The sequence below is a fragment of the Trachemys scripta genome, chromosome 1, assembly GCF_013100865.1.
Source record: "Trachemys scripta elegans isolate TJP31775 chromosome 1, CAS_Tse_1.0, whole genome shotgun sequence".
NCBI classification, from domain to species: Eukaryota; Metazoa; Chordata; order Testudines; family Emydidae; genus Trachemys; species Trachemys scripta.
The window spans coordinates 331809281-331953459 of NC_048298.1; the positions used below are offsets into that span (position 1 = coordinate 331809281).

The 144179-nt window shown below is 43.7% G+C and overlaps 1 protein-coding gene and 1 long non-coding RNA gene across 4 annotated transcripts; both read right to left on the minus strand.

The window, feature by feature from the left end:
• Positions 1 to 12460: 12460 nt before the first annotated feature.
• On the minus strand, positions 12461 to 81650 carry ACER3 (alkaline ceramidase 3). 3 transcript variants are annotated; one of them, XM_034759128.1, is made up of 11 exons: positions 81483 to 81650; positions 60220 to 60330; positions 46241 to 46293; positions 42883 to 42935; positions 39800 to 39881; positions 38402 to 38437; positions 30293 to 30351; positions 26833 to 26934; positions 22563 to 22667; positions 19629 to 19674; positions 12461 to 19397 (listed from the first exon to the last, which is right to left on the minus strand). In XM_034759128.1, exons 1-11 carry the CDS (start codon positions 81583 to 81585, stop codon positions 19344 to 19346), a joined length of 804 nt encoding a protein of 267 aa, XP_034615019.1. In that variant the 5' UTR covers positions 81586 to 81650; the 3' UTR covers positions 12461 to 19343. The 3 variants fall into 3 exon arrangements, with proteins under 3 accessions (XP_034615019.1, XP_034615021.1, XP_034615020.1); XM_034759130.1 differs by having other exon boundaries at positions 60323 to 60330; positions 81483 to 81599; XM_034759129.1 differs by lacking the exon at positions 81483 to 81650 and adding an exon at positions 71698 to 71922.
• A 22031-nt stretch (positions 81651 to 103681) lies between these two features.
• LOC117871912 lies at positions 103682 to 110064 on the minus strand. Its single transcript, XR_004644355.1, has 3 exons — positions 109945 to 110064; positions 105104 to 105140; positions 103682 to 103822 (listed from the first exon to the last, which is right to left on the minus strand). It is a non-coding gene; the product is annotated as an uncharacterized LOC117871912 (long non-coding RNA).
• Between the last annotated feature and the right edge of the window lie 34115 nt (positions 110065 to 144179).

Sequence of the window (144179 nt, forward strand, 5' to 3'; positions counted from 1 at the left end):
CAGTGCCTTAAGCACAAGATCATCCTCATTTTCATACAGGGAAGGCAGTTTGTTCCCTTTGTGCAATTCACACGGTCATGAGTTTCTTTGGCACAGCCACAGAGAGCAGCATGCACTATGTAGCAAGGGGGAATTTGATACTGATTCCCTCAGTCCATTTCCTCCTTCATGATTCTCTGTTCCTGTGAATAACCCCTCAGAAATCACCCCGAGGAGAGGGAAAGGTTCAACAGCCAACACTCCACTCCTCTGGACACCGAGAACTGACTTGACATGCAGAATAGATTTCAACTGCATAAGATTTATTAATTACACTTCAGCATGGATTGATCCTGCATGTGACGAATGGCGTCACAGGATTGGGCCCACATGCTTCTCAGTGCTCAATTGGTATTATTTAGGGCTGTCAAGCGATTAAAAAAAATCGTGATTAATCGCACTGTTAAACAATAATAGAATACCATTTATTTAAATATTTTTGGATGTTTTCTACATTTTCAAATATATAGATTTCAATTACAACAGAATACAAAGTGTACAATGCTCACTTTATATTTATTTTTTATTACAAATACTTGCGCTGTAAAAAACAAAATAGTGTTTTTCGATTCACCTAATACAAGTACTGTAGTGCAATCTTTATCATGAAAGCTGAACTTACAAATGTAGAATTATGTACAAAAAAATAACCACACTCAAAAATAAAACAATGTAAAACTTTAGAGCACACAGTCCTATTTCTTGTTCAGCCAATTGCTCAAACAAGTTTATTTACATTTGCAGGAAATAATGCTGCCCGCTTCTTATTCACAGTGTCACCTGTAAGTGAGAACAGGTGTTCGCATGGCAATGTTGTAGCCGGTGTCGCAAGATATTTACATGCCAGATGCACTAAAGATTCCTATGCCCCTACATGCTTCAACCACCATTCCAGAGGACTTGCGTCCATGCTGATGACGGGTTCTGCTCGATAGCAATCCAAAGCAGTGTGGAATGTCGCATGTTCATTTTCATTATCTGAGTCAGATGCCACCAGCAGAAGGTTGATTTTCCCTTTTTGGTGGTTCGGGTTCTGTAGTTTCTGCATCGGAATGTTGCTGTTTTAAGACTTCTGAAAGCATCTGAATGTTGCTGTTTTAAGACTTCTCCACACCTCATCCCTCTCAGATTTTGGAAGGCACTTCAGCTTCTTAAACTTTGGGTCGAGTGCTGTAGCTAGCTTTAGAAATCTCACATTTCTACCTTCTTTGCGTTTTGTCAAGTGTGCAGGGAAAGTGTTCTTAAAATGAACAATACGTGCTGGGTCATCATACGAGATTGCTATAACATGAAATATATGACAGAATGCGAGTAAAACAGAGCAGGGGATATGTCCAGTCACAAATTTAATTAACACATTTTTTTAAACGAGCATCATAGCATGGAAGCATGACCTCTGGAATGGTGGCCGAAGCATGAAGGGGCATACGCATATTTTACATATCTGGCATACAAATACCTTGCAATGCCAGCTACAAAAGTCCCATGCGAATGCCGGTTCTCACTTTCTGGTGACATTGTAAATAAGAAGTGGGCAGCATTATCTTCCATAAATGTAAACAAACTTGTTTGTCTTAGCAATTGGCTGAACAAGAAGTAGGACTGAGTGGACTTGTAGGTTCTAAAGTTTTGCATTGTTTTGTTTTTGAGTGTAATTCTATACCAAAAAACCAACCTACCTTTGTAAGTTGCACTTTCATGATAAGGAGATTTGCATTATGGTACTTGTATGAGGTGAATTGAAAAATACTATTTCTTTTGTTTATCATTTTTACCATGCAAATATTTATAATAAAAAATAATAAAAAAATGAGCACTATACACTTTGTATTCTGTGTTGTAATTTAAATCAATATATTTTTAAAATGTAGAGAAACATCCAAAAATATTTAATACATTTCAATTGGTATTCTATCGTTTAACAATGTGATTAATCGTGATTAATTTTTTTAATCGCAATATTTTTTTTGAGTTAATCTCGTGAGTTAACTGCGATTGACACCCCTAGTATTATTTACATTCAGAATAAGGAACCAGTCACCAGGTCAGGCCAACGGGGATAAACAGTCCAAACCCAGGTCAAGTTTTTATTGGCATGTAGAAAAAAGTGCAATAGTTTGTGCTGCTTCTCTTCCCGTTTTAGTTTCACACATCTCTGCAACTTTCCGTTTCCACATACAAGCACAAGTCCCCACCTTCCATGAGAATAGCTACGCTTGCAGGATTTCCAGTGCCACTGAAATGAGGAAGCTTCGAAAGTCTCACAGAAAAGCCTGCTGCCAGACAACCTCCACACCAATGTGATTTAGAAAGTACCTTATCATCTCCCAGCCCTCGCACATTGCTGAGGGCCTCTCTGAAAACATCCGCTCAATGTGCGGCAGCAGTCAAAAAAGCAAACAAAATGTTGGGAATCATTAAGAAAGGGGCAGATAATGAGACAGAAAATATCATATTGCCTCTATATAAATCCATGGTACACCCACATCTTGAATACTGTGTGCAGATGTGGTTGCCCCATCTCAAAAAACATATATTGGAATTGGAAAAGGTTCATAAAAGGGCAACAAAAATGATTAGGGGTATGGAACAGCTTCTATATGAGGAGAGATTAATAAGACTGGGACTTTTCAGCTTGGAGAAGAGACAACTAAGGAGGGATGTGATAGAGGTCTATAAAATCATGACTGGTGTGGAGAAAGTAAATAAGGAAGTGTTATTTACTCGTTCTCATAATACATGAACTAGGGATCACCAAATGAAATTAATAGGCAACAGGTTCAAAACAAACAAAAGGAAGTTTTTTTCACACAATACACAGTCAACCTGAGGAACTCCTTGCCAGAGGATATTGTGAATGATAAGACTATAACAGGGTTCAAAAAAGAACTAGATAAGTTCATGGAGAATAGGTCCATCAATGACTATTAGCCAGGATGGGCAGGGATGGTGTCCCTAGACTCTGTTTGTCGGAAGCTGGGAATGGGCGATGGAATGGAGCACTTCATGATTACCTGTTCTGTTCATTCCCTCTGGGGCACCCGGCATTGGCTACTGTCGGAAGACAGGATATTGGGCTAGATTGACCTTTGGTCTGACCCAGTATGGCCATTCTTATGTTCTCAACCCTTCTGGAGACAGGCTGAAAAAACCTTTCAGTGGATTGGCTCCAGGTGCTGTAGACACACCAGACATGATCACGGTATAAGGGGCCAATCAAGTTTATACTCCCTCAGTCTGAGAGCAGGTCTGACCCCTTGCTGTGACATGCAACAAATATACGTAAACTGTCCATAACACACTATATTCCAAGCCTAAATGTTCTAGAGCACTGGAGTGGATCCAGACTAAAGCTCGACTAGATTTAGAGCCTTGGAATGAGGTAGGTTTCCCATCTGGCCTTGCAGGTGCCAGACATTGGATCTATTTAAAATCCATTAGTAGGTTAGGAGTCTGACTCAAAAGACAGCTCTTTACCTCGGCAAAGAACTTTGTTTTGAAGACATGAAAGATTAGTTGTGAGGTATGGAGCACGTGTACAGCCTAGCAACGGTAGAGGGTCCTAAACCCGAAGGCTTTTATGACTGCCTGGCCTATATCTTTGGACACTCCAACTATAAATTGCATAGATACTGCACTGAGCAGCAGGGTGGCTATGAATAAAGTTTTAATTCTTTACCATTCTTCAAGGGTCTTACTTCCCTCCTTAAAGTCAAAGGTGAATTCAGTGCTCTGCTTGGGTTGCCATGCCTGTTATCCCAGAGGAAATAAACCTACTATATATTGCTTTCATGGGAGCGGAGGAGAGAGACAGCGTGCAACTAAACGCCTTTCCTTGGGAGTAGAGAACTGAGACAGCATACGAACGAGGAGACTGAGGTTTATCTAAAAAGGAAGGTAGTATCACAGTTATCTAAATAAATCTGTCTCATCCCAGTAGCTTCTACAAAGACACTTTACAACGTCTCATGTAAAGCATACCTGAGTTGTTGCTGGGTGTCTCTCATCCAAGTACCAAATCCTGCTTAGTCCAAGGTAGTACTCCTGTGGGCTAAATTCAGACAAGTAGGGAAGGTAGGTTATAACAGACACAGGCCTGCCGACAGCAATTCCAGGCCCCAGGGCAGAATAGTCAATGGGCCCCTGCTGGTGACCAATGAGCGGCCGGCTGCACCATGGAGCATGCTCTTCCGTCACGGCCAGGGCTTCCCCATGCCCGCCTGGCTGCCTTTGCCGCCGCTGGCTGCCTTTGCCGCCGGCCCCTCCCAGTCGCTGCTCTGCAGAACTGCCCGACGGCTGCCTGAGAGAGCCTGGCTGGGGAGGAGGCCATTCCATACCCCTAATCATTTTTGTTGCCCTTTTCTGAACCTTTTCCAATTCCAATACATCTTTTTTGAGACGGGGCGACCATATCCGCACGCAGTATTCAAGATGTGGGCGTACCATGGATTTATATAGAGGCAATATGATATTTTCTCTCTCCTTATCTATCCCTTTCTTAATGATTCCCAACATTTTGTTTGCTTTTTTGACTGCCGCTGCACATTGAGCGGATGTTTTCAGAGAGGCCTTCCGCAATGTGCGAAGGCTTGGAGAAGATAAGGTACTTCCTAAATCACGTTGGTGTGGAGGTTGTCTGGCAGCAGGCTTTTCTGTGACTTTCGAAGCTTCCTCATTTCGGTGGCACTGGAAATACTACAAGCGTAGCTAGTCTCATGGAAGGTGGGGACTTGTGCTTGTATGTGGAAACGGAAAGTTGCAGAGATGTGTGAAACTAAAATGGGAAGAGAAGCAGCACAAACTATTGCACTTTTTTCTACATGCCAATAAAAACTTGACCTGGGTTTGGACTGTTTATCCCCGTTGGCCTGACCTGGTGACTGGTTCCTTATTCTGAATGTAAATAATACTAGGGGTGTCAATCGCAGTTAACTCACGAGATTAACTCAAAAAAAATATTGCGATTAAAAAAATTAATCACGATTAATCACATTGTTAAACGATAGAATACCAATTGAAATGTATTAAATATTTTTGGATGTTTCTCTACATTTTAAAAATATATTGATTTCAATTACACAGAATACAAAGTGTACAGTGCTCACTTATTTATTACAAATATTTGCACTGTAAAAATGATAAAAAGAAATAGTATTTTCAATTCACCTCATACAAGTACCATAATGTAATCTCTTTATACTGATAGTGCAACTTATAAATGTAGTTTTTGTTGCTGTTACATAACTGCTCTCAAAACAATGCAAAACTTTAGAGCCTACAAGTCCACTCAGTCCTACTTCTTGTTCAGCCAGGCGCTCAGACAAACAAGTTTGTTTTTATTGCAGAGATAATGCTTCCCGCTTCTTAGTCACAATGTCACCTGAAAGTGAGAACGGAGTTCAAATGGCACTGTTGTAGCTGGTGTCACAAGATATTTACATGCCAGATGTGCTAAAGATTCATATGTCCTTTCATGCTTTAATCACCATTCCAGGGGACATGCGTCCATGCTGATGATGGGTTCTGCTCAATAACAATCTGAAGCAGTTCAGACGCATGTTCATTTTCATTATCTGAGTCAAATGCCACCAGCAGAAGGTTGATTTTCTTTTTTGTGGTTCAGGTTCTGTAGTTGCTGCATCGGAGAGTTGCTCTTTTAAGACTTCTGAAAGCATGCTCCACACCTCGTCCCTCTCAGATTTTGGAAGGCACTTCAGCTTCTTAAACCCTGGGTCGAGTGCTGTAGCTATCTTTAGAAATTTCATATTGGTACCTCCTTTGCTTTTTGTCAAATCTGCAGTGAAAGTGTTCTTAAAAAGAACATGTGCTGGGTCTTCATTCGAGACTGCTATAACATGAAATATATGGCAGAATGTGGGTAAAACAGAACAGGGGATAAGTTCAGTCACAAATTTAATTAACACATTTTTTTAACGAGCTTCATCAGCATGGATGCATGTCCTCTGGAATGGTGGCTGAAGCATGAAGGGGCATACAAATATTTTACATATCTGGCATGCAAATACTTAGCAATGCTGGCTACAAAAGTCCCATGCGAACACCTGTTCTCACTTTCAGGTGACACTGTAAATAAGAAGTGGGCAGCATTATCTCCCGTAATTGTAAATAAACTTGTTTGTCTGAGCGCCTGGCTGAACAAGAAGTAGGACTGAGTGGACTTGTAGGCTCTAAAGTTTTGCGTTGTTTTGTTTCTGGTCCCACCACTTCCACTCCCGGAATGTGGGCCATGCATCACTCAGGCCCGCCCCACCTCTTCCCACCCCCCCACTCCTCTACCTCCCCGCAGCGCCTCCAGTACATCACCAAACAGCTGGTGGCGGTGGGTGGGAGGCAGTGAGAGGGACGGGGACGAGCTGATAGGTGGGTCCCACCCTTGGCAGGAGGCGCTTGTGGGGGGGGGGGCAGGAAGAGGCCTGCAGGTGGGTGCTCAGCACCCACTTGGCATCTATGCCTAGGAACTGTGCAGCCCACCTGGGCAATTTAAAAGGGCCCAGGATTCCCAGCTGCCGCTACTGCAATAGCAGTGGAAGCAGGGGGCCCCGGGCCCTTTTAAATGGCCCAGGGCCCTGGGCAATTGCCCCCCATCAGTGGGTCTGAACAGACAATAAAAGGTTTTCCAAAGTTATATCCACTTTCATTGAATAACTAACTTCAACTGCAATGTACAGTGAGTAACTAGGTTTATTTTCTGGCCGTAGTTGAGATTAAAGTACGCCAAGTTTCAACCGCCTCATGGAGGCACTTTAAGAGGAAATGTACATACATTGCCTAAACAGCGTCATGCAGCTCCTCCAGCCTGCTCACTGCCATAGCACATCTTCACTGCACAAACACCATCTCTCTCCCTTATATTTTATGCGTCAGTTGGTGATTAAAAAGATTAAAAAGTGGTGGTTGCATTAGCAGTGACTATAGCACTTCTCTTTCCAGTGCTCCCCTGCGATCTTCCTCTCTCACCTTCATTGGGAAATCAACTACCACCATTCATTAGCAGACTTGGCTGAGCCTTCTTCCCGCAAACTTGGTTTGGAAGCTTTCCAGGTTAGACCAAATATTAAGGTTGGCTGAAAACTGTTCATTGAAATTTTGGACTAATTGTAATTGTGCTTTCCCACCCCACAGGGGTACAGCGAGGATAAATACACCCAACAGTTATGAGGTGCTCTGCTGAAGAGTGACTTGCTGGCCAGCACACCCGTCTGAATTGGATAATGTACAAAAAAGGGCCACAAAAATGATGAGGGGTATGGAACAGCTTCCATACAAGGAGAAATTTAAGAGACTGGGACTGTTCAGTTTAGAAGAGAGATGACTGAGGGGCAATACGATAGAGGTCTATAAAATCATGACTGGTGCGGAGAAAACGAATAGAGAAGTGTCATTTACTCCTTCACATCACAGAAGAATTAGCGGTCACCCAATGAAATTAATAGGCAGCGTGTTTAAAAACAAAATAAATACTACTTCATTAAATACTCCTTTCCACAGTATCCTTTGCCAGAGGATGTTGTGAAGGCCAAGACTGTAACAGGGTTCAAAAAAGAACTAGATACATTCATGGAGGATAGGTCCATCAATGGCTATTAGCCAGGATGGAGAGGGATGGTGTCCCTCGCCTCTATTTGCCAGAGGCTGAGAGTGGGTGGCAGGGGATGGATCACTTGCTGATTACCTGTTCTGTTCTTAACCTCTGGGGCACCTGGCATTGGTGGCTCTCGGAAGACAGGATACTAGGCTCGATGGACCTTTGGTCTGACCCAGTATGGCCATTCTTATGATGCACAATCAACCTGTGGAACTTGTTGCCAGGGGATGTTGTGAAGACCAAAAGTATAACTGAGTTCAAAAAAGAATTAGATAAGCTCATGCAGGACAGGTCCATCAATGGCAATTATCCAAGATAGTCAGGGATGCAACCCCATGCTCCGCATGACCCTAAACCTCCAACTGCCAAAAGCTGGGACTGGACGACGGGATGGATCACTTGAAATTGCCCTGTTCTGCTCATTCCCTCTAAACCACCTGGTCCTAGCCACTGTCAAAAGACAGGATTTTGGGCTAGATGGACTATTGGTCTAACGTAGTATGTTCAATGGTTGTGAGTTGCTCTGTTGAATGGAGACTCATCAGACAGCATGCCCCTTCATGGTGTGGTGTATTCAGGGTCCTTCCCTCTGGCACCTCCTTCCTCATCTTGTAGAGGGCAACGCCTCCCAGAGCTTTGTCCGTGGAGGTCCGGCTCCTTGTCTGCTTCTCCCCAGATTCTGTCCCACCCCCTCCCAGAAGCCTGAACTGCCTCTTTGCTGTCTAGCCCTTTTGCCAAGGCTTACCACAAGAGCTTACTCCACTCCTTGGCTTCCCAGTGTCTCTTGGCCTCTGCCAGAAGCTCCCTTCTTGGTAGAAGATCCCAAGTCTCACTCTCCTCTAGACCTCCCGCCTCCCTTCTACTCCTGAAATCCTTTATTAGCACTGCCATCCCAGGTCCTCCCCACTGGGCCTGGCCCACCCTTTAGGTGCCCTAATTGCTCTCTGACTCCAGTAACTCTCTGCCAGTGTGGGGTACATACCATTATAGTCCAGTACCGGGGGAGGGAGGTATACAAGTACCTTTACAAGTATATCTACATAGGGTCATTTCCTTTCCATGATCGCTGTTCAACTGGACTGCACACTTTTTGGTCTTAAAAGCTAGGGTTGGTATTAATGTAAACCAATGTTTCCTAAACTATGTTCCGCAGAACACTGGTGTTCTGCACTATGTGAATAGGTGTTCCGTGAAAGAATCATAATTTAAAAAAGGATCTTCGCTTTTTTTAAATTTTAAATTTGGCATATTTGAAGCATAGTTTACAACTCTTTTTGAATGACTATAATTTAACATAAACTCTTTTTCCGGTTATTGATAGATCTTGTATTGAATATCATGGCGCAAAGAGAATGTGGCACGCAAGCATGTTGACGTCTACCCCTTTCGGGCACGTTTCAGTTAGTGACGTCGTACCCCTTCCGCTCGACGCTGCGCGAACTGCAGTGGTATGCACACACCATTCTCTTTACGCCATGTTGAATATAACATTCACTCAACACATTCAAACCTGTGGGTCTTTACCGTGTGTGCAATAAACTAAACTAGCTTCGCTCGAAACAATATAAATATTTGTGACAAACAAAATTTGACAAAAATCAGTATTTCTAAATATTGTTACTAAATCTAATCACCATGGATTTATGGCTAAAAAAAGGAACTTTGAAACGAAAAGCAAGTTCTTCTGGTACTCCAACTGTGGCCGAAATAAACGAGCAAAATATTGCGACACTTCAAAGTGAGGATGAACAATCACAGTCTTTTGTTGCCAAAAAAAATCTGTTAGTACTAGTGAGTTATCCAAGGTGAAAGAATTTCCAACAAAATATATCAAAAAACAAGAAGAAGCAGGTGTTAAAAGACCAAAATGAAAGTATGATGAAAGTTGTCTTTCAGTTTTACGTGTGTTGGAAATAAAGATGTTCCTGATGCGCAGTGCGTCGTGTGCAACGAAAGATTAGCAAACAGTTCATTGGCTCCTGCTAAACTTCGTAGGCATTTGGAAACCAAGAATGCTGAATACAAAGACAAAGATGTACGTTTTTTCAAGAGGAAGTGTGACTCACTTGGAAATTGTAAACTTTCGATTATTAAAATCGCTAAAACAGACAACAAAAGTGCAACAGAGGCATCTTATCGAGTAAGTTACCATATAGCGCTTGCCGGAGAAGCTTACGCTACTGGAGAAATGCTTATCAAGTCTTGTGCGAAATATATTGTAACGTGCATGTTGAGCAAGCAGTCTGGTAAAAAAATTGATGCTGTACAGTTGTCAAATAATACTGTTGCACACCGTATTAAAGATCTTGCCGATGACATAGAAAAAGAGTTAGTTTGCTGACTGAAAATTTGCCATGAGTATTCATTGCAGCTTGATGAGTCCACTGACGTTTCAGGACTTGCTGTGCTACTAGTATTTGTCTGATATAGATTTAATAATATTATTGAAGAGTACCTGCTCTTACGTGAATCTCTGCAAAGCAACACAATTGGAGAAGAAATATTCAACTGCATCAACAATTTTATCAGAAAGCATGAAATTAGTTGGGGAAAATGTATTGATGTATGCACTGACAGTGCTCGGGCAATGATCAGGAGCTGTAACGCGAATCATAAATATGGCACCAGAAAGAACTAAGAGCCATTGTGTTCTACACAGACAAGCACTTGCAGTTAAAAAAATACCAGCATATCTGAAAATTGTGCTCGATGAAGCAGTACAAATGATCAATTTTTTCAAATTTCGACCACTTCAATCCAGGTTATTTAAAATTTTGTGTGAGGAAATGGGTAGTCAGCACAAAGCGCTTCTTTTACATACGGAAGTGAGGTGGCTATCCAGAGGAAGAGTGCTTGTGAGGCTTTTTGAGCTTCGTAGTGAATTACTGGTATTCTTCACTTCAGATAATTCAGGATGAAAATTTAATGACTGACTGACAAATTCCTCATGGCTAATGAGACTTGCGTATCTTGCAGATATTTTTGCAAAATTAAATGAAATTAATCTGTCGCTGCAAGGAAAGAATGTGACCATTTTTACTACAATGGATAAAATTTCGTTGTTAAAGAAACTGGAATTCTGGGCTATAACTTCGACTGCTTCCCTACAGTACATGAATTTCTGACTGAAATAAATTCTACAGTCCATGAAGAAGTTTCCAGCACCATTTTACAGCACTTACGTGACTTGCAGGCCTCTTTATTAGAATATTTTCCTACAACTACTGATGATAATGCTTGGGTTCGAAATCTGTTTGTAATTACAGCCAAACCAGTCGGCTTTACTGCGCACGATTATGAGAGCCTAATTGACTTAATTTCTGACTCTGATTTGAAACAAAAGTTTAAGGACCTTCCGCTGAATAATTTTTGGAGCAGCCTAATAGAAGAGTACCCTAATGTGGCTAAACGTGCAGTTCGAGTGCTCCTTCCTTTTGCTACAACTTATTTGTGAGAGACGGGATTTTCCTATTATACAGCAACAAAAACCAAATATAGGAATAGACTTGATGCTGCGCCTGACATGAGGATTCAACTTTCCAGCATTATTCCTAATATTAAGCGAATTTGTGATAGAAAAACGCAGAAACACCAATCCCATTAAATCCAAATTTGTATTTCTGTTTATAAAAATAGATTTTCCTAGGAAAAATCTAATTTGTTTGGTGTTTGTGTATATATAAAAACAGGTTTTTTTTAAGTAGAACAGTTTTTAATTTTGACTCTTAAACTTGATTTTTGTACTACTATATACGCGCTTTCCAGTTACAAATTGTTAGTTCAAGTTATTTTAAATTTGTATTTTTGCTTTGTTTTATAAAAAAATATATTTGAGCATAAATAACGCAATTTTTTATTTGAAAACCAAACTACTACAAAATATTATAAGTGTTCCGTAATAGGCTAAAAAGTGTTCCGTGGCCAAAAAAGTTTGGGAAACGCTAATGTAAACAATAACCCTGGGAAGTTGTATCCCCAATATCAGCCGAAGTCTCACTGTGCTATTACCTTCTATCCCCACCCCCAGTTCTAGGTCTCTCTAATGCAGGGGAAGTCAACAGGCGGACTGTGGGCCAAATCTGGACCGCCAGACGCTATTGAACCAGACCCCAAAATCTTTTTATTTACAAATTATTATAATTATTATTTTTGCATTATTTTCTCTGGAGTCTGGACCTTGACTACACCTTCATCAAGAAATAATTGACTACCCCCTGCAATGGTTGAGATCAGCAGAGGCATTTCTTCAGAATTGCATACCTAGGGCCTGGAAGAACCAGCTCGGCATTTTCAAAAGAGGTTTGAGGTTTTTAGCCTTGAAGCACGGTGGAGACTCCCTTTTGGCTAAGACTTTGTTGCATGGCTCAGAACTAAGGTACTGGCTTTTCCCATTCCTTTCCTGGCAGGGCTCTGCTTGAGTGGAAGAAGGTTAATATTGCTGCTCATATGGACAGCTGCAAACTGATGTATCCTAATATTGCTACATTGGACATAAGTTGTTAATAGGGAGAGTTTCAAAAACAGTTAATAGATTTAGGACCATAAGTCCCATTGATTTTCAATGAGACTTTTGTTTCTGGCCACTAAAAAGGTCTTCTAAAACAGTAATTTTAATGCTATTTGTTTTAAAAAAAATTACACTGAACTCAAATCAATGGAATGCCAAACCTTTTATCCCTGCTGAATTGCGTATCCAAGCTGAGATTCCCGTTCTGTGCTTTGAAAACAGAGGCATGTATCCTTAAATATTAAACAGCATTGATAAAATCATCCTTTCAGATGCAATATAAAAAACAGGAAACGTTACAAAAAGTCTTATTTAAAACAAAATTCTTTAATAATTTGAACTATAAAGACAATTAGTACTTGAATGCAGCATGGATAATAGATTAAATACATTATTACTTAAATATCTCAAAGCTGATGTGTTTTGCAAAACAAAAAGGGTTGACGCACATAAGCCTAGGGTTAGTTGCCAGTTGTTTCCATATGAAGATTGAGTGCAGTATATCAAAATATTTATTAAACATTTTTTAGTACAACTGCTATTGCATATAGTCAACCCCTATTTATATATTTTTTGTCACAGTGAATTCATCTGCAACAATATCTTGAACTGGAAAACAAAGATTGCGCTAAAACAAATAGTGTTGATGTTAGAAAGTTTGGTCACATAACACATTGGCTATTCCATGTCCATAGACAGGTTATCTTCTTAACAGTAAACGATGCATTATCAGTGCATTAAACTGGGTTCAACAGAGTCAACATCAATTTGACAGAACATGAGACAAGCAGTAACCAAAAATCACTCTACAAAGTAACTGTTGCTTATGCTCCTAGAATCTCCCTTCCCTCTGCCCCCAGACCAATACTGTGCATGGTCAAACACTGGAGTAAAATTCTGTTGCAAGACAGTGACTGAGGCCTCAATTCAGTGAAGCATTTAAGCACATGCAAAAGTCTATTCCTATTCAGCAGAGCATTTAAGCACATCCGTAAGTCACATTCAGTGGGACTTCGTGTGCTTCAAAGTTCTGTAAAAGAAGGATGGACTTGAGCATAACTTTAAGAACGGTCTTAAGTGCTTTGTTTAACTAGGGCCAGATTCATGACATGCCAGATAATCAAAAGGGTCATTTAACTTTCACTTGCAAAATCTCATCAATGCATTCTCAAGATCGGTAACAACCTGATTTATGCTCAACAGTTGTGGGATTCTGTGCGCACAAAATGCGCAGGTGGCGATTTAGAGGCCTGTACAAATTGGACTCAGTTCAGTTTGTGACTGAACCACTCCACTGCAAAACTGTAATTACAGATTTGTAATTGAAAGTAGTTAAATGGCTCCAGCAAGTGAAAACAGATTGTCAGAGCCAGCCAGAGAATTTAGGCCCAATTTCTATAACGAATAGCCTGCCAATGCTTGTGCCTGCCTGGAACTCCCGAGAAGCCAATGAGACTTTCCATGGGAGCAGCAGTCCACCCAGGCGCTGTCAAACAGCAGGGTCAGGAGTGAATTAGCCACACACCTCTCATTGAAATAAATGGGGGCTGTGTGGTTAAGTCCCCTGGTTGGCTTTCAAAATCTCAACTGATTCATAGTACAATAATAAGAGATGGATGGAAATTACGCTTATTGTGCTAGTTGAGTAATAAGGCAGCAAAAGGCTGGATAATGCAGTATTGCAGATTTCTGGAGGTCCACTAAAAAACACCATTTGAATTCTGCATTATAGGATTTTTTTTTTTTGTAATAGCTAAATAATCATGTAACAAAAACCCACCACCCTTTGGGATCTTGCCCACACTATCAAAAACCAAAACAATAGAATTTCATGCTCGGAGAACATGGGACTGAGAAAAATCAGGCACTTAGCAGCATCTGCTAATTGTATGTAATTTTGCATGCTCAATGACAAAAAACGTTTGAAAACTTAACGGTGTCATTACATTATCGGATTTTCAAAAGCAAAGAAAATAGAGAACGTCCCTGACATGCACGAAACATTTTTGTTCATGTATAGAATAATCCATTCTATATTCCATCCACGTAAAGGTACACTGTACTATCCAATATATTGCATAAAATATTCCATCTACAGTACCTCTATAGCAAATAATTCAGAATGAATATTAAAAGTTAAGCATACAGGCTTCAAAACATTCAAGCCTATTATACACTGGTGTCTAAAGTGCAGTTATCAGGAAAAGTGACTAAAACTGATGCTACGAGATTCTCTGTTTATACTCTCATTGACTCCAGTTAAGATTTACTATGTTCTCCTGCCTTCCCATCAGTAAATGTTTCTCCAGTTAGAATTTTTCTTCTACAGCTATACTGGTTTTGGAGTGTTAACCAAACTGTACATTTAAACCCCAGTCCTGCAATTTACACAACGCAGGTGCAGCCCCACTACAATCAAGGGATTGCTTCATATGCGTATTGTCAATTGTAAGATCAGGCCTTAATGTTTGCAGAATAAAGAAGGTTGGACTCTCAGAACCACCGAGCTGTTGAGGAAAAGACTGCCCGGACTTAGTCACTTCCTGAGCAATCACTAGGATTTCAGAAAAAAAAAAATCTTCCAGTATGAAGTCTTCCTCCTGACCATTCATCTTCTGCCATCAGATGCCAAAAATACAATATACATTGATTTTAAATTACTAACGGATAAAATGCATTTAATAAAGGATAGTGATTGCTGCCCAATTGCTGAATCCACAGTAAACAAGGTAGGTAGACGTCAAAAACACTGAGGGTAATGGAAACCGCTGGGGTGCCCAGCGTGTTTGAAAGTCAAGCCACTTGTTAAGGTGCCTAAAAATAGAGTTAGAAGCCTAGGTTTAGGCTCGTAGTTTTGAGACTCTTGGCTGGTAGCATTAGCCCCCCCACTTCTAATTTTATGTCTGATAAATGTGACCAGCTGTTAGGAACTAGATGTTGTAAGCAATCAAATTCAAATAAAAAGAAAAAAAAAATCAAGTAGCTTTGAACTTTTCCTTTAACTTCACTCCTTGGCAGAAGTGAATACATTAGTATATGTTAAGTCACCTAAAGGTTACATAAATGCAGAGATATGTTGGCAAGCAGGTTTAAATTCAGATATCTAGAATTAAGGCCTTGAATCTGGGGTCTTTCTGTTCATAACACCCACTAAAAAAGTCAGTCAAATTTGAGTGCAGATGAATAGGATCAAGTATATAACCAGAAAGCCTCTGACAGGTATCTAACAAGTCCACTTACCTAGAGCTAATATATTCAGCCATAGATTAGTTCAATACTTTGCAATCCTGCTAGTGTTGCGAGGTCTGAGTTAGTCTACTTGTCTTTATCGCTGCATCCTTAAATTAAGGGCACTGATAGTGTGCAATATACATGATAGAGGTAGATGTGCAAGTGATAATTCTATTGCATATTCCAAATTCTAATTCGACGGTGCTTTTAAAATGATCAGTTTGTTCTAAACACTTGCTGGCCGTGCATCTCCTGGTGTTAGAACTGGAAGAAGAAACAACATTTTCTCTCCCACAAGGAACAGTTCTGGAGATAACTAATACTGTTAGCTAGCTTGAATTTCTGTTTTCAAGTAAGATGTAGGTGAGATTCCTCCTTGCTGGTAGATCTGAATCTTCCACATCCTATACTTGTTGCAAAAGCACTTTTCATTGTTGAGCTGCATCCGAAAAATCCTGACTCCTGATGTCTGGGTGAAAGCGTGGTGTTGATTTTTATTATCAGAGAAGGTTAAGTGTCCTAATGTTGTCGCTAAGGCAGAGGATCTCAGACTGTGATCTGAGAAACGCTTGCTGATGGTCCACTGGGGAATTGATTGGTCACATGGTAAAGGCCCTCCTGGTTTTTCATAGATCTTTTTAAAGCCAGAAGTGACCAGTATGATCATCTAGTCTGACCTCTTGCATGACACAGGCCACAGAGTTAAAGTTTCCAACCTTTAAATTGCATCAAAATACTCTTGCTACTTTGCGAATGTTACTTTTCCATGGACGTAACAGCCACAGAGATGTAGCGAGCTCACAAATGGGAAGGGAAGATGGTCCATGTGGCACTGTCTTGTCAGCTGTAGCCCACTCTAAAAGTTTGAGATCTGCTGCTCTATGGATGGGTCTACACTTCAGGCGCTACAGCGACAAGTACAACACTGCAGCTGTGCCGCTGTAGTGCCATAGTGTAGATGCTACAGCGACAGAAGAGGTTTTTCCATCACTGCAGTAAATCCACCACCCCTTTGAGAGGCAGTAGCTAGGTCAATCTAGCGGTGTCTATACTGGGGCTTACGTTGGCTTAACTACATCTCTCAGCTACGTTTTAGGCGTACACCAGGTTTCAGAAAATAAATACCTCTTTGATCTGCTTGGTCATACAAGGAATATAAACAAGGAGCAATATAACAGATACACGCATGTTCTTTACACGGTAATTTGGTACATCTATTTTTCAAGCAACTGAACAAGGCCGTCTAGGTGTCATGTTTGAAATAAGAATATAAAGTTTATTCTGTCCTGACATTTTCAATAGGACTTACAATTTGTAAGGTAGTGCTTCCCAACACATCCATCACTTTAGATGACTATTTGTAGTTAGAGGCTTACACATCTCAATTACATTCTTTATGTAGTGGCAATGTCTTGAAGAGAGGCTCTTGGGGAAAAGTGTGTGTTTTGGCTATTTAAAGTGAAAGAATAAGCCACCTTGCAAAACGTTAAGCTAAAAATAGAAACCCCAAAACTGTTTTTACTTTTTTGAGCAAAAAAATCAAACAGAAGCAAACTGACAAGACATGTTAACACTTATTTGACATCCCGACAAATGAATTTTACATGATCCGAAAAGGAATGTGCTATCTTGCTTCTCACCAGCACGTAGGCTGGTGAGCAAGATTTTTGAAACATCTTACACAAGCACAGAGACACTCTCTTCATCGGGAAATTGGCTTTTAGCACATGGCAGTGACTGCACATACACAGATACATCCTGAAAATACATAACCCCCCAAGACTCTGCAACAAGAAAAATAAGGCCACTGAAAAAAAAAAGTTTTAAAAAAAATATTAAGTAACCAGGAGGCCATCAGTGACTGCTGATATGTTCTGCACACTGCAGATATAAAGCAGAACTGCTGCAACGGGATGGTGCTTCTGGCCCTAATTCAGCAAAGCATGTGCTTGACTCCCATTTGTGGCAGAGGTGACTAAAATGATCCAAAAGTCCAGCTCCTCAAGGTAGGGCGCTGGCTTGCTTTGGGGCATTTGGTGGGGGAGAACAGGCACCCTCTTTAGTTGTGTTTTTGAAACCGACTGCAAAGCTCTTCTCAGAAACTATTATTTCCAGATAATTAAGGCGCCCAATTCAGGAAAGCCCATGCTTAATTCCCATTGACTTCAACAGGACTAAACACCCTTCCTGAATAGAGATGGGTTCCTGACTAGTGACTTTAAACGTTACCTGATAGATCTGCAACTTAGAGCTACACAGACTGCAAACTAGCTGTCAACTGCTAGTCAAACCCCCATTTAAAGATTTACATACTGATCATGGTACTATAGAAGGCCTCTAAAGTGTGTAGGTAAATGGCAGACCGAGAGAAACACATTCAAAGGAAAAGATAATTTTGATTAGTATTGATTGTGCATTACAGGATATAGTCTTATCTTTGAAGAAGTAAAACAAAACAAAGTTACATGGCCAAGACTTTGCAGAACTTTGAAGCAGCTTTATAGGTGCCTTGGCTCCACTCCCGCTCCTCCCCCTCTCTCCCAGGGCCTCCTGCATGCCACAGAACAGTTGGCGGGCAGGAGGCACTGGGAAGGAGGGGGAAAGTTGATCAGTGGGGTTGCTGGCAGCGGGGTGGGGAGAGCTGGCTACCCGTTTTTTCCGTGGATGCTCCAGCCCTGCAGCACCCATGAAGTCGGCGCCTATGTCCACAGCTAGTGCCGCTCGTGGGGGGTGGTTTAATTATGTTGACCAGAACGCTCTCTCCCGTTGCCATAGAGTGGCTGCACAGGAGACCTTACAGTGGTGCAGCTGCATCGGTACAGCTGTACTGCTGTAAGGTCTCTAGTGTAGACATGGCCTCAGAGTGCTGTCGATTATGCTGAGGAGACCAAAAAAAGGCCTGATTTTCATAAGTACTGAGCACCCTTCACTCCAACTGAAGTCAGTGGGAGTGAAGGATACTTAGCACCTCTGAAAATCCGGTGAATATTTGTAAGATTGTAAAATATGGGGGGGAGGAAGAGAATTTAAAGCTAGACCAACACGGATATAAATAAGCATTTAAATTAAGTGGCTGTGAATCTGTGAGCATGAATGATTTGCAAAATGAAAGCAGGGTTAGTAAAGGGTGTTCAGTACTTGCTAGGGATATTCAGAATGACCAGAAATGGCCTCCTGGATTCTCACACAAGTTAGAAGGACTTGGGACAGTTGTCAAGTTTCCTCACATTCGTACCACGAATGTCTAAGTGAGTCTAAACCCCTTTTTAAAGGGCCCTTGAGCCATTCACTGGTGCACCCTATCCCCAGGCACTGCTGGAAAACACTCCTGATGGGTCCTGCATCCTCAAAAGAAAACGGAAGCCTGACCTAATTTAATACAATTTCTCTACGCGTACCACTCCCTTGACTTACTGCAAATAGCAACATATAAGCATGGTAAAAGAGAGCCCTAAATCATTACATACCTAACTAAACTGTATAAAGGTGCAAGATTGAATTAGTTCAGAAGGATTCAATTCACGACAGGCCCCCTGGATGCTTAGATTGGCCATCACTTGGCCTACCATTTTCATAATTCAGTTACTAATATTAGTTTAGCCACAGACCAGATGGACAACTGAATGAAAACATATGCAACCCATTTCAAAAAATGGTAAGGTTTCTGTGACCAGCACAAAATATTAGCCCAGTATCTTCAGCTATACAACATATACACAAAAAATATTGTGTCTTAATTTTGTTTTAACACCTTAACAATAAAACAGTTCTAAACATTATTCCCATAATGCGCCGACTCTTCACTCTGCGTTGTGCCTGGCAATACCAGTAATACAGAGAAGTCTATTTCCTGCTACACAGCCCTTGAGCTGATGCATAATTTTGCCACATCAGTGTCAACAGCTGTGGAATTTCTTTATTCAGCCAGTGGTCACACTTGGTTGGTTGGATCTCTCACAGTCACTGCTTCTTCGGGGGTTCCACAAGGAGAATAGGCCATATTCCAAAAACAAACTGAAAAGAAGAGGGGGAGAAACAAGATTTGCTTGCAATGTAGCTTCTCAGAACAGAAATACAGTTCACCTGTTCTCAGTTTCTTGGAATTAATACACAGAACACAATGTAAAAATAAAGCCAGAAACAGGAAGGCCTGGCCAATGAGCCCAGAAGCATGCTTAAATGTAAGCCAACTGAATGGCCTACTTCTACACTGCATTAATAAGTACAAAATGATTGACAGCTTACCTTCACCTTTGGCCTGTACTTCAGGAAAAGTGTCCTTGTGTATAAGCTACGGGGAGAAATCCAATGAGCATTTAACAACCAAAGTGCCATACAGTCGAGGTACACGGCTACACTTCAGGCTTTGTCCAGAGCAAATACAACACTGATGACAGGAGTGATCCCCCCATGATTTCCTGACCGTACCAGGAGCACTTCTGTGATCACAGCTCAGCCTCAGTTTGTCCTGCCTGGGTTTACCTGGCACAAACGGAGGACTAGTCACAGAGCCCTGTTTTACTGGCTGTCATGCAGCAGCAAGTGAGCCGTGTCTCCCCATCCCCACCCTTAAGGAAAGGGAGAAAGGATCCTAGAAGAGCATTCCCTCTGCCTCAGGGGAAACAGCAATCAGGGACTTGTCCCCCCCCTAGCCTGGAGGGGTGGGAGAGCAAACTCCCTGAGTAGCCAGGGTGCTCAGCAAAGTTGCATGCACTGATCAAAGAGCAAGTATAGGTTGCTCACAGCTTTTACACTTGTGCTCATCCACCCCCTCCTCCCACTGTGTCTGCGTCAACAATGGTTTTTGTTTGGTTTTACAGACCTTTACTTCGGGGAGGGAGGCACGGCTTGCACCTTCAGAAACCAGGCTGGGTATGTATGACAGTCACATGCGCCCTTAGCATTTATACAACACTGAAACTGTAACATTAGCAAATGGAAGGCTGCACGGTCTAGTTCCTGGAGCAGGGTTCTGGGTCAGGGGAAATGGGGGCTATTGAAGACTCTGCCACTCACTGTGTGACATCTGGCAAATCTCTTAGGAAACCTGAGGCACAGAAATGCCTGAGCAACTCACTGAAAGAACTCAGGAGTTCCCAGCTCCTACCCTGGGGCTTAATCCGCTGGATTCCACTGTTTTATAACAATCGTGATAGAAGTCTACAAATATTTGAAGCTTGTAAACAGCAAAGGGTGAGGGGGATTATTTATCATGTCACAAAAGTATCTAAACTACTGTAGAAGGAGAAGATGATGAAATTAACCAAAAGTGGCTCAATATTAGAAAAAGCTCTTACACTGAGAGCACAGACTATGGAATGTAAAACTACAGAAATGTAAAACTAGACTGGAGAAACACTAGGAAAATTATACTATAGGGAGATTACTTAGCTCATCTGGGAAAACACTCTCAGGGGTAATGCATGCAAAACCAATTCCCCCTCTCCCCCATTTACGGCACTGCAAATCTAGCCTACAGTATTTAAACTGTCTGCATTGATTTGCTTTCTGTGAGGAACTGTCGATATCTAGGTGTACTCAAGCCGTGCAGAGCACCTGCCTTCTACACTGAGCAGCTGCGTTCAAGAGGAGAGCAAGAAAACACTATCACAAGGAGGCTGTTGGGACTGTCCCTAGTGAAATAACCAAAAGGAAAATAACCAAAACAAAAAATACCCCGACCCTGCTCTCACTATGGAAAAAAGTGTTTGAGAAGCGATTAAAATTCATACACTAGCTGGAATACCTCTTAAAGATATTTATTTCATGATTAGGGCCCTACCAATTTCATGGCTGTGAAAAATGCCTCACAGACCGTGAAATAAGACCTTCCCTGTGAAATCTGATGTCCCCTTGTTCCTAGGAGCGCCCCAGCAAAGGGGGCTCCTAGCTCCGGTTGGGCTGGGGAGGGACAGGACTTGTCCATCCCCTTCACAGCTGCTTTGGGGGACGGGGGAGGGGAAACCAGACCCATCTCCACCTCCAGGAATGTCCTGCGGCTGCAGGAAGCTCTGCGGTTGCTGCTTTCAGCGTCGAGCTCAGAAGGCAGCACAGAACTGAGGGTGGCAATCCCATGACCCCCCTACAACAGGTTTGCGGACCCCCCCACTATCAGAATCCCCCACAATCCCCCACGGTTACAAAACCATGACATTTCAGATGTAAATATCTAAAAATGTGAAATTTACCAATTTTCAAATCCTATAGCTGTGAAATTGACCATAGCGGACTGTGAATTTGGTAGAGCCATATTTATGTTTCAGAGGAGAGACAAAGCCATTTTGATGGCACATTGCAAATAAGCAACAAAAATATTTTAAACTGCCAGCCTAAACCCCGTTCGAATTCTGATCTAAAATAGACAGCAGTAAATAAAGAGCCAAAAGTGATTGGAAAATTTGAAAAGCACCTCCTGTGACCATGACTTCAGCTCCATTCTTGCAAATACTTACGCGCATGCTTAACTTTACTCCCATGAGTAGCCCCACTGAAATCAGAGATGCTTGGACATCAATGTAGTATTCTACATGAAGACAGCACCATTGTCTCCCTGCTCAATTAGATATCTGCACCAGTTTTCAGCAGTGGTAGTGCTCATAGAAAGTTAAACACGGGTGTAAGTGTTTGCAGGATTGTAACCCAAAGGAATACAAACGTTTAAGTTAACATCTTAGGTTTGAAAAATGAAGGAATACAAGCTCAAGTGCACTGGCATTTTCACTGCTGGACAGATAAAAACCACAGGATTGCCATTGTGAATTACAACGCACCCTGCAGCATAAACAATTCTATACTCTAATATATAGTATATAGTCGTCTTAGACAGATTTCTCTACCAGTTACAGAAACTTCCATCCCATTAGTTTAATAAAAATGGTTATTTTCCCGATCTTTTCAGCTAATATGACATTTAAAGGGCAAGGTGCAACTGGGAAAAAACCTGTCAAAAACTAATCCTAAAACAGTTTCATGAACATCTACTTTAGGCAATGCCTGCTACCAAGGTAAATTCCCCAATACCCACAGAACAAAGCATAATTATGGAATAGATATTATTTTACTCGTGTGTTTGGTACTCTAAAATGATGCACTCCCAACTAGCAACTCAAATCTAAAACCATTTATAGAAACCCCACATACTTTGCTTAACAAGCTATGGGGAAAAAGGCTGTTTCCTACCTTAGTAGGATATGAAGGTAAGAGCCAAGGCCCGTAAAAATGTGCCACCAAGCATGAAACTGTGTCACGGCTCCCACGACAGGAGGCATCTTCTCTCGTAATCCCCTGTTCAAAGAAACATATCACAATGCATTTTTCTCCAGACTACGCAGTCCCAAGAAGCAGTGTTCACTTGTCAGATCGCGTCACTCTTTCTGTATCTCAGTCATGTACTTCATGCGTTCAGTCTTTACTAAGTTAACGACTGCCTGTTTTTTTCCATTTTTAATTTGGGAAGATGTTTGCTGAACCAGTCTTCTCATAGGTTTGGAAAACTACTGAGAGTCTTCTACTTGAAAGGAGTACTTAAATGGTTTAGACCCATAACTTCAGGTATCATACTATTTAAGACACCAGAAAATACTAATGCATCTTACTTCTTTCCCGCCAGTTTCCTGGCCAGTGTGAAAAAATAGAAGGTTTGAGAGAGATATTGGAATCCTTCCGAAGAACTCTGTATAAGGTCAAAAGCTTCTCTCCCACCAACAGAAGTTGGTCCAATAAATATATTGCCTCACCCACCTAATCTTGGGACTGACATGGCTACAACAACACTGCATACCCACTTCTCTGTATCTGGTAGCCACTTCATCCCCACTCACCAACTTCATGTGAAGTTTGTCTTGCCTTTCTCTCCTTCCCAGTGTGAGGCAAGGACAGACTGGGTGGACAGCTGTGAACCAAAGCACCAAGGACAGCAACTGCCCGATATATAATTCAAAGTGACTCTGGGTATGTGGGGCCCCAGAACCTACGCTCCAGCCCAAGCCCAAATGTCTACACTGCAATTTTATAGCCCTGCAGCTGAGCCCTGGGAGCTCAAGTCAGCTGCCATGGGCCAGCCACGAGGGTTTTACTGCAACGTAGACATACATTGAAGAGCTTTGCTGGTAGGAAGCAGAATTAAGTGCAGAGCTTGAAATGCTCTGCCCAGTTGGTTGACATTTGGCACTTTTAAGGGACGAGAGCTGCTGGGGAAAAGGACAAAGCAGAGAGAAGGGAGTCACGTTCTCTCAGCTCCTTTTCCTCATCACAGAGTTCTAGAGACAAGTATGATTACGTTGGTTTTAATTTGAGGTGGAGAAACACAGTTTAAATATCTTTTCCTTCCTTTAAAAAAAAAATCTATTTTCACATTCAATCATAAAAATTGGAGACAGTAGCTGATTTGATTTATTTCCTGTAGCCCCTGTTAACTAGTTAGTGTTAGCCCTAGAGCTAGATATGCTTGTGCAGATACAAATATGCTCATAAATAGCCAGGTTAATGTCATTCTGCATTGAGAACAGAAAGGTGAACCTCCACAATGTATATGTAACGCATCAACACTCCTGGATCCATGCTCATAGCTTTGAGTGGCAGGGGCTCCCATAGCCACAATTCAAAACGTGGTGGCTCCATCCAGAGGGGTGCTCTGTGCTAACCTAGCTGTGGAACCGTAGCAACCTTCAGTATTTTCTTCAGTTCCATTCTCTGTGAAAGCTGAAACATGTTACAGAAGTGAAGTACAAAATGGTTACAAAATCCTGAAATTTAAGAGGAGGTGGGTGGGTTAGTGTGACTCATAACTTAGGGCATGTCTACACTTACTGGGGATCGACACTGTGGTGATCTATGCACCGGGGTCGATTTAGCAGGTCTAGTGAAGACCCACTAAATTAATCGCAGATCGTTCTCCCATCGACTATGGTACTCCACCAGAACGAGAAGCGTAAGGTAACTCGACGGGAGAGTGTCCCCTGTCGACCCAGCGCAATGGAGACACTGCAGTAAGTTGACCTAAGCTATGTTGACTCCAACTGTTACGCACTTAAATGGAGTAGTGTAACTTAGGTCAACTTACCCCAGTAGCATAGAGAAGGCCTTAGATTTCCAAAGAATAAAAATTACAAGCAAGAAAACATATCTTCTCCAAGGGTACCAGCTGTAGTAAGTCACCCCTGGAGATTCCAAAGCTCCAGGGACTTCTGATTAAAGCTATGAAACAGGTACAGTTGAATTAAAAAATACTGCAACAGGCAGCAACACACATTGTACGGTAGGAAGTACACTGACATTTTTTCCTTTTGCCAACTGGAGATGGAAAAAGGTGCTTCTAGCTATTGATGCAATCTACTACAATGAAAACTGCAGGCAAAGGGCAGACTCCCTCAATTGATGGAGTGGTTTTGACCTCACCGTTATGTCAGCATGGCTGAAAAAGTAGTCAGCCCTTGTGCCAGTACCTGCAGCTTCAACGAACACCCCGTCATTTGTGCTGACAGAGTCACATCCCTGCGCCAGATGTATCAATAGCATCAAGTTTTGGGCATGAGCCTCACCTGACATAGATGGCACATTCACAGGTCTGCAAGCTCCAAGAGAACTCTGCTAGGACCAAGTTTCAGCTGGCCCAATGTTGTGCATACATCATTAACAGCCACAACTGTGGTGGAAGGAGGATGTCAGGTTATACAATATGCCCTGCTGGGTTCTCACCCAATATAGTAAACTACTGGTGCAATGCTGTCAAAGTTGAAGTCAGTACAGGCCAAGAGAGTGCGTGGACAGAGGAGGTGAGATCACGGGAGTCAACTGGGATCATCTTGATGCAGGCCTCAACCTGTCCTTAGAGAGATGAGTAAACATTCTCCAAATTGGTGGTTAGCACTACTGCTAGGATGCATCAAGGGAATTAGTACTTCAAGAGTGATACACCGTCCAGATCTATCTTGCCAGACCTGTGCTCTATGAGGCATAGACTTGACATCCAGCTGTGAAATTGGACAGTGGCTTTCTGTGAGCTTTTGTCTTTGAGGCCTTCCTGGCTGACTTTGCATTGGATTGAATTGAGGTGTTGTGGGGAGGCCAGGAGTGTCTCTTCAAATGCCATGCCAGGACACAAATGCCCCAAACGATGCAACTCTGTCAGACTAATTAGCTGTGATTCACCCTGAAACTCCTCCAAGAGTGGTCACTATTCATTAGTTGACAGACATACACCTATATTGGATGTTTCCTGATCTTATGGGGCTGCTATTTTTGACATTTTGCTGAGAAATAAAAGAGGAAGAAGAAAAAAAGGCAAAACCTGGAAAGATAACAAGCCCTAAAACTCCCTTTAGTGAGCACAGTAAGTTTTTTAAAGTCTAGAATGAGACCAAAAAAAAAAAGGAAGAAAGAAAATGTCTCAGCCAGGTGGCTGAGTGATATTGAGCTCATAGTTCTGACTCCAGGTCAGTCAGCAGCAGTTCAGCCGTAGAAGCCTTTTCAGTATCAATGGCAAGAAAAGGACCAAATGTTGTTGGCTCTAGAGGTCACTATGGGTATTTCTACACTGCAATTAAATACCTGCAGCTGGCCTGTGTCAGCTGGCTTGGACTGCGGGCCTGTAAAATTGAGGTGTAGAAGTTTGGGGTCGGGCTGGAGCCTGGGAGTTGGGACCCTCCCCCTTTGCAGGGTACCACAGCTTGGACTCCAGCCCGAGCCTGAATTTTAGAGCCTCGCAGTCCAAGCTCACACAGGCCAGCCACAGGTAATTGTAGTGTACAAGTATCCTATGGTTCCACAGCAGGGGCAACCCGAGGTGTCTTCTGCCTGGATATAAAGCTGTTTGATTTTTGAGCTATGGAAGTTCTCCACAGCTAGGAGCATGGACATAGGAGTGTTCTGTTATCACTACGCTTTGGTGAATGTGCTCTCAAACGTGTGTTTCTATATGCATCCGAAGAAGTGGGCTGTAGTCCACGAAAGCTTATGCTCTAATAAATTTGTTAGTCTCTAAGGTGCCACAAGTACTCCTGTTCTTCTTCAAACGTGTGTGTATATTTAAGTAAAGAAACGATTACTGATTAGGCATCAAGTTTAGCATCAAAACTCTCAGTCCACAAAAGAGGTGCTTAAACTCTATATTTGTCTCAAACTTTTTCAAGAACTAGTTTCAAAGTAGCTGTAGATAAGCAAGATATTTACTATTCTGCCTCGAGGGCTGCCAACGAAATTACCAGTTAAATTCCAATTCCAGAATTTCTACATCATTTTTCACGCGAACAATGCTTAGAATTTGAGACGTCATTAGAGGTCTACTGTGTGGCGAGAGTTAATCAAGAGCAGACTGGATAAAACACTTGTAAATATTCTGTGGGGCTTACACTTCACATATTAGAAGATGGACTCAATTATTCTGCAGAAAACAAATAAAGCCATGGAACTCAGAGATTAAAAGATATGCAGACAAGTTGCAAATGCTTACCTCAGTTTATCACAGAAAATGTTGTCTACATTCCAAAAAAAAAATCCCATTAAAAATACACTTAAGGATGTATAGCCCAGACCCCTAAGCCATGGGTATACCCTAGGGGGAGAGAAACAAAGTGAAATTTAGTTTTTAGGATACAAACTGCATTTAAAGTAACATACATAAATTACAAGTTAAATGCCTGGTGGAAAAAAAGTTTAAAATTCCTTTAACAGGACACCAACTTGAAATCTAATCACATTTTCAAAAGTGAATTAAAGGTACAGTACTGTCAGGTAAAACATATCCCAAGTCCCTTGCTATTTTGAGGTGATCACTCATATTTTCCCCCGAAATGTTTCTTACCCTGACAGCTAGGTGTGAAAAAACCCCAACACAAACAAGAGAGGAAACAATTAAACTAGCTATTCCAATGCACGGACTAAACCGAACGAATTTCCCCCCCCTCTCTAATCTCTTTCAGTTATTCTTTGGTACTACTACGAACAGTGATAGGTAAGAGTGTTTCAGACAGAAATGTTGTGGGTTGTTGGTTTTTTTAAGTAGCTTGTGTCCCTTTAACATTCAAAGCAAAAATTATTTCAGCCTTTTGATAAAGCGGCATACCAAAGCCAACCACTAGCTCAGCAGGCAGTTTTAGAAAAAGTCATTTCAGATTGTGTTTTACCAACAAGAGCCATTAGGAAAAAAATCCTATTTAGGATACAAGACAAATGTGCTGAAGAACCACAGATGCAAGGCAGCACATCGTTCATAAACCCAATCTTCCTGTTTGCATTCATGTAGGCCACAGAATCATTAACTTCTTAGGTGAAGTTTGTTCCTTTGACAGCACTAGGACAAGTCCTCATAAATATCCAATTCCAACCCCAAGAAGCTACCATGAAACACAGTTCATGTTATTTTTAATCACCACGAATACACAGTTCAGATTTTGGTTTAAGATGCATTCCTAAGTTGCTTATTGTCTTTTGCATTATTTTTGTCACTGATTTATCATCTGTAGAAACAGCAATATCACCGATAAGAACATATCCTGTATCAAGACAAATGGACAGGGCATTTTAAATGTAAATAAAATTCGTTGACAGTAGTGTTTCCTGTTAATATACATTTTGGAGTTATGGAGTTTAGTGATTGGCATTAGGCGTGTGGTTTATGAGCTTGTAGATATTTTTTCCTCAAGACAAACACATCAGCCACGCACTGCCAGCGTTACTGAGGGGGTAAACACAAAACCCATTCACGTCACCAGCAGATTGATTTCTAACGAGCATTTATTTAGTCCCATAAATATAATAGGCAAGCTGAGCCAAAGCACCAAAACGTCCTTACCCAAAGAGCTTACTTTCTAAGGGCACGAGTTAGCTGAACATATGCACGAGCAGAGAAAGGCATACGTAATATACTGTTAATTACAGCTGGAATGGCTCATTAAATTGGTGATGTTATGTGTTTCATGGAGGAGGAAAGAGAAGGGGGTTTACGTGCATTATTAACTGAGAGTCTGGTCCACGAGCACAGGGCAGCATAAATGAAGGGACAATGTGGGACTGGGTGAAAGAGATCCCCTGAGCAATCAGACTAGGAGGGGTGCGGGGAATGAGAGGTGAATGGTGAGGAGACACAGGTAGAAGCATAGTTCTGAAGAGTTCTGGAAGTAAGAAGCCAGAGCAGGAGTCTAAGGAAGGGGGGCCCAATTTGAGTCATAGAAGACAAAGATCTTAGGGGCTGGGTTTGGATGGATTTGAGGAAGAGAAGATATGTGGGGGGGAAGTAGGTAAAGGAAGGATATTTTTGCAGTTAGGCACTAGACTGTGCCTCAAGACAGCAGAGTTCAAGGAATGAATGAATTTTGGGAATGTGGAAGAAGTAACTAAGGATATGGTGAGGGTCTGGATATGAGAGGAGGAGAGAGAGTGATTGAATGCCGTCAAGTATTGGGTAAGAGAGGAAGGTGGGGTAAGCGAAGGAAAGGTTTGGTTTTACGCATTTTAACTGGGGTGACAGCAGAATATACAAGATAAGATATTGGAAAGATAGGCAGAGTTGTTGGGATTTACAGGGCTGGAAAGATAGTAAACCTAAGCTGAAAACACTTTTTATGTTAGAAAAACTCAAGATGGATATATATTGCTCAGAGCTAAGAAGTATCTGAACCCCTGAGAGAAAAGATCACTCAAGCAGGAGACACACAAAAGAGAGGAGAGCGCACAAAGTGAACCTAGAAACTTAATTTAACATATTTATTCACACTGGCTGCTCTCTGTATTTCTTCAGTTTTGCCAAGAGACACTTTTCTCTGGTTCTCAATTCTTCCAGCACTTTTGATACCATTCCTTTTAATTTTGGTGAAAAAAAATTAAATTCCCAACTTCACATATACCATACTTTACCCATTCAAAACAGTAACTTCAACAAAACTTTTACCTTTTAGCATCCAAGTACTTTACATGCTAATTTTAAGTACTGGGCTGCAGGGAAAACATTAACTGAAGTGCTTAACCCCGTGACTGACCCCAACTTCAGCCAGCTACTAGACTTATTGTTTGCGCATTGGCAGTATTTGCAGTACTTTACAAAACATAAAGGAAGATGAGTTCCTGTGCCTGAAGGAATCTACAAACTACCGGTCCAGACATCGATCACGACTGTGTGTGGTCCAGGCTTGCCTGAAGGTACACACTAAGGGTTTGTCTACCCTATGCACCTTTTAGCGACACGGCTGTGCCACTACAGCTGTGCGTGCAGCGTAGCCTCTGTTTGTCGGTGGGAGAGCGCTCTCCTGTTAACAAAAAACTTACACCCCCAATGAGTGGCAGTAGCTTTGTCGGCAGGAGAGGCGCTTTTCGTCGGCAAAACTTTTGGGGTGCGTGTGTGTTTTTAACACCTCTGAATGACAAAAGTTTTGTTGTTCAATTGCCAGTGTAGACAAAGCCTAACTTCAATCAGATATCTTTATTGAAAGACATGAATCACTCCTCCATTACCACAAAACAGAGAGCATATGACCTTGCATCTCTCACTCATTTAGAGAAGTGGTCAGCAATGCCAGTTTCTCATGTTAAGTTGTTTTTAAAATGCACACCTCTAAGGGCTGGTCTACACAGGGGGAGGGAATCGATCTAAGATACGCAACTTCAGCTATGAGAATGGCGTAGCTGAAGTCGACGTATCTTAGATCGATTTACCTCGGGTCCTCACGGCGCGGGATCGACGGCCGCGGCTCCCCCATCGACTCGCTTCCGCCTCTTGCTCTGGTGGCTTTCCAGAGTCGACGGGAAGCGTGTTCGGGGATCGATTTATCATGTCTAGACGAGACGCAATAAATCGATCCCCGATAGAAATATTACCACCCGCCGATCCGGCAGGTAGTGAAGACGTACCCTTAGATGCAAACACCTAGTTAGAACATATCTACTTGTAATGCTGAGCTAAATAAACAGTCACTTACCACAATACAATATATACAGACCGAAGTACAATAATAGAAACCAGTGCTCCATACACAATCTGCAGGAAAGTGGAGATAAAATTCAACGTTAGTGTGTCACAGGCAGGTATTATTGTGTTTGTATACCATCCTAACAGGCAGGTATTATTGTGTTTGTATACCATCCTAACGCAAAAGAAAACTAAACGTTTGTTGGTTTATTACCTATAGTATCTTTACTGACTTTTTCAAACCATCATTTTGTCTATTCCTCAGTATAGAGAATAGTTTTTCCCCTTTAAGTTTCCAAACAAAAGAAAAACAAAAACAAAGCCACAGTACAAAATGCCTCCCAGAATAGAAGCATGGTTATATCCAGGCCCAACTGTTGGAGAGGTTTAGCTCTTTTTCTGGAAATAGGAAAATCCAGATTTCAGAGACACGTCAGGAATTGAATTAGAAAGCAAGCACTAGGCAGCACTCTTTATCCTAGTCACTATGGTGAAGACGAGAAAAAGTGCAGTGCACAGCTCGAAGGGTAGTCAGCATCCTGCAGTTGAGTTTTGATTCGGGAGTACATCACCATGTCTTCCCTTCTCTGTGCACTTTAATCCAGGCCTGCACAAATGACAGTGGCCTTGGACAATGTCTAAATTCGCAACTCCTTCACAGACAGCGTTTGCGACTAATGATACCGTGCAGCATTACTGAAAGCAGAAATCTGAATAGACTTCACTATGTCTACCATTCAGCAAAGCCCAAGGGAGCATTCTAAGTTAACCATGGTATATGTTCAGCATTGAGGCCTTGTCTAAACAGGGATGAGGTAGTGTTCTATGAGTAGAACAACTCAATCGTGATATGCCTGTATCTGAGAGGACCTAGTGAAACTGGTCAGCAATTATAAAGTTATTAGTGGGGGCTCTAGGATACAATACAACTTGCCCATTAGCTGATATGATTATCCCCAATATCAGTCTCCACCAGAAGATAATTTATTTTACAAAGAGCTTGGCCACACCACGGCATGGAAAGCTGTAGTATAACTAAGACAACTGTGAGGTTTATAGAGGGCGGGAAATTCTAGAAACGTACGGGACAAGCTGCAGAAGTGGCTGAACAAAAGGATTTTAGGAGTTGCCACAGGGGCTAAGTTGGGGGGGGGGAAGATGGAAAAAAGTGAATTCATCTCTACACACTTTTAGGTGAGGTGGATTCTCATGAGGAATAAGATGGTCTTGCAGTTAACACACGGCACTGGGAGTAAGTTAACCTCTCCGCATACAGCAATGAATCCACAGGCAGAGTTGTATAAACATTGGGACAACATGAGGATGGAACTCTTGACACTGGTGTCAGCACCACAGACTGCTCTTTGGGACAAGTTGACTTTTGCAACTTCAGCTGAGAACACCTTACTTAGAATAGCCTATGCAAAGCACTTCTTTTATTAAACGGTCTCTCTCTCTCTCTCTACTTTTAATAAATCTTGTTTTACTGAGAAACCTGCTGCTGTTTTGGGGAAGCTTCATTTAGTCAGAGAACAAGCACCTGGCATCCTCAAAAAGAGAGTGCACGTAGGATAAAGAGTTACTGGAACTGAAACCCCTCTGCTGGCATTCTGATTTTTGGTCAATAGGGAACAAGCAAATGCATTTATTCCCAGTGAGGTATACTACAAAAAGCTGGGCAGATGATACAGAGGGGAGCAACCATGAGACTGCATGAGAAGAGAGGTGGCCGTGGGGTTAGGTAACAATCTCATGAGGCAGAGATGGGACATTGATTAATGTTTCCTGCCTTCCAAAAGGAAGAGCAGTCTGAATTAAATTAAGTGGCAAAATGAGACAAAAAAGAAGGGGTGCTAAATCCTTAGCTGGTGTATATCAGCACAACGTCACTAACTTATACCAGCTGAGAATATGGCTCAGGAAGGATTGTACCCCAAGACACCACCCCAGTGTGAAAGGGAGCAATTTAGGAAAAGAAATGAATAGGAAATAATTTATGGCTGTCCACATCCTTTCCCACATGCAGCAGGGGGTTGGTAATCTCCTGAGCTCTCTTCCAACCCTAATCTTCTCTGATTCTATGATAAGCCCCAAATGGACTCCTCTAACAGTATAGGTTATAAAGTCAACAGCTCAAATGAGAACACATTAGCAGAAATGATAGTATCTGGCACTTTTCACCCATAGACCTCAAAGCACTTTACACAGGAGGTAAATATTTTCCTTATTTTACACATGGGAAAATGGAGACAGAGGTGAAGTGACTTGTCCCCAGTTATGCAGCAGTCTAGTGGCAAAGTCGGATTAAGACCTGAGTTTCAATCCAGTGCCACACACACTGGTCCATACTACCTTCCGTTTACCACAGTATTCTCCTGGTACGTCAACAAATCAATGAGATGGACAAGAAATCCTTGGCCAATAAACCATAGCATGAAGCTAGGCAGCAGCAAAGTAATATTTCAAATTACACAACTTGGGTATTAATTTTTGAAAAGTTTCCGTATGCAAACCCTTTTTTGTTTTGCAGCACACTTCTAATCTTCCTCTTTTCTTCTCTTACTTCCATTTGCCATTCAGCCATTTTAAGACAACTCCGTCATTCAACAGAGGTAGAGGAGAAGCCAGGAGTGTTTGCCCTGGAGGGACCGCAGAGGGGAGAATACAGGTGCACCTGCACTAAATTGTGATATCCTCCATATCCCTCTCTCTTTTTCCTTCCCCATTCCCCGACCTTCCTTTGTTTTTTCTTTTAGCTAATCCCTTCGTATCTTCCCTTCTCTCATTCTTGTTCTATATTAAATATAAATATTTAATAAACAGAACTCCTTCAAGAATTGTATTAAAAAACCAAGACCACAACAAAATTGAGGAACTAGTATGGCATTTGCAAACCAACATTTTACTGACACTGCTTGTATGTTCTACCCCTTTCCCCACCCTTCGTTTTGTTTATTTAGCCTTCAGGCCAGCAGCTGTCTCTGGCAATGGAATAACTGGGGCCTGTAGTCACCATCATAATACAAATAAACAATAAACTGGTCTGGTTATTGGCATAACAATACTGTAACTGTAGCAGCCAGGGAAAATCCCTTCACAAAAATTTAAAGGCAGCTATTGAAGGATTGTACACCTCTACCCTGATATAACGCTGTCCTCGGGAGCCAAAAAAATCTTACCGCATTATAGGTGAAACAGCGTTGTCTCGAACTTGCTTTGATCCGCTGGAGTGCGCAGCCCCGCCCCCCCGGAGCATTGCTTTACCGCGTTATATCCGAATTCATGTTATATCGGGTCGCGTTGTATCGGGGTAGAGGTGTACATTAGTCTCAAATCAACCTTTAGCATTAAAGAGGAGAGGTTATGGTGACTGGCAGTACACAAGAATGTCTACATTTTACTATTGATAAGGCTACGAATCTGTCATGGAAGTCACGGATTCTGTGACTTTCCAGGACCTCTTTTAGGGCAGGGCTGGAGCAAGGGTCAGTCCCTGAGTCTGCCGAACAGCTGACCGGTGGCCAGCCCAAGTCCTAGCGAAGCAGCAGTCCCTGGCTGCCGGAGCAGTGGCTGGGGTTGGGTGAGTCCCTGGGGCTGGAGTGGCTGCTGTTTGTCCACCCCACACCTCCACGTATTTTTAATATAAGTCACAGACAAGTTGCAGGCTTCTGTGAATTTTTGTTTATTGCCCATGACATGTCCCTGACTTTTACTAAAAATAGTCATGACAGAAACTTAACCTTAACTGTCCATATGTAACAGAACACTCAATTCTGACCTAAGTCTTTATGGTACTTAAAGTGAAGCTCCAATCCAGACTATGTGAAAAGTCCACAGTGGACCGGCCCCATTTGTGTTCAGAGAAAGAGCCAATTAAAGTTGTTGCTGAAACAGTCAATACTTTTTATTCACCACCGAAGTGCCAAACTAAACAAAGGGATTTGCAAGCATAATTCCAATCCAGTTTATGCATTAACCGAAAAGTTAAGTAATGTCTTATTACTTTTATTGGGGAGATATGTGACCCAGAAACAACCCTGCCAGACTTGACATAGTTATCGTTTGTTAATACTGAGCCAACGGAGGAAAGCTTTATACATATGCACGTACTGCCTGTGTTTAAATGTCCAGAGGGAGTTCACACCTTGCTGCAACCAGAGATTGAGTCCTCCATCTTTGTGCCTCTCCGTACTGTGTATAGTTTGAGGTCCTTTTAGTATTTCCAATGCATTAATGAACACTTCTATCTCGTCTTAACCCTGATTTCCAAAAAGGACAAATTTAAGATGATCTGTTTCCCTTTGACACCCAAATCAAGAGACTTGTTCTAAAATGTTAGAAAACTCACTAAAAGAGACAGCAGGCTAAAGGACTACCAAAGGATAGTTTTGATCATTTTCCTTACTGCATTCTTCTTACTTACAATTTCCATCTCTAAACATTCCTCTATTTCTGCATGGATAGACATTTCTGCTATACAGACAGATTTCTGTCACACTGGTTAAAATAGTAGCCAACGTCAAGCTTTTATCATGTAACAGACTTACACTGGCTCTTTGTACAAGTATGAAAGGCTTTTACTCTGTCTAGCGAAACACCTGGCTTAAGGCCAGCCCACAGGCCTGGTAAAATACTGGCTAAAAAGGTTACTCTTTGTAACAGCTACTGACAGAATGAAGAAGCAAAAACTGAAGGAAAGCACTTTTCCTTAGAGCCACTGACTTGACCCCTCAAAATTAGTGGCTTAATGGCTTGGATAGAAGATAGTCATAATAATGCAGGGATAAAAATTAACTATTGCTGTGAATGGAAAGACATCCATCGTTGACTCATCTTGAAAAAAAGAACAAGAATTTAAAATAGCGTGTTAGTAATAAGAGGAATACATGTTTATTGTGCCAGTTTCTCACTTTCTCAAATAGTTCTTCCTGACATACTCCAAACACCATCATCCTCAGACACAATACCCATCACGCCACAGGAAGGGTTTTACTTTTGCTTTTAAAGTCTGGTGAATATTGATACTTATAAAAGTCAGATCTAATAAGCACTGGTAGTGTCAGGCACAACGAGAGAGTTTCTGAATGCAATCCTGCTACCACAATTTAAAACTGACCCCCTATTCCTACTACAGCCGGGGCCAAAGTATAGTCCGTGAATCTGGCCCTCTACTTGAATTAAATGTGGCTCACTGAAGCTGAAAGCCCCAGCTGCCCATCAAGTGAGTTTGGTACAAGATGGTACATGATGCATTGGGAGATGTAGCCTCTCAAGGCCACACCTTTGTATTAGAGATGAGGCCACCTCTCATTTATTCAGTTAAGAAAATTAAGTGGAGCCTTCAGTTGGCCAAAGGATGGACCGACTGCTCTGACCGTTGCAGCTCTGAGATTTCTAAAGCTCCTTGATACCGACTGTCAGCGTGGAGGAGAGACCCGCTGTACTTTTACCTGTTTTCTTACTATGCCATAAACAAACAATTAGAAGCCTCTCTAATTATAAGCCATTTAGGGGCATTAGCCAGGAAGAAGACAGAAGAACGGTAAAGAAAGTAAGCAGCAGACTGAAAGATGAGGCCTGGATCACGGGTACTGAAACAATGCAGGACCCTTTTGTTGCTACATCTTTGTGGACTAGGAGATTGAGACGATACGAAAAGCACGTTACTCTCTACCTGAACACACCTATTTGCCACTTTCTTTGTAAAACTGACCAATGTATAGGGACTGGATGAGATACGTAATACCAGGAATCAAGTTCCCTACGGAAAAAAAATATTGTTTGGCTATTTAAGAGCGAGTATAGACTTAGGCCTGAAGGTTAAACTGCAATTATTACACAATCAGAAAAATACCCCTTCCCGATTTACAGTGCATTTGGGTAAATTCCATGCAAAAATGAATGCAGTACTTGAACATTTGGAATTTGTTCATTTCCCTAATAATTAACAATTTGGAAAGAGCTGTCATAGCAGAAAAACAATATTTTTAAGGAGCTACATATTTTCACTGTTACCCTTCACAATTTCATGGTGAAATGATGATTGAGGGCATGAAGGTTATATTCTGAACTTCACTGAAACCAGATATAAACATTAAAGCCAAGGGGCAAGGAATTAAAGTTTCCTAGAATTCTCCCTACTGCTACAGGAAAGCGACCCCGTAATTTGCATCATATTTAGCAACTCAGACGTTACAAGCATACCAAGCTGGCTGCAGTCAAACTGTAATACTTTCACAGCAGTGTGCAATACTGCTCAGTGGGCATTTGACTTAAAACAATCAGCATCAGTAAAACTTAATTTCTCCTGTTGTTACATCCAAAATTATTTAAAATTAATAGATTCAAAACCAGAGTGGTGAGTGGATCAAAAGAAGAATTTCCTTTAAATCTCTATTTTCACCCCGATCACCACAATAATGCATATGTTCCTTTTGTTACGCGAGCATGGAGACAGCATTATGATTATCAGGCGTTTTATTAATATACCAGCAGAAATACATATACTATTTCTTATTGGGCCGGCTGTGCTAGTGATGGTGGTATATTCTATGCCATGACATCTGAAAAAATTAAGGTTTCAAGGCTCAGTCGTCCAAGGAGCTGAGCACCCACAAAACACATTAAGTGTCCAGATGTTATCTTGTCAGTCATCCATCCATGTGGGGAAATATCCACTCCCATTCTGTGTAGATACATAATCATGACTGCTAACCTTTTGCAGTTGTAAATACTAGCACAAAAAAAGGCAACACTCCATATTGATAGTGCCGACCCTCTCCCTATCAATACACAGGCCAATCTCTAGGCATGCAAGTGACTACAGGGGCCTGAAAATGCAGCCTGTCACATTTCTCTAGAAGATTCAGGCTTGTTCCTAGACACCATCCTGAGGTTTTTTTTAAAACCAGAAAAACATTGAGTCTTCAATCAAATATAGGTGGGTATAGATAAAGGGAAGATGACACATCCACTGAGGGAGACAGAGGGAGAGAACTGCTACTCAGTACTCCATCTCTCATAACAGACCTAGTAGCCCTGCTGATGAAGGTCCTTAACTCATCTGCCCTCTGCAGCTTTCCTGGTATTTTCATGCCAGAATGACCTGTGCTTCTGAAGCCCCAGAGTCAAATCACTGTGAACTCAGATTTCAGAGTGGTAGCCATGTTAGTCTGTAACTGCAAAAACAAGGAGGATTCCCCCCCAACTGTTACTCACACCTTCTTGTCAACTGTTTGAAATGGGCCACTCTCATCACCACTACAAAAGTTATTTTTCCTCCCTTGGTATCCTATTGTTAGTTGAATTGTCTCACTAGACTGACCTCACACTTAGTAAGGCAACTCCCATCTTTTCATGTATTGATACCTGCTCCTGTATGCTCCACTCCATGCATCTGATGAAGTGGGTTCTAGCCCACGAAAGCTTATGCCCAAAGAAATGTGTTAGTCTCTAAGGTGCCACAAGGACTCCTCGTTGTTTTTGTGAACTCAGAGGCATAAATACCAGGAAAGCCACAGAGTTCCAAAGAGTTAGGGTACTGAGTACATTTCCATACATCTGCTGTCTCTGAAGAGAAAAGACTCAATGTGTCTCTCTCACACACAGCAGCCTTTATATAGCAGCCAGTTTTCATCCCTATCTTCTGACAAGAAATAGGAGGAGCCAGCAGAAAAACAAACTGGCTATATTGCTATTAAGGAGCAACTAGGGCTGGAGAGTTGGGTCACATGGCTTCCCAGCAAACCAAAAAAAGAGAGAAGAGCAGACAGGTGTCTCTCGCTCTCATGCACCCCACCCCACAGTAGCCCTGGTTATTTATATACGGTAGCCATTGAATATCCAGGTAAAATATTCACTCAAATACTGAATTCACCCCATCACTCCTTGACAATGAAATACAATCATTAAGTTTTGAGATAGTTCTCCAATATTTTTTCCAGGACAGGACTGCAGTATGCCAGTAAAAAATGTGAAAGGCACAATTATTCTTTTTGCAAACTGTGATGTACAACACAAGAGTCTCAAATATGACACCAACAAGGCTACAGCAACACTGCATACATTATTTAACAAGACTGTCTTATGCTAAAATTAATTGCAAAGGAGTAAGATTTACCTGATGAAATACAGGCTCTTTCAAATTTAGGTAAATCTGCAAAGAATCAAAGAAAAAGTCTTACACATACTTTGTTTTGCATACGGATATCTTTGTTTTACATATTGAAAATCATAAAGACTTATGCCATGTTAGCATAAAAATACAACTATCCACCTACACAGTACTAAACTTGATTAGGCATCGGAGTTCTTTCCCCTGACAACAGCAAGCACCAATATTCTTTGAGTCCCTCCAGATTTATGTCACTATTTAAAAAAACTAGGGTAGTAATAGCTACCCTAAACAGATGGTTTTAGATGTGAATGTCGCTCAATTTATTCAAACTGCAACACACATACAGTAAGTTAAAAATGCATTAAAATTTTGTATATAATCCTTGATAGGTACTGAAACAGACTGAACTATAGTCCTCATAGGCAATTAATTTTTTCTTGAAATTATCAATCCGTGTCTGTTAAATGATGTCTCTAAATTCCCACGGATGCCAACAAAAAAATCACTGTAGACGCCTAGTGCTAAGGTAGTGAATTCAAATCCTGTTTTGGAAAAAAGTGGGCATTATATTTATGAAAATAATTATTTTTTCATTTCAGTCTCAATCTGATCTGCTCCACAACATGCCATATCAAAAAGGCTCAGAAGAACAGTCAACACATATAAAGATGCAAAATCTGCAATACATTAAGATAAGGGTCAGCAATGAAACTGGTAGGATTACTGGGCTTTATCTCCCATCACCAAATATAGAGATGCCATCCATGTTGGTTTTAGGTTCCTAGGAAGCGTCCCCCAAATATACAGGGAGCACACTGAACCAAGGAACAGAATCAAAATTAACCTTAACTGTGTCACATTTATTTTGATAATTTAAACAGCTAACTTTTAGTTGTGGCTGGTTTTGACTTCTATTTAGCACATATATTGCTTTCTAACTGTAGATCTCAACGCATTTTACAAAGATGACTGAGCATTATCTTCCTCATTTTACAGATGAGAAAGCGAAGGCTCAAAAAGGTAAAGAAATTGCCCAAGGTCTCAGAACAAGACAGTGGAAAAGTCAGAACAGCAGACCATTTTTCTGACTCCCAGGACCTAGTACCTGGATTACCTCCCTATACTCTTTATATGAAGGAACTTTTCTTTTACCACATAAAGTGTTTTGGATCAGTTTTTATTTACAGAAGGCATTAAAGTTTCCCATAGAAGAATTTAATTTAGTTATTGCATTGTGCAAAATGTGTCTCTCCAGCTTTGAACAGATTCCCGCTTCCCGCCCAGTTTCAACAGCAAGCAATAAAGTACAACAGATGGAATTTTGCCAGTTTAATATTCCTTAAGTGTTAGGAAAATTACTAATGCACATATGAAAGTTCTGCATAAGAAAAAGTTACTTACTATGCTGACTATGACACTGAAAGTTATTAATACAAAAAGCAGAGGATAATTGACACTGTTCTTGTGCTTGAAACATTCGTACCTGAAATAAAACATACAGGAAAGTTACGTCTTACTTTATCATATATAAATGATAAATCCTACAAGAGGTAATGATGTTAAAAAGAACCATTTGTTGGAGATTAAAGGGAACCTGTGAAGAAAGTGACATGAAATGCATGGGCCCTGTGAGAAAATTTAGACTTTCCCACAAGGCCCTGTCACTTTTACAGATGGAATATATTTCACTTGTAATAAATATTGGCCTGATATTTATTCTTAATTATATGTTACTGTATGAACTTGTTTGGGAAAAATACAAGCCAATACATGCAGGGAAAGATAACCCAATGGAAAAAAAAAAAAGCCTGGGAAGAAATAATGCTTAAAAAGGCTTACTTTTTTTATGGACAGCAAATTAGACATAAGTTTGATGTGGTTACTAGAAAAAAAATACTGAAAAACTTTCACATAGTAACATGTAGCCCAAAATTGTATAGCATCAGAAAACAGTAAATTATATGGCTGTGGTGCAATCACACTTAGATTATTGGGTACAGTTCTGAGAACCACATCATCAGAAAAGAGTTTGATAAACTGGAAAGAACTCAGAGAACAGCAAACGCTACTGGGGCTGGAGGAATGGATGTGTAAAAAAAATTAAGACCTAAATAATGTATAGCTTAGCTAAACGATGAAGAAGGATTAATATGTCTACAAATCACCACAGAGGGAGAAGAATTACTTAGCCTTATAGTAATGGAGGAAATGGAGGAAAAATATATATACTTATTATCTGCAAAAAATCTTCAAGACAGGAAGATGTACAACTCTGGAGAATCCTGCTAAGGGAAGTGGTGGAAATTCCACTACTTGGGATTTTAAATTAAATTGAAACAAGGGCTAGGGAATGTTCTGTATTGAACAATCCTACTTTGGCAAGCAGATGAACTAGATGATCTCTCTTCTTGAACTTCCACAATTTCACAAAATAGAAGCACATTACGTAAAGCACTTATGTTTAAGAATTTACATGCAGTATACAAATCACTGTACACCATTTCAAGCAGATTCTGTGCACAAGCTCCTCTTAGGTCTTTTATACTTTTAAAAATATGGAATAACCAATATGACCCAAGAACCGGTGTTTGAACTTTGTTTTTTCTTCTCTGAATCACATTCAATTCAGGCAAAATAAATGCAAAAGAAATCTCGGGGACAGGATAAAAGATGGAGAAAAGTTGTTCTCTCTTACCACAGAGGTCTGGACAAGAGGCAATGGGTTCAAACTACAGCGTAGCAGATTTAGATTAAATCTCAGGAAAAACTTCCTAACTGTAAGAACGGTAGGACAACGGAATAGACCACATAGAGAGGTTGGGGAAGCTCCTTTACTGGAGGTTGTCAAAAGGAGGCTGTAAAGCCATCTGTCTTGGATGGTTTAGATCCAGTGGTTCTCAACCTATTTGTCATTGTGGGCCACATATGCAGCTCTCTATGTGTTATGTAGGCCTCATCCACACAATATATATACTAGCTGCATGGCCCTGAGGATGTCACATGGACTGCAGCTGTGTGCTGACTGGTCTGCAAGTGGCCCGTGGGCTGCGGGTTGAGAACCACTGGTTTAGACATAGCAAATCCTGCATCTTGGCAGGGGGTTAGACTCAATAGATGACCCTTGCGGTCCCTTCTAGCCCTATGGTTCTATGATTCTCAGATGATTTCAGATTAAAGTGAAACAATGTTAAGAATGAAAACATTATGGACCAAAATTTTACATCATAGCTGGTGTAAATTGCAGTGCATGTTGCTATGATAATTGACCCCATACAATTGTCAGACACATCGAAGAACATAACTTGTTGGGCAAAAGTCAACATGGTTTCTGTAAAGGGAAATCATGTCTACTAATCTATTAGAGCTCTTTGAAAGGGTCAACAAACTTTGGACAAGGGGGATCCAGTGGACATAGTGTACTTAGATTTCCAGAAAGCCTTTAGCAAGATCCCTCACCAAAGGCTCTTAAGTAAATTAAGTTGTCATGGGGTAAGAGGGAAGATCCTTTCATGGATTGAGAACTGGTTAAAAGACAGGGAACAAAGGGTAGAAATAAATGGTAACTTTTCAGAATGGAGAGGGATAACTAGTGGTGTTCCCCGAGGGTCAGTCCTAGGACAAATCCTATTCAACTTATTCATAAATGGTCTGGAGAAAGGGGTAAACAGTGAGGTGGCAAAGTTTGCAGATGATACTAAACTGCTCAAGATAGTTAAGACCAAAGCAGACTGTGAAGAACTTCAAAAAGATTTCACAAAACTAAGTGATTGGGCAACAAAATGCTACAAAGCTCCCTAACCAAGGAGGAGAACTGCTTTGGATGTTGTGCCAAAACATTATATTAGTTTTTCTAGGACACTCTTCTACAAAGTATTTAGTTTCCATAAGAATTTTTTTTTTTTTTTAAAAGGGTGTGGAAAGCAGGTTTGACCAGAATTTAGAAATTTCCATTTGGAGCACAGGTTATATCACATTGTCCCTAATGAATGACAACCCTGCCGTTTTTGCAAGTTTCATTACTCTTGTTGTCTACATGCCAAATAATGCTTAATTCTTAACTGCATATAGTGCTTTACATTTGCAAAGTGTTTTTACAAACATTAATTCAACATCCTTGTTAAGTAGGGAGGCAATTTGATTTGTTTATTAGCATTTCTACAAGGCTTATCACAGTATTGTCTTATTTTAGCCAAAATTTTATGCCTCATTTACAGGTAGGGAAATAGACAAAGAGGTTAAGCAACCTGCACCTGGTCACACAGCAGGTCTAAGTTAGCAATGCTAGGACTAGAAGTCAGAGTTCCTGGCTCCTAATCTGCCCATTAGGATCATGATTCTTTACTGTTAGTAAAATTGCTGACTGCATTGAGTCTAGCATAGATGTTTTAGCATCAGTTTCAATGAGAGCAGATTGGGTTCCATGTATTGGTCATTACATAAAAGTACCTTTCCAATATTAAAAACATTTGACAAAATGTACTTACAGGCAGTAGACAAACACACAACAACTGTATATCATTGGCAGCTCATCCAACAGCTACAAAAAGCAGAGAAACACCAAAACATGAAAATCGCTTTTAACTCATGCACACTGATGTAAGTTAACTATGGGGAGTCACTTGTTAACTAGGGGGTTTTAAACAGTTTTATGATACCCAGCTTCTTGACTATATTTTCTATACAACGGTGTCAAATGCTTCTCAACCTTAGAAAGCAGGTGAGTTACTATATGCTTGCTTAACTGAATCTTTCAAATATTACATATTACGAGAAAGCATGTGTTCACAGCTCTCTGCCATTTTCACTACTCTCATATCCCTTTTAAACATTTACAGAATTTCCAGGAAATTAAAAATCCTGAAGTACAGGACCTACCTAACCCACACATTTCATAACCTGCTCAAAACATTTCATGGCATCTCTCCACTTCTCAATAAAAATTAATCAGTAGGTCGCAGCGAAGCCTCTTTGAGACCTCATTATTTTTGCACAGAATATTACAGAACATTAGTACATTATGAAATATTCTCTGATGCAGTAGCCTTGCTTTTCATTTACCTTCTTTCTAATTTGAAAATTAAGTAAACTGTAGTAAGTTGCAATAATTGGATCTTCCAATTATGACTGCAAATTAATGCAGTTTTATCTTAAATCATTTTTAAACCATTAGTAACAGGATCACAACATTTTGTCTAAAGAAAACAAAGTTACTTTTCCGGAGTAAAAAAAAAAAAAAAAACAGTCTCTGGGAAGTAATACACCCACCTTAACTAAGGAGGCAAAAAAGACCTATGAAAAATAGACACTTTTGCATTACATACACAGAATCAGAACGTCACCTTTTCCATCAAAACTCTGCACTCCAATGAGTGCTTACATACACGTACATGTGAACTTGAGAGTGTGGAGTTGATTTCTCACTGAAGTTAGCAGTAATAATATAATATATGGAGATGTACCTATCTCATAGGGCTAGAAGGGACCCCGAAAGGTCATTGAGTACAGCCCCCTGCCTTCACTAGCAGGACCAATTTTGCCCCAGATCCCTAAGTGGCCCCCTCAAGGATTGAACTCACAACCCTGGGTTTAGCAGGCCATCCCTCCCCCTCCCCAGTAAAGTCATGAGATTGACAATCTTGAAAAAGGGGTCATTAAATATTTTGAACTTAGAAAGTATGTGGTCTAAATAGTTTCAATTAAAGAACAATTTTTATGTTTCTTTACTTTGACCCACATTTTTTTTCCAGAGGGAAATGAATTTTCCCAGAAAAGGTAAAATAGGGCCCGCATGTTTTGCTGCTGGAGGCAGTAGTACCCCCTTTTCTGAAGGTTATTGAGTGGGATTGCCAGGCTGGAGTTGTGCTGGTACTGAAGCTCCTGGCTCCCGGCCTGGTAGCCCTCAATTTGGGAAGAAGGCCTCTGAACGCTTTGGCCAAAATAAGCATTCCATTTTTTTTTAAACTTTCACGTTGAAAGGCAATTCAGTCATTTTAAGAGAGTGGCCGAGTCTCTCAAGAATGAAAACAAATTAGCTTATCTTGTTTTTGGCAAAAGAAACTTAGAGAATTCAGAAGAGATGACCAACAATACCAGGATAAATGAAGCTATTCATTTAGAAGATTCAGCACTAGAGATGAACAGCCCAGAGTTTGCTTAAACCATTTCTTAGGATTTTTGAAATTTCAATTTCCAAAGGTCTGGTCAGGCATAACCATGTGATTAATCGATGTAGCTCCTTCTTTAAAAAAAAAAAGTTTGAAACAAAGAAAGAAAGAGAAAGAAAGAAAAATACTATGGCCAACATTTCCAAAACTGGACACCTAACAGCCTCCAAATTTCACATTTTGGTAGTTTTCAAGGACAAAATAGTCGAGTAAATCTGCTAGAGGTACAAACAGATTTCATCTAGGTGAGAACCAACTCCCCCAAAAAGACAGCCTGGCCCAGGCACAAGAAGGAGGGTGTGAATCAGTCCTTTCAGAAGTCTTAACTACTAGATGCCCGAGCATTGAGGAACTTTGGGTGGTGACATGGTGAGCTGATATAGCTGCCCACCAAACAGTTCTGGCAGCTGTTCTTCAGGCAGCCCCTGGAACAATTTTTCTGAAGCCCTTGCCTTTTCCCCTTTGCTGTACAATTCTGCCTGATGGTCTGTTTGCAATACTGAGTTAATGAAAGCTCCTGTGAAAGTTACCACTTGAGCCGCTATGAATGACAACTTTTCATTGTTGAGCCGCAGACCCAGTGAATAACAGCATTGTCTAAAGGATGGAATGTACTTTTTCTGACTACGGGGACTCATCAGCTAGTAACAGGGGTAATTGTGAATCCCTCACATTTAGATCAGCTGCTTCTATAGCTAGACGTTGAGTGCTGTGGTGTAATTTGTACTAGAAGTGGCCTTGCAGATGCAAAGCTTAGGTACTTTATACATTCTGACCTCAATGACAGACAATAATATGCATCACTGAGGGTGACAGCCTCCAACAAATCCCATGGACATAAGAGAGAAGATTATGGAGGCCATCACCATCCTGATCTTGACTCAAGAGGATGAATTTGTCTCATGCTCTCAGATCTAGGACAAAACCCTTCAAGTCTTCTTGGGAATGAAGCTATATCGAGACTAGAATTTCCTTTCCCAACAATGTATTGCTGAAGAGCCTTATTCCCAAATGGAGAAGCAACCAACAATTACTGCTTTCCACAGAGTTTTGACTTCAGTGCCAAGGGCAGTTGCACATCTAGAAGTGCAGTTTTATACTGCTACAAAATTAAGCAATACATGGGGATACCAATGGACGACCAAATAATCCAAGGCAATAATGTTCAGTAGCAAGTCAAAGCTGTAATGTCGTTTAACATTACAGCATCACAAATGAAAACTCTGTAACAATCTCATAACAGGTAACATCCCTTTTACTAAATAACCAATTGATTACAGTACTAATTTAGAAACCAGTATCCATTCCTGCATGTACATCAGTACCAATGGCTAACAAAGTAGGGCTCACACTAGATCTATGCTGAAAGGAGTCATGTCCAGTGACCTATAAGGAATAGATAAATTTATTTTACAGATAAATCGAACAAAATTAGATTAGCTAAGAACAAATCCCTAAAATGACACATTTTGTCCACCTTTAGAGTGAGAGTGCTTTGCCGGCTCTGCCAGACTTAAAAGGTACATGCACAGCCACCTGTGTTGATTCCTATGAGGGAAAAGCAAATCACCAGAGGCATTTGGTTACAGAATTTAAAAAACCCACCAAATGCACACTTGGGGACAATAGTGAGTTACCTGCACAAGGTTATTCGCATTTGCTGTTTAGTACTACTAACCTGCATTTCATACTTCAGGGTCATGTGGAAGCACCAGGATCCCAATCCAACAGCTGAAATCAAAGCAAAAACACAATTAGCATAAACATTTGTTAAAAACACATCACAGTATATTATCTTAACAAATTAACTTCACTGACAACAGATCTTTAAATATTGCAGACAGGGACATTTTCAGTCATCTATCCAGTTTTTGTAATGCCTTTTAATTGACACCTTGGTCTTTAAAGATCCCACTGAACTTTTTGTAAGAGACTATTTCCCCCAGCATTCTTTCCCATGAAATGGTGGGAGAGCACTGAGCATTAGGATCACAAGACTATTGTATTCCCAAATATTAAATGTATTAGGACCGTTAAAAAAGATGAAGAGAAATAGTTACACAGCATAAGCGCCGACTCTGTGGGTGTTCCAGGGCTGGAGCACCCACGGGGAAAAATTAGCAGGTGCTCCGCACCCACCGGCGGCCAAGCTCCCCACTCCCAGCCTCCTCCTCCCCCCTCCCCCGAGAGCACCGCATCCCCTCTCCTACCCCTCCCTCCCAGCACTTTCTGCCCCCTGCCGCCTAACAGCTGGGAGGGAGGAGAAGAGGCAGGGCAGGGACTTGGGGGAAGGGGGTGGAATGGGGGCGGGGTTGGGATGGGAAAAGGCGAGGTGGGTGGGGACTTGGGGGAAGGGGTGGAATGGGGGTGGGGCAAAGGGGGGGGTAGTCGAGCACCCACCGGGCAAAGGGGAAGTCGGCACCTGTGTTACACAGTATTGTCTTCTGTGGCTAAATAAAAACCACAAACCTGTGATATTTTTGTTGATGTTTAGCTAAAAGGTTTTAAAAGCCCAAATTTACAGAATCTTTTTATCAGGCCACGGGAAACAGGTTTTGAGTTCAGATTTCAAAATTAGAGTCAGGTGCAGCTGTGGATTGCAGTTTATGTAAACCTAATGGAACTATTCAGAAAAGACAAGCAGGTCTTTTCCATTTCTGACTTCTACAAAGATCTTGATATATGCACCTTGCTTTTTTCATTTGATAAATTTGCCCTCTGATCTCTGTATTTACTTCTGACGTTAGTTTAAAGACACCACCTTACCTGGATATCATCTACCTTGTTTTTCTTAGGCCTGATGGAGACAGAGTCTTAAGCCGTGTCTACACTCAGACTTCAACCAGCATAGCTATGTTGTGTGTGGCCCTTGACCGATACAGCAGTGTGGGCAGAAGCCCCTAGTGTACAGTTAGGCTGGTCTACACTACTGCTTAAGTTGATGTAACTTACGTCGCGCAGGTGACAAAGACCACTCCCCGGAGCGAAGTAAGTTACACCTCTCACGAAGGTGGAGTAATTATGCTGATGGGTGAGCGCTCTCCCTTCGTCATAGTGCGTCATCACCAGATGTGCTACAGTGGCGGAGCTGCATCAGTGCAGCTGCGCTGATGTAGTGCTCTAGTGTAGGCTTGCCCTCAGTTATACTGGTAAAGCCATGCTTTTATGGATAGAGTTTGTTTTGCGCAGGGAGAGGGGAATCGGATATCAGTAAAAGTGTAGCTTTGCGGGAATAAGTTGCGTCCACAGTAGGAGCACTTTCCCGGTATAGTATACCAGAATTCCCACACAGGTAAAGTGCTGCTAGTGTAGACACTGCCAATTGAACAACAAAACTTTTGTTGTTCACAGGTGCTTAAAAAGTCCCCCTCTGAAAGACAAAAGTTTTGCCGCAGCAAGTGGCAATGTAAACAGCTCGTTGTTGGCAGGAGTGCTCTCCTGTCAACAAGGCGAACCCTGTTCGTAGGGGGTGGAAGTATTTTGTCAGCAAAAGTGCCGACAAACAATGTTTACACTGCCCAACTTTTAGCAACACAGCTGTGTTGCTAAAAGCTGTGTAGTGTAGACAAAGCCTTAGAAATTGTTCCATTTAGATAAGACTTGGTGGGGCAGGGGGTTAAGTTTGGCAGGGGGTTGGTGGTCTCCCCTAGTACTTTCAAATGTGACAAGACATGTTCCTTGCCATTAAAATCTCCCTTTTTGGGGGTATGGGGAAGAGTAGATTGTGTATATACCCAGACATTTACCTTTCTACCTAAAACTCTCCCTTAGTTTCAAATTAAGGTATTTTTCATTTTGTCTTAAACTGCTCCGTAGTGTTGCACTCCACTCTAAAGATATAATAGTCACATTTCAGTAATGGGTAAATAGTATATTTTATAGAAAATGATCTGACATTTGTAAAGTTTATCAGATGTGCAAGAGCCCTTATCTAGAGGTGTTTTGTTTTTTTATGCTGTCAGACTAGTATTACTAGGTCCCTGTCTCCTTACTGAAGAGGAATTGCTAAGCATGCAACTGCTTACTTATAGTCACATTTGCAGTCCAACCATATTGTTTAAAATGTATTGTCATAGATATCTGAACTTCATTAGTGCTCTGGGGAAACTGGACACCATTGTCTATGGTAAGCATATGCACTTCCATTGTTCCCAACTGAAATTTAATTAAAATGATTACTCATTTAAACCTAACACTGTGCACCTGCATCTACACATTCTTTTTAGAGAATCTTTTCATATCATGACCAGCATCTATTCCAACTCCATTAAGATTTAATTGGGAAATTAACCATGTATCTGGTTACACCTACAGTACATTCTGACTGTCATTCAATTTGGAAACCAAAACCAGTTAGTGTCACTGTAGTCAAGATTACATCAGTATTTTCTCTATAAAATCCTTTTCAGTTTATAAGAGCTATACATTTCACCTTGGGCAGAAACATGGCATGCAAGGTTTCAACTTGTTTTTGTAATTAACAAAGTATGTTGTTAGTTGTAGGTTATTAAAGTTATAAATCCAGAAAACCAATTATAATCCCACTCCACACATACAAAATTAGAAGCTGTTATTTCAGATTTTTTTTGGAGCCCTTATACATTCAAAACTGTTGTAAGGACTATGTTGCAGAACCTTGGGGTTTCTTTTATTATGAAAGATTATACTGGGTTGAAAGATATTCCTTAAAATGAGAAATGCTCTCGAGTCTGTTAAATTCTAAAAAACTATGAATGCTTTAGGTGCAAGCACTGTACATGCACTATTTTAATAAAATCTATAACTGAGGTACCAATACCCTGGCTTGGTGCAATCATGTCAGATTTCCTAAATAAAGCAGGATCAGATCTGTTCAGTATTTGGATGCAAGAACTCAGTGAGAAATCCAGGGTGCTGCATGATGTGGGGCTGGTTATTCAGTAGGTGGCACTCTCCCCTCTGAATCAGTGCCCTAGAACAGAGCTGTGAGAATTGTGCTTAGGGTACTATTTTTTGGATGAAACAGAAAACCCAGGCCTTGAATACTTTTGGTCATAAGAGCTCATGTCAACTTTATGCAAAAGTAATGATGTCACTCTAGAGTCCCGATAAAAGCCATCTAAAGTATATTTTGTCCATCTAAGAGAACCCCTTAAGTTCAATTCTGTTTGCATGGTGGTGGCTTTTTTGCTCCATCCCAGTAGCAGTTAGTAATCCATATACTCTAAGTATGCATATTGAGAGTCTTGAAGATTGATGCTTCTATATAGTACATCGGTTAGTTTTACTATTTGACTTTGGTATATGTTCACAGCAGCCAACTAGATCATCATCAATCGAAAGGACATCCAGTCAACAGTCAGCTGAGAAGCCACTGTGCTCAAGCAAAAAACCAAATTGTGTGCCAAGATAGCAGGTAAATATGCCTTTTCAAAGGAAGGTAACTGTGAAAGGAACTACTTAACACGACAAAAGGTTACAGTCTTTTGTGCAAATTATAAGTCAGACTCCTTATCTGTCATGGAGGTCGTGGAAATCACAGATTCCGTGACTCCTGCAGGGGCCAATGTGGCTCACCTCAGGGTACCCAAGAGGCTGGCTCCAGGGCCAACCAGTCCCCGGCCGGCTGGGGCAGCCGCAGTCCACAGCCCCCAACAGCTGGTGCCGCCCGACACCCCCTCAGCAGCAGCTCCCATGCCCCCCGGCACCTCCACCCCAAGATTTAGTCACAGGTATTTTAGTAAATGTCATGGACAGGTCACAAGCCGTGAATTTTTGTTTATTGCCCATGACTTTTACTAAAAATACTTGACTAAATCGTATCCTTAATTATAAGCATACCCAGCATTTGTCCATCACCAAGCACAGATGCCCCTAACATGCTTACCAAAATAAAACAAAAACAAACAAACAAAAATCACAGTATTAAGACTGCAGTTTCAGCAAGTTTCTAGACTGAAAAAGGCACTGTGGATGTCATGCTTGCAAGTTACAGGACGCTGATTTGCTGCATCATGCTATATCCACTGGGCAGGCAAGGATCCCATTCCACTCTGCTCATGATCTAAGACTAAGGCCATGTCTACACCAGCAGTGCTTCACCAATACACAGGGCACTACCATAGTCATGGTCCATTTTGGTCAATTTCACGGTTATAGTATTTTAAACATCATACATTTCATGATTTCAGCTATTTAAATCTGAAACGTCACGGTGTTGTAATTGTAGGGGTCCTACCCAAAAAGGAGTTGTGTGAGAATGTGTGTGTGTGGGGTGGGGGGAGGCTCGCAAAGTTATTGTGGGGGGGTCCTAACTCAAAAAGGAGTTGTGTGTGAGGGGGCAGGGCCGCAAGGTTATTGTGGAGGGGGTTGCAGTTCTACTACTCTTACTTCTGCGCTGCTGCTGGCGGCGGCAACGCCTTCAGAGCTGGGCAGCTGGAGAACAACAGCTGCTGGCTGGGGGCCCAGTTCTGAAGGCGTCGCCGCAGCCAGCAGCAGCACAGAAGTAAGGGGATGGCCTGGTGTGGGATTGCCACCCTTACTTCTGCGCTGCTGCCTGCAGAGCTGGGCCCTCAGTCAGCAGCCGCCACTCTCCAGCCACCCAGCTCTGAAGGCAGCAGCACAGAAGTACGGGTGGTATGTCATCTTTAGGAAAGATGTGGATACACTGGGAAGAGTCCAGAGGAGAGCAACACAAATAATAAAAGGTTTAGAAAACCTGACCTATGATGAAAGGTTAAAAAACCTGGGTATGTTTAGTCTTGAGGAAAGAAGACAGGTGAGGGGAGAAACCTCGTAACAGTCTTCAAATATCTTAAGGGCTGTTATAAAGAGGACGGTGCTCAATCTTTCTCCATGCCCACTGAAGGCAGGACAAGAAATAATGGACTTAATCTGCAGCAAGGGAGATTTAGGTTAGATATTAGCAGGGGTGGCCAACTTGAGCCTGAGAAGGAGCCAGAATTTACCAATGACATTACCAAAGAGCCCCAGTAATATATCAGCAGCTCCCCTGTCAGTCCCGTCCCCCACTTCCCTCCCAGCTCCCAGTGCCTCCTGCCCACTGGCAGCCCTGCCAATCAGCACCTCCCCCTCCCTCCCTGCACCGCCCAATCAGCTGTTTCATGGCATGCAGGAGGCTCAGGGGGTGGGGGGTGGGAGGAGCAAGGGCACGGCAGGCTCAGGGGAGGGGGCAGGAAGGGGTGGAGTGTGGGCAGGGCCTGTGGCAGAGCCAGGGGTTGAGCAGTGAGCGCCCCCCGGCACATTGGAAAGTTGGCGCCTGTAGCTCCAGCCCGGGAGTTGGTGCCTATACAAGGAGCCGCATATTAACTTCTGAAGAGCCGCATGTGGCTCTGCATGTGACCCCTGGATATTAGGAAAAACTGTCTAACTATAAGGGTAGTTGAGCTCTGGAACAGGCTTCCAAGGGAGGTTGTGGAATCCCCGTCATCAGAGGTTTTTAAGAACAGGTTCAACAGACACCTGTCGGGGTATGCTTAGTCCTGCCTCAGTCCAGGAGGCTGGACTAGATGAGGTCCCTTCCAGCCCTACATTTCTATGATTACATCTCTATGCTGCCAATTCAAATTCAGCCAAACAGGGCAAGAAGAAATTTAAATTTAGTTTGTGAACATTTTTGAAATAAATGAAAACTTTTTTGACAAAAAAAAAACCCTTCAAAATGAAAATTCTCATTTCAAATTCAAAATTAATTTATTTTTCATTATTTTCCCCCATCCCTTGTCCCCTCTCTGAAAGGGGGGGGGGGGGGGGAAGAAGAAGGAGAAAAAAAGAAGTGTTACTTTCTCTCCCTTTAAGTTTTAAATTTTTTAGAACTTTCCCACTTCTCCAGCAAGAAAGGTAAAAAAGGAAGATAAAATGGTGGGAGGAAGAAAAAAAAAAAATCTGTGATTTTTACTCTCGTTCTTTCTTTAAAGATTTTCCTGTTACCACGAAAAATGAAATTTTTCTAAACAAAAATACACATTTCCACTTTGCTTCAAAGGTTTTAACCAGAAAATAAAAACAGATTAAACAGAAACAGAGGGTCCTGTGGCACCTTTGAGACTAACAGAAATATTGGGAGCATAAGCTTTCGTGGGTAAGAACCTCACTTCTTCTCTTGCATCTGAAAAAGTGAGGTTCTTACCCACGAAAGCTTATGCTCCCAATACTTCTGTTAGTCTGAATCTGTAAAAAGCAATAGATGGTCCTGTGGCACCTTTGAGACTAACACGGCTACCCCTCTGATACCAGATAAAATAGAAACATTCCACAAAACTGTTTTTGTCAAAAAGCCATTTAACAAAACAAAACATTTTGCTGTGGAGCTAGTTGAAATGTTTCAATCAGAGTTTGAGAGCCACAGCTGTTATCTAATGGCCTATGTGAAATGGTACCAGTTCTTGATCTTCTGTCTTGAACCTGCACACGATGCATATAAGCATATGGTCTGACGTGATGAGCAGGCCATGGAATCCTGATCTGACATTAATGAGCATGCTACGAACTAGAAAAGGAAGCATGTAGCTGAGCACCTCATATGTCTGCCAAGGATCACAGAAAAATCCTCATTTCCTCAGAAGCACCCATTTTTTATCCATACCCCACCTCTTTTTAAACTATGCAATTGAAATAACATAGCAAGCAAGCAAAGGGCTCGAGATTTATTTCCACTCAGTAAAGAAGAGTAATTATACTAAGGCTAAGTCTACACTACCCGCCTGAATCGGCGGGTAGAAATCGACCTCTTGGGGATCGATTTATCGCGTCCCGTTGGGACGCGACAATCGATCCCCGAATCGGCGCTCTTACTCCACCAGCGGAGGTGGGAGTAAGCGCCGTCGACAGAAAGCTGCAGAAGTCGATTTTGCCGCCGTCCTCACAGCGGGGTAAGTCGGCTGCGATACGTCGAATTCAGCTACGCTATTTACGTAGCTGAATTTGCGTATCTTAAATCGACTCCCCCCTGTAGTGTAGATGTACCCTAAGGTAGAGTAGTTAAAGTAGTCTAGTACTTAACCTTATTTGTGTCCACGAGTGGCCTCTACTCTCGCTTCCAGCACAACACCCTTATGTTCCCTGTTCCTTGCCTCGCATTACAGAAAGACTTGCATGATCTAGGCACTTTTAGAAAAGTATTCACTTCATAAAAACCAAACCCACAATCAGACATTCTATAAGTTCTTCCTCAAATAAGTAGAGTATTTTCGAACTAGGAACAAACAGGAAGAGAGGAATGAAACATTTGCCACAGAAATAAGCTTCCCATGTGGTCATCTACATATTGAGAAACAGAGACAATTAGGTTCTGATCCAAGAAGCAGAGGTCAGGGTTACATTGTTACAAGAGTTTCCCCAGCATGTAACAGACTAGAGGTCAGTAACCATACAGAATTTAGCCAGCTGGAACCTCTTAATTCAGAAGTCTTGGCAACCAATAGAAGCAACATAGCTTTTCAAAGTTAAAGGAGACAACAAGCTGCAGTAGTTAAACAGATACTGTGTCACCCCTCAACATTTTTATGATGATCCTCACCACTTCAAATTACAAAGGGGCATATCTAAACAGTGTGATAAGTACAGAATACACACCCTGTTTTAGAGCAGTGAAATTTAGCCTAAAATATATGCAATTAAAATAGTATTGAAAAGGGCTGGAAATGTAAGATCACACTAAGCTATATTATATTTAGAGCAACATAGTCCTTTTATTTCTGAAAGCATTAATACAGATTGCTTGGTACTAGCAATTGCAGATATTTAACTGTCAGTTGATATATTATTTGTTTGAGTGGTGATGTAAGTGTAATGTCATCCACAAATTTCAGGTTATGCAGGGCTGTTATTCACATGGCTCTCTAAAAGAGACTTCCAAAGCAATATCTACAACTGGAAAGAATTTGACATTATACATGGGCTCTAGCCAAGGACGTGTACAGGTCACATGAACTCTCCCACGCTTCACCGCTCAGAATGGATGCAAAAAATGTTTGTGAGGATATGTATTTGTAAGCAGTTTCAGGAAAAATCTGAAACTTTATATGATAAGCGATGCTTTATTAGACTGCTTCTATTGTGTAGGGACTACTTTACAAAATAATCCAACAAAATTAAACTTAAAAAAATTATAAAAATAAAATAAACTCCTTTATCAAGTACTGCCCCTGGATTTCATTTCTTGGTTGTGTGTGAAGTTATTTTAAATACTAATCCATAGATACCTTAATATAAAAAAATCCCCACAGAATATTATCCATCTACGGTTTTCTTCTCTTGCATTTGCCCCCATAATCGAGGGACAGGAGTGGCCTCAGCTACTCCATGTAGACCTCTTTTTGGCTGTTGGTTAGGAATAGGTGAATGACCCCTCAACTGAAAGGTTCTAATAACTAATTCCACACACACCTCTAAGTTTCATTTAAAGCCAAGTCTTCTAGGTTGGTTATAAATTCTTATCAATCTGTGGCTGGAGTGCAGAATCCTCTCTCCCTTGGCATTCATTTATCTTTGGCACAGTTTGAGTGATTTAGCACTAGAACTTGCTTAAACATGCCAAAAGATAATTATAGAAGAGAATTTAAAAACACAAAATAAAACACTTCAATCTTTAACCAAAATTTCAGGACAAATCTGGGAACTATGCCTCCGACGTACACTCTTGAAGTCCAACACCTCTGATAAGAGAAAGTAGGACCAATAGATACCAGACATATACTTTGAGGAGATAAGGAAAAGGTTAGATTAAGTTCAAAACAACTACAGAAGTGCTTGATACAAGAAGTTGGATCAATTCTCTTCTAGAATGAGCAATATGAAAGTACTATAGACATGATCCCCAAGAAAATAAGCAGTACATGGGAAAAATATTCAGAGACTCTCTAACAGGTCAAATTCTAATCAGGCATTGCAATATCAAGTGGAACCTGGGGCTAATTCTGGTGGCAACTCCAATAAAGGTTAAAAGTCTTATTTCTTCTACTGAGTTCAATGACAATCCAACCCCCGCAAACTGAATGGTAGCAGAAATGAGCCCTTAAAATAGCACTCTGGATCCCAAAGAAGAATTTAAGTGTAACTCAGTAAACTTTGTACCTAATATGAACAACGAGGAGTTTATTTAAATAGCTGGTTAGAAACTCCCTTTTTCCTTTTCTCACCAAATCTAGATGCTAGCACATATGTAAAATGATGGGTGCTTCTCTAGTTCAAATGGGTTTTGCTCAAGGAGGAAGTAGATGTCAGCTGTAAAAATCTCAGGGCAAGAAATAAACAAAAGGACTATACATACTTCCTGGGATGCTATGGTATGACAGAACACTGAAAGATAAACCCAGAACCAGCTAAATGCTTGAGAATTAGATTAAACATCAGGTCCCAGGGAACTGGCTGATTTGGACTGGGGTGATTTCTGGGTGTTACATAGGGTCACCATACGTCCGTTTTTTCCTGGACATGTCTGGCTTTTTGGTACTCAAATCCCCGTCCAGGGGGGAATTGCCAAAAAGCCGAACATGTCCGGGAAAATACTCCCCCGCCTCTCCCAGTACCCTACTTATCTTGGCTCCGGCAGGCTGTGAGCTGCAGGCAGATTCCCCTGCGGCGGCAGCTGCTGCTGCTGCTCCCCCCAGACACCTCAGCTTTGTGTAGCTGAAGAGCCGAGCTGCCCCAGTGCTACCGGCTTCACCGTTTGCCGGGCAGCCCCCAGACCTTGCACCCCCGGGCGGGCGCTTCCCTTCCCGGGCTCCGGCTGCACTGGGAAAGCGCCCGCCCTGGGGACGCAGGGTCTGGAGGCTGCCTGGCAAACCGTGAAGCCAGTAGCGCTCAGGCAGCTTCGCGTGGCTGGGAGGGAGGAGGGGGAATGAGGCGTGCTCAGGGTAGGGGGCGGAGTTGGGTCAGGGACTTGGAGAAGGGGTGGGGCCGGGGCAGAGAAGGGGTGGAGTTGGGGCGGGGTCGGGGTCAGGGCCCAGTGGAGTCTCCTCCTTTTTTAAGGTTTAAATATGGTAACCCTATGTTACAGTATGTTCCAAGAGTTCAACACATTATGTCTTTTCAATGTTTGCCTTTGATACCTACTAATAGCAAAATCTTTAAGTATTAAAATCTTAATTTGTTGAAACGAAACCATAATGCTCTTATCTTTACTTCATAGCAATTCTGCTGCTTTACTGTTTTCGAACATTAACAAAAAGTCTGAATTGCTAAGCCAAAGCAAGTACAGGATCTATGTTAAATGCCTTTTAATGAAGCATGGTACCCGAAGTCAATTCACTTAACGGATTTGGACTAAGGATTGTTTGTTTTATGGATTGCATCTGTATTTGTTCATCTGTGACCAAGTGACTGTAAGGAGTGTTAATAAAGAATGGCTGTTGCAAGCAAATGCATTTCCTCTGGTACTTTCTTATGAGGAGACATTCTGCACATCTTCACTTCAATAGGTTTACCTTTCAGTTACAATCTTAGAAAAGCAACAGAGGGTCCTGTGGCACCTTTAAGACTAACAGAAGTATTGGGAGCATAATCTTCCGTGGGTAAGAACCTCACTTCTTCAGATGCAAGACTTGCATCTGAAGAAGTGAGGTTCTTACCCATGAAAGCTTATGCTCCCAATACTTCTGTTAGTCTTAAAGGTGCCACAGGACCCTCTGTTGCTTTTTACAGATTCAGACTAACACGGCTACCCCTCTGATCTTAGAAAAGGTGCCAGAGTTCTTAGCACATTTCTATTGTATTTAAAATTCAGTTTATTTACTCAGTCACTAGTTTCATTCTTTAACAGAGCAATCTTAAAACAGATTTAAGGTCCAGCATTGGCCTGTTCCTCACACCATGTATTGTTAAAGATCTACATCTTCTGCATCCCAACAACTAATTCTATGCAACCCCATGTATACATGCACACAGTGTGAAACCCTGGTGTAGATCTTGATACTTCCTCTTGTTCCTCACATTTTTAGCAGTGACATTGTTAACTGTGTTGACATTTAAAGAATCACTGGCACACGAGTTAGCATCCAGTGAGGCAGTTCACACCTCAGAGCTATTGTTTCAGGCTCTCTGCAAACTCATGCAGATGTTTCTGCACTGCTTATACTCATGTAACAATTTCTTTGCAACCACAATGGCCAAGGGCTTTCAGGACCAAAGCAAATCCTCAGGACTCTGGAGTGTAATTGAGTGTCTGCTGCCCATGGCTAGTCTCTTAAGGCCATGCCCACACTCATGGAAACAATTCTAAATGGTCAGTCTCCACAGCTAATGTTGCAAGCCAATACCTACGTGCTGTAGAAAGTGGCACTAGAAATTCAGCAGGTGGCACTTTTCCAATGAACCAACGGTCCACAGTATTAAGGATGTTGTGAGGCTGAAGGTGATGTTTTGATACAGCACAATGATCACAAGTGGCCATTTTTTGAGGATTCCATGGCACTTTTTACAAGAGCATTAAATTGTGTATGTTGGCCAAATTCCAACTAGGTAGTTACAATTTGGCCTCTCTAAACCGTCCTATAAGTTAGACCTGGTTTACACTAGAAAATTAAGTCGACTTAACTATGTCGTTCAGGGGTATGAAAAATCCACATTCCTGAGCAGCGTAGTTAAGCCAAGCCAAGCCAACCCAACCCCCAGTGCAGACAACACCAGGACAAAGGAAGAATTCTCTCAGGGAAGTGGATTGTTAACCGGAGGGGTTCTCCCATCAGGACAGGTAGTGTCTACACTACAGTAGTGCAGCTGCAGCACTGAAGCTGGAGCATTTCAAGTGTAGTATACAGTATTCCCTTCCTGGCAGACTGTGGCATAGCGTGTACTCTGTTAGAGTTGCCACTTTTCACAACTCTAACACAACTTCGAGACAGGCTTCTCCATGCCAGAAGTAAATTTCACATTTGGGGACGTCTACACAGCAGCTGGGAGGTGTAATTCCTAGCTTGGGCAAACATACTCAAGCTAGTGCTTAAACACAGCAGCACTGGCGGATGCTCAGGCTAGCCTCCAGAGCAGGGGTCGGCAATATTAGGCACGCGGCTCACCAGGGTAAGCACCCTGGCGGGCCGGGCCAGTTTTATTTACCTGCTGACGCGGCAGGTTCAGCGGATCGCGGCCCCCATTGGCCACGGTTCGCCGTCCTGGGCCAATGGGGGCGGCGAGAAGCGGCGCGGGCGAGTGATGTGCTGGCCGCGGCTTCTCGCCGCCCCCCTTGGCCCGGGACGGCGAACCACGGCCACTGGGGGCCGCGATCGGCCGAACCTGCCGCATCAACAGGTAAATAAAACTGGCCCGGCCCGCCAGGGTGCTTACCCTGGCGAGCCGCGTGCCGAATGTTGCCGACCCCTGCTCCAGAGTATGTACCCAGGGATCAGGCAGGATCGTACTCGGCCAGCTAAGAGAAGGCCTCTGCAGACAAAGAAACATGCTCTCAAGTATAGAGGACTGTCAAATTTGAGGCCACTTTGCAAATACAGTGGAACCTCAGAGTTACGAACACCCAAGTTACGAACTGACCAGTCAACCACACACCTCAGTTGGAACTGGAAGCGTGCAATCAAGCAGCAGCAGAGATTTAAAAAAAAAATAAAAAAAAGCAAATACAGTACAGTACTGTGTTAAACGTAAACTATAAAAAAAATAAAAGGAAAAGCAGCATTTTTCTTCTGCTTATTAACATTTCAAAGCTGTATTAAATCAATGATCAGTTGTAAACTTTTGAAAGAACCACCATAACGTTTTGTTCAGAGTTATGAACATTTCAGAGTTCATTCCCAAGGTGTTCATAACTCTGATGTTCTACTGTATAGTTTCTCCCTGTTTGGTAAGAAATAGAGTGAGTGGGAGCATTGTTTTCAATTCCCTAGGGCAGGAAAGGAGCTGTTAAGCTCAGGGTTTTTTTTTTTTTTTTTTAAATGCTTTCAACACCACAGTTATTTGAGTTACTTAGAAGCCAGTCTACAGGTTAATATTACACAGCTCTGTAAAGAGGAGAGTGCCCTCTAGCTACTGGGAGAATGCCTCGAATGTGATTGTGATTAAGTGTCTTGATGCAGGTCAAACCAGTAAAAAGTAAGCACTAAAAGTTTATGCAAATATTAATTCTATAGTCCTCTTATTTATATTTCCCATGGGCAGAGTTTCACCATATCTGCAAACAATCCAACAAATACAATAGGCAATTCAAATTTCTATGGAAAATTTGAGAAGTCTATTACTTTGCATGTGTATTCACAGAACAATTTTTCAGTCCTTCAAACATATATATAAATAGATGGAAACCTTGCACTCACTCAGTTCCTCCAAGGTGTTTGCCCACTTGTTTTATTTATGCTTTTATAAGTGTTACAAATTAAAAGACTAACACAGTGTTAAACTGTTTGGTAAATATGGGCCACACAACATAGCTTCTGTAAACCAGCATAAAAGGGACACAGTCTATGAAAATGTATACATTGGATTAGGACACAAGGACAGATAGGGCTTATTTTACTACATCAGACAGTTATTTTGTGAATTCTAATTTGATTTCTGGCCTAAACAATACTAATAATCATCTCAAGATATTATAGATTATATAAAGAATTGAGGTTTAAGTTATAACAAAACAAAGGTTCTGACATTGACTATACAGATCTCATCTGAAATCCCTGTATAATTAAAGTGCAAATCTAGTTTTACACATACCTGTGAGACAAAAAAATGCAGCTAAATATCGTTTTTCAAGGCCATCTTTATAGGTCTGAATCGCACCATACATTGGAGGTAGAATGAAAATCAGGTTACTCACTGTGTTCCCTGTAGGACAGAAACCAAAGCAGAGATTTAGTATTGGGCAACATGCACTGGAAATAAACAAAGCTACATTCATTCAAACAAGACTTCAACAGTTCTCAGTAAAAAGGCTACACCTTTTCTCCAAGCCTCTTTCTGCGTTAGCACTTTATCCGCTGTTAGATTTTGCTACAGTCTGGGTAACCTCACATGTGCCTAGGTAATATTACAATACTACATCAGACCGAAGAGTAATACTAGATGTTGCTTATGTTTATGGCAAAGAAACAGAAAAAATATGATTCATCTTGGTAGAATACAAAGCATATTTTATCAGAAATTCTTTCAGCAAATATAAATCCTCAAATAGCAGAAGTTTTGTTATTTTAAGGAGCTGCTTTTTTTGAAAAAGCAACTCCTGGGACACTTTGGGGGCACTAACACAAGCATAGAGTACTCCTTCCTTCTCTCCCCATGCTCTTCCCTCTGATCCCTCAAGACAGGTTATACAATTTTCATTTTAGATTTAATCATGTAAGCTAACTGCAGGCAACACTCTTCCCTCATCAGGGTTTAAAACTTACCATACACCTACTAACCAAGGCATATTTCTAAAGACAGATTTCAGTAGGTCCAGCACGTTCTTAGTGCGGTCCAGAAGCAACAGATTGCTGGGACGTGTGACATCTGAACACAAGAGCTCTGCTACCAACACAGATCTCCAGTTTTTAGCTGAATAGAACTTGAAGGCATTTGCCTAAACACTGAGCTTGGCTGTATTCAGATACGTAGAACATGCAATCCGATAACACAAAGAGAAGACCAAAAATAAGTGTCACATTTTAGAACTTCAACTAATCTATGATACCAGATGCCACAGTAAGAAAGTAGTGCACCTGCACAGATTCGATAAAGAATGACTCTACCATACTGACTGGGTAGTGTTTTTACATCCACTTTGCCTGGGTATACTATAAATTACTTCACAAAGTGCAAAACAACAGTGAGTAAACCCTGAAGTAAGGCAACAGGAATTAAGCAAACAGGCTTGGTCTGAAGGGAGTGCAAATTCAGCATCTTATCCCTGCCTGATGTAGTCAGATTTTAGGAGCAGAAGTTATGTACGGTTGTTACCAAATTAAATATTGGCCTATACTTTTCTTTAAAAGTGCAGATGCATAAAAATACAGGAGTCTGACCACCTGACAATATAAAGCACAGAGAAACATGTACTTGCAGATTACATCAGACCAAAAACCAGATATGCCTGATATAATGCTAATATCAGAACGTTATTATTCAAGGATTGCCAATAAGAGTTAAATTGTATAAAACCTTGAACAAACAGGTGCAGCTTGTGAAATGTGCAAGTTAATTTGGGGCATTCTGACCAATACTGCAGCTCAATATAGCACCTGCCACAGGAACTCGTCTCACACAAATACCTACTCCCCTCAAACTACTTGCCAAAAGGAAATGGGAAGAATCAAACTATGCTCAAGTGTTTTGAAGTCCAATTTATTCCAAGAAACACTACCAAAGAAACTACGCTTTACATATTTAAACACTCTCCTGCAGTGCAAAAACCCCAGACACAACAGCATTATTCCAGCATGAGAACCAGAATGTGAAATTAGATACTGATGAAGTAACTAGCCCAGGGGTCGGCAACCTTTCAGAAGTGGTGTGCCGAGTCTTCATTTATTCACTCTAATTTAAAGTTTTGTGTGCCAGTAATATATTTTAACATTTTTAGAAGGTCTCTTTCTATAAGTCTATACTATATAACTAAACTATTGTTGTATGTAAAGTAAATAAGGATTTTAAAATGTTTAAGAAGCTTCATTTAAAATTAAATTAAAATGCAGAGCCCCCCAGATCAGTGGCCAGGACCCGGGCAGTGTGAGTGCCACTGAAAATCAGCTCGCGTGCTGCCTTCGGCACACGTGCCATAGGTTGCCTACCCCTGAACTAGCCTATTTTCACTATTAAAGCTCAGCAAACCTGAAAATGCAACTAGTATAAACACTGACAAATTTAGATTGCTTCCATTTTAGATGTTCTTCAGAAGCAGATACATCTTATCTGAAGCGAGTACCTCTTTAACAAGCTGCATTACTAACATGATCTTGCTTAGCAATGGCACAACCACCAGTTTGAACCAGTTATAAACAAAGCTGATCTGGTTGAAAGTCAGTGATCCCCAAAGAAAGGCCCGAGTCTTACAACCAGTGCTGCAGAAGCACACCCCCTGCACCTAAGTGAATCCTTACTGAGGTCAACAGGACTGTGCAAAGACACCCAATGCCGATCTGACTGCAGGATAAGGGCATGCCCTATGGGATCTCTTCATTCTTAATTCCCCTTGGGAGTCACCAGCCCAACGACTAGTGTCAAGAAGACTATTCCCTATTCCAGTAGATGCATCCCTTTAAACAAGGCTAGATAATACTGAATCTCGTCTTGATCATTAGTTTGGGGGAGAGGAGGGGTGCAGAGCCATCAGATAAGGAGAGAGAAGATTATAGGACCTCAGCAGGCTAAAGATACCCATTCTCTACCTTGTGGCACATCCCTAAAGTGGGCAGTAGGTCAGCCTCAACAGAATTCAGGGGTGGAAGAAGCTCCCGTTAAATTAAATATTTGTGTTGTATGTATTGTAAATATTTTAACTTGGCCATTATCTTGTCCTCCCCACAAACAATGCAAGAGAGCCATGTTGTCTGAAAAGGCAGGGTAAAGTTTCTTTAGAATATGGCCCTGTGTTCTAAGTCTTTATAATTTTCTAGAGTGGCTCTTAAATGCTCTGATTTCCCAAAGCAGTTATTGCAGATCATGTAAATCTCATAATTTCTTAAAGATGACTATTAGTATGAAATGATTCATAGTATCCTAAGAAATATGCAAAAGAAGAATCAAATATAAAAATAATGAATTAAAGGAATATGTAAAGAAAGACCTGTTCATAACTGACAAAGCAAATCGTTTCAGAATAGAGCCCATTAAGGCTGGAAACTTCAGATTGATATGAGAACACAGAAAAGAGAACAAGGTACATTAAGGCAAGAGTTTTACCTTTAATTCTCTAAATATTTATAAAATGGAAGCTCGTGTAAACTATTTGCTACAGTCTTATCAGTGAGTACATTCCTTACATCTCAGACTGTCTTGCAATGAGAGGAAGTGCCATCACTCAAATTTTAGAGACGACTTCCCTGCATTGTTTTAGCGCATGGTATTGTCTAAATGATCCTGGCATGCATCAGGTGAACCTCCTGAAAATATTGTAAGCTTGCCACTTTTGTGCTTCCCCTACTGCTCCCCCATCATCCTCCCTCCCACCTAGTATGAACTCTCACCCCACCCAGCTTTATTCATCTGAACAGCACGAGTCCCAAAGCCTTCCCTGAACACAGGTTCCCCAACATCACACACAAATTATTAAAATCTAGTTGATTTGTTAAAAGCAGCTTTTTCAAGATTATACTCACCCAGGCAGAGTAATTTTTTTTAACCTAAGTGTTAGTTTAATCTGTCATCATGGTAAAGGGAAGGCAAGTAGATTTCATGCCTTGCTTTGCAAATTTTCACGACAATTTCGCAAGGCCATTTTAATACACAGCATTGTTCCAAAGTGGCATTTTATTTGCCAAGGAAGTCCAAATACAGTACTGTACCTGTATGAAAACAAGTTTATGCAAATATCAATTCTATAGTCCTCTTATTTATATTTCCCATGGGCAGAGTTTCACCATATCTGCAAACAATCCAACAAAGACAATAGGCAATTCAAATTTCTATGGAAAATTTGAGAAGTCTATTACTTTGCATGTGTATTCACAGAACAATTTTTCAGTCCTTCAAACATATATATAAACCACCACAAGTGTACATGGCGCCGAACAACAGTTTCAGTCATGCCAAACAAAGATATGACAGTCTAAAGATGAGCCTGAAGAGAGCACATGAAAGGAAACTGAAAGATATAAACGGGTACAACCCAGAACGGAGCTTGGTGTTAGCTGGAATATTTCGTAGAATAAATGGGTTCCCATAAATTTGCAGAACCTAGATTTTATAAACCTTTAATTCACTTTTGAATTGGAAAGTTACTTCTACAAAACATGTGAAGGAGAATGTGATAGGATAAAGTAAATGAAGCTAGACAATTAAGTCTGTTTTCAACAAAATATATGGCCATTAGAAAAATCTAAGCATGGAATAAAAATGGCACTAATTGTAACACATTTAGGGCAACAAATGCAGGGTTTCCAATGAGGGAAAGGTACTAAAGAAGTTAAAAAAAATACCTCATTAAACTTTTGGCATTTCTAAATTACCCTGGTATATATATTTGTACTAAGGATGAATGAGAGATTTATGAATCATGAGGGTCCTTTCCACTGTTAAAATGTTCTCTTCCTCTCTCTCTAGGAAAAGCCATCAATTTTGACTCTAATGTAGTGAAAATAGTAAGTTCAAGTAGAGTGTATGTGACAGCGTGGCAAGGACACTTTTGCAGTTAACTTTTTTTTAGTTTTAGATTTGTGATCAGTAACAATGAACATCACATTTCTTCCATTAAAAATCTGTATTGTATCATACCAGCACTTTAAACTAGAAAAACAGGCAAGGCAGCAGCATTTTTAAACAGATCTTTGAAAAGGAATACCAATTATTATTACAAGTAACTTCTAAGTTTACTTTAACTAAATGATTCAAGAAAAAAAACAACAGTTTTACTTTGCATGTCTGACAGCATTTTGCATAGTCACCGTCAATGTATTTCCATTTGTGTGGATCTTGCACATAGCAATACGGAAAAGAAAACACAAGTATGAGATTGTGAAATCAAAGATTGGGTGGAAGGTGAAGTGCCTGAATCTTCTTTCAGTCTGTTTATTATCAGGCCACAAGTGACTTAATCTTGTCACTTTCAAAAATATGTCAAGTTCTAAGTACTTATTTTTCTAATCAAACCTTTAACTTTTGGCAATCCAGTCAGAGCTGCAGTGCAAGCTCAGGGGGTCTAATATGCTTATGAAGAAAGTGGGAAGAATGGCGTGTATTCAAGCACACCAGAAAGAGTGGACACCTGCTTGTGCCTAAAAGCTGGATTAAGTTCACTGTATCATTTGGGGGCGGCCCTCTCTTAGAGAAAACTTCATGTGATGCTCTGCGGCAGGCAGAGGTTTCTTTCCATAGGGAGCCGGATAAATGGAAAGGAGAGGGAGAGAAGGGAAAGGAAACAAAAGGGGTGGGAGGTTAATTATGTGGCATGGGTGACAGAAGGGATAAAGGGCATGGAAAGAAAGGGATAAAAAAAAAAGTGGGTGGAGACTAACATATGCATGGGTTTGAAGGGTAGGATGAGAAGCTTCAATATAATTCAGACGGTGAGAGACCTGTAGAGGGTTTGATAAAATGTGTTGTTTTTTTTTAAAGAATTAGAAAGTCAATAGCAATTTACTTGTAATACAGGCATAATTTCTAGGGCACCCATCAACATGATATCAAAGTGCCAACAGGGAAATTAAAATTGGAATCAAACAGCAAATTTCTGTTGTATATACGATATTTTACCATTCGACCACGCTGAGCAGTAAACACAGCTCAGAATCCTTGAAAAGCTAAGATCATTACTAGATTACCAAAATACAGGCATCACTTCATAAATTCTTCAGGAAAAAAATCTGCATTTCTTCAATTCACGAACTTGTATCTTTTGCAGTTCTCTCACTCGTATCACCAGTGCAACAGCCCAGCAAGTAGCTTTTCATTTCCACAAGCCATTTTTAAATATAGAGTATCTTATATTTAGCAGACCACAGTGACATATACAGAATGAGTCAGGAAATCCTGTATCCAATTGATATTTCAGGAGGACCTCAAGGAGATAGAATAGAGTCACCCAAAATGGAATCTGGCCAGTGTGTATCATCAGTAATTTCCCTTTTATAAAACGTGCCCCAGGAACTTCAATGACCATGAATACTCAGGACCTTTGTTTTACTGTCATCCAGACATACATTGCAGCGTTACATTACGCTGGAGCACTGGCTCAATACTGACTGAGGGAATAGTGTTAACCACTGAGTAGAAACAGCTAACTTCTTGCACCCTCCATTTCCCAGGGAGGTCCTCCCATTCATATTAACTAGGCCTGTTCTTGCTTAGCTTTGGTAATTTATTGTGATTACAATCCATGGTGGCACCCAGCTGCACCTTTTAGTAAAAGCAACCTAGATAACATTCAAATATACCATACAAGTCTTTTAAATAGTAGTCCTGTAACTCCTGTGTGTAGGAAAACAGAGAAAATATTGAAGGAAACAAATTAGACAAACGTTAACTGGACCATATAAGCAATAATTGGAAACTCACTGAACCCATAAAAATGGGTAATGAGAAAAAATAATGGCTAGAACTAATGGGTTACTATAAGGAACAGTGTTAGATCTGGCTTTAATGACGAGGAAGAAATTTAAACAGCAAATTAAAGGACTGCATAAATGGAATTAAAATAGGAAGGCAAACACTGCAGAGAACCAAGAAATTATACAAAGATCCAAGACATACCATACATCATGGAGGTATATCCCATCCCTATACAGTACTGGGTAAGTACCGTATTCACATCTTGGCACTGTATTGTAGGAAAGAGATAACTGGACAGAGATCAGAGAATAGTAAAGGAAAGTATCAGGAGTTAAAGGGATGTTCTTAAAAAAAAAAAAAAATCAAAAGAGCTAAGTATCTATACCTTAGCTAAACAACAATTAAAAGGGAATGATATAATAGTCTACACATTTGGAAGATGTGAAGATCAAGGAGTGAGAGGAATTCTTTGGGTTGTTACATGGGGGCATTTTAACTAGCAGCAATTAAACAAAAGTAAAAAAAGATAAATGTAGGTAGAATTTCCAGAAAGTGAGCCCTGTTATGCCCCAGAAGAGTCTCCTAGTGGGAAGCCCTATAACTTGGAACAGTTAAAACTAGACTGGACAACACACTAGACATGAACTGCAGAGAACAATATAGCACCGCCATGGAGATGAACTGGATGAGGCATGAACACAACACCAATTCTACCACCAATGGCGAGACACGCGAATGCTATGAGTACACTAAAATTCATGCTAGGTCTCAGACCTGACAGGAATAGCTAGCTGTTTCCGAAGCACTTGGGGGAGGTTTAAGTGCTTGGCCTGCTAAACCCAGGGTTGTGAATTCAATCCTTGAAGGAGCCACTTAAGGAGTTGGGGCAAAAAAATCAGTACTTGGTCCTGCTAGTGAAGGCAGGGGGCTGGACTTGATGACCTTTCAAGGTCCCTTCCAGTTCTAGGAGATGGGATATCTCCATTAATTATTATTATTATTAACTTCCATCCAGAGTGGATGAGAACAGATATTTTTAAATTTAAATCAGATTTTCTTATTTAAATCAGATGTTTTTATTGAACTTAATATTTTTTCTTTTTAAAAATAAACCTGTTTAAAATGAAATCTGAATTTAATACAAAATACGCTAAGCCCTAAACTTCTTATAAACTTTTAAAACATTTACATAAAAAAATAAATATTCTGAATCCATGAGCCTCTATCAAAAACTGAGTTAAAAACTGCTTTCCTATATTATAAAGAAAGAATCAGGGGAAAAGACATCTAGCTTTTGAGGTCAAGCTTTATAAATATAGCACAAAAGGTCAGCCTAAGTAACTTAGTAGATGTCACCTAGGAAATGTCATCTTCAAGATCCTGAGGGTATGTCCACACTACCCACCGGATTGGTGGGCAGTGATCGATCCAGCAGGGATCAATTTATCATATCTAGTCTAGACATGCTAAATCAACCCCCGAGCGCTCTCCCGTCAACTCTTGTACTCCACCGCTGCGACAGGCACAGGCAGAGTTGACGGGGGAGCGGCAGCAGTCGACTCACCGCGGTGAAGACACCACGGTAAGTCGATCTAAGTATGTCAACTTCAGCAACATTATTCACATAGTTGAAGTTGGTTAACTTAGCTCGATCGTCTCCCAGCCCCACTCTAGTGTAGACCAGGCCTTAGGCAAGCAGGAACTTCCACTCCAGTCACTTTCACATAGGCATATTTGAAAATTTTCCCAGGAGGACCTGAAATAATCAGTTAATTCACTGACTACAGATAATTTCTCTAATATATCATACAGTTGTAAATGTGAAATGTGTTTTGATAATAGAAGTTTATGTAGTGAAAACATGTGGTTGTTTTATTTAATAAAAATAAATTTCATACACTGTTGTGTGTTTAATTAAATTCCAGTTACCATCCTAATATAGCTTGACACAAATCATGAGCAAAAAAGTTAATTATCTAGTATAAAAGCAATATATCATTCATTTTCCAATATAAGAATCTGAAAATATTAAGCTATATAGTTGCTTAAATAAATATATATCATTAAAGTGTACCCTCTTAGGTCGATCTAAGCTGCTTTATGTCAACCTAACTCTGTAGTGTAGACCAGACCCTAGTGTAAAGGCTCTACTTATTTGAATATCAACATGTTTTAATGGCTATATCAACTAATGAGAATGCGCCTTTCTTTAGAAAATAACTGAAGTACAAATGGAAAAGTTGATTAAAAATTGAGGCTTTCCACCTGGTGATTTAAATCAATCTATCCTGCTTTCATCCTTTTGTGCATTGCTAGCACTATAACTGTTCACTTGCACTCATTTCTTTTTCTTTGATTTAACACGACACATACCAAGCCCAGAATTTAAACCATCAGACATTTCTTGGTAAGAAATTGATATTCTAAGTATCACAAATATGACAACTGTGTTCATGCTGCAGTTTAACACAAATTGCTGATATTTACTTGCTGATGGTTTTAAAATACTTTTAGATAAAAAAAGTTTTGAGTGCTTACATGATTCCCATCACAATAGTATCTGAACACCTTATAATCTCTATGTATTTAGCCTCACAATACCTCTGAAGTAGGAAAGTGTTATTATTACCATTTTACAGATGGCCTGAGGGACAAAGAGATCTACTTAAGATCACACATGAAGTCTGTGGTGGAGCAAGGAATTGAACCCCAAACTCCCAAGTCCCCTGCTATCCCGGGGGAGAAGGTGAATGATAGGATAGGAATGTTTTTAGGAGAGGAGGAATAGCTGTTCAGCTTCTTCTACACCTAGAGTGAGAACTGATGGGAAGCCAGAGAAGGTTGCAATTTTAAAGGTAAGAAATTAACTTGGTATGGACAAAACTTTTAGCGATGGGGATAGAGGGGAAAGTATGGATTCAGAGAGGTCTTAAAGGAACAAAAATCAGAGCCTGAAAAATTTACCAACACCTACTACACTCAGGATCAAGACTACTAGCAAAAATATAGTTGGGCCACCACATACCCCACAGCCAGACACCATGCAGTTTAAAGGAACAAGATAGTTTATGTCTTATAATGTACAATTTAGTTACTTCCATGTCTGGTTCTGCTGCTTTCCCAAGCAGCAGCAGAATTAAATTGACCTGATTCGTGTTATTTTTACTGTTGCCTACCAGTTCCAAAGAGGAAGCATAAAAACAGGCAAGACTGATTTGGTTTTCACTCTGCTATGAAAATCCCATTGTAGTGTGCCTCCAGGGAGGGAGACAGGATCATCCTTTAAATTTGGACATCAAAAATGAGTTAGATTATATGTATTACCTCTCTTCCATCTTTCCCTGGACACTAAGGCATGGAGAAGACTTCTACCAAAACAAAGGAAATGTCATTCGCTAAGATCAGATGACCACTATGCAGAATTTGGTGAGCTAATGGCTGTCTAGCAGATCTCAATATAGGAGACATGACTACTCTACCCTGAGAATGTCAGTGCTCTTGAGAACTGGCCTGAAGCTTAACTGAAGGAGGAATGCTATGACAGTTGTGCAGACTACCTGTCCAAAGTAGAAGTACAATACTGGGTCTCATTAGAGAAAGCTCACGTCAAATAAAAAAGCCCTGGTTTGATTGGGATAGTAGCCGTCATGAGGCCCACTCTAATAGATAGGAAAGGACAACACTTTCTGTAGGGGTTTAATCTGGATAGCGCGATAGGGAGCAGAATGAGGCTCCAAAGTCATGCTCTATGACCTCATGGGGTTTGAATAAGGTTGATGCACTAAGAAAACATTTAATGTTGAGAGCTATACAAAACAATCCATGCTGTGTCTGGTATCCTCCACCCGCTACCCACAGGGAAGTGGCAGCTGAATTCCATTGTCAAAGGTGTGGCAATTGGCACTGGCTGTATAGACTCAGGAGTGATCTTCCATCTGGTGCGCTGCTCTTCGGGCTTCATTTTCCTCATGAAGATGGGGGAGAAAGGCTGCTTGCCCTAGAGCCAGTTCTCTTCCCAGTCCTGCCTGGCTCCTCTCCTGCCGGGGGTTAACACCTTTCCTTTTGCCTGTGGCTTTTCCCAGCCTCCCTTGCTTGCTGAAGCCTGCAGGAGCACCAACCGCTGCAAATGCCTCAGAAGGAGAAGGAGAGCTGAGGGGGGATGGTCTCCCTAAAAATCAAAGACTGCCCTGGCACAAAGCTGGGGATTACACATTTTTAAAACAGAACTGCCAGTCTAAAAATTGGGAATAAACTTTGGAATTTCCCTCCAAAAAGCTGCAGCAAGGAGGGCTGGAGGAGCCACTGGCCACAGCCTGGAGACAGAAACAAATGATGGGAACTTCAGAGGGAGAAGCATTCCTCAGCTGCCAGTGACTGACAGGTCTAGTTCTTCCCACCCAGCAGGCACAAGTACCCACTCTAATGGACCTGAGGACCATAGCATGAAGAAGAGAGCAAAGATTCTACAGAAGTTAACAGCACTGATTCCCCACAGTCCCCTAGAAAAGATTCCTACTTGCCAATAAGGAATTCATTTGTCAAATGTTGATAATATTTATTGTATCGTACTGAAATCTGTTAAGACCTCCTGAACAAACTTTGATGGATCCTGAGCTAACACAAAAGCAACGTACTCCTGAGGTCCCTAATCCCATGGAGGCGGTCCATCTGTTTGTCTCTCTCCCTCTCCCATATATTCATTTACACACACACAAAACCTTACATCTGAATGGACTCCCTGTGACTCCAGTGGGACTCAGCAACATGATCTGCCTGCATGCAGGCCACCAAAAATCAGTGGCACTCCATTCAGATGCAAAGATCCACGCTCAGAGATCCTTCTGCTGGACTGCTCTACAGCTAAACCTTAAGTCTGCCTACGTTACTTGGTGCTCTGAAAAATTTTGCACCCTGTGTACGGTAGTTAGGTCAACTTAAGCCCCACTGTAAAGGCACAAAAAACAAACTGAAGACATTTGTGTGTCTTTCAGTAACAGTAATTATAGTTATTACCTGGAACTATAGAAGATAAAGAATTATACAGGCGTGTTATTAAGTCAGCAGTGTTCCTTTAACTTCATTCATTTTGCATAAGTGTAAAATTCTTAAATTCTTTTTGAAGGTGCAAATTCATATCATTCCATCCATAAGTCTGTGGGTGTTGGAAGTTTTCAGACAAGAGAATTAGAACAGTGGCGTTTATATGATTTAACATTTGGAGTGACAGCTGCCCAGATGCCAGCCACATAAATGTTGAATTTGAAGTACTAAACATGCTGTAATTTGGTGCTTTAAGTAGCATTAAAGCATTTTATTGCCACTGATTAACTACGCAAATATTAACAGGTAAACACAAATGGCATACGCTCATACCACTTATTAAAGCCCTTTCAGCATGCCAGCAATGGCAGATAGATGAAAACTGATCAATATATTTGGACTTTCAAAAAGCCTTTGACACAGTCCTTCAAAGGAGGTTAAGCAACTAAGTAGTCATGGGGTAAAAGTGAATTAGAACTGGACCAAAGACAAAAAGGGAAGGACTAAATAGTCTGTCAACTAGGCAAAAGTTTAACAGTGGTCTGCCAAAATGTTTTGTGCTAGGGCTGGTGTTTAACATTCATTTGTGACCTAGAAAAGAGAATGAACAGTAAAGCGGCAACATCTGTCAATGACAAAATAATTAAAATCAAAACTAGGGAAGACCATGAGGAAATGAAGAGCAGTTTCTTAGCTTGCTGCTCTAACTACATTACCCCTTCTTTGCTCCCCCACAATTCACTGTTAACATATGCAAAGTAATGCAAATCAGACAAATAATTTCAACTATTCATACAGGTTGGTCAGTTCTATATTAACTTTAACCACTCAGAAAGAGAGACCAGGCATAATCATGGATAGCTGTAATCACATCTTCTCAATATGAAGTAGCACTCAAAAAGGCAAACAAAATGTCATGGTAAAATAAGTTAAAGTTAAGACCAGATTTCTGTTTAATGGTCCACTCTTCTAAATGCTCTAAAATCTACACGGTTACCTGGATTGCCTTAAAATTTGCTGTCCCTTATGGGGTGCAAGATTCTGCTAGTGATCCACATTTGGGGCCATTTCCTGAGATACAGCATTTCTTACAGTTGAGTGATTCTAGCAACCTTTTGTTGCTCACATATAGAGATCAAACGAAGACTCAGAATTGCGTCAGGATGTCCAATGCTAGCGGGTGACCAACGGAGTACAAGGCACCAAGCAGACCTTTGGGCAAAGTTATTTGTAAAAGATTTTGCTTCTGTTTAGAATATCAGAAGCCTCACGTGTTAAGACATGATACACTAAAGCTACTGCACTACGCATTTGCAGTAAGAAAGGCTAACTAGCTGGAAAACAACATCTACAGTGCAATAAACTACCCAAGGCTGGCCCATGTCAACTGATTTGGGCTCGCAGAGCTATAAAATTGCACTGTAGATGTTCGAGCTCCGGCTGGAGCCTGGGCTCCAGGACCCTCTCCCTTCTGGAGTCCCAAAGCCTGGACTCCATACCAAGCCCGAACGCCTACACTGCAATTTTATAGCTCCGTGAGCTGGATTCAACTGACATGGGCCAGCTGTGGGTAGTTTATTGTACAGCAGACCTACTCTTTGTCACAAGACATGAATTGCTCCAATAAAATGTCACAACATCAAATCTGAGCTTCACATCAGGCACAGAGTTTAAATTCAACGCAGGGTAGAAATCTGAGGCAAATATGCAGGCATGTTGCTCCAGTGTGCCTGTCTCAAGGGGGGATTCTTATTTTAGGGAAATACCTATTTTTTTTTAAAAAGAAAATTAACTATACAAGCAAATGCTCTCTGAAAGAGTGATTGGGGTGGAAAAGTGGGGGAGGGGTTGGGGAGCAAGTGATGGGGAGAGGATATGGACTAGGATATATACTAAGGCAGGGTTGAATACTGGAAAGGGGAGATGGGGGTGAGTGATAGGGGATGGAGAGAATAGGGGCAGGGGCGCCTGTCAGCCCCATGTTCTCCTCCCATGTCTGTACACCCAACCCATCTACAGGAATGTGACCCCTGACCCTTTCCTGTCCTCCCTCATGTGAGGCAGATTCTGGAGGGCGTTTGCCTATCTGCGGGATTGAGCACCACTTCCTACCCCATATGTGAGCTGGGATCTGGGGTCACTGCCCCTCTTGTTTGAGTCCCACTCCCTGCCCCCTGTGGGTGTGTACACCAGGACTGAGGGCCTCTGCCCATCTATGGGGGCCTGACTACATCCCTGTTCCCCCTCATGCAAGCCACATTCAGGGGGCTTGCCTTTCTGGGGGTGTCTGAGCCCCTCTCCCTACCCACATGTGATCCAGACTCTGGGGAAACCCTGCCTCTTTGAGTGGAGAGCTTAGAACAGGCATGCTCGGAGCATGCATCAACAACACGGCTAACATGGGGTGAGAAGCTGAGAATGGATTTACTTAACTTTACTCAACTTTCAGGGATTGGCAAACTTTTTGGCCCGAGGGCCACATCTGGGTATGGAAATTGTATGGCGGGCCACGAATGCTCACAAAATTGGGGTTGGGATGTGGGAGGGGGTAAGGGCTCTGGCTGAGGGTGCAGGCTTTGGGGTGGGGCCAGAAATTAGGAGTTCAGGGTGCGGGAGTGGGCTCTGGGCTGGGGGGGGGGGGGGGGGGGCCCTGGGGGGGGGTCGGGGCCCGGGGGGGGTAGCTCAGGGGTGCAAGCTAAGGGCGGTGCTTACTTCAAGCGGATCCCGGAAGCAGCGGCATGTCCCTGCTCCGGCTCCCATGTGGAGGGGTGGCCAGGCGGCTCTGTTGCATGCTGCCCCATCTGCAGGCGCCGCCCCTGCAGCTCCCATTGGCTGTGGTTCCCAGCCAATGGGAGCTGTGGGGTTGGCGGCAGCAGCATGCGGAGCAGAGCCCCCTGGCTGCCCCTATGAGTAGGAGCCAGGGGGGGACATGCCGCTGCTTCTGGGAGCTGCGCGGAGTGGCCCCGACCCTGCTCCGCAGCTGGAGCACCGGAGCAGGGCAAGCCCCAAACCCCACTCCCCAGTGGGAGCTTAAGGGCCGGATTAAAATGGCCCGTGGGACAGATGTGGCCCACGAGCCGTAGTTTGCCCACCCCTGCTCTATGTCCTGGTTTTCAGAAGGTTTGTTTGCTGAACTCTATGTTCCGGAAGGACATGCACTATCACCAGGCAACCCTGACTTGGTGTTAATACAGTTTTTTGCCACTTAGTAAAAACTGAGATGAAAAAAATTGCGGAAAACATGGTAGTGCCATTACATACATGGATGTCTTGCCCTCACCTTGAGCTGCATGCACAGTTCTGGCCATCTCAACTCAAAAGAACAGAAATAAAAGGTATCAAACAGGCAACAAAAGTGATTAGAGATATGGAGAGAGATTGAAAAGACAGAGTTTAGTTTATAAAGACAACAAATAGAAGGGGATATGATAGAAATATGAGAAAACAGATGCCGCAGTGAAGTTAAATTGAGTGTTCCAACTTACCCACTCACAATATAAAGGGGCATTCAGCAAAACAGAAAGGAAACAGGTCTAAAACTGATACAGGATCTTTTCTTAAGTATGACGTAAAAATGCTGTACCAATGAGATCAGAGGCCAAGAAAGCAGTAGGATTCAGTAGTAGAAGTCAGTGGGATTTAGATAAAGGGTCGACATTCACATGAAAAATGAGAATATCCAGAGTAACATGGGACAGGAAAACGAACGTCTATGATGAATACATACCCTTGTGCATCAGGACATAAGCCACCCACTAACAACCAAGGGCTAGGAAGAAATTTCTCCTAGAGGTAGATTAGTCATTCCATAGTGGTCTATAACAAGAACCATTACACCTTTCTCTGAAGCATCCAAAACAGATCTACAAGAGGTGGACCACTTGTCTGAACCAACATGACAAATACTATGCTTCTAAATGCTGTTTGCATGCTAAATAAGGATGCTGGCATGCCTCTTCTTGTGACAATTGTTGATCAGAAGCAAAGAGAACATGTCACTAGTCCAATTTTAAAGCCTGTTCCCTGACCTGCGCTAATGCTGTCCCACCTCTTGTCAAATCAGAAGTCATGTTTTGGATATTCTCTACATGTGTTGATTAATAAGTAATACTGAAATAAGGATAGAAGAGACTTGCAAATCTGAGAAGTGATCAAGATACAATTTCAGGTGGCTAAAAATCGCCAGAGAGCTTTGATTTGAAAACAGATAATTGACTGTATAACTGTTCAAGATGCACCATTTCCCTCAGCTGAGGGTCCTGACCTCCCTAGGGGCATCATGGAGAATTTCTTTTAGCTTTAAGTATTAATTTAAATATGGGAAAGTTTCCGTTTTTTACAACATAATTGCTAAATACATATCTCATGTTCTCTAAGACAAACCCTTGTTATGTTCATATTAGCGGATGACAGAGAGGGAACACGACTTGTCAAGCTGATATTCGAACCAAAAACAGGGGACATGGTAATGTAAACACCACATGGGCTCAATTAATGTGAAGCACCCTGGTCTCTAACCATCATCTTTAATTAGAAATAAGGAGATGACACACACAACAGAACTTAAGATTGAATGGCAAGCCCAATATTTTAGGGGTGGGTGGGGTTTTTTTGTTTGTTGCTTTGGTTTATTTACAAAGTTTACAGAGTTTGCACAATTCAGTGTGCGAGCACTGGGGGCTAGAACGGATTGGTTCAAAACAAGTGCTTCAGTATTGTGTTGTCCTCTCACACACAAACAAGTGCCATCAGCACTGCACTTTTGACCAACTCTAAAGAACGAACTAGTATGCACGCAGATTAGACCAACAAAGGGAATAAAGTACAGTTAGAGGTAAAGGTCCCTTTAGGCTTCAAGGTTTTAAAAAATAATTGCCTTTCAAGACCTTTGTTTCTTTTTTCTCAGGCGGAGGAGAGACCGGGAGCATTTGGAGTCTATTTAAATGAAATAAAAAAACCCAAAGATTTTATTTCCCATTGGTATCAATGATCCAACAAGCTCTGCCACAGAATGCAGATATGGAGGAGAAGATTAAGGGAGTTGGAAGATGTTGGAGAAAGAGTTGTGGAAAAATCAGTCAGGTAAGTGGATAAAGGAAGGCAGAAGGGAAATTTTATTTTGGAATTGAACACCAAAAATATCCCAGACAGGAACCTTTGGTTTCGAATTTATTAAAACAAACAGTGTATACTACATGACCTCACAACTCTGAATACATAAATTTGATCAGCTGCCACCATTTACTACTCGTTCAGAAAATGAATAGGAAAGAAATACACGTAGGCTTCCGGACCAGCACATGAGCACAATGACTCAGTTTGTACTGAAATTAGCATATCAAAAACATTTGCAAAGTGGCACAATGACTTGAGTTGCAAAACAAGCCAACGTTTTTGGCTCTTACAGTGTTTTAGTAAGCATGGTTCACACTTAAAAATTAGATCAACACGGCTATGTTGCTCAAGGCTGAAAAACGTCATGCCTTGAGAACCATATTTAGGTCAACCTAACCTTCGCGGTAGACACGGCTAGACTGAAGGAAGAAGGGTTTTTTGGCAATGCAGGAAGCCTCTATGTTATAGCACTACAGCAGCACAACTGCAGCTGTGGTGTAGACATGCCCTTAGATAAGTACAGTAAAAGCTTTTTTATCCAGCATGTTGGGGGAATGGGGGGTGCCGGTAAGTGAAAAATGCTAGTTAACGAAGAGTGAGGGAGTTTGGGGGGTAAGGGGGGTGCAGGGGGCTCTGGGAGGGAGTTGGGTGCAGGACAGGGGTTGGGGCATGGGAAGGGATGTGAGGTGCTCACCTCGGGTGGCTCCCCACAAGCGTCAACCAATGCCTGAGGACCTGACAGGCAGCTCTGCACACGCTTCCCCCGTCCACAGGTGTTGCCCCTGCAGCTCCCATTGGCCACGGTTCCAGGCGAGGGCAGCACGCAGAGCCGCCTAGCCGTGCCAACCGGACTATAAACCAGACTTTCTATAAAGATTAGAAATGCCGGTTTATAGAGCTTACCAGTTGGTACAGGGCTGGATAACATGGTTTTTACTGTAAAAAGAACACATGGTTTAACCCTGACAGTGTCCTGCAAGTTTCAAATATCCAATGGCTTCTTATAAATTATTTGGAATAAAAACTAGATACAAAAATTAAGAAATATTGTCACTGTAGTGAGGGGCTCTCCAGTGCTTGTAACACATTGGACATCCTGCTTTTACAATCTAGTATAAAAATTGGCATACCTCTACCTAGATACATGCAGGTTTACTGAAGAAGTCTTGTGCCTTTCTACCTAATGAGAAATTGCTAATTTGTTACCCAAGAACATACCACTCATAACAAACTTTTTTCTCCTCCATAAACAACATAATTCTAAAAGCAAGCACCAATGTGTTTTATACTGCTATGTAATTGTTAATGCATTTGCATATTGGTCTGAGGTTTTTTTATATATCTGGTATTATTGCAAGTAATATCTACAAATAAAACAACAAAGAAGAGAAAAACTTTTATTTTACAGTATGCTTACCTTGTGCATTTGAGTTTCAAATAGGATGTGATAGTAAAAATCACAAAGACTGTCAGGGAGACTCAGGGACACATACAGAATGGAAAAATACTTCCAATTCATTTTTTAAATTCACTAGATAGCGAAGAACTGACAATTTTAATATCCAAAATAATTAGATACAAATAAGGGACTTCAGAAGAGCTATAAACCAAAGGTCATGAAAGATCCCATGGTTCTTTTATGAAGGACAGGTTGTTAATCCATTTGCTCTGATTTAAATTACAACTCTAGTTGATTCATTCCTCTAAAACTGAGCTTTATCTTTCCTCTGACCCTCACATTCAGAACACTCTCCACTACCATGATGTCATCTTTGTCTTCTCTTTCTTTCTCTGCTTACTCATAGGATGTAGAGATGGAAACCTATTAGTTCACCCTGGTCTATCTCGACAATAATGGAAGATTATTCCATAATGTACATGGATTAGACCAGGGACTCTCCCAAACTTTTTTACTGGTGACCCCTTTCACATAGCACGACTCTGAGCGAGACACCCCCCCCTTATAAATTAAAAACGCTTTTTTATATATTTAACACCACTATAAATGCTGGAGGTAAAGTGGGATTTGGGGTGGAGGTCGACAGCTTGTGACCCCCCCCCCCATGTAATAACCTCGCAACCCCCTGAGGGGTCCCAACCCCCAGTTTGAGAACCCCTGAATTAGACACTAGTAAAATCTAATTTTACATTTGTAAAAGTAATGGAGCCTCCTCCACTTCCCTGGAGAGATTATTCAATAAACTATACCTCGCTATCAAGGAGCATGCAGATGTTCAGTCTAAATTTTTTTCTTTTTAAATTTTATCCCGGTACTCCTATTTATATCCCCGTTTACCATGCTAAATAATTCTCATTCCTTCTTGGCGTTTACACCCTTCAAATCTGTGTAGATTTATGTCCCCTTCATCAAATTCTGCTGCTTCTTTACATCTCTAAAATTATTTTATTCCTCTCCATATCTAGCACCTACTAGCATGGACTAACACGTTATGTCCCAACTTCCTCATTTTATAGCTTTTCAATCCATACAAATATGCATCTTACTAGTCACTACTCTTTTTCACCCTTAGATCTATAAATGGTTAAAGTTTGGTAAAAAATGATAAACAATTGAAAACAAGGTCTTACAATGGAAAGTTTCAGGCAACCTTAACAGGCAGCACTACCAGCCCCACTTCTAATACTGACTTTGTTTTTCTAATATCTCTGTAATTCTGCCTTGTCTACACTGCTCCTCTTCTACTCCTACACACCTTCCCATGACCACTCTACAAAAGCTTCTCTCATGACCATTCCCTTTATCTTTTTCACCCACTCCAATGTTTGTGACAAAAGAAAACCCAATAGGATCATCTGTATCATCCTCCTGTATGCCTAAACCTTCCAAAAATGGATGCCAAACTTCCTCCCACTCATTCAAAACACTTCTGAAATCATACCTAATCTGTGAGGCATCCAAACTATACTCAGCTATGATTTTTTTCTAATACAAGGCTCCAAACACGCTGGGGGAGGGATCTGGTTTGTTTGATCCTGCTCTCCTAGACTAATGTGCAAACAAGAGCCCTTAACTTTAAGCCCACACATAAACCTTTGCAGCATAAGGCCCCTATCATACAGCAGCAGGTATGCACTATGACCACCATCACCCTTAAACATGACACAAAAATACATAATTATGGGGGGGGGAGATAAAGGTCAAAAATCAGTATTTTTCATAGCACAATCTGCACTGCCATGAATACAATGTGAGCATCTCCTCTCTTGTGATCCAAGGCCATCCCTAGGCACAAAGCCTGACAGCTTGCTGTCCCACCTTCGGTCCCTAAAAAATAAGACCATCTTGATTAATAAGTCCTGCCTGTATTAACGTATCCTTCCTCAAGTGCCTCTTCAGGAACAACTGCACTTTGCTTTGTCCATCTTAGACCGTCACTTCTTCCTACCTCCCTCGCAAAGGGCAGGGAATGTGCCTCACTCTGTTTAAGGCCTATGCAAACTCATGGCAAGGCTTAGAGAAATTCAATTTTGTATCTATCTAATTTCAACAGAGATCAATGATAAGCATTTTCAAAATTCTTATCTATTTACATTTTCACAGTTGCAGAAAATTATGGAAGGGTCAGACAGTGGGTGGTGGTGGTCAGATAATAATTACTCAATGACAGTAGATGCTGAATTTTAAAAAAATAAAGTTTTATAACACAAATTGTCAACACTGCCTGTCAAAACATAGGAAGCAAATATCCTCAAATCAAACTCTAAGAAGTCTCTACGCAGCATTTTTCCTACTTTGCTTATTTGTATATTTCGATTATCACAGATGGAGATTTTATGTAATCAGTTTGCCAGTGTATGGTAAAACTGACGTTTACCAACGTTTACTGATAAAACGCTAATCCTTCCAAGCCTGGGCAGGGCCACCCAGAGTATTCAGGGGGCCTGGGGCAAAGCAATTTTGGGGGCCCCTTCCATAAAAAAAAAAAGTTGCATTATAGAATACTATATCATCATGGGGGCCCCTGGGGGGGCCCAGGGCAAATTGCCCCACTTGCTCCCCCACCACCACCACCCCCGGGCGGCCCTGCGCCTGGATAGGGCACTATGTGTGTGATTTTTGATTTAGAATCTCCCTTTTTCGTGTCTTTAAGGCCCCAAGCCATCCCACTGTCCATAGCCAATAGCCTGTTGCCATCATCATCTCTCCAGCAGCAAGGCATCCCAAGGCTATCCCCGGCGTCAGAGATTACAATGCTAGAAGGGACCCTTGTGAACATCTAATCCGACCTCCTGCACCACACAGAGCAGAGGGCTCTGCTGCATTCATTCCTGTTTGAGTCTGGGGCCCACCTTTCACCAGCTCCCGCCTAGAGCCGCTGGGATGCATCCCTGGGATAACAGGTTATCAGTTTACACCAGCCCCGATGCAGCGGCCACGAGTTCGGGGACAGGGGCTGTCAGTCCCGCGCCTCACAGCGGGGCGCTGGGGCACACGGGGCTGCTGGGACCGTCTCCCGCTTCCCACCGGGGCTCGAGGGGGCTGCTGCAGAGCCCGGCCCGGGCTCCTGGCCCACATGCAGGAGGGAGGGAGCCACCCCCGGGCCTGGCGGGGAAGGAACAGCCCCGCTCGGGGGAGGGAGGGAGGGAGGCTGGGCTGGGCCGGCCCCGGCCCCGGCACTCACAGAACTCGGCGATGTAGTAGGACACGGCGTAGTTCTCCTCGCACCACTCCAGGGTGGAGGTGGGCGCGCCCCAGTAGCCGGCCCTGTCGGCGGCGGGAGCCATCGCGCAGCGCTGCGTGCGAGCGAGGCCGGGCCCGGACGCTCACTGCGCGGCGCGGGCCGAGGCGGGAGGTGGCTCCGCCCACACGCCGGGCCTGGGCGGGGCCGGAGTCCGGCCCGCTCGTTGCCATGGAAACTGGCTGCGGCCTTCAGGGCGTTAACAGCTGTCGGGAAGCAGCGGCTGTGACCTCGTGGGGCCCGTTCGTGGGCGACAGGGAGATTTGGGGGGCAGGATAGAGGGAAGGTGTGGGGGGGCTGGGACAGGAAGGAGGGAAGGTTTGGGGGGTTGGGGGCAGGATAGAGGGAAGGTTTGGGGGGGATGGGGACAGGAAGGTTGGGGTGCAGGAAGGAGGGAAGGTTTGGGGAACTGGGGGCAAGCAGGGACAGAGGTTTTGGGGGCTGGGGCAGGAAGGAGGAGGGGGCTGGGGGGCAGGAAGGAGGGAAGGGTTGGGGGGCTGGAGCAGGATAGAGGGATGGTTTGGGGAGCTGGGGGCAAGCAGGGACAGGTTTGGGGGTGGGAAGGAGGATAGGTTTGGGGGCTGGGGCAGGAAGGAGGGTTTGGGCAGGATAGAGGGCAGGTTTGGGGGGGCAGGAGCATGTAGAGGCTGGGGGTAGGAGAAGGGAGGGATGGAAGCTAATATCTAACATGATTCTAATGGCTTAGAATGTCATTTCCAATTTGTGTTGATGCTGTTTTACAAGGCAAACAGTAATACTGCTCTGTGCTAACTAGGGTATTTTTTGTTTCTTTCTGGTCAGTTTCACTTTCTAGTGCTCCAGAATTTGAGTTGCAAACTTGGCAACTTCAATTCGAAAAAACCCACAGGTTTCCTTTTATATTCGAGCATGAACAAGAAAATCATTCTATTAATAGTAGCTTTGGGCCTTTTTCTTTTTTTTAAACCCCCCAATACCTGCATTTTGGGGCTTTTCCCTGATTTGGGGTATCACTCCTGCTCACTGTATACAAGTGGTTCCTTTAGTTATTACTGTTTATATTACAGTAGCACCCAAAATATACCAACTGATTTGCAAGCACAGAGGAAGACAATTTCTGCCCCAAAGAGCATATAATCTAAAAAGACCAAGCAGGGAAGGGATACAACATACAAGTACATACCCAGTCCAACAATGAGCTCTATTGGGCTATACCCCAGCGCCAATGAGGATCCCCATCGATTTCAGTAGGGCTGCATACAGGTACAGGGGTTCATTCACACAGACCACATTTTAGGCACATCTTATTATTCATCTGTGTTTCCTTTTCTCTCTTTTTAAGTAAAACACTAACTTCACCTCCTACAATTTAGCTCCGTCTTCCTCTTTCCCCAGGTTCAGTTCCAGGGAATCCCCCTTTTAATATCTGAACCTCTCCCTCCACATAATTGAGCAGTTCACTCATAAGCTAAATAAATGAGTAGATGCTTTAAGGTTTGTCTAGGCTAGCTAAACCAAACCTAAATTCAGTCTCTGTTCCTAGAGTAGATGCAAACACATAAGCAGGTACATAAGCAAACACATACTCACTCACATGAATAGTAACTACTTGTGCATTTTTTATTGTGGCATAAGCATTTCTTAGGGGCATAAAATGTTTGTGGCTTCAAAACATAATTGCTTCAATGTTAACAATGAAAAGTATTTAGACTTTCAATACATTAACATTATTGCAAACTTTTATACATACATGCCAGATTTTTCAAAAAATAGACTCCCAGATCTATATTTAGGCACCTAAGGGTGGGATTTTCAAAAGCATCTGATTTAGGAGCACCGGCACCATTGACTTCAAACTGCAGACCCTGATGGAGGAGTATAGCCTGGTTGAAGCATTTCAGCTTCTTGACTTGTGAAAGTTCAATATATTGGAAGGTGATGTTGATTGCAAATATAGCACAGATTTATCAGTTTTGCGACTGATTTCATATTGTTCCTACAGTAAGGATGTGAATCATAGGAATGTAGGGTTGAAAGGGACCTCAAGAAGTCAAGTCCAACACCCTGTGCTGAGGCAGGAGAAAGTAAACCTAGACCATACCTGACAGGTGTTTGTCCAATCTTCTTCTTAGTGAGGCTCTAGATTGGACTTTTTCACCATAGATGAGCATTTAAACTAAAGTGTGAAACTTCTTAGAAAAAAAATCTCTGTAAAATCTGAAATTCTGCTAGCAATTTGGAAACTAATTAAAGAAACAAGTACTGTACAGACCATCTACTTTAAAATTTAAATATTAAAATATGGGAAGGATGTAAAGAATGAGCAATATGCAAATAAAAATATCTACTAATAGAGCACAAACCCATCAGCTGCAGACAGGATGGTCACAGGTTTTTGTAAAAGCCGACCCCTTGACAAGAGCTGCAGTATGTGGTTTTGGCAATGATTGTGGAAGTGGGTGATAGGTTCACAGGTTCCAATTCCAGGGGTTCTCTGGAACTTGAGCACCTGTTGGGAATCCCTCTGATATTTATGACCAAGTGATGGCCACACCTATCAGCATAAGGAGTAGGAGAAAGAAGCCTGCCAAGCACTGCAATCAATCAAGGAAGGAGGCAATGCTTAGCAGTGGGTCAGAAGCCCCTAAGGCAGAGGCACTTACCCATGCACTAGGCTACATTCTGATGTTACACTAGGGTACAACTGGAATAACTTCATTGAAGTCATTCCTGATTTATAGCAGCGTAAGAACAGAGTCAACCCTGTATCCACCACCTACAGCTCACTCAGATCTTGGCCTAGGTTTCTACTAGTAGTTCATGTCTCCCTCCCCAACGGACCCCTATTGCCTTTGAAGCCACTATCCCTAAATCCCTCCAACAGAAGGAGGTTCACGCTACCAACCTTCTCAAAGCAGACATTTTAGGGATTTGCAACATGCTGTGCTTCAAAGCTGCACCCTGGCACCCCTATATTCACCACCGTCACATAATTATGATATGTTTTGTACCAAGTATGCCATGTGAGATATTATTTTAAAAGTCTTGAACTGTTGTATATTAATATCCTGTTGGATTGTATGTGAAGTTATGAAGTTTTGCTGTGTGTGAGTGTGTTACTGAAATATGTTGTAAGGTTGGGAACACTCAGAACGAGCCTTTCAGGTGCAACAATGGAGGAGCCACACACACGGATGGCCTATTAAAGGAATCCACACCCCTAAGATCTATCCCAAGGATCGTATACAATGGAGACTTCTCAGAGATAGCACATAGACAATGGAGACTGCTTGACCCATGTCATAGCAAAGCCTCTTTCCAGCAAGCTGGACGAAGCTATAAAAGAGGGGAAGTGACATGATCACTTGGCCTCTCACCCCCCACAACTCAATACCCGGAAACATATCTGGAGGAAAAAGACTAAACTGGGGAGGTGGTCTCAGCTGGAAGAGAATTCCAGCCTGTGTATGGAAGATCTGTAACCGACTTGTATTATCTACCAGGGGTAGACACTGCTTGATTCAACTCCTGTCTAGTGTATATAACTCAGATTCTGATTTTACTTTTATTTCTTAGGTATCCAACTTTGATCTGTACACTTATTACTTATAATCATTTCGAATCTATCTTTCTGTAGTTAATAAATCTGTTTTATATTTTACTCAAAACAGTGTGTTTTGCTTGAAGTGCTTGGGAAATCTGCTCAGGAACAAGAGCTGGTGCATGTCCTCTCTACATTGAGGGAGGGGCAGACTGGGTTATAAACTTACACTGGACCAGGGCAAGACGGTACAGTTTAGAGGTGCAAAGCTGGGGAGCTGGGGGAAATTGGCTGGAGCCTTTCTATTGTTGGTTCATGAGTGGCTGGCAAAAGTATTCATGTAAGTCAGTTGGGGGCATCCTTGCCGGTGGATGTCTGTGTAAGTTCAGTACCTGGAGAGGTTTGCAGCTTGTCACAGCATCACAGTGTGAGAGGGAACCCAGGTTGGTAAAACAGAGGGCTTAGTGGTACCCCAGATCCATGTGGCACCCTAGGGAACTCGTCACAGGGGGTATTTATGTTTTTCACAGCCAAGTTTGAGCCTAGCAGCTGGGTGCTGTCTTTTCTAGGGTTACTCTGATACTCCCCCTGCCTTTCAAATAGGAAGTAAAGGCAGATAGCCAGATCCTCAGCATGTATAACTTGTCATAGCTACTATTGACTTCAATAGACCTACGCTGAATTACACCAGCTAAGGATCTGGCCCAGGGGTTGTAAAACCAGAAACACTCTCAAATTAGACTCAAAAAGTGAAGAGAGAGGTTTTCGAAGGCACAAATGGTAATTATGAGCCGAAATCCCATTGACTTTCAAAGGAAGTTAGGTGTCTGACTGCCCCTTGTGCTTTTGAAAATCTTCCCACAAGTTTAAAAAGCCCCACAATAATTGTTTAGAATACTTTCCTCAGATGAAAGGCATTTCCAAATGTAAAGAATTAACTTTAATTTATTATTGAAAAAGCAACACACTGTAAATTACATCCAATTTTGCATGACACTTTCATATTCAGCTATCAGTCTGAACACAACTTGCTTGAACTTTGAAGCCATTAAATAATCAATTCTTCTTTGTAACCCTCATTGTTTTTAGTACACAGAGTGAACAATCGGCTTCTGTTGCTAATTTAACACCTGCAAATTCGCATGCTTAACCAATGGCTATATAGTCTAGTGGATTAAAGGCCTAATTCTTCTCTTGTGTACTCAGGCTTTATACTTGTGTAACTCCATTGAATTTAATAGAATCATATCTGATTTATACCAATGTAATTGAAAGGAGAATTAGGAGAATTAATGGTCATAAACTCATGTACAAGCAGGAAGAACTGGAAGTCCTGGCACAGTCAAGGAACTATGATGCGATTGGAATAACAGAAAGTTGGTGGGGTAACTCACATGACTGGAACACTGTCATGGATGGGTTTAAACTTCAGAAAGGACAGGCAGGCGAGAAAAGGTAGAGGAGTTGCAATATATGTAAGGGAGCAGTATGATTGCTCAGAACTCTAGTATGAAACTGGAGAAAAGCCTGTTGAGAGTTTTTGGGTTAAGTTTAGAGGCAAGAGCAACAAGGGTGGTGTTGAGGTGGGCATCTGCTACAGACCACCAGACCAGGAGGATGAAGTAGATGAGGCTTTCTTCGGACAACTAACAGAAGTTTCCAGGTCACAGGCCCTGGTTCTCATGGGGGACTTCAATCACCCAGACATCTGCTGGGAGAGCAATACAGCAGTGCACAGACAATCCAGGAAGTTTTTGGAGAATGTTGGGGACAACTTCCTGGTGCAAGTGGTGGAGAAACCAAATAGGGGCCATGCTCCTCTGGACCTGCTGCCCACAAACAGGGAAGAATTGGTAGGGGAAGTAGAAATGGGTGGCAACCTGGGCAGCAGTGACCATGAGATGGTCGAGTTCAGGATCCTGACAAAAGGAAGAAAGGGGAGCAGCAGAATACGGACCCTGAACTTCAGAAAAGCAGACTGACTGAGAGAACTGATGTGCAGGATCCCCTGGGAAGCTAATATGAGGGGGAAAGGAGTCCAGGAGAGCTGGCTGTATTTTAAAGAAGCCTTATGGAGGTTGCAGGAACAAACCATCCTGACATGCAGAAAGAATATCAAATATGGCAGGCAACCAGCTTGGTTTAACAGAGAAATCTTCCGTGAGCTTAAACACAAAAAGGAAGCTTACAAGAAATGGAAACTCGGACAGATGACTAGGGAGGAGTATAAAAATATTGCTCGAGCATGCAGGGGTGTAATCAGGAGGGCCGAAGCATAATTGGAGTTGCAGCTAGCATGGGATGTGAAGGGTAACAAGAAGGGTTTCTACAGGTATGTTAGTAACAAGAAGGTGGTCAGGGAAAGTGTGGGACCCTTACTGAATGGGGGAGGCAACCTAGTGACAGATGATGTGGAAAAAGCTGAAGTACTCAATGTGACGGGTTGCCCCCCTTAGGATGGCACCTGATGTGCTGAGATATCACTGAGCCCACCTGTTATGCCAGCCTGGGCACCCTTTTAACCGGTCTTGCTGAGCCAAGCCATTAAGTCTCCTCCATCACACACACACAGGCAGGGCCACATCCAACTGCAGAACGGAACAGACACTGAGAGGAGCTCTGGGAAGGCTCAGCTTAAGGGACTTGCCCCAGCACTCAGGTATCCACCTCCCTTGGAGTGCAGACCCAAAGGTATATTATGAAATCCGCCTCCTCTCTCAATGTGGAGGAAGGTATACACAACTTCTTCCCCTCCCACCCGTTAGAAATGACAGAAACTGGGTTTAATAATAATTAAAACAAAGTTTATTAACTATAAAAGTCAGCTTTTAAGTGGTAAAAGGGGTAGCAAACAGAACAAAGCAGATTACTAAGCAAATAAAACCAAAAACACGCAAGCTAAGCTTGTTTCACTAAAGAAATTGCTTACAAATAGTAATTTCTCACCCTAGGTATTGCTGCAGGCGGATTACAGACAGTCTTGAAAGGCAGATGCACTGGTCTCCCGCTTGAAACCTCAGTTATTACTACTTGCAAGCTGGATGCCCTTCCTGCTTGGGTTCAGCCCTTCTCCCCTCAGTTCAGTTCTTGCTTCCAGGTGTTTTTTCAGTGTTTCTCTGAGTGGGGAGGCAGAGGATAACCATGATGATGTCACTCCCCTGCCTGATATAGCTCTTGTGTAAGGCGGGAACCCTTTGTCTTCTAGTGGAAAACCACTGGCATTCCAAAAGGGGAGGAGGGGTATCCAGTACTTGGTGACTCAGACCCATGTCTGCATGGCTGTCGCAGCCATTGCTCGTAGGCGGTCTCCAGCATCCGTAAGAAGAGCAAGCTCCTTCACAGGCCATTGTCTCTGCTAATGGTCCATTAGCCCGGTCTAGGGGTGACACCCAAAGTAACACATTTGAAATGCAGATACGGAGTTAATATTCCTAACTTCAGATACAGAAATGATACAGGCATACAAATTGGATAATCACATTCAGTAAATCAGAACCTTTCCAATGATATCTCACATGAGCCATCTTCCATAAAGTATACCTCAGTTATGTCATATTCATATCATAAGCATATTTCATAAATAATATGGAGTGAAACATCACACCTTCCCCCTGAGATTACTGCCAGAGGGGTGGTCACTGACCAATGCGGAGGCAGCATACCTAAAATTCCTTTTTGGCTTTGGTTATACAGCCTCCAAGTGTTACCAAACACTGTAAAGTTATCCATAGGTGCTTTTGGAAAGTTCTGGGTTTCTGTTCCCAGGTTGCTTGAAAACGTTGTGGTGTGTAGCACTGTGTACATAATGCACATCAATATCTTTTAAAGTATAGGTGTCTTTGTTAACTTTCAGAACAGGCTACAAAGCCCATCTCTGTTTTAGGGTACGTGGGGAATAAATTGTGCTTAGAAATATAAGGCCAGATTCTCTCCCGCTTTAAGGCCACTTTGTATAGCTGGGAAGGGGATGATTTTCCCATTGGAGGGGGATCCTCTGGTGTTGTAGAGCTCCTACTCCAACCCACTCCCTCAGGCTGGCATTAGGGACATGGCATTAGGGACATTAGGAGGAAAGACGATGTCACAGGGGCTCTTATACCCAGCTGACCCCTGGCTGTTGCAGTAGCCACTGGGAGCCATTGGCAACCAGTAGCTAGAGCAATAAGTCTTGTATAATATTGTGGAATCATTGTGAAAGCATCTAGAACAATGGATAGGCACTTGTTACTGATTTATTTTGATTGATAAGGTTCACCCTAACTGTCTGTCTTTCCTTTCTGAAATTGTTGGCAATTCCCACCAACTATTCCAGCCAGCAAGAATATTTTCATTGCTGATCTTTTGCTAAGGCTCTACTTAAGTAGTCAGAATTTCTACCCCTAATTACTCTGGTGACACAAAATTGTCTCACCCAAAGCAATGAAATTATGACCACCACCACTGGCATAACTGATCCTCTCTCCTCAATCTTCTACCCCCTCATCGGTCTCATCTATGCAAGTCTGTGGTTTTTAATGCACCTGTCCCCGATGTGTTTAAGTGTCATTTTAGGTTACTGATACTTTATGCTGCGTAAGCAGGGTTGGCTGCCACAGCTGAGTCACTGATCTGGCAGAGGGACACATCAGATTACCAAGTGCGTAAGTGGATCACCCACCTATGTGCAAGGGGCCTGAAGGCAGAATTCTGGTTGCAAAATATTGTGATGAGACAATTTTCTATCTGAGATAAACTACTAAGGTGGGTTAAAAGGTGCCCACCAGTGAAAATCTGAACTTTTTCCACTTTGTCAAAACCTTTCAGGACTTGTCTCATAATAAATTCTTCATATATGTTGAAAAGGCTTGGGGATAAATTAAAATACACCTGTGTCTCACACCCAGCCCAGTGGAAAACCACTCGCTGTCACCTACTGCTGTTCACACTGTGGTCTGGTGGTGGTGGTAGAAACATGGAGTTCAATGAGATGTTTAGGAATCCTTATGATTTTCAGGCTCCTCCAAAGATGGTCACAGTCAGATGGTATCAGATGCTTTTGAATAGTCAATAAATCAATAGGTGATTGTACATGCTGCATTTTTCAGTGATGTCATGAATAGTCACAATTTGATGATGTTTGGCATGGCCCTGTCTAAAACCAACTTGTGGTGGTGGTAGTTCTGCGTCTATCCTTTACTTCATATGATCCAGGATTAGGAACAATTTTGCTCACAGGTGATATCAGGGAGATGACACAATAATTACTACACCTTGTTATGTCTCCTGCCTTTGGTAAGGCCAGAAAGATTACCTTTATACAGTCGTCTGGCCAATTTCTAGTCATCCATACATGGTTGCGAATTTTCCATGTGAGATCAATACCACAGTCACCAAATCGCTTTTAATAATTCTGCTGGTATGTTTTCTACCCCTGGTGCTTTCCCAGGCTTCATTTTCATAATAGCACATACCATTTTCTCTTGCAGGATTGATGGATCCAACTCTGTACTCTCTTTTCTGTCATACTGTGCTCTAAGTGGCTCTGAGTCATACAGATCAGCACAGTAATCTCGCCATCTGTGTTCAGTATCATCACCGTCAGTGAGAACTCTGCCATCGTAATCTTTCATTATATTTGATTGCAGAGAAAGATTTCTTACTGAAAAGCTGACCGCTGTAACCATAACTTGTGTTATTGCTCTCTTTATAATTCTCAAATTTCACACATTCTGCCTTTATATGGTCACTTGTCTCATCTAGTCTCCCTTTGAATCTGTCTACTCAGTTCCTTGTATTCCCTCTTACATTCTTCAGTCTCCAAGTCACTCTTTCACTCTGCATCGTTTTTTCCACCACCTCAAATACCTTCTCACTTAACATGGTGTGGTCCAATGCTGACTTTTCAGTCAGAACGTGTGCTTTCACGGCTTCAAGCATGAGAGTGTTCATTTTACTGAAAAGTTTGTTTAGATTTTTCTCCTTTCACCTGTGTCAATGCCTCAGACACATTATACAGAAGTCATGTAGTTTTTGTTGATTCTAGACAAGTCCAGACACAGTGCACCTGCCAAACATCTTTTCTTGTTAAGCTTTAATTTTATTTTTGAGGCTAACGATTGATGATCTGAACCGCAGCCTGCACTTGGGAAAGTATTGTCCATTAGATGCTTGATCTCCAGTGTTACTGTATCATTTTATAATCAGTTTGGTTGTCCTACTATCACGTGATCCCCATGTGTATAAACATCTATGATGTTGAATAAAAGTGCTATTTGTAATGACCAGGTAATTAGAGCAGCAGAACTCAACTGAAAGCCTTCCTCTCTCATTTTGTAAACTGCATTTTAAAAACAAAAATAGTTGGAATAAACAGTTTATTGGTCAATCACTTGGCCACATTGAGTTCAGAGTACCATGCCTTCTGTGCTGCAGCTGTTAGTTACCATGGGTTTGTTATAACAGATCAGATCATTGGTCCATCACATCTGGCATACTGCCTCAATCAGAGTCTAAAGTATGTGATGACTCAGTGGAAGGTGAAAACACCTCCAGATAATTCAATTGGGGTCAATTATGCAATCCCGGGAATTTGGACTTGGGGGTGGGTAAGGCTATTTCCTCTTTCCTGCAAATTAGAACCACTTCAGATGAAGGAGGGAATACAAAGAAGAAGCAAACATTCTTAATAGAAAAAAAACCTGAAAAAAAAATGTTCAAAAGGATCTACCAGAAAAAAAAAGAAAAGGAAAATATTTCTAAATATGAAGGGTTTGGAGGATGGGTCTAGAATTTCTTTCATTGTAATGCATCTAGAAAAGGGGAGGCAGATGGTAGGTGATTATATTTTTTCCTTGCTCTATAGGAGGAATATGGTCCTAACCAGTCCTAACTGGAGTGCATTCCCTTCATCTGTAGTATACTATTGTAACCCCCCTTTCCTCCCTAGGTCACTCAGGAGCAGGCAACACTCACATGTGCCTGGGCGCCTGATGTTGCTGACATTAAAGAAGATCCTGAGTATCCCAGTGGTGCTGTTGGATAGGTGGGAATCCTCTAGTCACCCCTCTGCTGCAGTCCCTTTACTCCTAAAGGAAGTTAAAATTGGCGGTACCTCCACCTGGCTGGCACCCGCACACACTCAATGGCGTGCCTTGGGAACCTCCAGCAATAAACCCCTTCAAATAGTAATAATAATAATTAATAATAACCTGTGGCATGGGTCTAACTCAAATACTAATTCTAAATAATATACATCCAATATACTTAAGTAAAGGAGTGTTAGCTCTAATTTAACAACTTAAAAATCAGGGTATAAGAGACTAAGATGAAATGTCACTACTTATTTAAATCCACAGGGGCAGTTGAATAAAATCAATTAACAAATATAATATACAGTGATAAATGAAACGTATGTAACTGGCATTTACCCTGCCGCCATTCACCCCACCCCGCAGCGCACGCTCCTCTGGATCTCAGAGTCCCAGGCACTTGCTGGCGTGGGCGCACTGGAAGACCTGCAGCTGGAGACAGGGCTCGGTTGGTTCTGTGTGTCAGTCCAGCCAAGGCAACACGCTGCACAACCCCTCTGACGATTGGAGCTGGTCCCACCAAATGCCAGCAGCTCTGGGCCCTGGTTCATGGGAAGATCACTCTGCCTCTCCTCAGACTCAGCCTCTGCTGGGCCCCTTCCCTTGCAAGTACTTTCCCAAACAACAGTGGGGATTCCTCACAGTTCCCACACTGCAGCCCCACCTCAGTCAGCTCTAGGCATAGCAACAGTCTCTGCTCTGACCCCAGTGAAGCCACCAACAGCCTCTGAGGCTCCCTCAAGCAAAGCCCCTGCAGGCTCTCAGCAGCAGCGCCTGGTATGGACAGAGCTCCATAGCACAATCTCACTCTTCTTCCCAAAAATGGAGTCCACCGCCTGCTCTCCCTGCACGAGGAAGTCTCTCCCTCTTTCCCCAAAGCATCATGGGAGTTGTGGTCTCGAAGGCTAGATTGCCCCTCACAGGCTTTTCCCATGGAACATTCCCAATAAAGTTCAGAGGCCCCGTTAGTAAAGGGTGCCTACCATTCCATTTTCTGCAGATGCTGCAGGAAGAAAAGCAGCCCTTGCTGTACACATGGACAGCCTATGGCACTGCTCTGCTATCACTCAGAGTTTTATGGGGGTGGGTGGAACAGAGAGCGAATAATTATTTAAATGGAAAGACTCCTTCATGGATTCACATTAAAAACCGGAATTTGGATGGCTCAGGGGATGGGTAATTGGATACAGAGACTCTCACCTTTAGGTTAGGGGTTCAAATTCAAGTCTAAGTCTGCAGCCACTGAAAGTGAGATGAAAGGGCAAAGTGTTCTCAGTCCTGTTCCTATTGCTGCCAACAGGTGGGGCTGAATTTTTCTCTAAGGCTGTGCTATAAATTGGCTACTGAGCTATACTTTACCATAGGACTTGGAGAATCATCCGCTACCTGTTTGGTTATACATGCACAGGCTGATGCCTCATCTCAGATCAGGTCCTGGCTGGCTTTATGTAGGAGCACCCTGGCTGTGACTGGTATGTCGAGAAAGAAAACACCAGCCTCCATGGGTCTGGTTCAGATCTGCCTCTTTCTATAACTTCTTCCCATTCCTACTCCTCCAAAGAAAGCAGCTACCAGTCTGAACCTAGACTCATGCTGTAAAGCAGAACCAGCCCACTGGGCAGAGGACTAAGCAGCAACTCTAGTGTGTTCTGAGCAGGGCCGGCTCTAGGTTTTTTACAGCCCCAAGCAAAAAAAGTTTTTGGCTGCTCCCCCCTCCCCCAGTGCCCTCATCCACCCGCACCCCCTGCCGCCCCAGCCCTCGGCTCTCTCTCCCCCCCCCCCACCTGCACCCTCTGCCGCCCCAGCACTGGGCTCTCCCCCCCACCCCACCCCAACCGCACCCCCTGTTGTCCCAGCCCTGGGCTCTCCCCCCACCAGTGCTCACTCCGCCCGCTCCCCCCTTGCCTCCAGCCAGTCTGGCGCTGGCAGGGTCGGGATAAGCAGCGGGGCTCCCGGGCCGCGCCTCAGCCCAGGGTCCCTCCAGCCAGGCTCCCGCCTCCAGGACCGGCCAGGACCCAGGAGGCCAGAGCCGGGGGACTGCCCCGGCAGGGGGCTGAGGAGCCAGGGCAGGGTAGCCCCAGAGGGAGGGGAGCCCCGGAGAGCGGCATGTGGGACCCCACGGCAGCGCCCCACCCTCTATGGCCCCGCTGGTGCTGCTGCTTCTGGCCGCCCTGCCACAGTCCCTGGGTGGCTTGGGCCGCTTCGCCCAGCCCCAGCTGTGGCGCTGGGGGGCGGCCGCCCTGCGGCGCCTGCAGGCGGCTCCGTGTGCCCCGTGGGGCAGCTCCCAGCCCGAGTGTCCCGTGCTCGGAACCTGCCCGGCCCAGCCACAAGGTGCGGGTGCTGCTCCCCCGCGGCGTGAACCGCAGCGGCCCCAGGGTGCACCCTGCATACGATGCGCTGCTGCTGTCAGGGCCAGCTCTATGCTTTTGCTGCCCGAAGCAAAAAAAAAGATGGTCGGAATGCTGCCCCTGAAAATGTACCACCCCAAGCACGTGCTTGGTTTGCTGGAGCCTAGAGCTGGCCCTGGTTCTGAGGATTAATTGGTTAATTTTTGTAACACGAAGCTCAACAGATCAAAGGTGCTATGTGTTACCACATGGCCAATTTCACTAATGACAAGCGGCTGCCTAAGATTCTTACTGGTAACAGTTCAGTAGCTTCCTTCTCCTTCTATTTCCTTATAAAAAGAACTTTCTGGTCACTGTCCTCACCACAATTAGATTTGAGGGTATTTGTATGTCTATCTCTGTTTCTGTTGCCAAGCCTCTGTTGAGCACTTTGGAGGGCTGCCCCCTAATCTCTTGACAAGCAAATGCATTTCTTGACAGCCTGATTCGTGTTGGCCCATTGCCCTCTAATGGCTTGGAGCTCTGACAGCTGGCAACAATTTTCTGACTATTGGCGCTCCAACTGCTTCCCTGTCTGACAGGGGCCGAATAATTTTCTCGTGACTGCCAAATGGATGATAATGGCCAATTCATTTGAAAAGCTCCTTAATAAAATTCCCTTCTCTGTCCCTTTTTATAACACAACCTCTTTTTTCTCCTTGTTTCCTCTTTCAACTTCTGCAAGTTGTTTCCCTCTCCCTCCCACTGCAGAATTATTTTTCACGTTGGTATCCCTGCGCTATTCACATTGGTCTCTCTGTTTTGGCCTTTAAGCATCTCACCAGAAGCTACTGACCCCCTGTTCTGTCTATAGTACTGTCTGAAATTGCCTAGCAAGGCCCCAGGTATTTTGTTCACACCAGCTTCTAACACCACTTCCTTCTTTCATTGGCCATGCCTGCCAACCGTGATTTTTTTTTCCCCAAGTGTACTTTTAGCTGTTCTAGGAAAGTCTGGGCCCAATCCTACAATCTTGCTTATATACTAACTCAAACCAAGAAGAGGAACCTCTGGTGTAAGGATTACTCACAAGCCACTACAATGTAAGAACAGACTTCTGTTTTAGCCACTTAAAATAGTGTGTATCAGCATAGTGTCTCACATCTGCTGAGCTATAGCAGATGGTGGGGCCTTGCAAATCAGTTACCTATTGTAGGAAAAATCAGTGACACAGAGTCTGGGTCTAGTAGAACCTCAGAGTTACGAACACCACAATAACAAACTGACCAGTCAGCCACACACCTCATTTGGAACTAGAAGTAAGCAGACAGAATACCATGCAGTACGGTACTGCGTTAAACATAAACTACTAAAAAAGGGAAAGTTTAAAAAATTTGACAAGGGAAGGAAACTGTTTCTGTGCTTGTTTCATTTAAATTAAGATGGCTAAAAGCAGCCTTTTTCATCCGATAGTAAAGTTTCAAAGCTGTATTAAGACAATGTTCAGTTGTAAACTTTTGAAAGAGCCACCATAACATTTTGTTCAGTGTTACGAACAACCTCCATTCCTGATATGTTCGTAACTCTGAGCTTCTGCTGTATTTTCTTAGTGCAACTGTAACCCACATGCCTAATAGGGAGATATCTCTTCTAGAGAGGAGAAGTGAGGGAGGAATGAGTTGGGTTTGGGTCAGTGTAGCTAGGCAGATCTTGCAGAAAGATAGTGATCATTTGCATCCAACTTCCTGATTAAGGGCTTGGTTACACTTGCAGCTGTACAGTGCTGTGAGGTAAACCTGTCTTCGTACAGCTGAGTAGGGAAAGCGCTGCAGTCTGTCCACACTGATAGCTGCCAGGGCAGTGGCGTGGCCACACTTGCAACATTTGCAGCTGTGTTGGGAGCGGTGCATTATGGGCAGCTATCCCAGCATTCATGTGGTTGCAACGTGCTTTTCAAAACGGGGGGGGGGGGGAGGGAGGTGGAGTGTGGCAGGGAGTGTGGGGGGAGAGAGTGCTTTTTGGAGTGTCAGCACTCTATTTTGCAAGTTCCAAACTCCCGGCCCCCTGCTCATTCATTCACTCACTCAAAGCAAACAGCAAACTGTTTGCTTTTTCTCTGTGGTACGAGATTTGAAACCGACACTTCCGCATTCCTGCAGCGGGTCACAACAATGGAGAGGATTGGCCACTTGACAAGGTGATCAGTACAGCGCTGCAGGTTGATTCCTGGTACACACTCACAGGGGAGAGTCGTAGCCACTCCACTGTATCTCTTATACTTCTCGGGGAGGTGGAGTACCTGCAGTGGTGTACCCAGGGAGATACAGCGCTGTATATGCCTTGCCAGTGTAGCCGGTCAGTGAGGTACAGCGCTGTGGGCGGCTTTACAGCGCTGTAACTCGCAAGTGTAGCCAAGGCCTAACAAGTGACAATGCACTTAACATTGGCCTCCAGTGTGTAGTATGGGGTATCTCTTGCTTAAAAAGAAAGTATGAAGCAACAGCCATGTTTGTTCGAATAAACTGTGTTGTGTATCCAGCATTCTTAACAGCCTCATTAGGTACTACTGAAATTGGCTTTGACAGTGATTGGCTTATAAGGCTTTCTTAGGGGCTTGGTGTTTTTCAGCCTTTTCATGTAGTTTGTCAGTATTGGCTTTGATGATCGGTCTGGCAAACCAAGCTCCTGACCACTTTTACCAGTTGTAGCTTTGGGAAGCTTTCCTTCTTTGGAAGAGTTTTGCAAGAAGTGCACCAGTAGCCATCTTTTGTAACTTCAGTAAATGGGAAACTTTGATTGACAAACACTGGGAACTGCCTTTAGGTTTTGGAGACGCTGTTTCTTAAGTAGGTAGCTGTATTTGTGCTTCAGGCTGTTCAGATGTTAATATACCATGTGAGCCTTCAGATGACATGTTGGTATATTCTTTGTTCTTAGTGTGTTCTTCATCTTGGTTGATTTTTGAGGCCTTAGAGTGGAAAAACGGTTGCATTGTTTTTTGTCTTTTCATTTTCACTTTGATCTGCTACATAGAAAACATATGAATAAATTAAATGCGAATTTAACATAAGGATAATGCAGATTATGCCAAAACACACAACAGTTCTAGATTTCTAAAACAAAAATATCAAACAATTTAAGAAATGTTTTTCATTTAAATTGACTTTTGAAAACTAAGCAGTCATGGGATAAGAGGGAAGGTCGTCTCATGGATCAGTAACTGGTTAAAAGATAGGACAAAGGGTAGGAATAAATGGTCAGTTTTCAGAATGGAGAGAGATAAACAATGGTGTCCCTCAAGGGTCTGTACTAGGACCAGTCCTACTCAACATTCATAAATGATCTTGAAAAAGGAGTAAACAGTGAGGTGGCAACATTTGAAGATGATACAAAACTATTCAAAATAGTTAAGTCCAAAGCAGACATGTCCAAAGCAGACTGTGAAGAGTTACAAAGGGATCTCACAAAACTGGGTGACTGGGCAACAAAATGGTAAATGAAATTCAGTGTTGATAAATGCAAAGTAATGCACACTGGAAAACAATCCCAACTATACATATAAAATGATGGGGTCTAAATTAGCTGTTACTCCACTCAAGAAAGAGATCTTGGAGTCATTGTGGATAGTTCTCTGAAAACATCTGCTCAATGTGCAGCGGCAGTCAAAAAAGCGAACAGAATGTTGGGAATCATTAAGAAAGGGATGGATAAGATAGAAAATATCATATTGCCTTTATATAAATCCATGGTACTCCCAGATCTTGAATACTGCATGCAGGTGTGGTCACCCCATCTCAAAAAAGATATAGTGGAATTGGAAAAGGTACAGATAAGGGCAACTAAAATGATTAGGGGTATGGAACAGCTTCCGTATGAGGCAAAATTTAAATGACTGGGATTTTTCAGCTTGGAAAAGAGATGACTAAGAGGGGATAGGATAGAGGTCTATAAAATCTTGACTGGTGTGGAGAAAGTGAATAAGGATGTGTTATTTACTCCTTCTCATAACACAAGAACTAGGGGTCATCCAATGAAATTAATAGGCAGCAGGTTTAAAAGAAACAAAAGGAAGTACTTCTTCACATACACAGTCAACCTGTGGAACTCTTTGCCGGGGGATGATGTTGTGAAGACCAACACTATAATAGAGTTCAAAAAAGAACTAGATAAGTTTCTGGAGGATAGGTCCATCAATGGCTATTAGCCAGGATGGGCAGGGGTGCAACACCATGCTCTGAGTGTCCCTAGCCTCCGTTTGCCAGAAGCTGGGACTGGATGACAGGGGATGGACCACTTGATGCTTGGCTGTTCTACTCATTCCCTCTCAAGCACCTGGGATTGGCCACTGTCAGAAGACAGGATACTGGGCTAGATGGACCATTGGTCTGACCCAGTATTGCCGTTCTTATGTAAAACCTAATTATAATAATAAAAATATTTAGTACAGAAACTCCCCAAGATCATGATATCTTGAGATAGTGACAGTGTGAGAGAACGATCTTGGCAAATGTATTTTAAAAATCTTGGCCTACTAGGAAATGTATATTTATACAAGTTTCCCGGCCAGAAATCTAGCATTCTGGAGCAAAGTCACTAAAACATAGTCCAAATGTTCCTTTAACATGCCTCTCCCTTCTCCCTCTACCACACCCCACTCACCATTGGTCCTTGGTCAGTGGAGACCCCGAGTTAAGGGGTGCTTTCGTGTGAGTTCACCTCCAATTGCAGGGGGAGGGCAGAAGGCACCTTGCTTGTTCTTCCAGCCACTGGCTGCTCGCTCTGGCCACTGTTGTTCGTCGTGCCATCGTTCACTCCACCACTTCATTGCCCTTGGCCCTGCGCCGTCAACTTCTGCATCTGCCACTGTGACCTCTGCAAGTTGGTCTCTTGAGGTTCCACTCAGCTCTCAGTGGTCTCAGCTCTCAGTGTGGGAAGCTCACTGCTAGTGCAGGCTGGGCAGACTCTTCCACCGAAACATTGTCCCACAGCAGGTCTAAGCACTTAGACTTGATTATCAGTGATTAACAGCATGCAGGCAAACTCCTCTTTCAGGAATCTCAGCCAATGCCAATGCCTTCTTCCCAAGGAGCTTAATCTAGAGAGATTAAACAGAGAGCAAATTTTGCTGCTGTTTGAAAAGCCCTTCCTCTCCCAAAAAATGTGCATCAGAAAACTAACACTACAGCTTTTCTTCAAAGACTGGGCCTTACTCATGCACTAAGAAAAATATCTTTTACAAACTAACAGCACCCCATAGTGACTCCTTCCATAGATACATTTGATTAATTGAATTTAGCAATGGGGAATGGTGCTAGATTGACAGCTCTTGAGATCTTGGGGTATAATCCAACTTCCCTTGACTTCTTTATACTTAGCCCTGGTCTACACTATGAGTTTAGGTCGAATTTAGCAGCGTTAGATCGATTTAACCCTGCACCTGTCCACACGACGAAGCCATTTTTGTCGACTTAAATGGCTCTTAAAATCTTAACATTTCTGTACTCCTCCCCGACGAGGGGATTAGCGCTGAAATCGACCCTGCTGGGTTGAATTTGGGGGTAGTATGGATGCAATTCGACGCTACTGGCCTCCCGGAGCTATCCCAGAGTGCTCCATTGTGACCGCTCTGGACAGCACTCTCAATTTAGATGCACTGGCCAGGTACACAGGAAAAGCCCTGCAAAATTTTGAATGAGCTCCAGCATGGACTGAACGAGATGTTCTGCATCTGATCGCTGTATGGGGAGATGAATCTGTGCTATCTGAACTCCGTTCCAAAAGACGAAATGCTGGAATATTTGAAAAAATCTCCAAGGGCATGAAGGACAGAGGTTATAAGAGGGACCCGCAGCAGTGCCGTGTGAAACTTAAGGAGCTCAGGCAAGCCTACCAAAGAACCAGAGAAGCAAATGGCCACTCCGGGTCAGAGCCCCAGACATGCCGCTTCTATGATGAGCTGCATGCCATTCTAGGGGGTGCTCCTACAACTACCCCACCCACATGCTTCCCTTCTCCCCCACCCCTCCCAGGCTACCTTGGCAGTTATCCCCCCATTTGTGTGACGAATTAATAAAGAATGCATGAATTTGAAACAACAATGACTTTATTGCCTCTGCAAGTGGAGATCAAAGGGGGGAGGGAGGGCGGTTGGCTTACAGGGAAGTAGAGTGAACCAAGGGGGTGGGTTTTCATCAAGGAGAAATAAACAGAACTTTCACACTGTAGCCTGGCCAGTCATGAAACTGGTTTTCAAAGATTCTCTGATGCACAGCGCGCCCTGCTGTGCTCTTCTAACCGCCCTGGTGTCTGGCTGCGTGTAATCAGCATCCAGGCGATTTGCCTCAACCTCCCACCGCGCCATAAACGTCTCCCCCTTACTCTCACAGGTATTGTGGAGCACATAGCAAGCAGTAGTAACGATGGGAATATTGGTTTCGCTGAGGTCTAACTGAGTCAGTAAACTGCGCCAGCGAGCTTTTAAACGTTCAAAGGCACATTCTACCATCATTACGCACTTGCTCAGCCTATAGTTGAACCGCTTCTTACTATTGTCCAGGCTTCTTAAGCCATTGGAGCAAGGGGTATGCTGGGGTAGGTGCTGTGTGAAACTCTCCCAGTCGGCGCGATGCTGCCGACTGGGAGAGCAGCCTGAGGCAGAAGCCTCCAGCTGGCATGATATTCCAGGCAGAACTGAATCTCCATTAGACGAAACTTAAAGAAGAGAATGACCTGGAGTCATTCCTATTTTTGTCCAGGCACCCCTGACCGACCTCACCAAGGCCGGCCAGGAGCACCCCATGTCTGCCCAGGCGCCCCCGACCAATCTAACCGAGGTCGGCCAGGAGCACCCACGGGACAACAACGACGGTTAGCAGTCGTATTGCACCGTCTGCCGTCCGCAAGGCAAGGCAAGGGGATGCTGCAGTGTAGCACTGCAGTACCGCATCTGCCAGCAACACCCAGGAGACATACGGTAACAGTGAGCTGAGCGGGCTCCATGCACCCCATGGTATGTTGTCTGCACGGGTAACCCAGGAAAAAAGGCGAGAAACGATTTTTTGCCGTTGCTTTCATAGACTGGACATTAGGAAAAACTTCATAACTTTCAAGATGGTTAAACACAGGAATAAATTGCCTAGGGAGGTTGTGGAATCTCCATCATATGACATTTTTAAGAGCAGGTTAGACAAACAGCTGTCAGGGATGGTCTAGATCAGGGGTAGGCAACCTATGGCACACGTGCCAAAGGCGGTACACGAGCTGATTTTCAGTGGCACTCACATTGCCCGGGTCCTGGCCACCGGTCCGGAGGGCTCTGCATTTTAATTGGATTTTAAATGAAGCTTCTTAAACATTTTAAAAACCTTATTTATTTTACATACAATAGTTTAGTTATATATTATAGACTTATAGAAAGAGACCTTCTAAAAACGTTAAAATGTATTACTGGCACGCAAACCCTTAAATTAGAGTGAATAAATGAAGACTCAGCACACCACTTCTGAAAGGTTGCCGACCCCTGGTCTAGATAATACTTTAGTCCTGCCATGCGTGCAGGGGACTGGACTAGATGACCTCTTGAGGTCCCTTCCAGTCCTACGATTTATACATTAATGCTCCATTTGTCCCTTGGTCTGCACATTTCTTTGTAGGACTTCTGGACAGATTTTATTTGCCAATTGAGTTTAGTCCATTATGGTGGGCAGGGCCGGCTCCAGGCACCAGCCAACCAAGCACGTGCTTGTGGCCGCCCCTTACAAGGTGCCGCCCATCTTGGGGTGGCGGGGCGGCGCTGAGAGTTTTGTTTGTTTGTTTTGTTTCGGCAGGGCGGCGCTCGGGGGTATTTTTTGGGGGGGGTTCGGCGGGGCGGCACTCAGGGTTTTTTGTTGTTGTTTATGGTTCAGCAGGGTGGCGCTCGGGGGGGTTGGTTTTGGTTCGACGGGGTGGCGCTGGGGTTTTGTTTGTTTGTTTTTGGCTTGGCGGGGCGGCGCTCGGGGGGGGGGGGGTTGTTACGGCGGGGCATTTGTTGTTGTTGCTTGGGGTGGCAAAAAAGTTAGAGCTGGCCCTGATGGTGGGCCTGGGAATGTTAGGCTCAGGACTTTGATTGAAGAATCTACTTTTATGATTGAGCCTTGGGGGCATTCCCAGATCATTAATACATATGAATAATATGGATATGGTATAATACACCATATCCATATTATAGAATGTATGTGTACATATGACACCACCTTATATTCAAGCATAACAATTTTTTAATTTGTTGTTGTAGTCTGCCACTTTTACTTTGGTGCCACAGATAGCAACACATTCCTATTAGGGTAATTACAGTTACCACCTGTATTATTATTAGTAGCAGGCTGAGTGTTTTGAAATACTGGGATAGGCATTATTACAGTGTGTTTCATAGTGCTATGTATATGAGAAGTAAAACAGAAATATGGAGTAGTGACATTACAAATGAGGCCTTTATATATAAATGTCTTGTCTTTAGTTACTACACAGTACTGTCCTATCATATTATAGATCAGTGGTTTTCAAAGTTCGTGTTGCGACCCAGTACTGGGTTGCAGAATGCAAGGCACTGGGTCGTCTTGCTCAGCGTTCAGGGAGCCTGGCGCCCGGCCAGTAAAAACTACTAGTCCCTACCTGTTCTGACACCGTGCTGTGCCCCAGAAGCGACCAGCAGCAGGTCCGGCTCATAGGCAGGGGGGCCACAGGGATCTGCGCACTACTCCCACCCCGAGCACTGGCTCCATGCTCCCATTGGCTGGTTTCCAGCCAATAGAAGCTGGGGGGGCGGTGCCTGCAGGCGACAGCCACACAGAGCCTCTTGCGCACCTCCACCTAAGAGCTGGACCTGCTGGCTGCTTCCGGGGCACAGCGCGGTCTGCAGTGCCAGGACAGGCGGGAACCTCTCCTCTGCACCCCGGCTGTGCCGCTGACTGGGAGCCACCGCAGGTAAACCTGTGCCCCAACCCCACGTCCCAATCCCCTGCTCCAGTCCTGAGCCCCCCCCCAACCTGTAGCCCCCTCCTTCACTCCAATCCCCTCATCCCTAACCCCACCCTGCAGCCCTCACCCCAATCGTCTGCCCCAGCCCTGAGCCCCCTCCCACACTCCAAACCCCTCATCCCCAGCTCCGTTGGGTCACAGGCATCAACAATTTTCTTCAAGTGGGTCGCCAGAAAAAAAAGTTTGAAAACCACTGTTATAGGTTACCCTTACTGCTGGTTGTTACCCTTTGGTAAGCTTCGCAGGACAGGGAACATGAACGGCTAGCTTCTGTTCCATTGATTGCTCTATGATACACCAGTAGCTGAAGTAGATCCAGTTGTTTCAGATGGATGCTGTCTTCCAGATAACCTACTGAATGGACAGTAATCAATTTTTTAAATATTCCTGTGTCAGGATTTAGTGTTGATACCCAGACACTGAACAAAATTGTTTTAATAACATGTGCCTCACTTAGGATGACCCCAAATTGTGACTGGTACTACCAGGGAATTTGTTTACCCAATTTGTAGTTACCGTGTAACTTAATTTTTTTTACCAATTTGTTTTTTCCTTGCCTTCATGTTGTTTGCTGCTATTCATTTGTTGATTTTTACCTGTGTGTTGGTTAAACAGTTTAGCAATGTTATGCGCATGGTAAAGGTTATACAGCGATAATACAACAGTACATCAAAAATACAGTAATACAGTTACTTTCACACAGTAGCTAAATTTTCACATTAAATGACAGTTCAACCTGGTTCAGCTAGTGGTTTTTAGCGGATTGTTAACTTAATTGTTTATATAGGGTAGACTGAGGTGTAGTTGACCAGTCTCTTATTTGTAAAGCACTTCGTTTTTCTCTTTTTGATGCTTGTGGGGTTTTTTTTGTTTTGTTTTTACTGTATACTGATATTTTTTGGTGTTTTTGTGGTGTCATATTTTTCTGGTGTTTTTGGTTTGTGGGATGCAATCTTAAGCATCTTCAATTAGTTAATATAATAACTTTTTTTTTTTTTTTTTTACATTTCTTCTTATCGTTAGTAACCCGCATTTAATATGCATATTAACTTAGTTTGTTTACAATATGATGGGGACCAAATTTTTTATGACGCAAGCTATACTTTTGCAATTGTTGTATAGACATTCATTTTCACTTGAGGTGCTTTACTAATATTTTTATACTAAATGTAATGCTTAATTGCTTAAACAGATGCTCACAATCTTCTGTGACAAGGTGGATTGCTTTCCCCTGCAGAACACTCTGTTTTAGCAAAAGAGTTAACAGAATTTTTATCAAGCTTTTTAGAGTTAATTTGCTTGTGATAGCAATTCCACTTTTCTTAACTGTTTAGAAGCACAAATGTTAACAACCACTGCTTTCCTTTAACATATCATAAAAGAAAAGTGTATAAAATTAAACCAAAATACATTTTAAATGCAAGTCTGTGCAAACACTTTTAGGGTATTACATTTTCATGACACTTTGCTGTGTTTGTGAGACAAAGGTGGAAACCTGTTGAAATTGTTTCATTAGCTTTATGCATAAATTACTGTTTTTAAACATTTTTGCTATAACACTTTTATAACTATATTTAAAAGTGCAAACAAGTTTATAAAAACCCAAACAAGAAATTGACATTTTGTTAATATTACCTTTACCTTAATGTTGAGATTCCCATCCTTTTTTCCCCTTTAAATAAAAAATAAAAATAAAAAACAAAAACAAAACTGTGATTCATAAAAGACAATTCTTTTTGTTTTCAATTGCATTATTTGTTGAGGCAGCAATATATGTACATATATTTATAACTGAGACCTTCTTGAATTTTGAAAAAAATTGTATTAATTATATTATGATGGTTATACCCCCAAACATAATATTAAAATAGTGTGGTACCACTTATATTTTTTAAAAAGGTATAAAACTTATTTATTTTGTTGCAATAAAAGTATGATAAAAAAGTCATGTGACACACACAGGACAACATACATGACATACAAGACAAACGTACAATTAAAAACAAATGGCGCCAGAATTCTATTTATAACTATACAAAATAAGGCAAACAAATATTTAAAAAAAGGGTTAAACATTTAAATAAACAAATTATCTTTTTATTTAAAACTTTTACTAAAAATTGATAAAAATGTATATTATTGGCCAATTTTTTGTATTAATTTAGTAACCAGGCATTTATAATTTTATATTAAACTTTATTTTAAAACTATATGTAAAAACTATAACTTTTATTTTATTTTTTTTAAAACCACAGAGGACAGCTTGCTTACTTCCAAGATTAGCAGTCATGGGTCACCAATGAAGTTAGATGTTTGGCTGTGTGTGTGTGTGTGTGTTCTCTCTATGTGCCGCCCCAGCCCTGCGCAGACAGCTGGCACAGCAGACCTTGAGAGCGAACAGCCTAATGACCACGAGATCCGTTAAGGTACAAAGGCACCCAGCCATGTTTATTGTCAACAAAGCATGGTACTAGTATCCCGCAGACTCTACCAAACCACTAATACATGTATGCACGTAACAATGGACCAGCTCAGTGAACGGCAGGACTTTCTGTTCCTCCCTAGGCTAAACAAAGACACTCCCTCTAAAATACATCTTTATCATAGAATCATAGAATCATAGAATATCAGAGTTGGAAGGGACCTCAAGAGGTCATCTAGTCCAACCCCCTGCTCAAAGCAGGACCAATTCCCAGCTAAATCATCCCAGCCAGGGCTTTGTCAAGCCGGGCCTTAAAAACCTCCAAGGAAGGAGACTCCACCACCTCCCTAGGTAACGCATTCCAGTGTTTCACCACCCTCCTAGTGAAATAGTTTTTCCTGATATCCAACCTGGACCTCCCCCACCGCAACTTGAGACCATTGCTCCTTGTTCTGTCATCTGCCACCACTGAGAACAGCCGAGCTCCATCCTCTTTGGAACCCCCCTTCAGGTAGTTGAAGGCTGCTATCAAATCCCCCCTCATTCTTCTCTTCTGGAGACTAAACAATCCCAGTTCTCTTAGCCTCTCCTCATAAGTCATGTGCTCCAGACCCCTAATCATTTTTGTTGCCCTCCGCTGGACTCTTTCCAATTTTTCCACATCCTTCTTGTAGTGTGGGGCCCAAAACTGGACACACTATTCCAGATGAGGCCTCACCAATGTCGAATAAAGGGGAACGATCACGTTCCTCGATCTGCTGGCAATGCCCCTACTTATACAGCCCAAAATGCCGTTAGCCTTCTTGGCAACAAGAGCACACTGTTGACTCATATCCAGCTTCTCGTCCACTGTGACCCCTAGGTCCTTTTCTGCAGAACTGCTACCTAGCCATTCGGTCCCTAGTCTGTAGCAGTGCATGGGATTCTTCCGTCCTAAGTGCAGGACTCTGCACTTGTCCTTGTTGAACCTCATCAGGTTTTTTTCTGCCCAATCCTCTAATTTGTCTAGGTCCCTCTGTATCCGATCCCTACCCTCTAGTGTATCTACCACGCCTCCTAGTTTAGTGTCATCTGCAAACTTGCTGAGAGTGCAGTCCACACCATCCTCCAGATCATTAATAAAGATATTAAACAAAACCGGCCCCAGGACCGACCCTTGGGGCACTCCACTTGAAACCGGCTGCCAACTAGACATGGAGCCATTGATCACTACCCGTTGAGCCCGACGATCTAGCCAGCTTTCTATCCACCTTACAGTCCATTCATCCAGCCCATACTTCTTTAACTTGGTGGCAAGAATACTGTGGGAGACAGTATCAAAAGCTTTGCTAAAGTCAAGAAATAACACATCCACTGCTTTCCCCTCATCCACAGAGCCAGTTATCTCATTATAGAAGGCAATTAGGTTAGTCAGGCACGACTTCCCCTTCGTGAATCCATGCTGACTGTTCCTGATCACTTTCCTTTCCTCTAAATGTTTCATAATTGATTCCTTGAGGACCTGCTCCATAATTTTTCCAGGGACTGAGGTGAGGCTGACTGGCCTGTAGTTCCCCGGATCCTCCTTCTTCCCTTTTTTAAAGATGGGCACTACATTAGCCTTTTTCCAGTCATCTGGGACCTCCCCCGATCGCCATGAGTTTTCAAAAATAATGGCTAATGGCTCTGCAATCTCACCCGCCAACTCCTTTAGCACCCTCGGATGCAGCGCATCCGGCCCCATGGACTTGTGCACGTCCAGTTTTTCTAAATAGTCCCGAACCACTTCTTTCTCCACAGAGGGCTGGTCACCTTCTCCCCATGCTGTACTGCCCAGTGCAGCAATCTGGGAGCTGACCTTGTGCGTGAAGACAGAGGCAAAAAAATCATTGAGTACATTAGCTTTTTCCACATCCTCGGTCACTAGGTTGCCTCCCTCATTCAGTAAGGGGCCCACACGAATACAAACAAAGTTACGTATTGCTCCTCTGATGTATTTAGTTGACACCCTCTGACGTTACCACCCATCACCTATTACATCTCTATCCATCACACGGTCATCCTGACATTATCTTTAGGAGGGGTCAGTGTGTTCCTGTTATGTTTGAGGAATGTGTTTGTACCGTTCTTGGTATGGGACTGGAGTGTTCTGGTACCACCCTTCTGGAATGTGTGTGTGTGTGTTTTGTGCCTAGCACTTCTTAGGAATGTGTGTTTCTGCAATATCAGCCCCGTTCTTGCCAGATTCTGTGAGCAGGGCCTGCCTCTAGCTCACAGATGAACTTTGCTTTATATTAGCAAAGTTTTGACTGCTACTTTAGCCCAGGCCTCTGATACAAGGGCTTATGTCTCAGGCGCTCTTCCTACTACAGTAGAGACCTCGATAGATCATCTAGTGCAGTTCCCTGCACTGAGGCAGCACTAACTATTATCCAGACCATCCGCTGACAGGTGTTGGTCTAGTCTGTTCTTAAAAACTTCCAGTGACAGACATAGGCGCCGACTCTGTGGGTGCTCCGAGGCTGGAGCACCTATGGGGAAAAATTGGTGGTGCAGACTAGACCAAGCTCCCCATCCCGTCCCCCCACCCCAGATCACCTCTGCCTCCGCCTCCTCCCCTGAGTGCGCTGCGACCCCGCTTCTCCTCGCAGTGCTTGCCGCTGGGCAACAGCTGTTTCGCGGTGTAACAAGCTCTGGGAGGGAAGGGGGAGGAGCGGGAACGTGGCATGCTCAGGGGAGGAGGCAGGGCCGGGGCGGGGATTTGGGGAAGGAGTCCAATAGGGGCAGGGAGGAGGCGGAGTTGGGGCGGGGCCATGGGGATGTCAAGCACCCACTGGTGCCAGAAGAAGTTAGTGCCTATGGTGACAGAGAGTCAACAGCCTCCCTAGGTAACTTGTTCCAGTATGTAGCCATCCTGACTCCAGTTAGTGCCTATTGGAGTGGTCATTACACTTACAGTACACCTCTTCAGGTATCCTGCCTTTACCTTCCCTGGAGTGTAATCCCATGATTCTCCCACTCTTACACAGGTACTGTAGTCAGGGCCCAGTCGATCATCCATACTTGCCCAGCAGATCCTACCGGGTTCAGGTACCTGCAGTTCTTCCCTTTGGGTGCTTGTGACCAGTGTTCCCTCTAATTTTTCCCACCCATGTGTGGAATGAATTTTGTTATGTGCACCCATATGGAGGTGATGTGTGACATGTCACCTTCATATCAGTGCATATAGCAAAATTCATGTGGTGGGGGTGGGGCTGAGGGGTTCGGAGTGTGGGAGGGGGCTCAGGGCTGGGGCAGTGGGTTGGAGTATGTGAGGGGGTTAGGGCTGCGGCTGGGGGTGCAGGTTCTGGAGTGGAGCCAGGGATGAGGGATTTGGGGTGCAGGAGGGTGCTCCAGGGCTACGGCGGGGAGAGAGGACTCCCCCAGCCCTCTCTCCCCACAGCAGCACCTGAGCTATGGGGGAGAGGCGCCTCTCCCTGCTGTGGCAGCTCCAGGGCTGGGGTCGCAGGATAGGTGCCTCTCCCCTGGCTTCCACAGGTCCGGCTGGGGCTGGGTTCGGGGAGAGGTGACTGCAACAGGGCCAGGCCGCCTGGGTTTTGGCCGGGCCACCCCAGTTGCTTCTGGGTCCAAGCCGTGCTGCGCTGCGCTTCCCCAGGCGCAACCGGGTCCTGGCCAGGTTACACTGCCCTGGCCCGGCCCGGGCTGGGCTATCCTGGCCGGATCTGGGCCGCACCGGCCGGGGTAGAAGTGCCCCGGCTGCGGCAGGTCTGGGCTGCAGCGAAGTTGGGGGCGGAGGGCCACCCTGGCTGTGGCAGGGGGGCCAGGCTAGGTTGGGGGGCCAGGGGAGGGGTGCCCCTTCCCCAGCCGCGGCAGGTTCCCAGGTGGGTTCCCTGAGCACCTGCACGGTGTTAAATAGGCTCCTGCGTGATTGCGGCTTACAGGGAACTTAGCTTGTTACCCTTAGATTGCAGGGGTGGCCAACTGCCTTCTTAGACAAAAGTACTGTTTGTTTAACCACAGGAACAAAGCATAACATAAGGTGGGGGGAGTGGGAAATTTAACACAAAAGGTCTACCTGTAGGTCAGTTTTACCTAGATGATCATCATGTAGGCAGGTCTCTCCTTACTGTCTCTCCCAACAACTGCCCCCTCCCTCCAGAAGGTCACTGGTATTCCCCCGAAAGTCCTTGGTCTCAGTTTCCCAGCTGTTTTGTTTCTCCTGTGTTTAACAGTTGGGAAACCTGCCCTCTCACCCCCGCCCTCTCCCGGCCCCCACACACTTGACAATCTAATCCAGTGAGCTCAGCAGCTGGTCAGAGGTAAACAACACAAGAGCCACTTGTTCCGAGTTCTTTTAAGTGTCAGCCAATGGATGGCTGTCTGCAGTCATTGTACCCTGTCCTGCCTACATGCAGTCAGTCGCTTCTAGAATTAACCCCCTATTTGCACAGTCAGCCTCCTTTCAAACATAGAACTATGTTAATAAAATGATTACAGAGCAGCCCCGTGTTCTTCATAGTGGTCTTGTCTTTTCAAGTGCGAATAAAAGAGAAGAGGCCAATATGGCTCCACCAGGAGCTCTTTAAGGACATGAAAAATCAAAAAGAAATCCTACAAACAGTGGAAACATGATACATTGTTGAAGAGGCGCACAGAAGAATAGCAAAAGCATGTCTGAACACGGAGAGAGAGGCCAAGGCACAAAATGAGTTACACCTAGCAAGGGACATAAAAGGCAATATGGAGAAGTTCTTTATATATGTTAGGAGCAAGAGAAAGACAAAGGAAACTGTAGGTCCTCTTCTTAGCTAGGAAGGAGAACTAATAACTGATGACATCAAGAAAGTGGAGGTGTTTAATGCCTATTTTGCTTCAGGCTTCACTATCAAGGTTAATGGGGACCATATAATTAACACAATTAATGTTAACAACAAGGAGGAAGGAATGCAAGCCAAAATAAGGAAAAAACAGGTTCAAGAATGTTTATATAAGTTTTATGTATTCAAGCTGGCCGGGCCTGATGAAATTCATCCTAGGGCACTTACGGAACTAGCTGGAGCATTCTCTGAACCATTAGTAATTACCTTTGAGATGTCCTGGAGAATGGGTGAGGCTCCAGAAGACTGGAGAAGGGCAAACACGGGAAGGAGGAACAAAGAGAATCTGGGAAATTATAGATCAATCACCCTTCCTTGGACACGTGGAAGATACTGGAACAAATGATTAAACAATCAATTCGTAAGCAAGCTGGAGGATAATAGGGTCATAAGGAATAGCCAGCAAGGAATTGGCGAGAAAAAAAATCATGCCAAATCACCCTAATTTCCTTCTTTGACAGGATTAATGGCAGTGGGTGGCGGGGAAGCAGTAGGTGTGATGTATCTTGATATCAGTAAGGCTTTTGATACATTCCCACATGACATTCTCAAAAGCAAACTAGGGAAATGTGGTCTAGGTGGAATTTCTGTAATGTGAGGGCACAGTCAGGGGTGCCATTTAAGGCAGTTTCGTACAGGAGGTCTGCTCGCAGCGCAGATCCTAGCCCCAGGTGAAGCTCTTATTTGCAGCACAGGCTGAGTGTGGAATGTAAATTCTGCAGAGGAGAGGTGCTGCTCCCAGCTTGTGCCCCTGGGGCAGGAAGCCAGTATTTTGCTTATAAACAGAGGCAGGGTGATTAAGATAAGAAAGGGCTGGTAATTAAATTAAGGATCTGGAAGTCTTTAAAAACAGGAATCCCTCTGTGGGGGGAGGCGTCGAAGAGAACACAGGAGACTCAGAAGAAATACAGCCAAGGGAGATGTGAGAGGGATAGGTGAAAAGAAGGGGCCAAAACCAAAGGGAGGGATAGCAGTGGTATAGAGAAGTTCCCAGTCTTACCTGTGGTAGTTATATGGCCCTGTCGCAGGGCAAGTACACTCCATCCCCCTTTGGGGCAGGGCAAGGGTGTTGCAGCCCCACGTTTAAGTCCGCCTGCCTGCCTTAGCCTCAGGGTAGTACAGCCCAATAGCCAGAGGCAATAGAGTCACCCTTGACGTCAGGGCGGTGCGGCCCAGTGGCCAGAGTCGATACAGTCGCCCTCCTTAGCGGGGTTATGTGGCCTAATGGTCAGAGTCAGGGAAGTGGGCCGCTCCTTGGGGGGGGTGGCACCTGGGTTAAGGGGACCCAGGCCCCCCCCCTCCACCAGGTCCCAGCCCAGGGCCCTGGTATTGGCAAATGTGCGTGCTACTGAGTCAGCGGGGATTCGGCCAAAACACACCAACTCAAAACCCAGTTCACTAACCGGTCCACTGCCTAGTTTCCCTGGACTTCTTTCTACCAGATCCCCTGATGCTGTGGCCTGGACATCTTCACGGTCTCCGGGTTCCTCTGGCTGCACTACCCGCAGTGACTCCAGCCTCCACAGGGCGTCTACAGGTATCCGGGTGTCTGCCTGAATCTCAGCATCTCCAGCTCCCACCGTCTGGGGTTTCGGCTGTTCCCAAGCTGGAGCCAGCAGGATGCATCCTCCTTTCTCTCTAGCAGCCAGCCTAGAATGAGCGGGGCTGCTCCCTTTTATACTGAGCCAGCACTTGGAGCATGCCCAGTAGGGGCGAGGGGCCATGGCTTCCTCTGCCCGTTGTGTGGGGTTAACCCCTTCTTGTCCAGTGTGTGGCCAGTACACCCTGTCACAGGTCCCATCACTATAATATCTGAGCACCTCACAACGTCGAACCTATTTTTCCTCACAGCCTCTCTGTGAGGAAGAGCAGTGCTGTTATCTGCATTGTACAGATGGCGCATTGAGGCACAGAGAGACTAAAGACCAGATTTTCAAAGGTATTTAGGTACCTAGTGGGATTTTCAAAAGCACTTAGAAGGTTAGATGCTTTGTAAACCCCACTAGATGCCTCGCTGTATCTAGGAATGCCTAAAAAATGTTGAAACTCTGTTCCTAAGGCCATGCAGGAAGTCCATGGGGGAAGTAGGGAAATGAACCTAGGTCTCTCAGAGCTAGCTCCCTATCCACTGGACCAGCATTTCTCTCTACTGCACGATGCAAAAAAAGAGGACTCTGATAGATGGGAGCAAAACCAAGAAGGCCAATTCTCTGAGACTCCAGCAAACAATCCCAGGCAATTGGGAAGGATGTCATATGTAAGCGGGGGAATGGTCCCACTATTATGGGGAACTTTCCTGGTTTATACACTACTCGGTTGAAGGCTAGCGAAAGGATCTGAGTCCTCGCTCCCACTTCCTTTACCCAGAGCCCTGCCTGACCTAGAGGACTCCCCTTCCACTCTCCTGTGTGGCAGAGTCCTCGTAACTCCAACAAGGCTGGGCCCAGGATTCCTGGGGGGGCTCAACCCCCAACCTTGTTGTGGTCACTTAGGGCAGGGGCTAGGATGTCCCCACTCCGGGGTACTCTCTCTGCACTGAATGCTTCCCTGACCCCTGATCATAACATACAGTTCAAAGCAAATACAATTTATTAACAGCAATCAATTAAAAAAAATAAGGAAAGAATGGGAAAGGTTAAAGGAAAACACATCACCCCGCTCTGTGGCACGGGGACATCACAACCAGTGTCTCTGGGATGTAAGGGAAGTTCACAGCCTGTTCCTCACAAGTCCCAGGCCACTTCTCAGGCCCTGGCTGTGCTGCAGGGATGCCACGGGTCAGACACTTGCTCTGGCGGTGGCCACAGGCTCTCAGGCTCTAGGTGGCAGGACCCTTCTTCTCAGCATCACCCCCGCCCTATCGGGGTTACGATCCCCCTCCAAGTCTGGCCTGCAGAGCCTCTTGGCTGGGGGCATCTCCCTGCACTGGGCCTGCTGCCCAGGGTCCCCCTCGCTCTCCCTAGCTGCTCACCACCTCCAGCCCTGGCTCCAGCTCCACCACCCTGCCTCAGCTCCAGCTCCACCACTCTACCCCAGCATGGCTGCTGCTGCTGCTCGGCCTCCGGCTCCCTGGCCTGCTCCTCTAGCCCCTCCAGCTCTGCTCCCAGCACAGGGCTGCTCCATGGGCTGCTTCTGGGACGCTGCTCCCAGCACTGACCTGCTTTCTGGCCCCTCTGGATCTGGCACAGCTCAGCTTGCGTCCCTGCTCTCTCCTTAGCTCGGCCCCACTCTGTCTGACCCAGGCAATTCCAGCTCACACAGGGACGGGAACCCCCTGGCCTCCTGACTCCCTGATTAGCCTGCCCGCGCTGTCAATCAGGCTGATCTGAAGCATTGGCCTCTCCCCCATTACCCCTGGGGACTGTCAGTCACAGCGTCCTGATTTCCCATCAACCCTTTCCCTTCCTTTTGGTACTGGGAGATAGCCAACCAAAACACCCCCACTGAGTGTTAGTAAGGAGGCAATAGTCCCCTTACACATAGCTGACAGCATGAAAAGCAACACAGAAGTCAGGAAGGATGAAGAAAGAGAGAGAACAAGGGTCAGATGAGAGGAGATCACTTAACTTCCAAGGGGTGGCAAATTCTGCCCAATCTTGGTTGTAGAGCAATGGCTGCTGTGCAATTTTACATTTTAACTGAAAAACATTTTGTCATTTTTTTGTTCTGAGTTTGAGAAAAGGAAGGAAGGAGAAAGTGTCGCAGGAGTATCAGAGATGTTTCTACCTCAAATTCTTAGGGTTTCAGCTGAATCCAGGCCAGTTCCGGAAGAAGGAACAGAAAATGCATCCACAGAGTCCATAAAGTCGATTTCAGAGTAGCAGCCGTGTTAGTCTGTATCCACAAAAAGAAGAACAGGAGTACTTGTGGCACCTTAGAGACTAACAAATTTATTAGAGCATAAGCTTTCGTGGACTACAGCCCACTACTTCGGATGCATATAGAATGGAACATATATTGAGGAGATATATATACACACATACAGAGAGCATAAACAGGTGGGAGTTGTCTTACCAACTCTGAGAATCAATCAAAATACTCAAAAACCAGTGGGAGAACACTTTAACCTGTCTGGTCATTCAGTGACAGACCTGCGGGTGGCTATATTACAACAGAAAAACTTCAAAAACAGACTCCAAAGAGAGACTGCTGAGCTAGAATTGATATGCAAACTAGACACAATCAACTCCGGTTTGAATAAGGACTGGGAATGGCTGAGCCATTACAAACATTGACTCTATCTCCCCTTGTAAGTATTCTCACACTTATTATCAAACTGTCTGTACTGGCCTAGCTTGATTATCACTTCAAAAGTTTTTTTTTTGTTTTTTTTTTCTCTCTTAATTAATTGGCCTCTCAGAGTTGGTAAGACAACTCCCACCTGTTCATGCTCTCTGTATGTGTGTATATATATCTCCTCAATATATGTTCCATTCTATATGCATCCGAAGAAGTGGGCTGTAGTCCACGAAAGTTTATGCTCTAACAAATTTGTTAGTCTCTAAGGTGCCACAAGTACTCCTGTTTTTCATAAAGTCGATGATTATTGTCATGATTTGTATTATTCACTGGGCACCATTTGTGTGCTCAGCACTGTTCACAATATGCCTGAAAATGTAGCCCCCGAGCCAATGCATATGAAATGTGTAGCCGTGGGTAAGATGGCTCAGATATTTGAGTATGAAATGTAGAGTTATTAAGCTCATGTTAAGATCTATGAGTGGAGGCGCTGACGGCAATAGAAGCTCCTGTACCTGTTTAATTTCCTTTCCTGCCTGCAGTGGCCCTGATATACCTCAGAAGACTCCAATTTTTTCTCAGCTTTAAAATGTGGAATGTTCTTGGTCTCATGATTTTGTCACGAGTCTCATGATAATTATTGTTTTCCTTAAAGTTCCAGCTACTGGAGTCAAGTGGATATGTTATGATTTCAGCCTTCATTCTAAAAGAAAAAGTAAGTTTCCAGCCCTCATGGTTGTGGAGAAAGTTTCCAAATGTGACCCCAGTGCACCCGAAAGGCTCAAAAAGCAGAAAGCAAATAAAAAGAACACCAAATCTATTATTTTTACATAATCTCCTGATTTTTAAGCCAATTTCATGATTTTTGGTGAGCCTGACTCCTGATTTGGCAATACTGTGAAAGTGACTTGAAAGTGTCAGTTTCACTCCTGTTTAAAGTCAGTTTCTAGTCTATTATTTGTAGTGGGGTAACACCCCTAGAGCCCCAGGCAGGCGCAGTATAAACTCACGGGGCAGGATATTTCCAAAAGTTAAGTGATCTATTCCAAGCTTGGTGAACTGCAAAAAGTAAGTAGCCTACATAATAGAAAGTTATCTAGATTTTCTACAATTCTTTCAAGCATATTCAAGAGTTGGTATACATTAAACCTAACCAGTGTCCTTTAAGTGACTTGTCACAAGACGACAGAACATGTTAGTATTAGAGCTGAGTGGGTCTAATAATGTCTTTCTTTATATAGGAATTAGATACAGTGCTCCTGTCAGCTAATTTCTAAGTTATTATCTGCAAAAAAAACTAGAGCTTTCAGGTGCCTAAGTAGCCCCTGGAATCATGGTTAAAGTTGCCCCCCACCATCTGAAATGGCACCCCTGTGTGCAACTTATTGAAAGACTGTACTCAAAAAGTAGTTATCAGCAGTTCACTGTCAAATTTTGAGTGTGATCTAATGGGGTCCCGAAGGGGTCAGTCCAGGGTCTGGTACTATTCAATATTTCTTTCAATGATTTGAATGATGGAGAGTATACTTATAAAATCTGCATATGAGACCACGGTGGGAGGGCTTGCAAGCACTCTGGAGAACAGAAGTAGAATTCAAAATGACCTTGACAAATTGGAGAATTGATCTGAATTCAACAAGATGAAATTCAATAAAGACAAGTGCAAAGTACTTCACTTAGGAAGTTAAAAATCAAACGCACAACTACAAAATGGGGAAGAATTGGCTAGGCGGTAGTACTGCTGAAAAGGATCAGGGGTTATTGTGAATCACAAATTGAATATGAGTCAACAGCGCTCAGAAAAAGGCTAATATTCTGGGATGTATTAACAAGAGTGTCATGTAAGATATGGGAGGTAATTGTCCCACTCCGCTTAGCACTGGTGATGCCTCAGCTACAGTACAGTGTCAAAGGCACCACGCTTTAGGAAAGACATGGATAAATTAAAGAGTCTAGAGGTGAGCAACAAAAATAATGAAAGGTTTTGAAAACCTGATGTGTCAGGAAAGGTTTAAAAAAATGGGCATGTGTAGTCGTGACAAAAGAAGACTGACAGTCTCCTTATATGTTAAGGGCTGCTATAAAGAGGACTCTGATCAATTGTTTTCCATGTCCACTAAAGTTAGGACAAGAAGTAATGGGCTTAATCTACAGCAAAGGAGATTTAGGTTAGTTATTAGAAAAAACTTTCTAACTGTAAGGGTAGTTAAACTCTGGACTAGGATTCCAATGGAGGTTGTGGAATCCCCCATCACTGGAGGTTTTTAAAAGCGGTCTGGACAAACACCTGTCAGGGATGGTCTAGGACAGGTTTACTTGATCCTGCCACAGCACAGGGGGCTGCACTTGATGACTTCTCAAGATCCTTTCCAGACCTACATTTTTATGATTCTATGACATGCCCATTAGAGACTAGATTATGACCACCAACTCATTTCAAATAGGTTATCAAACAGCCTTCATAACTTCTCATCACTAAGTACTAATATAATAATAAAAATATATAATAGGGGGAATAGCTCAGTGGTTTGAGCATTAGCCTGCTAAACCCAGGGTTATGAGTTCAGTCCTTCAGAGGGCCACTTAAAGATCTGGGGCAAAATCAGTACTTGGTCCTGCTAGTGAAGGCAGGGGGGCTAGACTCAATGACCTTTCAGAGTCCCTTCTAGCTCTATGACATAGGTATATCATCATTATATTTTTTTTACTTGGGCTCAGTTTGACCTGGTGGCTTCACGGTGAGTCCTCATAGATCATTTAAACAGCAGAAGGACAAGAATGTCAGTCAGATCACACGGTTACTCAGTAAAGCACAGCCATATCATGGTGGTTTATTTTTTGCTATCTTCATCCCATTTCCCTTTTCATAGGCAAGCTGGCAGAAGTGAAATTTTAGGAAAGATCTGAATGAGACAAAGGAGAGTCCCAGGCAAACAGGTTTGGTGAGGGTGCTGCATGCATAATGGGTAGCACGGATGGATATGTGTAAGGGAGATGAGATGTTAAGAACCTACCTTGGTTCGGGGCTCGTTCACCTGCACATCTACCAATGTGATATATGCCATCATGTGCCAGCAATGCCCCTCTGCCATGTACATTGGCCAAACCGGACAGTCTCTACGCAAAAGAATTAATGGACACAAATCTGACATCAGGAATCAAAATACTCAAAAACCAGTGGGAGAACACTTTAACCTGTCTGGTCATTCAGTGACAGACCTGCCGGTGGCTATATTACAACAGAAAAACTTCAAAAACAGACTCCAAAGAGAGACTGCAGAGCTAGAATTGATATGCAAACTAGACACAATCAACTCCGGTTTGAATAAAGACTGGGAATGGCTGAGCCATTACAAACATTGACTCTATCTCCCCTTGTAAGTACTCTCACACCTATTATCAAACTGTCTGTACTGGCCTAGCTTGATTATCACTTCAAAAGTTTTTTTTCTCTTAATTAATTGGCCTCTCAGAGTTGGTAAGACAACTCCCACCTGTTTATGCTCTCTGTATGTGTGTATATATATCTCCTCAATATATGTTCCATTCTATATGCATCCGAAGAAGTGGGCTGTAGTCCACGAAAGCTTATGCTCTAATAAATTTGTTAGTCTCTAAGGTGCCACAAGTACTCCTGTTCTTCTTTTTGCGGATACAGACTAACACGGCTGTTACTCTGAAACCTTGGTTCTAAGTCTAGCATGAGTTTCCAGGGCTGGCAATTAGAAACCATTTATTTATTTGCAAACTGAGAAGATTAGATCTGGAGTCAGGGGGACACAAACATGAAAGCCCAGGATGCCATTTTTATAGCAACTTTTCACAGGAAAGCCATACTTTAAGTGTAATCTTTCTTTGTATATAGGTAATTATATGACCTCCATCACCATAGTATCTAAATGACTTGTCCAATAGTAAGTCTGTGGCAAAGCTGAAGATTTCAGATCTCCTAAATCCCAGTCTGTCAGGAGGATGGTCTTGTGGTGAAGATGCTCTTTTCCATGTCATTGTGCCCTTATAATTTTCATGAATCATAGTTTGCCATTTTACTGTGCTCCTCTCTGAAGTACAATAAGATACTTTTACACCTTATGGTCCAAATTGATCTTTGGTGTAATTCCTTTTAAGTCATTGGAGCTGCACTAAGTGGTGAATTTTGACCTGTATTTTATTACAACAAAGGGTCTTATTTGGGAATCATCACAGCCAGGGGTCTGGGTGGTCAGGTTTAATGGTCCGAGCTGAAATCAATATCCAGAAGTCAAAGACCAGAGTCAGAGCTGAGGATGAGAGCCAGAATCAGGAGTCAGAAACTGAGCACGGCAGGGGCAGGACTAGAGCCAGGCTGGGAACACGGCACACACAGGAGCAACTGCGGCTATGGGCATAAGCATTGAACTGCTGGCTTTAAGAGCAGCACTAGCAATGACGCTCAACCAGTCTCCAATAGAGTGTTCTGCACAGAGCTTCAATTTCTATTCATGCTCCTTGCTTTTCTCAGTGTGGAGGGCCACAGCGCATTAATGGAGGGGATATTACCTGTATCATATCCTATTTCAGAGCCTGGAATTAAATCCCACTCAAAATCTCACTTGGATTTCTAGTCTGGAGAGATTAGGTTTTGCTGTCTCTTCAACCTCCTTTCCCTGTTCTCAAGTATTACAATACATTTCCATAAGATAGTGTCAGGACTTGAATGAAGGGGAAGCAGATAGAATACAGACCAGCTAACATAATTGTACCACACACAATTGTCACCCTTAGCCACAGCTCTGCATTGAGAGAAGTGCAAAGCCCCAGTGGGAGAACTTGGAGGTATTGTGACCTCGGACACCTTGGCCTTTTGGCTAAGATCACACATAGCATCAGTTTAACATCTGATACAATCCTTCTTGAAAGACACCTGGAATCTCCTACACTTGCAGGAGAATTGTTGTTCATTTCCAGCAGCACTCACAATGTGCTAGTGCTAGATACTTTCCAAGCAGGAGAGAAGGGAAGGTCCCTGCCTTGAAGAGCTCAAAGATCTACCAGGTCTTTCTCATTTCAATGTCCTAGTAACTACTATTGTACAGAGTTTCCCTATCTGCCCTCATTACAAAACTGGAGGTAAAGTAGGTTCCACTTGTGAGATCTAAGTGATGCTTTGGCATTGTACTGGCGTTCGGCAGAGAATTGCTTTTCACCCACCCTGCACAACTTGACAATCCGGCAGTGACTGGGAGTCTCTGTTGCCTGGACGTCCAGTGCTTGCCTAGAAGAGGTGCTCTGGCTCCAGGTGAAAGCATATTGGCAGAGCTGTGTGGGAGGCTTGTATTGCTCCTTCAGCCGGAGCAGTTAGCCAATACTTGGGGCCTTGTATGATTGTGCCATTTTAATGAGGCCATATAGAAAGGCTGAGTTAGCCCTGCTGGATGCATTGATAGTACATCACCGTGATCAACTTCAGATGTATAATTTGTGGGGTGAGGGGGAGGATGTCAGTGAAGCTCTTGGATGGGGTGTGTCTCTTCCCCGGGAATATTGAGAAATACCTACTATTTCATACAGTGTGGACTATTTTAAGGCAAAAACTCTGCTCTTCAGAATCATTGCAGCCTTCCCGTCAATTAGGTGATAGAATTGTAACAAGAGGCTCCCAGAGCCTTCTTCAGTGCAGTCACTGATTTCAAGAGTGTAGTTATCATCAATCTTTTGTTCTACATTATGTGGGTGTCAAGAAAAAATACTCTGCAATTTCCTTTTTATTTTTATAGTGTGCTACTGCTAACACAGGACTGCCAACCTGGATCTCACTTAATTTTATATAGGGCTTTTTATATAAGCTGTATTCCAAAATGCTTTGAGTTTTGAGTTTATGCATGGCGAGTGCTCTGTGGAGCACTTGCTTGTGGTCCATGAAGAGCTGGCTAGTCACAGGGTGGTGGCTCCAGTAGGACAGTGCTATGGGGCTCAACCACTTTTATTTATTTCCAGCTGGCAAATCACATTAAAAGACAGCTATAGATAACAGTTAATTTCCTAATATTTGCCAAGATTTTCAGAAGTGATTGGTCAGTTTGGGTTTCCAACTTGAGGCATCTAAAACGGGCCTGTTTTTCAGAAAATGCTTTAAAAATGAGACCCCTTTAAAAGGTCTCTTAGCGACTAGTAACCTTGGGTGCCCAAGTGGAACCTATCACTTTCCCATTTAAACAATTGCTGTAGTTGCTAGTGAGATATTATGCAACTGAGCAGGTGGGGAGTTGATACCCATGATCATGAATCGGCAAGAGAGGTTGATCCACAAAGAAATTGTTCGATTAAGAATTTGAAACCCCCCTTATTTCAATTATAGGATCTGTACAAAGCAATGGAAGGAGTAAAAAGTTAGGAGCTTAATGACGAGAAAGAAGAAAGGTTTTCAGATGAGATCAGAAAATGGATGAAGAACTTTTGATGTTCAGGGAGGCTAGTCCAGTTGGCTGGAGCTACAGAGAAGGCTCTCAAACCAGAAGGGTCAAGACAGCATGAAGGGAGAGAGAAAATCAGTGATGAACCTTGTGTCTTTTGTACGTCAATAGCACAGCCTATCAAATGGGTGCTAAGCCTATGGAAGGTTTGAAAAACAAGGGGCCAGCTGGTGTGAGTTGGAACAGCTCCACTGAAGTCAATGGATCTATACCAACTTTCATCAGCTAAGGGTCTGGCCCACGGAGGACAGTTTTGAACAGGATCCTGAAATGAACAGGAAGCCAGGTGAACTGAGGATGGAGGTGACAGGGTGGCTCTTCTTTTAGAAGGTAGGCAGCAGCTTTGTGCATGGGCTTGAGTGTGGAAGGCTGGGAATTTTGAGGACGGTAGGCAGAGGATTTGAAGTTGTCCATGTGAGATGATATGAATGGGGATTTCAGCAGAGGGGGAATCCAAGGGGTGGCTCGTGGAGGCAACATTTCATCAGAAATGAAAACAAGCAGATTTGCAAATATGGAAGAAGGAGAGTTCAGGATCAGAGATAGTGGAAGCAAATGGGAGGTCTTGAAACAGATGGAACATGGTTATTACTATTTTTTTCCTGTGGGTACTTGAGCCTTGGAGGACCCACAGAATCAGTGCCTATGCACAAGTCCCTGCTCCAAAGCCATGTTCTCTGGAGCTTCTAACAACCTCCCTAAACCCACTGCAGTGCAAGCACACTGGGCTGTGCTATGAATCTGCTAGGCCTCATGTTGCTTTGAATAGACCTGTGAGGTCTCATTCTCACAGGCAGCTCCTCAACACATGAAATACATGGACATGGACAACAGTCCATGTATCCCAGATCATACTGTACAATCCTTCTGCTCGTGGCTCAGTTAGACCCTGACAATTCATAACGAGCGTGCAAGCATCACAAGCTGGGGTGCCCAATCAAAGACAAATAGCGCCAGGCTGCCGATCCAAGACAGACACTCACAATCCCAGCAAAATCCTAGCCTTGACGGCAGCTAATTTTCAGTAGCAGTCTCACCCACAGGGCAGGCATGTTCTGAGCCAGCCTGACACCTCTGTCACAGTTGCATATGTGAACAAATGAGATTACTCAAAAGAGGGCCTAAGTGGAATTGAACTGGTGCCTAGGCAGGTGCTAGCACCCTGCACAGGAGTGAATTTCATCCAACAAGAAGATAGGCGCAGAAAGCTCCTCCTTTCATGGCATAGGCAGAAATTATTCTGCTCTCCCTCAGAGCCCATCATTGCGCTGGCATTGTGGGCCCCCTGGGACGACTGAGTGAAGAGAATTTAGCTTGGTGAATGGTCCCAGAATCATTGCACATTCAACATACTGAAACACACACGGGACATACTGTGCACAGTTTGGTTTGTTTCCAAGGACGACCACAAAGCCAAAAACTAAACAAACAGGTATTTGGATCCCAAAGCAATGCCAAGCCCCTCCCCCTCCTTTTATAGCCCCCTTCCCAAAGCCTCTCTTTTAGCTCTAAATTCAGACTCCGACCCCCCACCTTTATTCTGGACACTGTCCCATATTTTAATAAGACGAAGTTAAAAATATTTGGAGCCCAGGATGCATATGTATCAATAAGCATTTCTCATGATCTCTGACCATTGCAAGCCTGAGGTTTCCATCCCCCGCTTGGCCCCCGCTGTTTGTCACCCCGACAGAGTTATGGCCAGAGGCGTGCCTTGCCTTCTATGTATTCAAGGCATGCACTGTATATCCCAGGACTGGCTGTGCCCACGGGACAATTCTGTCTGGCCCCTGAACATGCACAGCGGACGCCATTTTGTGGTGTGACCTTGCATGCACCATACCTATGAGAGCTGCATCAAGGACACCATTTTGCCTGCAAGTATAGAATTGCATGCCTGACTAAAAGTGTCACGGCATGTCACTGGTTGTGGCTATTGTTAACCGGGAGCTCCTTGCAGGGCCGGCTCCAGGGTTTTGGCCGCCCCAAGCAGCCAAAAAAAAAAAAAAAGCCACGATCGCGATCTGTGGCGGCAATTCGGCGGAAGGTCCTTCGCTCCGAGCGGGAGTGAGGGACCGTCCGCCGAATTGCTGCCGAATAGCTGGACCTGCCGCCCCTCTCCGGAGTGGCCGTCCCAAGCACCTGCTTGCCAGGCTGGTGCCTGGAGCCGGCCCTGGCTCCTTGTCTGTGTGTGAAGCCTAGTGCACAGCTTAGTGCGTCACACCGAACAGTCCAGTAGACGAGCTGGTCAAAACTTTCCCCTCAAAACTCTTTTTCAATGGAAAGCTGGGTTTTCGACTAAATGACTTTTCCCGCCCAAAAGCATCTGCTCTCTTTTTATCGAAAAACCACAGACTTTTGGAGTTTTGGCCAAAAAACTAGAAGTTCCCTTTTTAAAAAATGAAAAGTTGAAATTTTCAGTGGCACATTCCCTCATTTTCCAACCCATTCTGTCTGTCTGGGTTAGATTATGCCTTTAGACACAGCAAGGGGTGGTGCATAAGCTCCACCATGCCAGAAAGGCATTGTGTTCATAGATACCCCGGGGAAGCACAGTTCCTTCCTGGCTGCCCCTTTGTTGCAGGGAGTCATTTGCTGCTGGCCTATATCAGAGTTATGACACACACACACATACCCCTCACTGCTGGCTCCATGGCACAACTCATTCCTTTCCCCTTCCTGGGCATGCCCCAGACCTGCTCTTGGGCAGGAGTAAACAAGTTCACGGTCACTCCCCCACAGACAGGTATCCAACACCTGAAGAACCCACGCAGAGGTACAAGGGGGTTCTTATTCCCTGTTTCTCCTTTGTGCGGGTGTGTCGTCCAAGTCACAATCCAGCTCGTAACAATGGCTGTTACTAGACATAGTCCTGAATTAGAGCAACAACTAAACCTAATTACAATAAAATTAGACCCAAAACACAACTTAACGATGAAGAGATAGCATGGACCAGTAGATGAGTCACTGCTCGGGGAGTCAAGAAACTTGAGTTCTGTTCCCATCTTAGTCACCAACTTGAGCATGTTACTTCACATCCCTGGGCCTCTGTTTCCCGTACTTATTGTCTGTCTAGCTTGTAAGTGTAACCTACACATCTCCTGGGTGTGGTGCTCTGTCCCATCTAGTGGCACCAAGACCACTTAGAGATTAATGAGTCTACTACAGCCTTAGCTAATGGCCATGGGGCTTTTAGCACATGCAGTAGAGGGTCATAGACTGAGGTCCCAGGTTTGATCCTGCCTACAGACATTGTCAGCGTTAAATAAGCTCTTCAAAGCAGGGACTGTCTCTATGTGCTCGCACAGTGCCTACCACGAGGGGTCCCCAGTCTTTATTAGGGCCTGTAGGTGATCGTACAAATAAGTCATAATAGCACAGTGATAGATGCAGCATATGCGCCTAGATAGAACATAGAAGTTCATGAAGTATTCGAATCAGAAGTCACTCCTTTAAAGTTATACCTATGAGCGAGGGGTGCGATTCCCCTGCTCACATACACATGCTGGTGATAACTCAAGGAAAGCTAGTGTGAGTATAAAGAGCAGTGTAGCCCTGGTAGTACAGGCAACAGCAGCAGAGCCACGGCTGAGCTGTGCAGAGTACAAACCTGAAAGCGGTGGATATGTGCTGAACCATTGCCCGTGCCACCACAGCTACATGACTAGTTACACTCAGGCTAGCTCTCCTTGAGCTACTGCTGGTACGTGTACACGAGCGGGTGAACCACGCCCCTAGCTCATAGCAGAGCCGTAGCCAAAGTGTCGAAGACAAACCACAACGGGCCAGATTTGTCCCTGGCTTACCTCCACTGACTTCAGAGATGAGTTTGTCCAAATCGTGCAGTGCCTACGCCAGGGGTCAGCAACCTTTCAGAAGTGGTGTGCCGAGTCTTCATTTATTCACTTTAATTTAAGGTTTTGCGTGCCGGTAATACATTTTAATGTTTTTAGACAGTCTCTCTTTATAAGTCTATATATTATATAACTAAACTATTGTTGTATTGTAAAATAAACAAGGTTTTCAAAATGTTTAAGAAGCTTCATTTAAAATTAAATTAAAATGTTGATCTTACGCCGCCGGCCTGCTCAGCCCACTGCTGGTCTGGGGTTCTGTTCACCTAGGCTGGCAGTGGGCTGAGCGGGGCCTGCGGCCAGGACCCCAGCTGGCAAGGGTCCGGCAGCCAGAACCCCAGACCGGCAGCGGGCTGTGTGGTGGCCGGGACCCCAGACTGGCAGTGGGCTGAGTGGTTCAGGCCACTGCCACTCAGGGGTTCCATCTGCTGGCTCCTGCCAGCCAGGATCCCAGCTGCCGGACCCGCTCAGCCCGCTTCCGGTCTGGGTCCTGGCCCTGCCCACATACAGTGGGTACCTACTTTCTCCCTGGTTCTGGCCCATTCTCTTCCTCTCTCAGCACTGAGCACAGGGCTGGGGGTGAAGGGTCTGGCCAGGAGCTAGAATGAGGGAGGGGGCTCAGGGTTGGGGCAGGAGGTTTGGGTGTGGGGCACTTACCTGGGCAGCTCCCATTTGGTGCGAGGGGTGCAGGTGGGAATGTGGGGTGTGTGTGTGCAGGAGCTCCCGTTTGGTGCTCAGGGTGGGGGTGGGGATGTGGAGGGTGCAAGAGTCAGGATTTGGGGGGTGTATGGGGTGTGGGGTGGCTGGGTATGTGGGGGTGTGTGCAAGAGTCACGGCAGAGGGCTGGGAGCATGTGAGGGGAGTGCAGGTGTCAGGGCAGGGGGTGGGGTGGGGGCTGGGTATGTGTGGGGGTGCCAGAGTCAGGGCTGGGGTCGTGGGGGGGTCAAGGAGTCAAGCAGAGGGCTGGGTGTGTATGAGGAGGGGTCAGGGCAGAGGGCTGGGGTGTGTGTGAGGGGGGATCAGGGAGGGGGCTGGAGGAGATATGCCCCTTTTCCACCCCCCTTCCCCAAGGCCCTGCCCCCGCTTCTTCACTGACTCTGCTCCTTCCCGATCCCCTCCCTCGCAAGGGCCATCAGCTGATCGGCCGGCAGGGAGGGAGGGACGGAGAGGCAGAGGAGGGGCAGGAACCCAGCACACTACGGGAAGAGGCAGGGGAGCCAGCAGGACCAAGCTTCTGCCCCCTGTCCCTTGCCCCTTGCCCCCGCGGGGGGGAGTGTCAGAGAAATCGGCTCGCGTGCCGTCTTTGGCACGCGTGCCATAGGTTGCCGACGCCTGGCCTACGCAGTTGGTCCTGACTCAAACAAAGCTCCCTTGAATTCAGTGGGAACATTTTTGCCTAAATCAGTTCCAGAGCGGATTGAACAGTAAATAAAAAAAAAGTGAACTTGTAAATATTTGCATCCAAAAAGTGAGTCAGACTCAGTGCTGGTGATTCATTAGGTCATGCTATTCATTAACTGAGAATGTTCAAGGGACTACAGGGTATTTGTCAACATGTTTCTGCACCCCAAAAGCAGTTATGAATTTCAGCACAAATAACTATTCATCCGAAAATTCATATGGCATGTTTATTATAAAATATTTATTATGTGTACTACAGTGTCTCTAGAGGCCCCAGTTGAGATCAGGGCCCCCCATTGTGCTAAGCAGTGTATCCCTACATGGTGATAGTCCCTACCTCCTACCCTCAAAGAGCTTACAAGCAAAATAGACAAGGCAGCCAATGTGTGGAGAAACTGAGGCAAACCACGGCCACTGGAAGCTGCGGGGGGCCGTGCCTGCGGATGGTCAACATCAGCAAAATGTCTCGTGGCCCACAATCAGTCCTCTGAGGCCTGCAGGGATAATCCAAACGGCATCTGATTTCATCCTCCCTGTTCCTAAGGAAAACTGCAGCCATCCTCTGCTCTTTCTGCTGTCCTTGCCTCCATGAGGGAAGGAGGTCATTTATCTGCTGCCCTCTTTCCCAGAGCTCATCCTGGTTCCTGGGAGGGAAGGGAGCCATGCCCTGTCCAGACTTCAAGGCTCCGGTCCAGAGCCCTAAATGGAATCATAGCCTGGAGTTTTCAGACCACCAGTTGTTACCCTGGGATCACTTCCCTACTCTCAATGCAGCCTCTGTCAGTCTTTGTTTGGAGCAGCCTGGACCCCTGAGATTCTACCTTTGTATACATGCCAATAGTTAAAAGAAAAGATGTCAGCAGTGCCGGAGAGAGCAGCTGGCCACGGATCTCCAGTTCGCTAAGGAGGAGAAAAAGAACCTGCTCCAGTTAGTATGTGACCTTGAGAGGAAGTGGAGGCTCCGCATACCGGGATGGACAAGCTGTGGCATGCAGAGGCGCTGAAGTCCAGGAGGTGAAGGTGAACTGAAAGGTCTCTTAAATGCTCTCCAGGTAAGAGAGACCTGGGAGAGTAGACCTTGACTAAAGGGGGCAAAAAGCTAGAGAAAAACACTCTCTCGAGATAGAGAGATTGGGGAAAGAAGACCCTGCTAAACTGGGACAAGAGACAGTAGTAGAACTACCACCCCAATCCTATTGGGGAGGGGAGGGGTGTGAAGGGGTGGACTAGGCCCAAAGGCCCCCTGCTGGAGGCCTCAGGGTTCTGCCACACCCATCCCAGGAAAGAAGCAGTGGAGAGGTCCTCCAAGTAGCCTAGAGTGGTTGTGAGGAAGCAACCAATCAGAGGGCCAGGAGGACACTATAAAAAGGAGCTACAGAACAGCACAGCACTTAGTAGCTGCTTGGAGCTGGAGTAGCTGTGTCATTGGCTGGAAGAGCAGCAGGATCATGGACAGCAACGTGGGGGTAGGGACTGGGGGAGTAAGAGGCTCCTGGCTGGTTGCTAGGACTGAGCCAAAGACAGTTTGCTAGTGGGGACCAGATGAGCAATGACGGAGCTGCTGGCTGCAGGGGCTGAGTAGGGACTAAGCCTGGGGAGGGCCCCAGGAAGATAGTGTGTCCAGGGAGGAAGTCCTGAGGATACAGCCCTATACCAGGGCTGGAGTGGTTTAAAGACTGTGGACACACCCAACCAGAGGGGGCATTTGTGAGATCAGGTGCCAACCCCATTACAGAGAGGATCGTCTATATCCTGTTGGTGACCTCCTTTGTTCAGGAACCGGTGTAGATAAATACGTCACACTAAGAAAATCCCCAGACTTCAATTGCTGAGTCTCTTCTAATGGAAAAGCAAACTATAGCCCCTGCCCCCCCCCAGCCTGAGATCTGCTACTTCTTGGCAGAAAGGCGTCAATGCTATATATGCAAAAACGAACTGTTTTTGCACATGAATATACAGCTGCTCACCATTAAAATGCAGCTATTTCTGGGGTAAAACACAGCAATGATTTAACAGAACATGTTCGTTTAGGACTAAGAATACCATATCCAACTAACATGACGTGGGATTTAGGTTAGTGGAGTATAAATGACCTATGCTGGAATTTGGCCAGGTAACCTGTTTTAACATTCCTTCTCTAGAGAAAATTGCCATGAGATTTTTTTTTTCCTTCCTTTTTTTTTTTTTTAGTGAACAAGAGCAGTCAGGATCTTTCTTGGTTTCATGCCTCATCCTAAAGATGCCACCTATAGCAGCACAGTGCCCTCTACCAAGATGTTGTGGCGTTGGCTCAGTACTGTATGGGAAGGAAGAGTGCCACTTAACCATACAGTCCAAAGGGACTTTGGCTTTTTTAGGGTGAATGTGGGAGAGGAAAAAAGCAATGTAATAGAAATCAGGAAAATACAACAGTAATTCAACAGCTGTCCGTGCTGCCTGCAGGTGCCCTCATGACATCACAATTATTTATAGACAGAAGGTTGTTAGCCACAATGTGAAAAGAAATAAGTTCTATGGTAGAGTAATAGTTCAATGGGGTGGATTTTCAAAACCACTCAGTTAGGGGCAATGAGGTGCAAAATGACATGTGCAAAGAAATGGAAACCGAGGTTGGAGATGAAAGAGACCTTTGATATCAAATGTCTTTCTGCCAGCACAGGACTGTTCCTTACAGGACATAAATAGACTCTAAATGTAAATGGAATTTTTTTAATTCAGACATAGATTTATGCATCTAAGTGTGATATGTGTAGCTTGAAAATAACATAAGAATGGCCATGCTTGGTCAGACCAATGGCCCGTCTAGCCAATAGCCTGTCTTTTGACAGTGGCTAATGCCAGGTGCTTCAGAAGGAATGAACAGAACAGGCAATCATGGAGTGATCCATCCCCTGTCATCCATGCCCAGCCTCTGGCAATCAGAGGCTAGGGACACCCAGAGCATGGGGTTGTATCTCTGACCATCTTGACTAATAGCCATTGATGGACCTACCCTCCATGAAAACATAGTTATGTTTGATTTCTGTGTCATGCAACCTTTAAGTTTCTAAGCTGCAGAGATAGCCAGCATTTTGTTGCCCAGTGGTTACAGAGGAGAGACGCACACACAATGGTCTCTCTGGGAGACATTACTTTTGTTCTTTCTTGCTGTTTCCCTCAATCTATAATAAAAAGCCATTTCGGCCTGTAGGTCAGTGGCTTGCTCACTGGGAGTGAAAACATTACCCTAAGGAATGGACTTTTTTTCCTAAATGAAACTTTGTCCAAATGGACATGCTCCCGGGCAACGTTTTGATGTTGATGAATCAGCATTTTCCATAGGAAAAATGTTCCACTGGACATTTTTCAACCAGTTCTATTCTTGGTTGTGGTTAAATTCACTTCTCTGCAGAGTGCTTAAGCAATGCACAAGTTCATGTGCTGGCCTCTGACACAGGAGAGACTTTCACCCTGGATGTTTTGCTGGATGAAATTTACAAATCCCATGTGGGGAAAGAAGGAAAGAAAGAGTCACCTACTTGGAATTCGCATGAACCAAGAGGCTCCTCCTCTGCCGAAGCACAAGGTGGCATTATTTGATAAAATAAATGGGTAGCTAGGGAGTAAAGGCCATAAAGATGCGGTGCCTGTTCTTAGAAGATAATTCCTGCAGGAATGATTAGAATGGCAGAGGGCTTGGAATGTAATCAGTTGGGTGTGTTGATCATCTAGGGCTGTAATTTTCAGTTCACCCCCCCTCCCAATCAATTGTGACATTTTCATTGTTTTTGTGCTAATAGCCATGTTTCGCCTTTTGGAAATCACTTGTTTCCTTCTACTCTGCAAATTAGCCCCTTGTTAGATAAACATATTTATACAAAAATGTCAGCTAACACAGTATCATTAGTACATTATGTATCGTTAGTACGTTGAAATGCCTTCCTGTTTGCTTTTCACTGTGTGCTGTCATTTAGATACATCTAGATAGATCTGATGTTGGTTTAATTTTCCTCTTCTTCTTTGTAAAGATATAAGGGAGATCATTCTGCTGGGGTCAGAGGCCTGGAGCTGTCTGTCTGATTAGCCCCATCCACTGCATCTGAGAGAGAGCTGGACCTTAATGAGTTGACCTTTAAAAGAGGGCAGCAGGAAACAGAGACCAGAAACTGCATCACCATCCAGAAAGCTGAGGGGGCTTGGGCCACAATGGATTAGTAGTAGAGCTACTATAAAGAGGGACTGCTCTAGAAAACCTAAGCGGACAGGAGGGGAGACCGGTGGGAGCCCTTTATTGCTGAGGATGTGAGGTAAGAGCCAGGAAGATCTTGTTACTGGTGCAAGAGACAGACTTGGGGAGGGGGCCTATTTTGCTCGCACAGACTTTGAAGGAAGAATCTGCAAGGGTTTTGATCATGTTTTGTTAAGAAGGCTGAGATAAAGCAACTACTCCCTGCTGAAAACTGCTTCCCTGGATTCCTTGAGAAAGCCCAGATGGAATTAACCCCAGGGAGCGAGCTGACCCAGCAAGAACAAAGCTTGCTCCGATAAGAGGAGGGCTTGCTAAGCCTTTTACACTCTTCTTTACAGCCATTATTGCAACACACTGGGTTACGTTATTAGGGTAAAATGGCCAGGAACTGAAATGGCAAACGTGATTTGGAAATTTGACTGTAGTTTGACGTTTCACCATTAGGGGTCAGCTGTCGCCTAGTGGATTGAGGACAGGCTGGGAGGCAAGAGATTTGGGATCCATTCCTTACACTGTGTGGAACTGACTCTGTTGTCTCCAGCAAGGAGGCAAAGGAAGGTTTTGTGGTAAAGGGGCTGGACTGTGTCTCAGGAGATGTGAGTTCAGTTCCTGACTCTGCCACAGACTCCTTGGGTGGCTGCTGTCTTTGCCTCACTTCCCCATCTGTAAAATGGGGTAATACTCCATTGGTCTTGCCTGTTCTTTGAGGCATGTCTCTTACAATGTATACATGCAACACCTAACACAGCGAAGGCCCCTATCTCCAGTGAGGTGTCGAGATACTGTTTACATTTTTGTGCCTCCATTACCTGATCTGTAAAACAGGGGGGCTGAGAGCCATTGAACCAAACTGTAAACCCTGTATGTGATGGAAACCACTTCCAGCCAGGGGGTGCAGCAGCACCCTGAGTTCCAGCCCCTGTGTTGTAAAATGGAGATGATGCTTCCACACCCTTGCAAAGGACGGTGTGAGCTAGAGATGAAAACCCTCTGCATTTGTGGAGTAGTTCATTTTAACAAGACCCATGGCATTTCATATACAGCACAGTGCTTCTGTCCATCTCTATGGAGCATCGTCATGTACATCATCTTAGGTTAAACCTTCTTGATAGCGGACATGATTTTTTAGATATTACATTAGGTTGCTCTGGATTGAACGTTTTGAACTTCACCCATCATTATTTAGACTCTGCAACACTGGTTCGTGCTGTTGTTGCAGCTCGATACCTACAGTATGTTATTAATCTGTCTCTGATGCTCCTGGCCCAAGTGATGATCATATGACCTTTAATTTGTGACAATAGCAAAAGTATGGGGCCAGAGCCTCCACTGATGTAAGTGAGCATAGTTCCTTAGTCTAGGGAGGCATAATGGACTGGAGACTCCAGTCCATCTCCCACCCTTAACTAGCACCATTGCAGCTCTAGCGGTGATAGCACCAATGAAAGTCAGGCCAGCCAAGGCTAGACAATTAAAACACCAGCAGCCACTTGGCCTGCTGGTCTACACTAGCACTCATCTGCACTGATCCAAGTGCAATGATAGGAATGTGCAGAAAAAGACTAGTGTGGACAATCCACTAGACAATCCTCTAGTGCTAGTGTAAACTCTGCCCTAGCACTCCCCATTGCAGATCTGAACATGGATCAGTCGCGGATGGGATTAGCTATAACCATCCTCACTTAAAAAGCAGCAGAGTCCTGTGGCACCTTATAGACTAACAGACGTATTGAAGCATGAGCTTTCGTGGGCGAATACCCACTTCGTCGTCATGCATCCAACCAAGTGGGTATTCACCCACAAAAGCTCATGCTCCAATACCTCTGTTAGTCTATAAGGTGCCACAGGACTCTGCTGCTTTGACAAATCCAGACTAACACGGCCACCCCTCTGATACTTGACATCCTCCCTTAGTTCACTGCTGTGGTAGGCAGACTTTGTCTTCATTTCAACCTGCTGCCGTGAAGTGGCACCTGAAGCATAAGCAGCAGCGATCAGGAGTCTGATCCTGCAGGGTGCTCAGTGCCACTGGTGGTCCTGGGCACCTCACTTTTGCTCACGTCGGGCATGGTCCTGCAGCAAGGAAGCCAGAGGGTTCTGGACTTCAAATGCCTTGGATCAGCCACCCCCAGTGTAAGTAGGGTGACCAGAAGTCCTGATTTTATAGGGACAGTCCTGATATTTGGGGCTTCTTCTTATATAGGCTCCTATTACCCCCCACGCCCCCTGTCCCGATTTTTCACACTTGCTATCTGGTCAGCTTAAGTGCAAGACCCCTCCTCACTGAAGCCAATAGGAGTTTTGCCATCAGCCTCCATGGCAGCACAATTGGGTCTTTAAATGGGAGGGAGGGCTCAGCACTTTGCTGGATAAGGCCCCAGCTCCTTTGCGCAAATAGACTGGCTCATATTCTACCATTACAAATGCTGACCACATTAGCATTAAAGTAAGTCTGTATATCACGGGCTGCAGTCTCTGCTCATTACGTGCGAGTTACAGTGAATTAACGTTAATGAGGCAATTTGGGTCATTTCCAGCTTGTATGCAAAATAATTATTTTTAACCGCTCACCAAATATCCCCTAATTAAGCTGATAAATTTCAGCAAGGTCTTGCAAGACAAACTCTTCCTCCTCCACGTAGGAGCGGCCCCGCCTTTGAAATTCATTGCCGTTGTGCTTTGTAGGCACAGAAGATATTTCAAATGCTTCCCCCTTTGGTGTATTTTAATGGGTTGAACAAATGGAACCTTTTGCTGAAATCAAAGACAAGGAAATAATCAATAGCTTTCAAGCGGGGGGGGGGAGGGGGGAAGAGGAGGAACCAAACTCATTTGTTTAACGACTCAAGGACAACGCAACATCAAATGTGCGTGAGAATCAACTGCAGCTAGTTAGTTCACAGGAATCATTACCTCATTGTAAACCTGTTCCCTAAAATGTAGGCAGAAAATTTTGTTTGACATTAAAAATTAAGCAGTGGGCTACATTTCCCGGTGTTACATGATGACTTCAGTGTACATAAATTGTGTTGTTAATGGGCTGTATGTATGCAACTCACCCAAGACTGTAATACACCAGCTAATGTCCTGCTACAGCAGGGGTGGCCAACCTGTGGCTCTGAAGCCACATGCGGCTCTTCAGAAGTTAATATGCGGCTCCTTGTATAGGCACCAACTCCGGGGCTGGAGCTACAGGTGCCAACTTTCCAATGTGCTTGGGGTGGTGGTGGGGGGGAGAGAGTGTGGTGCTCACTGCTCTGCCACAGGCCCTGCCCCCACTCCACCCCTTCCTGTCCCCTTCCCCTGAGCCTGGAGTGCCCTCGCTCCTCCCCCTCCCCCACCCAGAGCCTCCTGCACACCACAAAACAGCTGATCGGGAGGTGCGGGGAGGGAGGGGGAGGCGCTGATCGGTGGGGCTGCTGGTGGGTGGGAGGCGCTGGGAGTGGTGTGGGGGGGAGCTGATGGGGGGTGGGGCTGCTGACGTATTACTGTGGCTCTTTGGCAATGTATATTGGTAAATTCTGGCTCCTTCTCAGGCTCAGGTTGTCCACCCCTGTGCTACAGTGCCCTCCCCCTCGCTCTCATGGTCCAAATAGAAGTTAAGAGCTTACTACTGCTACCAGCTAATGGAGTTACATTTCTAGCTCAAATGGCAAAACCCCATGTTTTAGGTTTGGCAGTTGTGACTGAAGGCACCTCTGTATTCACACCCCACACACCATTTTAGTAACCATTGCACAAAATAGGCCTCATGAGGTGTCATTGGAAAGCAAATCATTTGCTGGTCAATAAGATCATGATAAAATGTATGTAGCAACATTATATGTAAAGTTATGAACATAAGCTGAACTCATGACTGAAGTGTGTTTACCAGAGAAGTCTGGGGAGGAGATTAACCTGTTTCTCAAAGACAACAGACAAGTTGGCTCCTCTAGCCAGGTGCCTTCACCTGTGAAGGGCCATTCCTTGGCAAGGAAAGGGGGACAGGAACAAACAGATCCTCATCTTGGCAACAACAGCCTGGAACCTCTTTCATCATCAGACTCCTTGACTCCGACCTCACAGTGGGAATAAACTTAACCTAGGGGTAATCCGGACGAAAATGCATTTCCAAGGATGACTGAACTATAAAAGTGAGGGGCAAAGCTACCCCAAGTTATTTCTCCCCATCCATCTCTCTCCCTTTCACTTAAGATGACAATAGAAACAGCTGTTGGATTTTGGGAGCAGATCCTGGCCTGAGAATTTGGTCAGCAATGTTACCGGAAACATGCGGTAAGGGACTTCACCTCGAACCAAGTCTAGTTTAAGTTTTAGTACTAGGAAGTGTTTTATCTTTTTCTCTTGTAACCGTTTCTGACTTTAATGCTTTTAGACTTGTTCTCACTTAAAACTTCCCTCCCTTGTAGTTAAACTTTTTTTATTCTTTAATCAAAACTCATCTAGTATTGTGTTTAAATGAAATTGTGGTTAGCTCCTGTTACAATCATTTGCTACTTTAAATTGATCCCCTTAGGGGGCAACAGACCTACTATATCTGGACTGTCCAGGAGAGGTCTGGGCAGTGCAGAACACACATTTTGCAGGAAATTCAGGACTTGATAGTGTGTTGGCACCATCCTGCAAGTGGTAACCAAGGCTGGTGGCAACCAGAGTGTGACGGCAGGCTGCAGCTACACACAGACACTCGGATACGGTTTGTGAGGGACCCAGGTTGGGAGCTAGAGCAGCGTACATTGTGAGGGACCCCAGGTTGCAAGGCAAGTGGTGATACAGCCCCTCACTGGTCCGGATTGCACCCCAGAATGTCATCGTGGCAGTGGGATCTAAGAGCAGTCGATTGCATACCCCGCTATCCGCCACCACTAGCTAGCGTTTTAACTGAATGGGGGTGAGAACTGAACAAGTAAATATCCAGATTGTGGCTAAGTGATGAGATCAGAGGGCCAAGGTGTCTCCTGCCTGCACTTTCGTTGTATGGACAAGGTAATAATACCGTGCTCTCTTCACCTGGAGACCTCAAAGCATTTTACAAGGAGATGGTTATCATCTCTATTTTATGGACGGCAAAATCAACATCCAGCAGTGAAGTGACTTGCCCAAGGTCATTTAGCAGGCTTGAAGCAGAGCTGGGGCTAGAACCCAGGTCTCCTGACTCTCAGTTCAGTCCGCTAGGCCACACTGCCGTCTACTGTCCTCAAACAACATATCACCTGGTGCCCCTGCTGGGGTGGTACGACTCCTACCCACCACCACGGCAGGACTGTGGCTAAAACCTACAAGAAGTCTGCAATGCTGGCAGACCAGGTGCCAGCTGATGCCAAGGCCCAGGGTCCCTCTGAACACTGACAGATGTGCAGCTGGAAACCAGTCTGGCTCCCCTGTGGGTTAGTATAGTTGTTATTAGTGTTTGTTTAGACTTTATGGAATGCTTGTAGGATGCGGTGTGTATTAATCCTGCTTATAATATCTGTGTCCCATGGTATAGTTACACTGCAGTGTTTGCATTGTAAACCTCTAATTGTGTAACTCAAAGAGGAAAGGAAGCATCCATTAAGGTAAAGTGCTCATCCTGCAGACAACCAGTTCTATGAGCTATGTATAGGGGAGGGATAGCTCAGTGGTTTGAGCATTGGCCTGCTAAACCCACAGTTGTGAGCTCAATCCCTGAGGGTGCCATTTAGGGATCTGGGGCAAAAATCTGTCTGGGGCTTTGTCCTGCTTTGAGCAAGGGAGTTGGACTAGATGACCTCCTGAAATCCCTTCCAACCCTGGTATTCTATGTAAGATGACCCGTTGAAGGCAAATGAGGCATTGTGTAGCACTGAAGGGCAGAGACCATGTTGACTGCATTCCTGACTCTCTCCAGGAAGGGGAAGCTTGTGCATACACGCCATCTTAACAGCTTAGATCTTGGGATGAAGGGGATAAAAAGCCCTGCCAAAGAGAAATTGGATCATTGTGCTGTCTGGACTCTGAGGGGCAAAGCTGTCCAAACGTAAGCAAGAGGTACCCATGTTGCTGGGCATGGGTCAGCCCTAAAGGTGTCAGAAGCTTCTATTTTCTTTTAAATCTAAGACCCTGTAACTCGTGTGTGTGTGTGTGTGTGTAGTTCCCTGCTTTAACCTTGTAAGCAGGGCCGGTGCAAGGAAGTTTCGCGCCCTAGGCAAAACTTCCACCTTGCGTGTGCCCCACCCCCCAGCCCTGCTGCAGCTCCCCGCCCCCTCCCCACCCTGAGGCGCCCCTCTCCCCACGGCAGCTTCCGCTCTAATTCTCCTCCCCTCCCAGGCTTGCGGTGCCAAACAGCTGATTGGCGCCGCAAGCCTGGGAGGCGGGAGAAGTGGAGCGGCGACCAAGTGCTCAGGGAGGGGGGCGTAGGAATACTTTTTTTTTTTTTTTTTTTTAAACAAATTGGGGGCACCACTTTTTGGTGCCCCCAAATCTTGGTGCCCTAGGCAACCGCCTAGTTTGCCTAAATGGTAGCACCGGCCCTGCTTGTAAGTAACTCATTTCTTTTCTTAGCTAATAAATCTTTAGTTAGTTTATTACAGGGTTGGCTACTAGTGTTCTTTGGTGAGAGATCTGAGTACAAATGACCTGGGGTAAGTGACTGGTCCTTGGCACTGGGAGTCACCTGGATATTGTTGTGATTTTTGGTTTACAGTGACCAGCAATCACATAGTCCAGCATGCCTGTGTGGCAGACTGGAACGCCCAAGGGGACTGTCTGACTCCCTGGCAAGACTGCTGTGGTATATTAAGAGTCAACGCTTCTTATTGGGCTGGTGAACTCTAATTCCAGTATGTACAACCAGTTTTTGGGGGGGGGGGGTTGCCTTGATCCTGACAGTCTGTCCCGCACTTGTGGTCATGAGCCACACCATGCAGCGCCGTGCGCAGAAATATAACTTTGACTCGGGGGGGGGGAGAGACACATTTTCCCTCCCTTCCCCCGGCTCCAGCAGGAGCTCGCTTTCCTACCCACAGCCCCGGGGCCAGGAGGAGTTCTCTCCCGGTCACCATGGCCCCAGGGCTGGAGGAGTTCTGTGCCCCTGACAATTATTGGGGTGGGGGGGCTAGGCCACTGCTTGCCTCCCCTCGTGTACGCCCCTGGCTCCAGGACAGCATGCCAAGGTCTGTATTGAAAAGAGAAGAAATGATTAGGGCGGCTAAAGGGGGTCATAACGAGACCTAGCAAGACAGAAGACCGTCCTTGAGGTTAAGGTGCTGGATTAGGACTCCCATGATCTGGGTTCAGTTCCTGGCTTTGCTACATACCTCCAGTGTGCCCTTGGGTGAGTCTCAAACGCTGTGCCTCACTTTCTTATCTGTTCATGAGAATAATAACCCTTTGTCAGTCTCCTCTCTCTAGGCTGTAAGCTCTCCAAGGCAAGGACTATCTCCTCTTATGTGTGTGTACAGCACCTACCACAATGAGACCTCAAAGTCGCAATATTCCAACAAAAAAAGGCAAAAACAGACTCCACTGAGAAACTGCAGAATTGGAATTAATTTGCAAACTTGACACCATTAAATTAGGCTTGAATAAAGACTGGGAGTGGACGAGTCATTACAGAAAGTAAAAACTATTTCCCCATACTAATTCCCCCCCCCCCATTGTTACTCACACCTTGTCAACTGTTGGAAATGGGCCATCCTGATTATCACTACAAAAGTTTTTTTCCTCCTGCTGATAATAGCCCACCTTAACTGATTACTCGTGTTATAGTTAGTATGGCAACACCCATTTTTTCATGTCCTCTGTGTATTTATATCTTCCTACTGCATTTTCCACTGCATGCAGTCGATTGAAGTGGGTTTTAGCCCACGAAAGCTTGTGCTCAAATAAATGTGTTAGTCTCTAAGGTGCCACAAGGACTCCTCATTCTTTTTGCTGATACAGACTAACACGGCTACCACTCTGAAACCTGACTTTAGATGGGGCATCTCAGCACTACTGGAATATAAAGAAAGGTGTAACTCCAGAGTCCATCTGATGGCTTCAGTGGAATTACAGCTGACTCTCACTGGTCTACAGGGGGACACTCAGGAAAGTTAAAAAGAATTGACTGAAGCTGTAAGATTCAAGAGCATAAATTAAGCGCATTAAACCCCTGTGTGGATGCTCTCATGCAGAAGAGAAGCAGTCTTACTTTGCTGTAGCGTAATCCTCCCAGAAGACATCTTTTCTGAGTGTCCCCATGTACACAGGGCCAGAGATCAGAATCCGGCTTTGGAATTCAATCTTCCATTCCTGACCCAGGCTCTGTTATCATGCACTATTCTGGGGAAGCTGAAAAGGAGTCCCCAATCACTAATTTAACCTCCTGGGAGGAGGAGCACATTTTTGCCCAACCTGTTGATTGTGGCTGTTGACCAGCTTGTCCCCCACCTGCTTCTACACCAAAATAGTCAGACATTGGTATTACAAGCAGAACCAGGAGATGCACAGTGAGCAAGATCTACTGCGCTCATAAGCTGAACAGACCAGCCTGGCTTTGTTGTTTCCCTTCTTGCTCATTTATGCCAACCACTATGCCGTGGGGTACTTTGCTCATGTTTTCCTCTGCACCTACGCTCCAACCACAAAGTTACTTTATTAGGAGGAGAAACCCAAACACTAAGCCAGCAGCCAAGTAGCAAGGTGCTGATTAAACCTACATTTGGGATCCTGCTAATGATAATTGCGTCAAGCTGTGCCCTGCGGTCTGCTGATGGTTCAAAGGGGAATATTGGTTGCGTATGTACCAAAAAAAATACATGTGAATACAAAGCCAGGAGCTCAGAACAGATGCCCCTTTCTGGCCTTAGAAGCTATGAAAACACACAGGGCAAAACTCAATGCCATTGATGATGTTATAACTTTCTGCTAGCCACACAGTGGTGTAGAGACAGACTGAGGCATTAGATGCCGTGTCAGGGCTCGGAAGCCAGTAAGGCAACCTCTGTAGAAGCCTAGTACAGTATGAGCCAACTTATCTCTCAGGCTTTCAACTGGATTACTGGCTCCAGTGTGATCATCCACAAGGGCCATTCATGTTGAGCGTTTTCTGCCCCATGCATGGAATTTCCTTCCAGTCTGATTCCCTCAAGCCACTGCCTTCACATCTAAGTTTCCTGTCACCAGGTCTCTCTCCTGCCCCCCTTCATTTGTTGTGAAACAACAACACAAGACAAAATACAATAAGGAACAACTGAATCCTCAAGAGGCCTGATGGCAAAATTGTGCTGTGCGCAGGGAGTACATCAGTTTGGAGACAACACTGATTTCTTTTTATCACCCCGCTTATTAACTACACAGGATTCAGTGTAGGGAAAATGGGCAGCGAGGAACCGGAAGATAGATAAGGGGGAGGATGTTTGCTTGGGTTATTTCTCACTGAAATACTTTGAACTCCAGATCTCAGGTACAGAACTGGTTCTGTCTACCTTTTCGGTAATTAAAGGAATAACTGGCAGTTTACGAGACACGTCCTTGCACATCAGATTAATAGGTGCTCTCTTCCAGCGATGATACATGTTCTGGATGAGTCAGCACTGAACATGAGTATCTTTTTTGTATCCCAACTCAAGTACATTTTTCCCCATAACAAAAAACACGGGCCCTGAAAGCCCAGCAATATCCAATGGCCTTGATTCTTCACTGGTTTTATGCTGGGGAGCCGCAGCGGGCCAAATCTTTGAATACTAATTAGCTTAGCTCCACTGACTTCATTGTAACATTGAAATAACAGGTCCTTATTTACACAGACAAGGACCTGGCCCATTGATTCCAATGCAGTCACACTGGTGTAACGCAGTGGAGAATCAGACCCGTTTTACTCAGTGCATGGAATGTAGGGCCAGATCTAAACGGTTTTTAAGTGCCCAAAGAGGTGCCTGGGAGTTAGGCACTTTTGAAAATCCCATTAGGTGCCTATTTGCAGACCTTTGAAAATCTTGCTTAAGGCCTATCTCTCTTCTTCCTGCTGCTGGTGTTGTCAGTTAGGAGCAACTCATGGAAGTCAGTGGAATTGCACCAGTGTAAACATTGACCGAGAAGGGAATCAGGCTCACCAGTGTCACCAAACTGGATAAGAGCACTGGCTATCCCATCAAGTCAGGGTCTGAATTCCAGTAGTGGTCAGTAACTGAGGCTTCCAGAGGGGCTGATTCTTCCCTAAATTACATCAGGCTCAAGGGGGGGGGGTAACTCCACTGAATACAGAGAGAAGAATCAGGCTCATATCCTGCACTTTGCCAATTGTGCAATGCTGTATGTAGGTAATGGGGCTTTTCTTCCTCCCCCACCAGTGGGCAGCCACCATCACAGAATCGTACGATTGGAAGGGACCTCAAGAGGTCCAGTCCCCTGCACTCCTGGCAGGACTAAGTATTATCTAGACCATCCCTGACAGGGGTTTGTCTAACCTGCTCTTAAAAATCTCTGATGACAGAGATTCCACCACCTCCCTGGCAATTTATTCCAGTGCTTAACCACCCTGACAGTTAGGCAGTTTTTCCTAATGTCCAACCTAAACAGTCTTTGTTGCAATTCAAGCCATTGCTTCTTGTCCTATCCTCAGAGGTTAAGACCAACAATTTTTCTCTCTCCTCCTTGTAACAACCTTTTATGTACTTGAAAACTGTTATGTCCTCCCTCAGTCTTCTCTTTTCCAGATTAAACAAACCCATTTTTTTCAATCTTCCCTCATAGGTCATGTTTTCTAGACCCTTCATCATTTTTGTTGCTCTTCTCTGGACTTTCTCTAATTTGTTCACATCTTTCCAGAAATGTGGAGCCCAGAACTGGACACAATACTCCAGCTGAGGCCTAATCAGCATGGAATAGAGCAGAAGACTTACTTCTCATGTCTTGCTTACAACACTCCTGCTGATACATCCCAGAATAATGTTTGCTTTTTTTGCAATAGTGTTACGCTGTTCACTCATATTTAGCTTGTGGTCCATTATGACCCTCAGATCTCTTTCCGCAGTACTCCTTCTTAGGCAGTCATTTCCCATTTTGTATGTGTGCAACTGATTGTTCCTTCCTAAGTGAAGTAATCTCACTACTACATATTTCTGTTTTACTTCTCATATACATAGCACTATGAAACACACTGTAATAATGCCTATCCCAGTATTTCAAAACACTCAGCCTGCTACTACTAATAATACAGGCGGTAACTGTAATTACCCTAATAGGAATGTGTTGCTATCTGTGGCACCAAAGTAAAAGGGCCAGACTACAACAACAAATTAAAAAAATTATTATGCTTGAATATAAGGTGGTGTCATATGTAGATTCTATAATATGGATATGGTGTATTACACCATATCCATATTATTCATATGTATTAATTATCTGGGAATGCCCCCAAGACTCAATCATAAAAATACATTTCTCAATCTAAGTCCCGGGCCTAACATTCCCAGGCCCACCATAAGGGACTAAACACAACTGGCAAATAAAATCTGTCCAGAAGTCATGCAAAGAAATGTGCAGACCAAGGGACAAATGGAGCATTAATGTATAAATTGTAGGACTGGAAGGGACCTTGAGAGGTCATCTAGTCCAGTCCCCTGTACTCATGGCAGGACTAAGTATTATCTAGACCATCCCTGACAGGTGTTTGTCTAACCTGCTCTTAAAAATCTCCAATAATGGAGATGCCACAACCTCCCCAGGCAATTTATTCCAGTGCTTAACCATCCTGAAAGTTACGAAGTTTTTCCTAATGTCCAATCTAAACTGCCCTTGCTGCAATTTAAGCCCTTTACTTCTTGTCCTATCCTCAGAGGTTAAGAAGAACAATTTTTCTCCTTTCTCCTTGTAACAACCTTTTACGTACACCTCTACCCCGATATAATGCGACCTGATATAATACGAATTCGGATATAACGCGGTAAAGCAGTGCTCTGGGGGATGGGGCTGCACACTCCGGTGGATCAAAGCAAGTTCGATATAACGCGGTTTCACCTATAATGCGGTAAGATTTTTTGGCTCCTGAGGATAGCGTTATATTGAGATAGAGGTATATTTGAAAACTGTTATGTCCCCCCCCAGGATGTGTTGCACAATAGCACGGAGCAAGCTGGGTTGCGGGGAGGGCGGGTGTTCATATCAGCTGCTTTAGAAGCCTCTGATCTCGAGCCAGAAACCAAAGGTCAATGTAAGGAAACAGCAGCTGCCTCTATCAGCACAGATTAACCTCTGCCAGGGACCCACCTCTCAAACGGGAGATATCAGAGGGTAGATTAGCAGCCCAGTGAGGAACGTGGGGGATCCTGTCCCTGCTGTGTGACTAAGGGATAGCACCAGGGAAGGACAGATACAACAGTTCCAGGGAGAGATTCAATGCAGTTAAGTGACACATCTCACCTGCAATCCCTGGAGACTGGCTGTCTGACGGAGCCATTGGCCACCTGAGCTGTGGACAGAGATAGCAGCCTAGGCTAGCACCCCCAGGATCAGGTCTGTCATGTTACTCCCCTGGCCTCTGTGATGTCACACAGTGGGTGGCAGCATCATGAACGGGTAATGATGGGACCTCTATCGAATGTAGATGATTTTACAATGAAATAGGCTACACCTGCAGTACAGTTATGACGCTTTTGATTAACCTAAAATAACTCACTCCTTTGTAACCCTGCGTGTGTCCGTGCTGCTGGCAGCTGTCTCTCAACCATTTGGAGTAAAAAATAAATATTGGAAATGTGTAGAAACTATATTATGAAGTAGACGTGTACTGTGTGTGTGTGTGTGTAGTTACATAATTGCATACACAGTATACTGTTTTAGGGGTGAGTACTATTAATGTGCATAACCGGGCTTCTGCAATTCTCAGCTCTCAGTGTCAGGATAAAACATCTCCCAAGGGCCAGTTCCCCACAATACAAACTAAGATAGTCTTAAAAAACACTGCCCTTGTGATGTACTTATGATCTATATTCCCAGCTTGCCTATGGGGAAACCTGAGGCCCAAAGAGGTTAGGTGACTTTCCCATGGTTGTACAGTGAATTGGTGTCAGAGATGGGACAAGAACCCAGGTTGCTTAACTTGCTCTCCATACTCTATCCTGATCTCCTGCCACCCAGAGCCAACCCCCCACAGTCCGCCTATGAGCACAGCCGCCAAAGGTGAAACTACAGGCAGTTCAGCAGAGCCACCACCCTAAGTGACTAGCCCAGGCAGGATCAGAGCCCACGCACCACCTGTGAGCACCGGATTGCAGCAGAGCCTGGGGTCAGTTATGCGGGATGTCGGATTAGATGCT

Bases quoted from the DNA above. Each gene is read 5' to 3' on its own strand.
- ACER3 (XM_034759128.1), bottom strand. From the start codon at position 81,585: ATGGCTCCCGCCGCCGACAGGGCCGGCTACTGGGGCGCGCCCACCTCC. The intron at 39,882-42,882 runs GTAAGTACATTT...GTTTTATTTCAG, and splicing joins TGTGTGTTTGTCTACTGCCT to GTACGAATGTTTCAAGCACA. The intron at 19,675-22,562 runs GTAGGAAACAGC...TTCTCCCCGTAG, and splicing joins TACCTTCATATCCTACTAAG to CTTATACACAAGGACACTTT.